At 63.0% G+C, this 139,066-nt stretch overlaps 2 protein-coding genes across 4 annotated transcripts in view; one reads left to right on the top strand and one right to left on the bottom strand.

The window, feature by feature from the left end:
* Window positions 1-865, top strand: part of ARC (activity regulated cytoskeleton associated protein) — a gene marked incomplete at its 3' end in the record, with an annotated part of 1,212 nt that extends 347 nt beyond the window's left edge. The window contains exon 1 of the mRNA XM_079722272.1: window positions 1-865. This exon is cut by the window's left edge and continues 347 nt beyond it. Coding sequence (XP_079578398.1) covers window positions 1-865 — 865 coding nt within the window.
* A 38,255-nt stretch (window positions 866-39,120) lies between these two features.
* On the bottom strand, window positions 39,121-109,236 carry ADGRB1 (adhesion G protein-coupled receptor B1; the record flags this gene model as incomplete). Of its 3 annotated transcripts, none has more annotated exons than XM_079722220.1 (30): window positions 39,121-39,318; window positions 39,887-39,994; window positions 40,177-40,212; window positions 42,472-43,160; window positions 45,251-45,305; window positions 46,946-47,041; window positions 49,979-50,150; window positions 55,297-55,382; window positions 57,563-57,629; window positions 59,077-59,146; window positions 59,593-59,743; window positions 60,600-60,702; window positions 61,968-62,071; window positions 68,135-68,276; window positions 86,726-86,769; window positions 87,655-87,757; window positions 87,862-87,937; window positions 88,395-88,538; window positions 91,548-91,656; window positions 92,322-92,390; window positions 92,534-92,728; window positions 92,934-93,040; window positions 94,605-94,706; window positions 94,920-95,084; window positions 95,397-95,561; window positions 95,926-96,090; window positions 96,234-96,398; window positions 96,753-96,863; window positions 97,765-97,926; window positions 108,465-109,236. In XM_079722220.1, 30 exons carry the CDS (start codon window positions 109,234-109,236, stop codon window positions 39,121-39,123), a joined length of 4,731 nt encoding a protein of 1,576 aa, XP_079578346.1. The 3 variants fall into 3 exon arrangements, with proteins under 3 accessions (XP_079578346.1, XP_079578347.1, XP_079578348.1); XM_079722221.1 differs by having other exon boundaries at window positions 45,266-45,305; XM_079722222.1 differs by having other exon boundaries at window positions 45,266-45,305; window positions 59,095-59,146.
* Window positions 109,237-139,066: the final 29,830 nt, after the last annotated feature.

The raw sequence follows: 139,066 nt of genomic DNA, 5'->3' as shown, positions 1-139,066 counted from the left end.
CAAGCGGGAGATGCACGTGTGGCGGGAGGTCTTCTACCGGCTGGAGAGGTGGGCCGACCGCCTGGAGTCCATGGGCGGCAAGTACCCGGTTGGCAGCAACCCCTCCCGCCACACAGTCTCCGTAGGTGTCGGGGGTCCCGAGAGCTACGGCCAGGAGGCTGACACCTACGACTACACCGTCAGCCCCTATGCCATCCCCCCACCACCGGCCGCAGGCGAGCTGCCCGGACAAGAGGCGGTGGAGGCCCAGCAGTACCCACCCTGGGGGCTGGGAGAGGACGGGCAGCCAAGCCCTGGCGTGGACACGCAGATCTTCGAGGACCCGCGGGAGTTCCTCAGCCACCTGGAGGAGTACCTGCGCCAGGTGGGCGGCTCCGAGGAGTACTGGCTGTCACAGATCCAGAACCACATGAATGGGCCGGCCAAGAAGTGGTGGGAGTACAAGCAGGGCTCAGTGAAGAACTGGGTGGAGTTCAAGAAGGAATTCCTGCAGTACAGCGAGGGCACGCTGTCACGAGAGGCCATCCAGCGTGAGCTGGACCTGCCGCAGAAGCAGGGAGAGCCACTGGACCAGTTCCTGTGGCGCAAGCGGGACCTGTACCAGACGCTGTACGTGGATGCCGAGGAAGAGGAGATCATCCAGTACGTGGTGGGCACCCTGCAGCCCAAGCTCAAGCGCTTCCTGCGGCCCCCGCTGCCCAAGACCCTGGAGCAGCTCATCCAGAAGGGCATGGAAGTGCAGGACGGCCTGGAGCAGGCGGCCGAGCCCGCCAGCCCCCGCCTGCCCACCGAGGAGGAGAGCGAGGCCCTCACGCCAGCCCTCACCAGCGAGTCTGTAGCCAGTGACCGGACCCAGCCCGAATAGAGGGCGCAGGCCCCCCGCCTGCCCGCCGTGGCCTTTGCCCCCCGGGACTTCTGAGTGGGCTGACCCCTGCAGGAGGAGCCCTCGTCCTCATGCAGCTGGACACCCACCTCGGCCTCCTAGCCTGACTCTAACAGACACGTGTGACTCAGATGTAGGCAGCGTCCCCCGAACGGCACAGGGGCTCCCCTTCCCTGCAGGGCCCTGCCCCTCTCCCTCCCTCGGTCTGTCTTCCCCAGCATGGGCCGGCCTGGGCCAGCGACCCCACCCTCCATACTCTCAGGCCAGGACAGCTTCCTCATCCTGTTCAATGTCCTGGCCCTCTGGGCACTCAGAAACCCAGCATCCAGATGGCACGGGCCAGCAGGCACCAAGCTCAAGGGACACCCCAGAGCAGAAGCTCTGGCGGAACCAGTGTCCCAGGAGCCTGGGCTTCTGGGAAGCCACCTCTCCTGGCAGTCACCTCGTAGCCGACTGGCACCCCTGCCATGGCCCAGGGCAGCTGGCCAGCCTTGGGCAGTGTGGCTCCCTCCCCCTGGAAGAGAGCCGAAGCCAATAAAGGCAGCAGCAGCAGTGGCAGCAACAGACCTGGCGTCCTGGTGCCTCCTGGCCCCTCAGGTGAGCCCCTGCCCCATGGCACCACCGCCAGGGGGCACCGTAGAGCCGGGAGGGCCCCAGGCCAAGCCCACTTTCCAGGCCAGCCCGAGAGGCTCAGGGTCACCCGCATCCTCCGCATCCCCAGCAAGTTAGCTGCTCCCCAGCAAGTTAGCTGCTCGGATGGGGTGGGGGTGACGTGGTGGGGAGGCAGGGAAGGAGCGGAGACCCCAGGGAGCCAGGAGAGGGAGCTGGGGTGGGAGCAGGGCTGGGGGAGTTCGCCGAGTCAGCTCTCACACCGACCGTGTTTTCTCTCTCGCCTCAGCACCACTGATTCATGCCAGCCTGGGGAGGGACCGAGCCCCGCTCGATGACTCACCCGTGGCAGGCGGAAGGTCCCACAGGGCCTGAGTCCTCAAATCCGGCTGAGGCAGCAGCCGGCCCTCGGAGCCAGGAGAGTGACAACAGGTAATGCAGGAGACCCCGTCCCTCGGCTGTCCTCACACGGGGCCCTCAAGCTCCTCCCCAGCCCCCAGGTCCCAGGCCCCCCCTGCAGTCCTCTGGGTGAGCTGAGAAGCAGCCCTGGGAGAGCAGCCCTGTGACGTCCACCGCATGTCCCTCCTGTGCCGCCCCCCCCGGCCTTGGCCTGTCCCTGAGTCCCTGACCATCCGCGTCTTCCTTCCTTTCAGGTCTCAAGGCTCCTGCAGAGCCTCTGCTGCTGTGCCTGGCAGTGCCTCCTCTCCTCTCCCCCTGCAAGCTGCCTGCATGAGAGGAGAAGTCTGAGGCCGGTGAGAGGCTGGTGGTGAAGACGGGCCAGCGTGAGGGCCGGGGCCTGCCGCTATGCCCGCCCCGCTGGCCGCCCGCCCGCCCCCAGGGCCGCCACCCCGGGTCCGGCCTCGCTCCAGCCCAGGAACCGCTGCCCACTGCGTGGCCATCCTCTCCTGCCAGAGCTTGCCACGAGGCCTGGGGCTGAGACCAGAGCTGCTGCCCCTGCCTGGGGGCCCCAAGCCCAGCCCCAGGAGACCCGGCAGCCTTTGCTCCTGAGGCTCATGTGGGCCCTCTACCAGGCCCTGCCGTTGCCCAGGCCTGGACCCCCGCCTCCCCAAAGGCACCAACACCTTGGTGCTGGCCGGCTGCTCGTGTCTGCGGCCCAAGCAGGCCTGGTTGGGGGTTCCCTTTTCTGCCTGTCCACTGGGGGTTCCCAGCTTCGGGGGAATGACACAGGTAACTCTTCCAGCTCCCCCAGATTTTATTTTTTCACATAAGCCATAACCCATACTCCGAGGCTGGCGCAGGCAGCAGGGAGGCCCCAGGGTCCTCAAGAGGGTGTGGCCAACTCCCCGTCCCCCCAACAGATCAAGCCCTGAATGTCAGGCCAGGCCGTGTGCACCCTTGCCACCTTACCTGAAGACAAACTCTTTTTGTAAGATTTTGTTAATAAAACACTGAAACTTCTTGGCGTGTGTGTGCTGCTGTTTCTCTGCCGGCTGGGGCTGGCTGGAGGGGGGCTGTAGAGGGAAGCAGCTCAGGGAGGCCAGCTCCTAGAACCCAATGAGTACAGACTGAAGGGTCTCTGGGGACCTGAGACAGCCAGCGGTGGGAGTGACTGGGAAGGGCCGCTGTTCATGCTGAGCTGAGGACAGGCCCCCCGAACCCCCTGTACACTCTCCCACCCATTGCCCGCCCAAGTGGGCGTGGCGGGGGTGCTGGGCACTCGTCTGCTGCCAGGACTCAGCCTGCACAGAGGCCTGTGGGCCCAGGGGGGCTTCTCAGGCCCTGGATCGCTGGAGGGTGGGGAAAGATCCCTGCTGGGAGGGGACCCTGGCAAGTCCTGGCTGCAGGGTCATAAGCTTGGTCTCCCTGAGCCTCACATTCCCCGTCTGCAAAACGGGCGAGCCATCAGTAATATAATCCATGCTGGGGCCCAAGACCTCAGAAATGAGAGCCGTCCGCGCCGGGTGGGGGCGGTCGACCTCACGTGCCTTCATGGGGAATGCCAGGTCCCTGAGAGAGATGGAGACATGGCCTGGAGGGGGCTCGGACCCAATACCAGCCACTGTTGAGTGAGAAGCAGGCCCGGGGAGGTAGACACTGAGAGGTTTGTTCCGAGCAGCTGGCTCACGTGACTGTGGGGTGGTGGGGCCAGGCCACAGTCCGCAGGGCAGGTGGGACTCTCAGGCACGGGCTGGGCTGCCGTCCACAGGTGGGATATCTCCCTCGGTGAAGGCTCAGCTCTGCTTTTCAGGCCCTTCAACTGATTGACCCAGGCCCACCCAGACCATCTAGCGTCAATCACACCCACAAAAGACCTTCAGAGCCACACGTAGATGGTGGTCTGATGGAATGCCTGGGGGCGGTGCCTAGCCAGGCTGACGGGTAAAAGTCCCCTCACAGCCGCCATGGTCAGCCACAGGTGCTTGTCGTCTGCCTGGCACCGGTCCTGCCCTCAGAAGGGGCTGCTTTGCTAGGTGGGGTGCCCGGCCAGGCGGTGCCAGCTCAGGCTCCCCACCCCTCGCACGGGTGGGGCTGCCCCTGCTGAGAGGATGGAGCTGGGACGCACGGGGGACCTGGGGAGGCAGGAAACGAGCAGGCGCGGAGAACCGCCCGCTGCCAGGAAAGTCGTCACCCTCCACGCAGAGGGCGGCCCGAGTGTGATGCTCCCCGGTGGAAGGCCGCCTCTTCCCTGCTCTCCTTTATTCCTTTTAAATAATGAAAGTGCTGACGAGAATGGGGAAGGAAACCGACAGGCACAGGAGGCTGGGCACCATGGTGATTCCTGAGAGGCAGTAGTTTCTCTGGGAGAACTACTACCGCTCACATGAGAAGCTGGGAGCCGTAGACGCCTTTTCCTTTTAATAAAAAGTTCCCGTCTGTAATTGCATGATTGTGGAGCAGGCAATCTGAGATGCAGCTCTGTGTCTCTGTGTCCCGAGAAAAGAGGTGGGAGGGCGGAGTGGGGTGTGGTGGCGGGGGCCGGAGGCCAGACCCCCAACAGACATCATGAAGCCCACAGCCCAAGCCCCGGGACATCCCTGTCCTGCCCATCCACATATCACAGACCTGGTCTCCTCTCCTCCCTGGAGGGCCGGGAAGCTGAGGCCTGGGAGGGCAGAGCTGGGACTGGGGCTGGGGCTGCCAGGAAGCCCTGAGAGGCTAACCCTGCACACCCAGCTTGGAGGGGGCTTCTGAGCCAGGTGGGCTTGGGCTCAAGTCCCAGGGCCACTCTTTCTATAAAATCAAGTCTGCCTACGTAGCTGATGTGAGGGTTCAAGGGCACGGTGCCGGCCAGAGCAGGCGCTCAGGATGTCACGTGCGGCTGCCCCCGAGGCTCAGCCGAGGCCGTCAGCAGGGCCCCGTGCCCCTGGTGGGCTTTCACGGCCCGTCAGTTTGGGTCTTATTGCGTGTGACTTGGTTGGCCACCCAGGGGTGTCACAGACTCTCTGTGCCTGCGGGTGGGGGGCACATAGCCAGTAGCTGGCCCACCTGAGGGTTCCAGAGGCCCACCTCCCTGGGTCCAAGGTGTGACGTGTGCTCCAGCCTCCCACGGGCCTCCCACCGGCCCTCTCCCTTCTCTCTGCCTCAGTGAGCCCACGCCCAGCCGTCTGGGCCTGAGACAGGAGGCAGGAGGCTGGGGACACCTAAAGCCACTCCCCACCGTGAGACCTCAGGTGCCCCCAGGTGCGCCGGCCCAGGGGACTGGGGCAGGTCTGGCTTGGGCAGTGGAGCTCAGGGGCCCAGGGCACTGCAGTCTCTCTGGATGGGCCCTGCCCCCTCCTGGGATGTCTGTGGTTTCCCCAACCCCAGGAAGCTGCCTTCCTCCAGGCCAAGGGTTTCCCCTACTGCTAACGCCGGGGTGCAGCACTCAACTCTGCCAGCAGAGAGGTGGCACAGAGGAGCTGCTGGGGCTCCCCGACGACGGGCTCCGCCCATGACGGGGTCGCCCACGACGGGCCCCTTTCCACAGCCCCACCTTCCCAATGCTGAAACTGAGGCTCGGGGAGATGCAGGGACCTGCCCAGGATTCTCTGCCCTCCACGCCTCCTGGAATATGCTCAAAATACTGACTTCCTTGAAGGCCTGTTCCTGAACCCACATGTGCCTGACTCTGAGATCCAAGCTGGTTCTACCACTGGGGCTGCTGCTTTAAAGCCTGCTTCTCTTCCTGCTGGGGACAAAGAAAGAGGCAGGCACTGAGTTTGCAGTGGCTCTGCTGAGGGTCAGAGGACTGTCTACGGGAGGACAATGTGCTTCCCGGTCCCAATGACCCTGTCCCCAACAACCCCTGACCCTGGTCACCCATGGACCCCTCCCCTTGGCCCCTCATGACCCCTGCTTCTGACCAGTCGCTGATCCCGGCCCGGCCTGCCCACCGGCCCAAATTACAAGGCTCTCCTCGTGCCTCTTCCTCTCTTCCGGTCCCCACCCACCCGCCCAGGGGCCCCCGCAGACCCGCCAGCACCGCCCAGGGGCTCTCCCACGCTGCCTGCCGAGCTCCCAGCTGGCGCCCCACTTCTGCGGCAGCCGGGGCGGGTGGCATACATTAGCCTGTTTCCTCCAGGAAGGAGGCCGGGCGGCCCCAGCGCCCAGCCCTCGGCTCTGGGGGGACCCAGATGTGAGGGCAGCAGCTGGAGGGGGCTCCTCTGGCCCTCAGTTACCACTCCTCTCTGTGATGGAGCCTCAGAGCTGGAATGGCCTCTCCTATGGACAGGGAAACTGAGGCCCAAGAGAAGCAGGAGTCCCCAGGTGCACCAAACGGCTTCCTCTGCATCTCTGCTGGCCTCGGGTGGGCCCCATCCTCTGGGTCCCACCTGCCCTCTGTCAGTGACCCTGAACGGATGTCACTCTGCCTATCCAAACCAGCTGTGCTCTCTTAGCCACTCCCAACACCGAAGAGGACCCCACAGTGCCCGTGCTGACCCTGGGCCCCCCTCAGGGAACCTCGGGAGAGCAGCGTGGCCTGGGGGCAGGAGCTGAAGCCAGACCCCAGGGCTGCAGAGTAGCTGGCAGCGTGGCCTTTGTGGAAGTGGGAAGCCGTGGGCAGGGCAGGGGTGCTCTCTCCAAGCCCCCCACCCTGGCTGGCCAGTCCTGCTCTTCTCTCTGCACCCACCTGTCCACCTGAAGCTGCGGCTCTGCCCCCAGCCTGGGTCTCCCCGTCTCACGATGGCCCCGTTGCGGCTGGGATCCTAGGAAGGTCCTGGCCTCCCCCCAGCCCACGGCCCCAGGCTCCCCCCGCACCCCCACTCAGCCCCGTTCCCGGGCAAGCTGGCTGAGGCTCCGTGTCTCCTCTGTACCTGCCACAGAGAACTAGTCATCTGCCAGCTTCAGGCATCATGGAACCTGTCCCCGAGCAGCACACCTCCTGCCTCTCCCCAGGAGGCCAGATCGTCATCTCTGCGAACTTCATATTCCGTGTTCAGTTATCCCAACCTGGCATCTTCCTGGCCAGAGAATTTGTTTTCCTTTCTTATACAACGTTTTGTTTCTTCCTGGGATTTCGAATAGCTTCTCTCATTCTATCTACCATCACCACACACTCGCTTCCCCCTCAGAGATGCCACCGTATGACTTCCCACTGGGCTCTGCTTGTGCGTTTGGTTTGCGTTGCTCTGTTTCCCGGAATCCCCTTCCTGGGATAAAAAGATCTTTAAAGAATAAAATCGCTACCAGGAAGGTCCTGAGCCCAGCTCTCTAAATGTCTCCCGGGGCTTCTGGATGAAGCCCCAGTTCCAAGCCAGCCCCCAGGGCCCCGCAGTGGAAGGTGACGCCTACTCCCCAGCCCCCCTTCTGCAGCTGTCCCCAGCCCCCCGTGTCCCCTCCTTCTACACGCACCCCTCTGCCTCTGCCTCCTCTGTCTCCTGCCCTCTGGTCCCTCCCCATCCCGCCAGGCACTGTCCTTCCAGAATCCCTTAGAAGCAAACCTCCGCCACCATTCTCTCCCACAGGCCCCTGCCCGCTGCCTGGCTCTCATTAGCTGTTTCCTGCCACCCACCTCTGGCCACCAGGCACTGCGGCAGAATGCCTCCTTCCTCTGACTGCTCTCCGTGAAGGAGCCCTGGACCTCGGGCACGGCCCCACCTCAGGGGCCTCCGAGCACAGCCTCCTGAGCTCAGCACCAGAAAGGCCCAGGGCTGCCAGGTGTCTGTCCCCTCCCCTGTCCATGGCTAAGCCCCAAGCTTGGCTCTGACCCATGAAGGAGCCTCGAAGGCAGCTGGGGCTCAGCTGGAAAGGGCCGGGGTGGGGGCCAGCCGCTGCCCTGACTCCGAGCCGTAGCCTCGTACAGAGCAAGCCAAGCCTGGCTCAGGGCACCCACGGGAGGAAAGTCTTGCTTAGAGGCTGCTCCCCAAAGACAGAAGCTTCCTGAGGACGGAGTGCGCTCCCCACGCTGAGGGTCACCGAACGGCTCAGACCACGGACCTCGGAGGCCCCCTCCGACACCACCCTTGCCTGCCTTTCTGACTGTCCCACTGGGAGCTGCCCACGGTACTCCCGCCTCCACCCCTTCTGCAGGGAATGGCCACCGTCTGCCGAACTCCTACTCATCCTCCAAAGCCCTGCCCTCCTCCTCGCCTCCACGGAGACCTCCCTGCCCCCCACCCTTGACGTCACCTCTTGGGTCCTCCCCATCCCATCCCTCCTTGTCCTGGCGGTCCCTCCCTGAGGACAGAGGCCCCCATGCCAGCCAGCCCCGCACCCCTTCCTGGCCCCTGCGCATGCCGGGGGTCTGCCTCTCCTCCCCTCGGAGGGCCCTGGGCTCCGTGCTCCTGCTGCTGGATTGTCTGGCATCTTCCGTGCCAGGAGTCTGGGCTGTGAAGGAGGTTATTTTTAGCCTCTGTTATCCCCGTAATTATCTTGTCTTTGTTTTGCCCTGGTGCTTGGTACATTTCTGCTGGAAAATGTTAGTCTGTCTCTCTGCACTCAGGAGAAATGGGGACGAGGGGCACCTGCCCTGGAGGGAGGGTGTCAGGCACGGCGGTCAGAGAGCCTTCTCGGATCACACTGCTCTGTCCGCTGTGGGGGACGTTGGCTCCACTTAACAAAGGCCAGGAGGGCCTTACAGGAAGTTCTGACCCCTCCCAATCAGAGGGCACCGGGGGTCCCAGACGATGAGCCCCTCTTGTGCCCCCACAGCCTCAGAAACAAGCTGGTGGGGGAGGTGCACTGGAACCATTTGTACAGTGAATTCTCACCAGTGAGGATTCAGACCTGGTTTGGGGGAGCAGAAGCACTGCTCTCCTCTGACCCCTGGATGAAGCAAGATCTTGTGGTCCCCTTAGACCCCTGCATCTCCTGGAGCCCTGTCCTTGGTAGGAAGGACACCTGTGCTCCTGCTGCTCCTTGAAGGCTGTGAGGCGTCCTTACCTGGGGTTTGCTCCTTTTAGCAAGTGTGGGAAAACCCGATGCTCTGCGGGGCTTCCCCAGCAAGAACAGATGGGGCGTGGGCGCCCACACTGCAGGCTGGGGCTGGGATTCTAAGTCCTTCCTCGGGCTGGAGGTACCTATGGGAAGGGAACATGGAATGAGCCGTCTCAGCCGGTGGGGGGGGGGGGGCAGGTGACACACCCAAGGATCTGGGGCCAGCACCCGCCCAGGATTCCAGCTCCCGACCCCCAGAACACAAGGCATGCCCTCAGATCTGCCTCCTGAAGTTGTCTGGTAGCCCTGCTCCTGACCCCTGGTACCCTCCTTCGGGCCCCCTTGGCAGGTCTTCAAGGCCCTTCACCTGCTCCACCCCATCCCCCCGCCGCCCTGTGCAGACCCCATGCACTGCCTGGTGGCTTCGCTTGGTCACGCCCTCCCCTAGCCCACTGCTCCCACCACAGCTCCAATCCTTCCATCTTCTGCAGGCAGACGCCTGGGCTGCCTCCTCTAGGAAGCCTGCCGTCATGCACGCTCTCATCCAGGTGAGCCCAGCAAATAAGTCACCTCTGACAAGCCACTCACATCACAGCCCTGCTCCGGTCCTGCCGGTCTTCCCACTGCAGGGACAGCAGAGGTCTCCCAGGCTGGCACTCCAGGCCCCCGAGACCAGCTAATCCCTCCTCCCCTCAGGATACTCCTCCCACACACCCGGCCTGGCCACCCCCACGATGGACTCAGTCACGTTGCATGAGCTTGTCCTCTTCCAGCAGTGCTGTTCTGCGGCCAGCGCTGGCCAGTGCGTTTGTGTGAGTGAGGGGCAGAGGTGCCCTCAGCCCAGGGCTGGGCCATCCCTCCAAGATGATTTCTCCCTGAGTGCTCATTTTTTAAAGTTGTTGTTCTTTATTTAGTGTTTCTCTGCATTTCTACTCTTCTCCCCTCCCCCACCATCTAGGTGTTGCTATGGGAACCGGGCTGTGGTACCCACAGCATCCGTGATGGACAGATTTCGGGGCACCTGTGTGTGTGCATGTGTGTCTGTGGGTATGCACGTGTGTGTGTGTGGAGTGTGTGTGTGCGCGTCTGGAGCGTGTGTGTGTGTGTGTGTGTGTATGTGTGTGTCTGTAAGTGCGTGTATGGTGGTAGGGTGGGCGGGGTTTGAGAAAGGTCGCTGAGGTTTCCTGATTGGGATCAGGAGGCCCAGAGAGGGGGAGGGGCTATTAGACACCACATTCCTGTGACTCTCCAGCATCCCCACCAAGGGCACAACCCCGTCGCTGCCACCCTCCCTTCCTCATGGTTGCCTCCTCCTGGTTGTCACCATCCTGGCCCCGGTTGACATCAGCCTGGTCATCACGGTCCAGGAAGGCCACGGCAGCAGCTTGGCCCTGTCCCCACTGCTCTCGCGGAGGTCCCTCTCCTTTGGCCTCTGGGGGGAGGTGGGTGGCCCTGGCTGAACCAGCCCTCTCCCTTTCGTGGCTTTGTGATGGTGCTGGGCCTGTCTCCCCTGCAGGCCATGGTCACGATCAGACTCAGTGCCCAGTGTGGGGACGCTGGCCCGGCTCCCCACAGACTCACCGAGGACCAGTCCCTGCTGTCGCCTTGGCCCCCTTCCTCCCTCGTCCATCTCCCCGTCCCTGCCACGGCAGCACCGGCGGGGAGGGGAGGGGGCTTTGTCAAATGGCCAGAGCCCTCTCGGGACACAGGCCACCGGACTCAGGGGAGCTGAGGGGAGAGGGGCTCCCAGCCAGGATGAGGGTGGGGGAAGCGGGGGTCGGTGCCTGCACTGCTGACAGCAGCCCCCGCCTGTCATCTGGCCTCCCGCCCACCTGGGAGCTCCGTGCCTGGAGTCCCGATGAGCTGCGTGGGTGGGAGAGGAGAGCCGGCTGGGCCGGGCGGGGCTGAGCCTCGCTGAGCTGCTGCCTCACTCCTGCCTTTACCCCGCCTCCCTCCCCGCCCACCCAGCCAGCGGATGGGGCGCTTGGGGATGGAATGCAGGCCGCAGGGGCTGGTGGGGATGCTGCAGAGCCAGCCAGTAGACGGGTCTCATCCCGCGGCAGGGCTGTGCCTCCCTGTTATGTGCCATCAGCCATGTTCCCCCCACCAGCTCCGCACACCTGACAAGGGGCCATCCTGATCGCATCTGCCTGGAGGACGGAATACTTCCTACACTGTGTAATATTTTGGATATACTGGGTTAAATAAAATGTGATTAAAATTAATTCATCTCTTTATTTTTTTGGGTGAGTACTAGAAAATTTTAAGTCACAGTTTCGGCCCGCTCTATTTCTGGTTCTCGGGGCTGTCTGCCTTGTCCAGAGCGGGGAGGGTAAGGACCACCACTGGGGCTGAGCTTCCTCCGAAAGCTGGGGATGGGTGGGAGCAGGGCCGTCCAGGGGAGACCTCAGGGCAGTGGGGGGCACCTGGTTTGCTGATCCTGGTGGCCCTGGGGGACGGCTGAGTACTGGGGGGTCCCTGGAGTTCTGGCTTCCCCACCTGTCAACCTGGGGACCCCAGAGGGCTCCGTGCTCTGGGAAAGGCCCTGCCCAGGCTCCAAGGCGGCCAGGATCTCCGCGGGGGTGCCGTTCCAGAGCCCGAGGCCCTGAACGCTTATTGCCAGTGAGTGACCGAGGACACCTTGGGGCGCCAGGTTGCAGCCAGGTCACCCCCTCTCCTGGCTTCCAGCGCCTGAGGCCAATTCCACACGGTCTGGCAGAGGTGTCCCTCTCAGATCGGACTGGGGTGTGGGGCTGGAGGGGAGTCTGGCAGCCTGGTGCCACCTCGCCGACCTGCACAGGGGGTGCCCAGCCCTGGCTCTGCCCGCAGGCCCGTGCTGTCACACCTGGCCCTCCCTCTCCGTGCCCTCCTGCCTTCTGGACTCTGGCCGGCCTCCCCAGCGGCCCCTCCGCACTCAGGGCTCAGCTGCCCCTGGGGTCAGTCTCCCTGGCTCAGGGGCTCCCGGCCATGGGGGGTGGTTTCTGGCCCCAAATGTACAGGGACTCCCCTCATAGGCACTTCAGCTCCCGGAGCTTGGGTTAAAGATGCAGATTCCAGAGCCTAGCCCGAGGCCAGCTCTATCAGAATCTTTTGGGGGCAGGAGGGTGGCATCTGAATGTCAGGCCCTGTGGGGGCTGCCTTGTCCCTTCCACATGGAGGAAACCACATGACCCCATGCCCTCGGCCTGGGCACCCTGATGGACAGTCTTGGCCGGTCTCTCCCCTGAGGTGGTGTGGCCCTTTTGTTCTTGCCCCAGGGCTTGGTCCAGAAGACCAGGAGGGGCTTAGCCAGGGATGCCTGTAGCCTCCGCCTGGATGGTGACCCCTTGGTCCAAAGAGGCGCCCCTGCACCTGAACAGGAGGGGTCTGGGAGGGGTCACTGGGCCCAGCCCACAGAGTGGACCCTTGCTCATGACCTCCTCTGTCCCCAGGCCTTGGACACCAGGCCTGGTGTGAGGGCTCTGCAACCTGCCCTGTGGGAAACTTCCTAACCCAGATGCCTGTCCCCAAGATGCCAGCTGTTCAGGGCACCCAGCCTCGGGCTGCCACGTCCCCAATGCCCGGGCCCCAGCCCACCCTCTGTCTTCAGGGACCACCTTCCACTTCACCAGAGAGGGTGGACCACTGTCCCAGGTGGCCTCTGCCTTCCATTGACTCAGAGCTACTTACATGTCAGCCGGTTGTAGAAAACCATCATCACACAGGTAATCCTGGTCCACAGGACACACGTGACTCTTGCTGCATCTCTTTGTCAGTTCATTTCAGCATTTCTTCCTCCCTGTTTATGTGTGTTCCCTGGATTTTCCTTTGAACTGGTTGAAACATTTTCCTGGGTCCCTCACTGGTGAAGGAAATAACACCTTTGACACGTGTGCATTTCATCGATGGCCAGAAAACCAGAGTATGGGCTTCCTTTCACCCACAGAGACCTGGCCCTGTTTAACCTCAAGCTTCCCTGGTACCCCAACCTCAGGTGCCTCAGGCCTCCCTGGGGGGATTGCCCCTCTTCTCCTGGAGAGAATAAGTTAGGGTTGTTCCCAGGATGCAAGGCTGGCTCAATATTTGAAAATCAAGGAATGTAATCCACTATGTCAGCAAGCTAAAAAAGAAAAGTCACACAGTCATATCGATTGATACTGAAAAAATAGTTGAGAAAATTCAACAGTCAAGTCATGATAAAAGCGCTCAGAAAAACAGGAAGAGAGGGGGGGAATGCTCTCAACTTGATAAAGAGCATCAAAAAAAAAAAAAAAACCTGACAGCCAACCTCATGCCATTGGGGTGAAAGGCTGAATGTTTTCCTCCTGTGATCAGGAATAAGGCAGGGATGTCTCTCTCTCCACTCTCATTCAACATAGTAGTGGAAGTTCTAGCCACTGGAATAAAGCAAGAAAAATAAAAGGCATACAGATTGAAAGGAAGAGACAGAATTTTTCCTGTTTGCAGATGACATGATTTTCTGTGTACAACATCCCAAGAAATCAACAGAAAAATCTCCTAAAGCTAGTAAGTGAGTTCAGCAAGGTTGTAGGATGCAAGATCAATGCACAAAAATCAACTGTATATTTCTATGTATTAGCAACAAACCTCCCTGCCTGCATCATTCATGTGCCTGGAGAGAGAGTAAGGTTCCCCAGCCTTGGAGGTAACCAACCAATGGCTGGTGGAAGGGACTCCTATCAAGGAGGGCGGGGGATTGGCCACGAAAGTCCTCTTCAGGCCTAGGTTTAGGGAAGCTGAGGCAGCTTCTCCCAAAGTGAGCTAGTCCTTTCCAAGGTTGATAGGTGGGGACAATTCCAGTCTCAAAGAGGTGGCCAAGGAAAAGGTGAAGGAATCAAGTGACTGTCCAACCCCGGGAGATGGAGGCTGTGGGAGCCTGCCCCCAGAGGAAATACCCACTACATTCCCTCACACAGCTGTCACCTCCCATGGTCACCAGTCACCAAGGCGGTCCTTGAAGGAGAAACAACGCCTGTCATCAACTCTGACTCAGGCAAGGACTTGTGGGTTATGCGTGTGAAGCAAAAAAGTCACTGCCCTAATATACTGCTAGTGATCATGATGCCCTACCTGTGGCGTCTGGGACATCCACTTTGCTCGTGCTGTGGCTGAGGTGGAGGGGGGCTGAGGATGTGACCCCAGAGTCCACATCCTTGGTGGGAGCCCAGCCCATGGAAGTCCTCACACAGGGCACCGTCACTGACCCCGTGCCATAACATCTCGGTGGGGGGGTGCTGGGGGCTCAGAGGTGACTTGAAGGGCTCACAGTCAAATGGGGGGACGGGCCACACTGGCAAACTCAGTGTGGGGAAGGTGCTCCAGCAGCCACTTGGACACAGTGCCCAGGGAGCAGGTGAGGACAGTCAGGCTGTGAAGTGGGAGAAGAGGGGGTGTCTAAGGAATCATCACAAATAATAACATCTACCACCAGCTGCCTGCCCAACATCCACGCCTCTTTCCTTCCTCCCTGAAGCTCTGACTCTGTTTGAGGTGGCCATGTGGCCCTTCACAGAGCCCCTCCCCAGAATCTCTAGCCACGTGGCCCATTTCTTGCCAATGAGGAATAAAAAGTCCTTGGGGAGGGCTTACAGAAAGCTCTTGTTTTCATCTGACACAGACCCTTTCACCCTTTTGGCTGCCTGGAGTGGTGATGTGATGGTTGGAGGCAAAGCAGCAACACTGGAGGTAAGAGGTATAAAAAAAAAAAATTTTTTTTTTCCTTTTTTTTTTTTTTGCGGTACGTGGGCCTCTCACTGTTGCGGCCTCTCCTGTTGCAGAGCACAGGCTCTGGACACACAGGCTCAGCGGCCATGGCTCACCGTCCCAGCCGCTCCGCTGCTTGTGGGATCCTCCCGGACCGGGGCACGAACCCATGTCCCGTGCATTGGCAGGCGGACTCCCAACCACTTGCCACCAGGGAAGCCCTTTTTTTTTTTCACTTTAAGAAGGTAGAAGGAGGCAGGGTCTTTGTTGGGGCACAGAGCTTCCAACCAGCCCTGGGCTGCCCACTCCAGACTTCTGATTATAGGAGAAGAATATCCACTACCACTGGGTTGGGGTTAGCCCCTGCCACACACTCTGAGCTCACCTCTGACTTCTGCTACAGTGGGCAGCAGCACCTGTGCAAGCTCATGACTTTCCATTCAAGCCTCCCCCTTTCTTCCTTGCTCAAGGCTACCTCCAAAGAGCAGGGCTGGACCTGCAGGCCTGGTCGGGAAGTGCAGAGGAGTCGAGACCTTCAGAGGCCGCCTGCACTCACGCGGGCAGCAGTGGATGGACAGGTAGGCCGCTCTCCTCTGAGTGACCAGTTGACCACAGCACCCAGCTCCAGTCCCCTGTAAGCTTTTTGTCCTTAACTGATGAGGAGCCAGCTCCAGGGCCAGTTGTCCTGCCTGAGCAGACGGCTCGGGGCTGGTCTGCGGCTGGAAGGCAGGTCTAGCTCCTGACCTCTGACACTCGTGCAGTGGGTACTGGGGAGGTGGCAGGGTGGGGCTGAGGCTGGCCAGGCTGTCAGGGCTGGGCTACCGGGGCCCACATGACACACCTGGGCTCACCCGGAAGTGCTGGAGACCCTGAGGGGTTGGGGAGGTCTTGGTGCAGCTGCTTTAGCAAGGGCAGTCGGGCCATCTGGGGGCTGCGGATGGCCAAGGCCTACTGGGAGAGCAGCTGCCTGAGGGGAGGCCCAGGGCTGAAGGAGGCTGACCCTGGCCCTTCAGCCTCTGCCAGGCTGGGATGCCCACATCCTGTGCGGCAGAGGCCGGGGCTGGGGATGAGAAGGCTTGGCCCACCCAAAGGGCACTTAAGGAGCCTGTGCCTGGCTCCGCCTCCTGTGGACACAGATCGGAGGATGGGACTCCGCAGCAGGAAGAGGCAGCAGGATGGACGGTCATCCCCAGAGAGAGCAGTGACCGGAGGCTGGACGTGCCCTGGACGCGTGAGCCAGGGAAAGCACACACACTCACGTACATGCACTCCCGTACCATCCTGAGCTGCCAGAGCAGCATGGCTTCTTACAGATCATCCTGTCCAGCCTCCACCTCTCAGAGAATGCCTGACTCTGCGAGTTAATCACTTCCAGCCCCCTGCCTCCGTGGAGGAAGGAGAGCAGGTTTGCCAGCAGACACAGTGCCTGCCCCTCGGCTGGAGCTGGGGAGCCGGGCAGCGTCCAGTCCTCCACGATGCCTCCTGGGAGCAGGGTCTACAGGGAGGGGTGACACACAGGCCGTAGTTGCTCCTGCACCAGCCTCCAGGGCACACAGTCTCAGCGGCCGCAAAGTCCCTGGGGAGGGCTTACAGAAAGCGTGGGAACTCCCAACGTGGGAGCCGCTGACCTCACCATTGACACCAGCCGCGTGCATTGCGGGCCGCACCCTCCGACCTCTTCACCAAGGAACCCCATTTACCAGAAACAGGCACAGATGCTCATGCCGTGTCCTGGGTCACCCAGCTGGTGAACCATGGGACTGGCCAGGGTGACCCCAGCATCCAGCTTTAGAGCCGAGAACCTGGTGGGGCTCTTTCCAGTGGGCTCTGGGTGGCAGGTGAGGCCCATGCAGGGCACCAGGTGGACGGCACCCCTTCTCCACCTGCTGCCCGCTTACTCCTTTGCTTCTCCCCTCCCCAACTTGGCCAGGATCTCCCTTTTTCTACTGGCCTTCTGTTGGTTGGCCTGTGTGGGGACCGGCCGGGACCCTGCAGGTGGAAGAGGGAGGCAAAGATAGGCCGGCGCTGTGGTCCATCCTCGGGGTGGACTCCCTTGGCCAGCACGCGACTGCAGGTGAGTGGGCTCCGTGGGCCGTAGCTGACCGGTCTCGGTCCCGGGACCGGAAGGCTGGCTGTGATGTCAGGCTGGGGCACCTGTGGCAGCTAAACCACTGGTGGCCATCGGTGGCAGCTAGACCAGGAGCCCCGCGAGACAGCAGTCCCTCCCCCACTGTGCTCAGGGGGGCCACCCCAGTGCCTGGCCTGTGCTGGGCACTCATTTGACATTTACCAGGTGAAGGGAGGGAGGGAGACAGGGCTGGAGTGAGGACAATAAACTCTTCTCCAAAACAGGCTTCAATCTGGCCGTGTGGCTCCGCTTCGTAGATCCCACCCGCTCCTCCTCGGTCCTGGGGTTGAGGCCTTGGCCCGGCTCCTGCGAGGCCTCTGCTGCCCGTGCTAGTCTCTGCCTGGAACCCGCGCGCCCGGGCCCTCCAGCCTGTGCTTGCCGGCTCCTTCCTATTCCTGCCCAAACGCCACCACCTCAGACACCATTTTCCCATTTACCAAACCCGAGGACAGTGGCTGTGTCTCTTCTAGCCCCTTCTCCCCTCCCTCACCCCTACCGCACCTGACGGTGACTCAGGGCCTGTGCTCCTCTTCTGGTTTCGTGTTTCTATCCTATTTCTATCAGAGGCGTTTCTGGGCCCGGGGCCGTCCCTGTGCTTTATAAGTAAATGCTCAGTTAATCTTCATCACCATCATCACAAATAGCAGGTGCTATTTTACAGGTGGGGAAACAGAGGCACAGAGTGGCTCAGTAACCTGCCCAAGGCCACACAGCCTGTAGTGGGGGAGCTGATCTGAGCCTTAGCTCGGAGCAGAAGGGGCCCTGTGGGACTAGACCATAGCTGGGATGACCACAGGAGGAGCCAGCCCAGGCCCGGGCCACTTGGCCGTGAGCACCTTGATGTCCCCCATTCCCCACGTCCCAGGTCCCTCCCCAGCACCCGCTGGAGTGTCTCTGCCCAGCCTGGCCTCCCCCTCCCAACCCGACCTGGCCCCCTCCTACCCTTGGGCATCTGGGAGGAGAGTCAGGAAGAAAGGGGTGGGAAGGAGGGCGGGGTGTGAGGTGGGCGGGGGGCCCTGGGGAGACAGACGCAGGAGCAGCTGGGGCTGGCATGGGCCAGAGCCCGGCTGGAGGAGGCGTGTTAGCAGCACTGCCCAGAGGTGGGAGAGAGTCCTGGAGTCTGGTGGGGCCCCTCGACGCCACGTGCTCTCTGCTGGCCTGGGCCACGTGGACGCTCAGAGTGACCTCGGAGTGACTGGCCGAATCTAGCGGAAGGAAGCAAGGTGGCTGGGTGGCTCCAGCCTGTCTCGGCCTCTACCTGGCCTCCCTGTTGGCTGGCCTTCTCCATCGGGCCGCCCCTTGGATGCCCCATGTGACCTTCCTCAAATCAAAGCCCCATTCGCCACTGCTGCTCTGAAACCCCAGAAGGCTCCCTCCTGCCAAAGACAGAACCTAAATCCCAAGCCCTACATTTTAATAGGACACCAACCCACTCCCCCTGCCACGTGGGCCATGTGACCCCCCCACAAAGCACCTCCTTGCAAAAACATCCCCCCACCCCAGCCCTGGGCCTTGCCTTTGCTCCCCTCCCACCTGCCCTGAGACCTGCTGGGTTCTCCCAGCTCCACGCCTTTGTGTGCCGTTCCCTCTGCTGTGATTCCTCTCCTTTCCTTAACATCTGGCAAACTCTTATGTATGTTTCCAGCCCCAGCTCAAATGCCCCTTCCTCTGCAAGGCCTGACCTGAACTTCCCAGACAGAAATGGACTGTTTCCACTGAGCACCTGTCTTTTTGAGCGGCTGTCCGTTTATGAGTCTGTCTCCCTACCAGGCTGTGAGCACCTGGGGGCACAGACTGCCTTGGTCACATCTTTTTCTTCCTTTTCCAAGCTGATGGAAGACAGTACATTCTGGGTGCTCAATTATATGTTGAATAAATGAATGAGTCAGATGGTGACAGCCTGTCATGGGGAGCCGTGGGCTGCAGCGGGACTCAGAAGAGCCTGTGTCGTTCCCATCCTGTCTCCCCACCAAGATGGGATCCATCTGAAGCTTGAGTTCCATGCAGCCTCCGCCATCCTGCCCAGCCCTGCCCCACCCCCACGTGGACTGTCGGCAGCAGGGAGCAAAGTAATTGCGTGCGATGCGCAAATCACCAACCACCAGCACAGCGTGTGAGATGCGCAAATCACCAACCACCAGCACAGCGTGTGCCTTGGGCAGAGCCGGCCCCTCGAGGGGGGAGCAGGCTGGACTGCCAGGCCCCCAGCCTCTGTGAGGGTGATCGCGCTGCGCTGCTCTCCCCAGTGGTAATCCAGATTTCTACACGCCAGACTCTGGGCTTTCCAGCTCTTGTGGTGACTGGTCCCCAGACCAGAGCACGCTGGCAACACCACAGGCCCCTGAGCTCTCCTAAGAATCGCCCTTTAAGCCCTGGTCACTCACTAATGTCTGACCCCAACCGCGATGGACCCTGTCACCTCTATCTCAGGGTCCCTGAGCCTCCATTTCCCCACTTCCTCAGGCCCAGCCTCAGGTCTCAGTTTCCCCATCTCCCCTCTCTTCCTCGTCCCAGGACCCCTCCATCCAGGCTGGTTGAGGGCTCAGGGCAGAGCCCTCTGGGGGAACGGGAGATGTGGCCTCCTCCCTGGCCTTGGAAGGGGGACTGTTCTGAGCGGGGCCTGAGGGCTCAGAGCCCCTCAGGGCTGTGCTGGGCAGCAGGGCCCTGGGTGGAGACTTGGCAGGGGACACTTCCTAACTCTCCTCCAGGAAGGGGTCGTGTTGTTTCTGCCTCAGTGACCCCCTCTGCTCAGCACTAGGGCTGTACCCCTTGGTGTAGACCCCTCTGCGGTGAACTTGCCACTGGGCAACTTGCTCTGCCCTAAAAGGGGCTGCTCCCACCCCCCACCTGCCGTGTGCTCAGAGCTTCGAAACAGAGGTCCCCATTGCCCACGTATCACCAGGGCCCTCAGCTCAGCCCCTCCCCCTCAGTGGCCTCTGTTGCCATGGAAATGGCACCAGCCTCCAGGAGCCCCACAGACGGAGGTGCTGATTCAGATCTGGGGCCTCTGAGGACCATGCATCCTCCAGGGTCACATAGCCCCAGTGTGGCCTGGTGGGTCCAGCTCCACCCCGCTGGGATCTGAGGGGTATCAGGGGTCTTTACAGGTCCCCCCGTTACACACCGCCAGGGCCCATTCTGGCACCTCTTCCAGTGGCAAATGGTCATGTCGCAAGTCCAAAGGGTTTGCAGGGACCGGGAGACCCCCGTGTGTCCCTCCAGTGCCCCAGAGCCTGGACTGGGCTGTGTCAGGGTCGTCTGTCCTCCCCCAAATACCCACAGAGGTCAGAGCGACCCTGCGGGCCCTCGTCTGAGAGCAACGGGCAGGGCTGAAGCCTCCAAAATGTCCCCACGTTGCTGCCACTCCCAGGGGCCCTGGTGCAGTGGGCCCTCCCTCTATGGTGGCTTTCTGGCTGCAGGGAGACTGGCCCACAGATTGAGGCTTCCGGCCAGCTGCCGGCGCCCCCCGCGCTCCCCGAGCCCCGGGGTCCACCTCTCCAAGATGCTGTTGGCATGGGGGCACTTATGGTAGAAACCTGCCCAAGTGATCATCTTGTGGGGTTGCCCCCTGGGTTCCTCAGGGACCTTGCTGGCGGCTGTGGGGCCCCGAGAGCCGGGGTCACTCTTCTCGGCTCCCTTCTTTGTCCACCCACCTCCCCAAGCCTCAAGCCACCTGCAGGCCCACCCCAGTCCAGCCCTCTGTCCGCGGGTGGGCGGGGGCCCTATTTTATCTCAACGGTGTGTGGCTCTGAGGTTTCCTCAGCCCCAGGAATCGGAGAGCCACGCTGCCGGGCAGAGATTCCCTCCAAAGCATCCCAGACGCCAGTTGGAAACCTGCGACCCCCTCTCTGAATGGACCGGTGCCGGAGGAGTTATCCCTTCAGACTGTTACAAGAAAGGCGACAGGACACAGACCCTGCTGCGGAGCTGCCCTGTGCCGGGGTGTGGGGCGGGGACGAGGGTTTCCTCCAATTTTTCAGATCCCTGGAGGGGTTGGGGGGCCCAGGCAGGGATGGGCTGCTACCCAGAGGCCTCACCCCAGGAGGGAGGAAGCAGCTGGTGTAGCCACGCCCCCAGCTGCCCTCCGGGGTGTGACCGGTGGAGGTGCCAGTCTTGCGGGGAGCACTAGCCGGGTCTGGCCAGGTTCCTGCTCTCCTGGTGGCTGAGAGCCAAGGCTGAGGTCAGGGAGGCAAGAGGGGGACCACACACTCTGGAAGGACCCAGCGAGCCCAAACCCATGGAATGAACGCAGGCGGGCAGCACCCAGTGCTGGTGGTGAGGCCATGCGCCCAGCCCTTCCTGCTGGCTGGCGGGAGTGGGCACGGGGCTCTGGAGAGCGGAGCCTGGGGCGGCAGGGCCTGTCCTCAGGCCACCACCGTCTCAGGGAACTGTCTGCGCCCGGATCGGGTCCTTCTGGGCCCCAGAGAAGCAAATTCAGGGCCACGCGCCTGGAGGACCCCTCAACTCTCACTGGCAGCGGCTGGAGGACGGAATCCTTAGGCAGGGCGGCCGTTGGGAAGCAGGAACCGTGGCTTCAGGAGCCCTGGGACAGGACTCGACTCACAGAGGGGTCTCTCGGGAGGTACCCACCCTACCCATGCCAGACCTCCCCGTCGCCCGCCCCCTTCTGGGCTCCCAGCGTCCCCAGGCCCCCCACCGCCAGCTGCCCCTTCGGCTGCTTTGCTCAGAGAGTGACACCTGCCACCATTGGCGACGTTGACCGTGACCTTGGTCTGCCCACTTGAGTTGTCCTCAGTGGGCCCTCCTGACCTCCAGATGACCTTGAGAACCTGCACACACTGCTTCTGGTAGGGGCTGCTGGGTCTTGGGACCATGTGGCCTGTTTCTGCCCCCACCCTGTGAACTCATAAAAGTCCTCAAAACCTCCCGCCTTGGCCGTCATCAGCCGGGCTTTCTCCGAGAATACCTTCCTCGCTGCTCTGCTGGCCGCCAGCATCAAGTGGAAGTCCCAGCCACGTGGACCCAGGCCACCCTGCAGGGTCCTGAGTGACCTCGGGCACAGCCTCCTCCTCTCAGATGTCCACAGGGTGGGCAGCACGTTTACCACCGACCAGAGGGACTGGGGTCCTGCCCCCTCCAACCTCTCCCACCACACCAGCCCCTCCGCAGCCTGAGCCCCCCATCGAGTCCGGAGACCTGAGCTCTCTCCATCTTCTCAGGACCCTTAAGGCTGCCAGGCCCTCTGGACCTCAGAGCTGGGCAGAGCCCCGTGCCAACTCCCCCTCTGACCCCCCGCCCAGCCCGTCCCCAGGACCTAAGGTAGCGTCTGCTGACTTTTTTTCTTTTTTTGCTTAAGCCTCACGTCATCTTTGGTCTTAAATAAGTATTTTTTTTTTTCTCATAAGGGTAATCCATTCTCATTGCAGACAAGTTGGAATTTGAAAAGGGTACAGGAAAAAAAAAATCACTCCAATCCCAACACCCAGAGATAACTCTTAATTTTAAATTAGAATCATATGGTTTTTTCATTCCACGTGAGATCCTGAGCAATTTCCCACCTCATTAATCTTTAGAAACATGATTTTTAACCACTGCCTGTTCTTCCTGTATTTTTGAACATGCGTGGCTATTTTAAACCAGAGAAGAATCCTTGAGTAGTGAATTTTGTATGCATTTCTCACTCATTCCATTGATTAAATTCCCAGAAGTGGGATTCTCAGCCAACTAGTGTGTGCTCCTGGGGGGGTCTTATCAGAGACTCCCCTCTGGGGGAGGTTGTTGTCTTTTATAACCTTTTAAACAATCTTTACATTTGAATAACATCTTCTGTAAGTGATTTCCTTGCTTGCCTGGGGCTCATTTCTGAGTCCAGGGCTGAGTCCTTCTCCAGGTGCCTGACCCTGTGTTTGGGGATACTCTTCCCTGCTGGGAACGTAAAGCTTCAGGGAGACAGACTGAAGGCACACCCTGAAGGGGGATAAAGGGAACCCCAGGCTTGGAAGGATGGGGAGGACGGGGTCGGGGGGCACACACGGGGCAGCAGGGCAGGAATGTTCCAGGCATTAGCACAGCTTGTGCAAAGGCCCCGTGGCAGGGCTGAGTGCAGGAATGAAAAAGAAGGCCTTTGTGGCTGGGCCCTGGGGGCCAGCAGTGGCCAAGGCGGCAGGATGGGCAGGGTCCGTGGGGCTGAGGCGGTTCCTTCCCTTTGACAGCAGAGGGAAGCGGGTGGAAGAGGAGGAGGATCGTGTTGGTTTTGGGGCCGGTGAGCAGCGGAGCTCGAGGCGCCCACTCTCTCTCCTCCACCATCTGTTTTACCAGCGGACCTCTGCTCTCCGGCCTAATTATCCTCTCTGGGGTTCAGTTACCCTGGGCCACCCTAACATTACCTCCTTGGGTTCACTGTGCCCTTTGCTGACTTGGGTCTTACCTCCGCAGACTCTCGCCCACTGTCACTTCCACCCCAGGCCTGGAATGGATGACAAGGGCCTTTCCGTCCTCCATGAAGGCGGTTTGGGGGACCAGTTTGCAGAAGGGGGGCATTCAACCTCCGGAGAAAACTGTCTCCTCTAAATAGGGCAACAGCCCCCCAGCCAAAGCCAAGAGCCGGTGTGCTGGTCACGAGGGTCTTTGTGGAGGCGGGCGCTTCTGTGGGCGAGGCTGGTGAGGGGGCACCGCTAAGAGTCACATGAGAGTGGGGACCGCTGGGTGGGCAACAGGGCCGAGGGAGGAGCAGATGCTGCCACTGAGGGGGAATGGCCAGCTCAGGGGTGGTGGGGAGAGAGGAGGAGGGCGGGGCAGCGCCTGGCACCTGGTGGGGCTCGGAGTGTGATCCCGGAAAGGACAGGGCCCTGGAGGGTCTGGACAGGAAGGGCAGGCCAGAAGTGTGGGTTCGGAGGGTGGGGCTGGGATGAGGGGAGAGAGGTGGGAGGGGAGGGAGACCTGTGAGGCTGGCAGGAGTCCTGAGATGCAGGTTGGGCACATTGAACTGGGGGTCACAAGGACCAGGGTGGGCCCCACCCACCCAGGGCGCCGGGCTGGGCAGGGCAGCGTGCGGGGGGGGCCGGTGCCAGGCATTCTTCTGGGTGTCCTTTGGGAGGGAGGGAGGGAGCCGGAGCGTGGGCAGTGGGGAGAACCGCACACCCGCCGTGGCAACTCAGCTAGTGGGGGACCTGGAGGGAGGTGCTGAGAAGAACGAGGCTGGGGTACTAGAGCTGAGAGGTCAGGGCCAAGAATGAATGGGATGGTGGCGTCAGGGGGGTGTCAGGGGTCTCCTGGGGGCCTGGGAGAGACGGGGCAGTGGGATGTGCCGAATGGGCAGTTTCGGGGAGTCCTTAGGAATTACGGCTGTGCTGCTGTGACTTGGGGGTCCAGCTGGAGCTGGAGCCGGAAGGCCTGGCTCCTCCTCGGTGCCCCCAGCACCGCCTCTCTGCGTCTCTGGGCTCTGCAGACCACTCAGGCAGGGTGACTCTGCACAAGCCCCTGAGTGGCAGCCCGCCCTGGGAGGAAGCGCTCGTCAACGAGATCAGGACCAGGTCAGCCGTGGAGAGGAGCCTGGTGTTGGAGTCCATCCTCTGCTGCATCCAGCAGCACGGCCAGGTGGGCCTCTGAGAGAGGCCTGTGCCATCGCAGAGACTCACATCCCACCCTCTGCCGCTGAGCGTGGGGTCTTCTGGGCCTCAGGATCCACTCCGCCCCTTGGCTACCACTGGCCTCTGTAGTCCCTGAAGCCCCTGATCTCCTGGCACATGCAGGGGAAGGTTCCCCAAGGTAGGAGGGAGTCAGGGCATGAGTGGAGGGCAGGTGGGCACACGACCCCACACGTTGATGCCCATCAGCCGGGCGAGGGCCTGGGAGCCACCTGGAGCCAGAGCCCCCGGGGCCCTGGGGGCTCCCGACGACTGGGCGGCACTGGCCCACCTCTGCAGCGTGCAGGAGACTCCTCGGCTCAGGCCTCCTGCGACTGCTCTCAGACCAGTGCGAGGGGACGCTGCCCGTGCTCCGGCCCTCTGCCCAGAGTGAAGGCCTGGGCTGCCGCCGGACTTCATTCCTGTTCCAGATCCTCTGGGGGTCCGGGGCTGATGGACAGCACCAATGGGGAGGGATCACAGCAGGGCACGTGTGCTTACAGAGGGGGACAGGCTCCAAGCATAGCTTGGCTCTGCCCCAGGGGCCGGGAACCTGGCTGACGGCTGACCCAGGCACAGGAGATCTGGCTCGGGGTGGGGAGAGCTGTCCAACCGTGGGAACAGCCTGTGCAAAGGCCGTGAGGCTCGAGACAGCAGCACAGAAGGGTGGGGAGCACTCTCGGCAGATACTGCAGGGCCAGGCCGGCCTCACCAGCCATATTAAGGGATTGGGCCTCTGTCCTATGGGTAGCTGGCTGCCAGGGGTCAAGCAGGGGTGGGCGTGGCCAGAAGCCACTTAGCAGGAGCGCCCTGGGGGGTTGCTGGAGGGGTAGCATCCTGGCCCTCGCCTTACCCGTTCTGGGAACAAGGTGTGTGTTCTTTGCCTGCCCAGGGGTGACTGCTGTCCCCGAAGATTCCCAGTGGACTTGGCCTCCAGCTTCTTCGAGGACATCGTTGAACCGTCCCAGTATGTGCTGATCTTCCGAGTCCGCGGCTGCGGACGGCGGCGGTTGATTGCATTGTGTTGCGTTGTGTTCTTTGGTTCGGTATTAAATGTGACAAATTCCCTCCAGCCGCTCCTTCCTCAGCCAGGCCCTGGCAGCCTCCTCTCCAGACCCAGACACTAACTGGCTCTGGGGCCCAAAGGGCCTTGCGACACACGGTCCTCAGCAGCTCGGCTGGGTGTTTCCTTTGGTCGCACGAGCCAGGGACTCACCCGCGGGCACTGGGCCCAGAGCCTTGGGGGTCATCCTTGGCACCCACTCCCTGCCCCTCCCTGGCCTTTCCAGATCCAGGGATGCTTTCTCCCAACTGCTAGACTCTTCCCACATGCTTCACCTTGGTCCAGGGCCACGAGCCTCCCCCCACTGCGCCCACGCATTTCTAAATGCACATCCCACCCCACGCCTGTCCTGCCCTCAGGATCCTGTTTGACTCTGGAACGTGGCCCTGGGACCCTTGGCGATCTGGTCCCCGACTTCCACTGCCTTCTGGCCCGAGGTCTTCTCCCTGCCTCCCCAGTGCCCAGTGGGCAGTGCCCGGCCCTTTCCAGAGCGGTCCCGCTGCCCGACCTAGACTCCACCACTTCCAGTTCGGAGTCTTCCCTCGTGCCCCAGGCCCAGGTGGGGGGCCCTCGAGCAGTGCCCCACGGCCCCCGCGCTCCCCGTGGCCGGTCTGGGAATGGCATCTACAACTGCTCCGCAAGCTCCTGGCCCGAGGTCATCCCTCAGTGAACATGAATCCAGTGAACGTGTGAAGATGGTGCCTGGGACGCGGTTCGTGTCTGCACGGGGCACCACGGGCCCTTTTGGGGAGAAGCACAGACGCGCCCCGGACAGATGTGGGGAATGGACCGTGTCGAGGCCCCGGCATCCCCAGAGACTTCCACATCCAGCCAGGGCAGGGAGGGAGCTCGGTGGGAAGGGCCTGCTGTCCCCGGCCTGGAGGAGGTCCACACTGAGGCACAGGGGCGCTGGAAGGCGCTGAGCTGGGAGCCCGTCTGGGCAGAAGGTGCTGCTTGAGGGGAGGGGAGGGGAGGGTGGACTGTGGGAGGACGGCCGGAAGGGCAGGCCGGGGCCAGGCTGGCAGCTGAGGATGCCCGCCTGGGGGGTCTAGACCTGAGTCCGCTGAGAATGTGGGCCCGCGCGGGCGCTGGGCAGGAGAAAACCCCCCACAGCCCTTCCCTGACGGGAGGCCAGAGCGCTCCTCCTAACAGCGCCGGGCCTCGGGTGCTCGGCCGGCCCCGCTGCGGCATCCAAGCTCTGTGTGAAGGTGGTGCTGAGCAGCAGGGCCGGCAGGGCGGGGGCACCAGTGCATCTGGCCGGGCTGCAGAAGCCGAGGGCAGCAGGTGTGGCCCTGGCGAGGGAGCTGTGGCGAGGCGCCTGCGAGGCGCCTGCAGCATCAGTGCACCTGGGCCCCGAGGGGGAGCAGGCCGGCCCTGCATCTGAGGAATCCCTGCTTATCAGGGTGGATGGAGGAGAGCAGCCCAGGGGGACCCTGCCTGGGAGAGGAGGGGGCGGGGCAGCGTGGGGCCTCAGGAGCCCCGAATGGACGCATCTTCAGACAGACGGTGGGGGGTGCGGGCTGTGCGGAGCGCTCCCGAGGCTGGGGATGAGGAAGGCGGAAGGGCTGAGCTCTTCCCGAGGTCATTTCGGGGTCAGCAGGTGGGAACAGAAGTTTCCCACCTCCGCGGTGCACAGACTAGATGCTCTGAAGATGCCTCCCACCCAAATACAGACAGATCTTGGGTAAAGTACAATAACTGTACTTTTTAATGTATTGCTGCCTCTCAGAAACACTGGTGTGGGCGAGTGGAGAACAATCTGACCCCTGGACCAAACTAAGAATACACATATCTGACAACCCAGGGATTCCACTTCTGTGTTTACAAAACAAAGCAATCCCTGTACAAGTCCAAAAGGGGCTCGTTGTGAGGATATACGCCAGAGTAGTGCTGGTGATGGTGAAGCGTTTGAGAAGTGGACAGACGGGACACAGGGCAAGCTTGCCACGTAGATCCCCGCCCGAGACAGTAAGAAATAATGCACGAGAACCAGCTCCGGTCTGGGCAAGAGGGAGTGAGCACACTCCACACTGCTGTCCTGTGAATGCAGCTAAAATTCCTGGACCACGTGCATGGAGCAGCTCTCTGAGGACTTTGAAAAGTAAATACCAGCATGTGGATCATGGAACTCAAACTACCGCTGAACTGGTGATAAATGTCCTGTTTTATCCTCTGGTATTTCCAGACCTGGACGCGTTCACCAGGTGTAGACAGAAAGACCTTCGGTCCAAAGAGCTGGAAATTGGGTTCCTACGTGGCAGGGGAAGAGGAGGGGACGCCTTAGGCTTCTGTTTGTTTTCTGTTCTCTGCCCCAGGCCCCAGCAAATCTGCAGTGAGGCAGTGGTTGTGACCGAGCCCCTGGCAGTACAGGCACCTAAAACCGAGTGTGGGGAGAGACGGTCCATTGCTTTCTTGTTTTGCTCTTACTATTGTCTTGGCACTTGGCGTGGGAGAAAGAACCACTTGCAGAAGGTGCACATCAGGGTGGGAAACTAAAAGCCCAACTTTCTAACCAGAAGGCCAGGATGGGGGTAAGAGGGTCCCCTAAGAGCCAGAAAGTATAGGGAAATCACACAGAGGGTGGAGTTCAGGGGAGCAACCACACGAAGTTGCATGTGCACCCTTGGGCTCCCCCGATCTCACTATGTTTGCATCCGACCCTAAACAACATACCATAGCCTTTCAGAATTGATCTAAAGGGTAGACCACTGCTCGGGTCCCAGACTTGCCAGTGGGTGATGCATATGTAAGACACATCTGAATAGCTCTGGAAACCCCTCTGACCTGAAAGTGAGACCACAGCTCACAGAAAGTGGGACGGGCAGCTGATTGCCTACAAAAACAAACCCCCAAATCAACATTCTTCATGGAAACTGAACGAGACCCAGAGTCTCACAACCAAATATTCACAATGTCCAGGATGCAGTCCAAAATTACTAGGCATATGAAAAACCAAGAAAATCTCAACTGCAAGAGAAAAGGCATTCAACAGATACCAACTAAGAGATGACACAGACGTTGAAATTGTCAAAGACTTTAAAGCAACTGTTGTAACCATGATCTAAAAAGCAGTGCCATGAACAGAAACCTAGAACAGAGAAATGGAAGACAGACAAGAGTAAAATGCCAAGACTGTGGTATTGGCGAAAGAATACACAAATGGGTCAATAGAACAGAACAGAGGGCCCAGAAATAGACCCACCCAATTACAGTCAGCTGATATTTGATAAAGGGGAAAAGTCAGTTCAACAGAAAAATGATAGTCTTTTCAATAAATTGTGCTGGAACAATTGGACATCCATAGCAAAAAAAAAAAAAAGAAATAAAAGAATCCAGACACAGCCATTCACAAAAATGAACTCAAGTGGATCTTGGAGCTAAATGTAAAATACAAAACTATAAAACTTCTAGAAGTTTACATAGAGAAAATCTGGATGACCTTGGATGTGACAATGAGTTTTTAGAAAGAACACGAGAAGCACAATCCATGAAAGAAGAAAACGATGTTAGAGTTGTTTTTAAAATTAAAAAATCCTGCTCTGCAAAAGATACTGCTGGAAGATTGAAGAGACCAGCCAGGGATTGGGAGAAAATACTGGCAAAACATATATCTGATGAAGAATGTTTTCCAAAATATACGAGGAACTCAAACTCAACAATGAGAAAACTGACGGTTCCGGGCCCCACTTGTGTGAAGGTTATGAGGGTCTCCCTCTAGACCTCACCCCAGTCCTACGTGGCTGCGAGAATTATACGTTGTCAAAACTCATCAAATCCTTAAAATGGCTGAAGCTTCTTATATATACATTGTACCTCAACAAAGTTGAATAAAAAAATGTAAAATTCAAGGATATACATCAACATTAGTTATTATGCGCAGAGAATGCCGTTATGTATAGCTTCATGGAATCTGTGACACACGTTTGGCAGGATTTTTTATTAAAAGAAACTATGTCAAGAAAAAAAAGAAAAAGAAATAGCAGATCAGATGCACACATAGCAACCCAGATGGATCTTTAAGAAAAAAAGTGCTTAGTGGAAAAAAAGTAAAAAACAGAATGAGATATATAATTTAAATAAATTTAAAATATATACCTTTGGTCATTGTACTGTGGTTATAGAAGATGCTCACATTAGACGAAGCTTGCAAAGGGTGTAAGGAACCTCTCTATACTATCTCTGCAACTCTTCTTCTTTTTTTTTTAAAGAAGAATATTTTTTAATATTAATTAATTAATTTATTTGGCTGCGTTGGGTCTTTGTTGCTGTGTGCGGGCTTTCTCTAGTTGCGGCGAGCGGGGGCTACTCTTCGTTGTGGTGCATGGGCTTCTCATCGTGGTGGCTTCTCTTGTTGCAGAGCACGGGCTCTAGGCACATGGGCTTTAGTAGTTGCGGCGCTTGGGCTCAGTAGTTGTGGCGCATGGGTTTAGTTGTTCCACAGCATGTGGGATCTTCCTGGACCAGGGCTCGAACCTGTGTCCCCTGCATTGGCAGGCGGATTCTAAACCACTGCACCACCAGGGAAGTCCTATCTCTGCACTCTTTTGTAAGCTAAGATTATTTCAGAAAAAAAACTTTCAGAAAACACTTTTTTCTTTTTTCCCCAAGAGCACTTACAAACCAAAAAAAGCACATTAACTAAATTAGAATAGTTGCTTATAGGTTGGTGGGAAGATTACGGGGATAAAAGAGAATAAATAAACACGTAAATAAGCCAGAATGGGACACGCGTGGGCCAATGGTGATAACGTGCCAGACTTCAATCCTCTACTTGTGGAAAAAAGAGAGAGCATTTACCATCAACAGACTGAAGGACTTAGAAAAATGTACTCCAGGAAGAAGGAAGGAGGCATGAAATGTATCAATAAGATGACGTGCTGTGATACGATGATTTATAGTAAGAAACATATATTTGGTCTTCCTCCTTTTCCTGGCACGGAGCTCCCCAAACCCTTGGAAATTACTAAGTGATGACAGCTTAAAGGAGCCTTTCATATGCTAAAGCGGTGACTTTTGGACCACCAGAGGATGGGGCTGGTTGCCAGGAGAACTAACCTTGGTATTAGAGGGCTGGAACTTTCAATCCCACCCCCACCTCGGGAAGGGAGAGGGGCTGGAGGTTGAATCTTCTGCCAAAGGCCAGAGAGTTAATCAGTCGTGTCTCTGTAATGAAGCCTCCACACAAACCCAAAAGGGTGGGATTTGGAGAGCTTCCACGCCGGCGAACACGTGGAGGTTTGAGAAGAGCAGGGTGTCTAGAGGGACCATGAAAGCTCCAGGCCCTTTTCCCGTACTTTTCCTATGCATCTTCCATCTGGCTGTTCCTGAGCCTTTCCCTTTTATCACAAACCAGTGATCCAGCAAGTAAAATGTTTCTCTGAGTCCTGAGAGCTGCTCTAGCACGTTAATCAAACCCAAGGCGGGGACTGTGGCAACCCTCAATCTGTAGCCGGTGGTCAGAAGCACAGGTGATGACCTGGACGTGAGACTGGCGTCTGAAGTGTGGGTTGAGGGGGCAGCCTCGTGGGCCTGGGCCCTTAGCCTGCGGGATCTGGTGCTACCCCAGATAGACGGTCAGAACTGAGCTGAATCAGGACACCCAGCTGGTGTCTGGAGCATAGCTTGTTGGTGGTGTGCGGAAACACCCCCCTACACACCCCCAAATCCGAATTGGGTGCAGAACCCGGTTAAATGGTGAGCAAAGAAACTGTTACACACATAAGTAAATATAACCAAATGTTGTCTATTGTTTTACAAAGACGATAATAGTGTCTAACTGATGACAGTAAAAAAAAAAAAAAAATACAGGACGATAATCATAGAAAATGTTACCATGTAAAAGCCCCAAGAAAATTATGTAAATGTTCTGAGGTCCTTGTATTGTATGAAAGGGGGTAATATATTGAGAAATTTTAGTCCTTGTTAAGTTATATAACTGGTTAAATTTCAAAGGTAAGCTGAAAGGGAATAGAAAGAATCTGTATAGTTTACCGACCAATAAAAAAGTGGATTCAAACTAAATATTTTAAAAATGTAATCGCTTCAAAAAAATCAAGAAAGAGGATTAAAAAAAAATGGTAGAGTGAAAGCAGGGCCAATGTAGAGCATTAAAGAAGATGGGAAACAAGCCCAAAGAGGTCCGTGATTATAAAAAAATAAGTGAAACACAAAGCCCAGAGTTTGTGCTTTAGAACTGAAAAACAAGAATGAAAGAAAAGAGAGAGAGGAGGCACAACTCAAACAACTAGGGATGACAAAGGGGACCCAACTACAGGTACGTCAGAAATCAAAAAGTAATGAGAATATTATGAGCAATTTAATTCCAATACATTTGAAAACTTAGTTGAAATAGATGAATTTCTAAAAATACCTACCTTACTAAAAGCGACTCAGGAAGAACCAGAAAGCCTGAATAGTTCTATCATTAAATGCTGATGAGCAGGACTAGTTAAGGGAGATGGGGAAGAAGCGGGGGGGAGGGAGAGAGAGAGAGAGGGAGAGAGAGGGAGAGAGGGAGAGGGAGGCAGATCCCTGGTGTAAAGGACAGCCAGGCGGTGTGGAGGGAGTCAGGGCACGGGGAGGGCTGCGGGGCGGGTAGGTGGAGTGAAGAGAAGCTGATGTTGCCCTCCTGCCTGAGACCCGTGTCAGGGCCAGGCTTGGGTGCAGGCGAAATGCACGTTCAGTTGTGCCCAGATGGCCAGCACGCTGTTGTCGCTCCCCTACCTGCGGGCCCGTCTTCTGTGAAGGCGGATGATAGGAGCAGCACCTGCCCCGCAGCGGGACAGATGCCTGCTGCCACCACCCCTCGGTCCCAACAGACGGTCCTGTGATGGCTGTGGTCCTCCTGAGGTCCACCCACTCCAGGAGCCTCTGCCAGGGGCCCTGCGCCCACTGCAACCGCCCCTGCAGGCCTGGCGCACAGCAGGCACGGCATCGATGGGCCAGTGAGACCAGCAGAGCAATTTGCCTGGACTGAGGCTGCCTTGGCTTCGAATGTCCAGAACAGCCCATGCCCTTGGCGTGTGCTTCCGCGCCACAGCCTGGACGCCGGCCTCTGCCTGTCCTGCCTCACTCTGCTGTCCCCCTCCTGCGGCGCACGCCTGGAGGCAAGTAAAGGTGGTCTGGGGACCCTCCCCAGCAGGCTCCAGCGGGCCTGCTCCCCCAGGTCCTCTCGGGCCCCCGCAGCTGTCGGGAGAGCGGACCCCGGGTGCCTGCTGGGGTTTGGGTTGGCTCCTGTCCTAAGGGGGACCAGACCCCCAGGCCAAAGCCTGACGCAAGATGCGGGACTCTGGAGAGACTCGGGACCAGGGAGGGGCAAGGACGGGAAACCCCAGCGAGACTGGGCCCGGAGAGCGTCTGGCAGCTGAGGGCCGAGACTGCTGGGGGCTGGCGAGGGCCGGGGGCGGGACCGGGACTCAGGGCTTCTAGGGCTGGCCGAGCAGCAGTCCTGGCCCCAGCGTGTGACCCTGGCCACACCTCCCTCTTAGCCACTAGGTGGTGACCTGGGATGGGCCCCAGAAGGCTCCTCATTCCCCAGGGCCGGGGTCCAAGAGGGGACCCTCTGTCCTCCCAAGTGCTTGCACCCATCAGCGGGCCCCAAGCCTGTGTTCAGGTGGCCCACCTGGGTGCCCAGCTCCCGCCCCCACCGCTCAGCCTGTCCCGTCCTCCAGGAAGCCTTGGTGGCTCACGTCCCTGTCCTGGCTGCCCCTGCCGGCTCTCAGGGTCCCATCACCAGCCGGCCTCCCCGTCCTCTCCTCCGAAGAATCAGCGCCCCAGCGCCTCTCCGTCCCTCCTCTTTCCTGTCCTGGACCCCTGCCCACCCTCCCTCCAGCCCAGAGGCTGCCTTTAGGAGGGGTGGAGTCTGCCAGCTGCTTCCCCTCTACGGGTTGGGGGACCCTTAGCCTGGAAAGGATCTAGAAGGACACAGGAGGTGAGGCGTGGGGCTGGCAGACGAGGACAACCGCGAGGGCACAGGGCCCCTGAGGTTACAGGCAGCTGAGACTTCCAGGCCACCCCCACCCACCATCTGCCACCCAAGGAACTCGCAGTGACGGAAGGAGGAGGGAGCTGTCGGGCGCTGTCTTCTGCCTCAGGCCGACTCCCCTCGGGGCGGGGCCCACATGGTTCCCGGAGTGCTTTCTGAGCGACACCTCCTCCGCCTTCCTGGGCCGGCTGGGCCCCCTCCCCCGCGGCGGACCGTCCCCATCCCTAGTCGGGTCCCTGCTGGCTGGGAGGCCGGGCTTGGGCTGCAGGTGTGGGGAGTGGGCAGCAGAGGGGCCCTCCTGTCCCCTGAGCTGGGGGGAGGGGTCTGAACTTGATGGTGCTAAGATTCCACAGTGTAAAGGCAGGTTTCCAGAGCAGTCAGTCATAGGCTCTGTGTTTTAAATTCCGGGAGCCAGTGCTCTTTCATGGAGCAGCTGTGCCCAGCCCAGGCAGGCTCTGCGCGTCCAGCCTGAGCCCGACTTCCAGGACCCCTGGGCCGCACCCCGCCCCAGGCCCGACCGCCCTCTGGGAGAGCCCTGGGGCTGGCATCCCTGGGAGGAAGTTTCTGGAGCTGCACAGCTGGGAGCTGACGTGAGCAGTGCCAGCTGGGGGCTCGCTTCCGACTCTGCCGAGGCCTTATTTGGAGGCGCTTCCGCTCCGAGTGGGGCAGCGACTGGCACAGTCAAGAGTGTTCAGAGACACCCCTCCTCTCCTGGTTATTTTTAGGGCCTGACAAAATAACTCGGGGAGCTGCTGTTCCCCACGCGCGGAGAAGCATGGAGTCAGACTGCGGGCCCCGGAGGGGTCTCAGACACTCAGCCCTGTTCCCCACACCTGCGCTGCGGGGGAGACCGAGGCCCAGAGGGGAGGGCTGGCCCGAGGTCAAGGCCTGCCGCCCCCGCCAGCCCCGCAGCCAGGGGGCAGGGGCCACCATCGGCTCGCCCTGCGTGGGGGTCTCACCGCCTTGGGGGCCCTCTGTGGGCCTCTCTGAGCCGACCCGGCCAGGGGAACGGACGCCCCGGTGGGCAGAGGTGCAGCAAGTGGGGACGCATCAGAGGACGTCCTGCGGGGGCCAGAATCACCCCCACCATCTCCTATGGGTCTGCAGGGAGGGGGCTGCGGAATCCCCACTCTGCAGGGCATGAGAGACCTCCCCGGCAGCAGACAGCAGGTGGCAGAGCTGAATGTAGGTGGCGGTGGGGGTGGGGGTGGGGGTGGGGTGGGGTGGGGCCTTGTGAACCCTCACTTCCCTGACTGGTGCACTCTGAGGTCTGGGGGCAGCTCCAGGCAGGGCCTCGATGCCCTCCGCAGGGCCTGGGAGTGAGAGGATAATGCCTTGAGCCAGGACTCTTTTTGGGGCCTGGGGAGGACAGCAGGCAGCTCAGGCCCTCCAATTTTACGTTTATCAGAAAGGGCGGCCTGGTCACCTCCCAGGGCGGCAGGATGGCCGAGATGTGGCACTTTCTGGGCTTCTTAAGTGGGACCCCAGCTGCCTTGTCACCTCGGGGTGTCACACAGCGAAGGTGCAGGGAGGTGGCAGCTCTCCCAGTCCTACGTTCTCCGACACAGGGCCTGGTTTCAGGAGGTCACAGTGACCTGGGGGCGGAGGGAGCAGGGCTGGGAAGGACACTCCCAGCTGGTGGAAGATTCTGGAACAAGTCCTGGAGCGTGAAGCACATGGTGGATTGGCTGTGGGAAGCCTTGGGGGTTCTGTCTTTCCTCTTGAATGAGACCTAGAGGAGCCAGCAGAGGCTGTGGGGTGCCCTACTGGTGGTCACAGAACAGCCCAGACGGCACTGAGGGACTGGTTGCCAGGCTGGGGGGAGGGTGAGAACTGAGTGCATGTCATCTAACGGGGACACGAAGCTTTCCCACTGCGGCATGGATTTAGACCACAGGAAGGACTTCCCGACAGAGAGTGTGTTTGCGACTGCGTTGGGGCCAGGAAGTAGGGGGTGGGGAGAGGCGGGTGACCAGGCTCGGCCAGAAAATGCCTCTACCTGCCTGGAGGGAGGGCCGCCCCAGGGAAGGGTGGGGGACTTCTTGGGTCTCCCTCTGCTCCTGCACTGTTGGCGCTGGTGACACAAAAGGGAGTGAGCAGGTGGAGCCAGGTGAGGAGGAGCTGCCTCCCATCTCAGGAGTGTGGGTGCTGATGAAATGCCAGGACCTGGCAGCTACTGCTCCTGGTGGCTCCACCCCAAGGTGACTCAGAGGCTCTAGTCACTGTCCTTATGCATCCCTCCTTCCATCTATTAACCCATTCACCCTCCACATGCTCCCAGTCTGTGGGCGCTGGGGACAAGGTGACCTGGTGAGATCCTATTTTCAATCCCAGAAGTCCCATCATCAGCAACATAGATCATGGTGGCTGCCATCTTAGGCATAATCAGCACCAAAATCACTCTCCAGCACCATCACTACTTCCATCTGCAGCTCCACTAGCACCACCAGCATCAACACCATCACCATCACCACCACCACCACCACCACCACCACCACCATCACCACCACCACCACCATCACCATCACCACCACCACCACCACCACCATCACCACCACCACCACTACCACCACCACCATCACCACCACCACCACCACCACCACCACCATCATCACCACCACCACCATCACCATCACCACCATCACCACCACCACCAACACTCTCACCATCACCACCAACACCATCACCATCACCACCGCCGCCACCACCATCACCACCATCACCACCACCACCATCACCATCATCACCATCACCACCATCACCACCACTACCACCAACAGCAGCATCACCACCACCATCATGACCACCAAGACCTCCAGCTCCATCCACAAAACTGTTGCCACCACCCTGGGCTGCACATGTTCCTGCTCGTCATGGTAACCACCAGCATGCTCAGCCCACCCCCCATCCCGCATGGTGGTGCTGCTGATGGCAGATGAAGGGTAGCAGAGGACGTGTTCTCAGCTTCACCAGTGACAGGTGGCGTGGCTGCCCTTGGGTAATCTACCCATGGAGGGGAGGATCCAGGAATTAGAACCAGGAGAGCTGGGTTCAGATGCAGTCCCACCCTCACTACACGTGAAGCACTGGCAGCATCGCTTTGCCACCATGAGTTTCAGTTTCCTCATCTGCAGATGCCATCAGGACCAATGCCCTTGTCCCGCATCGGGAGCCCAGCAGTCTGAACAGCTGGATGAATACAGAGGCAAACCTAAACCTGCAGTGGTCCCTGCCCCAGCTCTGAGCACCTCACTGTCTCTGGTCTGAAACGCTGCCTAGCACAGGGCTCAACACCAGAAGGTGATGGAGGACCCGAGGCAGGGCCCGAGGGTTTTGGCAAGTCTTGTGGGAACATCCCTGGCAGGCTTCTTGCAGTGAGAGCAAGGGAGCAGAGAGCGCCTTCTGTGACTGGTCACCATGCCAGGCTGTCACAGAGCATTGAACCGCTGTGAACGTGGGGCCCAGGCAGAACAAAGTGTGTGGCCTATCTCAGAAAGACACAGGCTTCGTGGAAAGAGGACCTAGGATGGAGGGAAATTAGAGTCTGGTCACAGGATGATTCTGACCTGGTCACACACTAAACCCTGACCCTGGTCCCACCCTGAGCCCTGACCCTGGTCACATGCTGACCCTGACTTTTGTTACATGCTGAGCCCTGACCCTGGTCATATACTGAACCCTGAGCCTGGCCTCTCACTAAATCCTGATCCTGGTCCCACGCCAAGCCCTGACACCAGCGGTTCACACCACCTGAGTCACTCCCTTTGTAGGCAGGGAGTGTATGGTTTGGGTGCATCTTGTCTTTTTTGTTTTTCTTTCAGTTTTTCTTTTGCATGTGGTGCTGGGCATGAACAGGGCAAGGGAGGTCAGGGAGCTGGCAAGACCTCGCGCTGGTCACTCCACAAGGACGGTGGTGAGTCCTCTGCAGAAAGCCAGCCTTCCAGACCCTGGCCTGGTGCTCTGGGCTACCTTTACCAGGGGGCGTCGCTGGGGGCTCGGGACTTTGTCCACCTGGACCCTCTGCTCCTAGGTACCCTCTGGCTTCCTTCTGTAACAGCCAGAGGATGAGGAAGCCGGCACAGGCCACAGCCCTCACCTGAATACCCCAGGCCAGATGGCCTTGGAATTCGGGACTCTCTGGGTTTAGAGCTAGTACAGTGCATGTGTGAGAGTTCACTGAACTCCCCAGGGGGAACACGCTAAAATGTGCATATGTGCGTTAAGTGGTTCAGATGAGCTATAACAAGCTTCAGTTGGGGTCAGGTCCTGCTGCTATATCTCACCAGTTTTGGCTTTTTGAAGTGTTGAGAATCGGACTGAGACACTATGTGCCCTCGTGAAGCGCTGGTTCTCGAGCGCTGGCCGCGTGTGACCGGAGGGCTTAGCGTCACATCCTCCTGCTGCTGCTGCTGTGGCCACACCTCCCTCCCTGGCTGTTGTCCACTCATGTAGGGCCACTTGTGGTCACTCACGGTCACGGTCACGCAGCCCCTCCCAGGCATGCGTGGTCACCAGCGTGTCTCTCCATGCTCGGTCATTCGAGATCACCTACGGTCACTGCGGTCACGCACACGGGAGGCACCACCCACCAAGCCCCTCCCCCGTCCCACCTCCACCTGCTGGTGAGGACTCTGGATGGGGGGTGGGTCACAGGCGCATCCACGCCCGGTGAGATTCCCACAAGCTGAGCCCTGAATGGGGAGAGCAAGGCCGCCACGGGAACCCCATGCCAGGCAGTGCCCCCGGCCTTTCAGCTGGGCCTGCCATCGGTTTCATCTTGGATCACATGGTTGGGGACCCATAATCTCGGGGTGCTGGGGCCCCCAAATGGTCCACCTGCACACCTCCTCTTTGGACAGTGGCCTCTGTTGCCTCTCGGAGCCCAAGGGTTCTGTCTGGCGGCTGAGGCCCTGGGGCTCCCCGGGGTGGGGTGCACAGCCTGCGGGGAGGGGATCTACATAGCCGCCCTCCACCCCCCAGCCTGGCAGTTCACCAGCCAGCTCCCTGCAGCAGCTCCGGCTGCCCCCTGCTGGAAGCACGGAGGAGAGGCAGGATCCCGCACTTGCACTCTGAGCGAGCATTTCAGAGCTCAGGCTCAGAAACGGGCCTGACCGCAAGCAGGGCGTGGTGCCCACTAGGTCTTCCCAGCCCTCCCCGACCCAGGTGGAGGGACCGAGGTCAGCAAAGACCACCCCCAGCCCACCAGGGTGCTGGCTTGCATGCTGCACAGAGGAGGGCCACACAGTGAGGACGTGGGTTTTTAATTCTTTTTATTGAAGAAAAGAAAAGGAGAGAAAAAATAGATTCCCCACCCCTGCTTCTTCCCGGAGTGGGCTTCTGGTCCTGCCCCTGGGGTGGCATAGGTGGGAGGGCTGTGCTCTCCGCCTGGGTCTGGGGAGGGGCCCCTGGGCCCTGGAAGGGTGCGGGGGGGCTGGCTGCTTCCCGAGGGGTGGGGGGGTCTAAAAAACGGTGCCAGGCTGGTCAGGCCAAGCAGGCTGGTCCTCTGCTGCAGCAGCTCAGGTGGGCATCCCAGGGATGCTGGCCGCACCCGGCCTGGCCATTGTCCACGGCTGCCTGCCCGCCCGCCGGGGCTGGGCCGGAGGAGGGCAGAGTCTGAGGCACCTTCGGGCCTCTGGAGCCCTGTGCCCACCGGGGCCGCCGCCTCCTGTCCCATCTGGCTCTGGTCCCAGCACTGCGGGCCTCTGCCTGGCCGCCGTCCGAGCGCCCTGAGGCCGGGGCGCGGGCCTTGCCCGCCGCCCGTGAGCGTGTCTGTGCCCGTCCTGTGGCAGGAGCGGGCAGAGCAGCATCCCTCCTCCGTGGCCCGGTGCGTGGCCGCCGCCCGCCCACTCAGACCTCGGTCTGGAGGTCGATGATGTCCTGGCCCACCAGCGGGATGGTGGCGCCCGACTTCTCCCACTCCACGCTCCGCAGCTCTAGCGGCGACGGCGGCAGCGGCTCCAGCTCTTTCTTCACCCACGCGGGTGGCCCGTGCGCTTTTCGGAGGCTCTCCCAGGGCCGCTTGTTGGGCGTCTGCTGCTTTTCTGGCTGCTGGCCGGCGGGCAGTGGAGGGGGTGAGGGCCCCACGTAGAGACACAGAGCAGAACCGATGGGGAGTGGAGAAAAGAAGGTGGATAGTGAGGAAGGGACCAGACAGGCAGGTGAGGGCGGCAAGGAGACCGCGGCACAGACGGGTGAGCGTGGGCGCAGAGCCTTTCCTGGACCGCGCGAGGGCTGTGACCCCTGCCGTTGGGTGAGCTGGGGTGGCCTGCAGGGAAGGGCAGCTGGGGGCCCTTCCCACCCAGCACCCCTCGCTTGGCTGCTGCCCGCTGCTGGGGGGCGGCCTTACCCAGGCTCCCCCAGCCCAGCCACAACCCAGCTTCTAGATGGCCCCTGGGACAGACCCATCCAGCTGTCCTGTCCCTCCAGGGTCTAGCATGGGCTGGGTCAGGCCAGTCCTTGGGAAAGGTTGAGTGAAGGAACAAATGAATGAATGAAGTAGGGCCGGAGGAAGGAGAGTAGAGCTTACCTAAGGGCTGTCCCACAGCCCCGCCCAGGCTCCGCCCCTGAGACCCTGCCCCCCACCCCTCCCCACCCTCAGCCCCGCCCTCCAGACCTTGCTGTCCGGGCCCAGCGCATCCTTGTCCTTCTCGGCGGCATGCTGCAACTTCCGGTTCAGGTCCTGGAACATGTCCTGGTGCCGCTTCCGGGTGTGCATGATTTTCTGCAGGGGGAGGAGGGGCGGCGGTCCTGAACCAGGAGAGGGGCTGCCCTGCCCCGCCCCCGCCCAGCGTAGGCTCCTGGGGACTGGCCTCCCCGTCAGGGCAGGGTCCTCCTCCCCAGCCCCTCCCTGCCTGTTGGAAGGGCTGGGCCCAGGTAACTGGGACAGGGGACACCAGGACCCACCTCAAAGTCCAGCTCCGCATAGCGCGATTTCCGCCGCTGTGGGGAGAAGGGGTTTGTGCACGGTCGCAAGCAGTTCCCCCCAATCGCCCGACCACGAGCTCCTGCCTGAGGATGAGGGAGGCCCGGGACGCCCTCGCCCCTGCCCACCGTTGGTCCTGGCCAGGCCCCGGGAGACACACCGCTGACTGCACTGAAGCTATCGGTCTCAGTGCCCAAGCCCCCTGTAGGCCACCCCCGCCCGGAGACACCGGGAGCCCAGCCGGGGGCCCTGGAGGAAGAGGGTGGACAGAAAGAAGGGCCACTGGACGTAAGGAAACAGAAGCCCAAGGACCCAGAAGGCAGGGGCAGGCTGTGGGTGAGCCCTCATTCACCTACTGTGCCACCTTGAGGCCAGTGCCAGGGCTGGGCAAGGGTGTCCAGCTCAGGCGGCCCGGGACACGCTCCCAGGGACGAGTAGACCTGGACACAGGGCCGTGGCACTGCTGGCCGGCCACAGAACTGGTACCCGGGGCTGCATTCACCAGAGGCTACGAGCCAGGAGGTGGGAGCCCAGCCTGGGGAGGGTGGGGCTCCCCGAGGGTGCTGGGCCCGGCTGCTCCCCACCCCTGCCATCTCTGAGCCCCTGTCCTACAGGCTGAGCAGGGCTCGGGGGTCAACTGCAGGTTTTAGGTTGGTCTAAGGGGCCTGGCTGCCGTTGACTGCCCAACCACGGAAGGAATTAGACTCAAGCAGCTTCAAGTCCAGCTCAGTGTCCAGGCCGAAAGCTCTTGAGCCCTTATGTGATGGGTGAGACCACCACCGAGGGCGACCACCTGACAAGTGGCCATTTCAGCACAGGCGCAAGCTCCCAGTCACGGTGGCCCAGCAGGCCCGGGGGTGCGGGGAGCATGGCAGGAGGACAGGTAGATGCTGCCCCCTTGAGGCAGAGCCCTGCCACTCGCCCGCAGGGGAAGGGGAAGGGGAAGGGGAAGGGGAAGGGGAAGGGGAAGGGAAGGGGAAGGGGAAGGGGAAGGGAAGGGGAAGGGGAAGGGAAGGGGAAGGGGAAGGGGAAGGGGGAGGGAAGGGGAAGGGGAAGGGAAGGGGAGGGGGAAGGGGAGGGGAGGAGGAAGGGGAAGGGAAGGGAAGGGAAGGGAGGGGAAGGGAAGGGAAGGGGAAGGGAAGGGAGGGGAAGGGAAGGGAGGGGAAGGGGAAGGGAAGGGGAAGGGAAGGGGAAGGGAAGGGAGGGGAAGGGGAAGGGAAGGGGAAGGGAAGGGGAAGGGAAGGGGAAGGGAAGGGGAAGGGGAAGGGAAGGGAGGGGAAGGGGAAGGGAAGGGAGGGGAAGGGGAAGGGAAGGGAGGGGAAGGGGAAGGGAAGGGGAAGGGAAGGGAAGGGAGGGGAAGGGAAGGGGAAGGGAAGGGGAAGGGGAAGGGAAGGGAGGGGAAGGGAAGGGGAAGGGAAGGGAGGGGAAGGGGAAGGGAAGGGGAAGGGAAGGGAGGGGAAGGGGAAGGGAAGGGGAAGGGGAAGGGGGAGGGAAGGGGAAGGGGAAGGGAAGGGGAAGGGGGAGGGGGAGGGAAGGGGAAGGGGGAGGGAAGGGAAGGGGAAGGGGAAGGGAAGGGGAAGGGGAAGGGGGAGGGAAGGGGAAGGGGGAGGGAAGGGGAAGGGGAAGGGAAGGGGAAGGGGAAGGGGGAGGGAAGGGGAAGGGGGAGGGAAGGGGAAGGGGAAGGGGGAGGGAAGGGGAAGGGGAAGGGGAAGGGGGAGGGAAGGGGAAGGGGGAGGGAAGGGGAAGGGGAAGGGGGAGGGAAGGGGAAGGGGAAGGGAAGGGGAAGGGGAAGGGAAGGGGAAGGGGAAGGGGGAGGGAAGGGGAAGGGGAAGGGAAGGGGAAGGGGGAGGGGGAGGGAAGGGGAAGGGGGAGGGAAGGGGAGGGAAGGGAAGGGGAAGGGGAAGGGAAGGGGAAGGGGAAGGGGGAGGGAAGGGGAAGGGGGAGGGAAGGGGAAGGGGAAGGGAAGGGGAAGGGGAAGGGGGAGGGAAGGGGAAGGGGGAGGGAAGGGGAAGGGGAAGGGGGAGGGGAGGGGAAGGGAAGGGGAAGGGGAAGGGGAGGGGGAAGGGAAGGGGAAGGCAAGCCCTCCCCTACACAGGCCTCAGGTTCCCTTCCTGCCAACAGGACTCATTCCAACAGGGGTGATGCCGGCCCCCGGGCTTCCCAGGCCTGGGCTCCCTGAGGCTGGCTGCCAGCCCCACCTGTGGAGCCACCGCCCAAACCCGCAGTGCCCACAATGCACCTGTCCCTTGTCCGCTAGCCCCCCAGGCTGCGCTCACCTCCAGGGAGCTCGCGGACAAGGTGGACACGTTCTCATTCTTCGTCCCGGTCCCCGTGCTGGGCCCCGGGTGGGCAGCGGGCTCCCCGGGCTCCCCCAGGCTGGGGGGTGCCGACTCCAGGGTGGGGGGCGGGGGCAGGGGCTGCTGAGGGGGCGGGGGCGGCGGGGGCGGGGGCGGGGGGGGCTGGTTGGGGGGCGCCTCGGGGGGCTGGCGGGAGGGCGGGCTGCGGGCGGGGAGGCCGGCGTCGGGCGCCATGTTGAGATGGATGAGGCGAGTCTGGGGCATCTGGTCGATGTGGATGCTGTACTTGGGCTCCTCCTGGGGCTTGGGCCGCAGCACGGATGGAGCCGTGGGCAGGATCACGTAGCTCGTGTCCAGGGCCTTCTCCTGGGCTCGGCTCAGCTCCGAGTCCAGCTTCTTGAAGATGTCCCCGTCGCCGACAAAGGACGACTTAGGCACCCTGTCCTTCTTGAGGGTCAGCGAGTGGTTGGGGAAGTCGGGCAGGGGGCCGCCTGGGCAGCGGGGCGAGCCGTGCAGGTGCAGCTTCGACACGTTGGCCGGCAGGCTGTTGAAATTGGGGGGCGCCTTGGCGTGGGCTAGCTTCAGCTTCTCTTCCTCGGGCAGAGACGGTCGCTTGAGTGTGCCCGTGATGGTGGCCGTGCGACAGGCCGCAATGTCTTTGTTTAGCACTGTAGGAACAGGCGAGGGGCGTCAGGGCGGCCGGAGGCGGAGGGGCTCCGGGTCCCGCTGTCTCTGACCTGCTAGCGGATCTGGGCACCCGCCCTGTGTTCGGTGCTGCAGCAGCTGGCGCTTCTCTGTCCTTTCAAACAAGGCTGGGACGCAGGGGCGCCTCCCTGTCCTCCCCACAAGAGAACAAATGACCTCCACCCACAGTAGCTGGGAAGGGCAAGTGAGAGGCGGCCCGGGCCGCCTGGAAGTGTGGGGACCCAGCCCCTCGCTGCGGGCGGGACAGCCGTTCCCGGGGGCCCAGCCTCTCTTCTGTTCTGCAATGGGGACCAGGCTGCCTGGACCTCTGACCTGGGCTCGGGCTTGCGCACCGCCCGGCTCGCCCCTGCCAGTCAGTTCAGCCTCCACTGGCCCGCAGAGGGCCCAGAGCTGCAGTCCACAGCCCACTCAGGGCTGATCCTCTGGAAACCCTCCCCACGCTGGCACTGCTGGGTGGACAGGCTCCCACGTCACACCCTCACCCGGCCTCCAGCGCTCATCAGCTGCTCCCCGCAGCCCACCTCCTCGGCACACACCCTCCGAGCTGCCCAGGCCGCTGGTCACTTGCCCGCCCTGGTCCTCCTCCTCCGCCTCCCCGATGGCCAGGGGTCTCGGGCCTCTTCTCTTCTCCACCCTCCAGATGCGAACACCAGCACCCAGGTCTGCAGTCCTGCTCTGCCCCCAGTCCCTGTGGCCCAACGAACCTACCATCTTCCCTGCCAAACCTGCTTCCCGCCCCTCGCATCAGGGTCAGGGTCAGAGTCAGGAAAGGCTCCCTCCCTCGGTGCCTCTCCCCTGTGTGTCCCTTCCCTCCGGCTGTCTATGTCAGAGCCAGTGTTGAGCCCCGCGGGCCTTCCCTGCTCAGACCCACCTGCAGGAGGCCTCCTGTGCGCTCGCCGGGGCCCCCAGCTGCCCTGTGCCGGTCCCTGCCTTCTGTCCACCCAGCACCTGGCTGTGTCTGTGGTCCCCACCCAGAGCTGCCGGCCGCTTGCTCCTCTCGAGGCCAAGGGCCAGGCTGGGCCATGTTACTAATGAGGAAGGAACTGGAGGCTCAGGGAGGCTGGTACTACACAGGGCTGGGCCCAAGCCCCCAAAGGCCCCTAGGTCTTGGGGTCACCTCTCCTCTCAGGGGGGTTGGCTAGAGCACACAAGACTAAGATGGGGCAGGAAGGACGCTCTGTTCACCTCCTGTCCAGCCCAAGCCAGAGGTCACCTCCTCAAGGAAGGCTTCCTGGGGTCCACCTGGCAGCAGCAGACACTCCCCACCCAGGGCTGTAAGCCCCTCCCCGTGGCTATCTCTAGAAAAGATGCTCCACAAATACCTGACAGACCAGAGGAACCAAAACCAGTTAGTCGTCCACAGCCCCAGACACTGCCTTTCACTGCCCCAAACACCTGACTCATAAAAAAATGATGCCTAGACAGCTTCCTTTTATTAGGCAATTGATTCCCTTTTTGCACTTGCTTCCAGGAAGCTCATGGCTAGCCTAGGGCTCAGCAGTGGGTCCTTCTCACTGCTTTCCTCCTGCTTCCACTAACGGCCCCCAATCTGAAAGCTCGACCAGCCCCTCCTCCATGGTTGGAGTAACAGTGAAGAAAAGGAGGCAACACAGAACATGGGCCCTTGAGGGAGGGCAGGCCGGGTGGGGGAGGGGTGGAGGCGGGACGGGGGGCGGGACTCACAGAGCTGGCCCAGCCTCATTGTCCCTACAAGGAGGCTGGAGGGCTGAGGGATAGGGGCGTGCTGAGGGAGAGGAGAGGGCCAGGGCTGGGGCGGGGGAGGCCCCAGGTGGTTCCTTCCAGTGCTAAGGGCTCCACCACCACCACTGGACGTGCTACGCACCTGCCAGGCCTGAGCCCCAGGACAGTCTTCTGGAGGCTTCTGCTCCTGCCCCCACAGACCTGCCTGCAGCCTCAGGGGAGCGGCTGGGGGATGGGAGGCATGGAGGTGGCTGGCGGGGGTGGGATGAGGATGAACAAGCCGACAAGCAGACAGACGCACGGAGAAAAGAAAAGGCAGTGGGCCCGGGGAAGGGCCACCTGTCGCTCTCACCTGTCAGGCGCTCACCTGATCTACAGGCCAGATCCACGTCCTTCTCAAAGTCGGTCTGCAAGGCAGAGACGGGGCAGGGTGAGCCCGAAGGCGAGCGGGCAGGGCTGGGCTGCTGCCCCGCGCACCACGCTGCCTGCAGGCTGCGGGCAGGGGCCACCCTGGAGTTGCAGCCACACCTCGGAGGGGCGCGTGTGGTGCCGTGTGCGCGCGCGCGCGCACGCGCACGCTCCTGAGGGCCAAGGGTGTGCACAGGCTCAAGGGTGCCCATGGGCTGACGTGTTCACCCAAGGTGAACCCCCGTGTGCCGCGTGTGCACAGCTGTGGGCATGTGAATGTGCACGCACGTGTGCGCACGCTCTCCCTCCAGTGCATCCGTGGGTTAGGCACAGCTCACTCATGCCCTTGGCCTCGAGTCCCTCCAATGGGACGGGACACACAGAGGGCCCCACGCCAGAGCCCCTGCTGCCCAGGCCACCACCACCCACTGATGTGCCGGGACGGGGGCATGTCCCACGTCACCCCTTTGGTCCTCACCACAGCCCTGGGGACGAGGAAATGGAGGCCAGCTGGCCCAGCAGAGGCAGAGTGGGGTCGGGACGCAAATGTCCAGTGCCAGGGCGGGACCAGCTGCCCCTGGAGCAGTGGCCGTGGTCCCTGCTGCAGCACCTGCCCCGTCCCAGGCTAGGAGCTGGGGGAGGCGCAAGTGGGTGACCTCGGCCCCGCCCTCAGGGAGCTCGGCCGGTTGGGGAACCCAGCTCCGGCCACCCCAGGCTGGGCGGTGGCCTCCTCCAGGGACTGTGGGGCCTCAGGGGATGGCGGGGCCCTTAGTCAAGCCTGCAAGTTCCTTCCTGGCAAACGCAGACGTGGTCGTGAAGATCACAAGATCTTTGCCCAGAAGTCAGGGATCAGGCCAGGAGAAGTGTCAGGAGGTCCAGAACCTGGCTTCCTCTCACCGCGGGCCCCTGCCTCACCCTTGAAAACGCCTCCCTGAGCCTGGCCGCTGGCTCCTGCCAAGGCCCTGCCTGTGACCCTCACAACCGTCATGAGGTGGCCAGCACCCTAAAGACTGAAGGAGCACCTCCCACCTGCCAGGGGGCACCCAGCGGGCAGCAGGCATCAAATGACAGCACAGGGAATTCCCCCAGGACGTTACCAAGGTCTGAACAGGTGGCCTGATGGGGGTCAGGAAGGGCTGCCTGGAGGTGACACCTACAAAGTGGGCAGCAGGAGCAGACAAGGGTGTGCTGTGCCTGGCGCTGGACAGTGTGTGTAATGCCAGAAGACCAGGGAGTCAGGTCCTTAGAGGATCTGGTTGAGGACAAGGCTACGGTGGGGTGGGGAGTGGACAAGCTAGGGCCCATCCCGGGTGGAGGGCAAGGAGAAGCGTGGAAGACATACAGAGTGGGGCAGGAGCCGAGATGAGGGCCGGACACCCAGAGAGTGGTGTCTGGCCAAAGGGCACAGCTGGTACCAGGGGGTAAGCTTGGGGTGGATGCCAGCCCCGCCCAGATCCCTCATCAACTGGACCCTGCCCATCCCCAAACCCTGGACCGGGGACTTCACCTTGGCGAGCCTCCGTTTCCCCAACCTTAAACTGGGCTTGGAGGTCCTCCTAATTGGGCTGCTGGGGCCTGGTGGAGACGCCCAGTGGGGGTGCCAAGCAGGGGCAGCCTGCGTCCCGGCCCCGAGCCCTACCATGAGCTGGGCGTGGCCATTCTGGAAGGAGCCCCCCGAGTCCCCGTTGCCCTCCTCCTGGCGATCCACCACGCGGCACTTCACAGCGTCCTGGACCTAGGGAGGGAGAGCAGAGGCGGTCGACGGCCAGCCCGCCCCCCGTGACCGCGATGCCAGGAAGGTGAGGCCGAGTCCCACCAGGGCGGCATTTCAGCGAGGGGCAGCCCTGCCCCGGATGCACACGGGCCCACGTGCCCACGTGCCGTGGAGAAGGGCCTGCAGTGCGGGAGGGGGTGCTCCCAAGGGCACAGGCTCATCTGCGAGCTGGAAAAGGGACAGCGGCTCGGGGCAGCCTTGCCAGCAGCCAGCCTTTGGGCCCAGCCTCTCCTCTGACCTCTGAGATCCTCTCTATGCCCGTTTTGGGTGAAAACTCAAAAACATGGAGCTCTGAGCCCCTGAGAATACGCTGCAGGCCCTCCTAGCTGGAATCTGTCGTTAAGAGCCCACCGTTGGCCTAAGTGGGTCACCGGGTGTCCAGACCTGTCCTGAGTCTCCGTGGCCTGCACATCCCCGAATGTCTGGGGCAAGCTGGGGTCAGGCCCCCACTCCCTTATCACTGAGAGCAGCGGGCTCCATCAAAGGGAAATGAACAATGACAGCCTCGGACTTCTCAGAGGGGCTAGTAAGGGAGGCTCCAAGCGAGGGGCCACGCGAGCAGCCAGCCCAGAGCTGGTCAACAGAAAGGAGCCGCCAGAGGAGGAGGAGGAGGAGACCCGCTTATCCAGGGACGCTGCTGGTCAATGCGGGCAAGAGCCACGGGCGGCACCTCCACCTGCCATGGACAGCGCCGGGCACCGGGGGCAGCAGTGAGCAAAGGGCCTGTCCTCGGGGAGCTGATGCTTCAGAGGTCACGGAGGGAAGCAAAGGGAATAAACGAAGGTGCAGGCCGCTAAAGCACGGAGGGTGGGGTGGGCTGAGCACGGAGGGCTTCCTGGAGGAGGCGTCCTGGAGGAGGCGTCCTGAGTGAAGGTGGGGAGACCTGAGAGGAGGGCTCCCAGTAGACCCACCATGGACCCCCGGACTTGTTCCCACTCACCCCGGACACTGAGCCTGTGCTGCTGTGAGGGACTTGGTCAGAGGCAGGGCCAGGGTCTTGCTGGCCTCAGAGCCCCGGACACTCAGAGCACACCCACCACAGGTGTGCCTTCCTCCCATCCTTGCACTTGCTGACCCAGCTGGCAAACACCCGCTAAGCCCTGCCACGTGCCCAGCAGGGGTGGGCCTCCACCCAGGGGACGGCAGACCTGAAAGCACGTCCTCCGCTGGCCTGAACAGCAGCTGAGGTTCCCCGATGCCTAGTGTCCCCACTCTGCCCCCCTCAGGACATCCAGGCTCTTCTGGCGCAGACGAGGACCCTGCTTGTCCACCTGCTGGAACGGTCCGCGCCCACAGGGCCAGCCTCTGTCTGCCCCTCATGGCCCGTCTTCCCCAGCACGGCCGAGCTGGCCCAGGTGGCAGGGTCCCTGAGCGCAGCCCCTGCACACAGGACCCTGGAGCTCATAGAGGGCAGGCGGAGAAGTCTGGCCCCTGTGTCCTCTGGCCCAGCCCCCGCGGGCGTGCTTGGGGTCTTTATCCCGACCCCACCTTCTCGTTTCCCGATGGAGCGGCCCGGAGCTCCAGACACCCCCGCGTCCGTGCTGGCACCCGGCAAGCCCTCCCTCTGCGCCTCCTGTTCGCACTCGGGGCTCCTCCACCCGACTCCACCTTCTAATCGCTTTCCGATTTGCACCTTCCCTCCTTTCAGGGACACGGCCCCTGTCTGCCCCGTCTACTGAGCATTTCCATTTCTGCTCTGGTATTTGTAATTCCTACAGGCTCTCTTTCTGTTCTCGGGGTGTCCTTTTGTCCCAGCTGTGGGTCTTGCTTCACAGAAGCGAGGCAGCTGAGAACCACGAGCCTGGGTCAGCCCCCCTCCTGCCCCGTCTGTCCAAGGGGAGCAGGCAGTAGCTGCTCTGGGGGGCTGTCCTGAGGCTCCCTAATGCGAGGAGGTTGGGGGCCGGGGGCACGAGGGCGTCCACGTGGGTCTGTGAGGTCGCCTCCTCCTGGGCCGTCCCCGTGGCTCCGGTGCTGGCAGATCCGCGGCTTTCCCGGGGAGACTCTCCTCAGGCCCTCAGGACTTGAGAGTGGATGCTCGGGACCGGCTGGACATTTGCAGGTGGTGGAAACGCCGTTTCCACATGAGAAACGCCAGGTCTTCACTCCTCCTGTCTTTCCTGCAATGGGAGCCCCTGGAGAGGGGTGGCCCGTCTCCTCCAGCTGTGAGCCGGGGGGACCCAGCTGTTCCCAGCGTGGCATCCCCATCTTCAGCTGTGCAGGCCCCCAGGCCAGGGCCCTGGTGTCCACCCCCTGGACGGGAAGTTCCAGGCAGGGGAGGCTGGGTGGGCAGCGCTGCCTCAGCAGACAGATGACCAGTCGTCCACTCCAGACTCTTCCTCGGCATCCGGGGACGCTCCGGCCTCACGCCCCTCGGCCGCCCTGTGCTCCTCCCTGCTCTCCCCACGACCCCTAAGTGGACTCCCACGCACCGACGTCCAGGGGCGTGGTTTTTCGCATTCCCACCCGCCTCACATAGCGGCCCATCCCGAGTCACTGCTACCGGTCAGGGGGCAGTCGGGACGGTTTGGTAAAAACCTTCTCTTGCACCTCCTGGAGAAGCCCAGAAAACGCCAGAACGGGGGTCTCAGCTGCCACAAGAGCTGTTCCCACCTCCGGCGGCTCCCATGCCCCTGGGCCCTGGGAGGACAGAGCCCACCCACTACCTCGGTCTGAGCCAGTGCGGGGCACCAGGGCGTCTTCTAGAAGAAGCTGTCACCTTAATGAGTGACCGCTCCTGGCAGCCCTGGCCGCATGCTGGACCCAAGTCCAGCTTTGCGGAAGAGTCCGGGCCAAGGAAGCGGCCCCTCCCCGCTGGCCGGCCTCCTCCCAGAACCTTCCCGCTGCGGCACGTGGGGAGGTGGCGCCTGGAGAAGGCTGACTGCCCACCCGCCGGCCCACCTCTCTCCGCAGGATGCAGTGCACCATCACGATGACGAAGCCCTCCAGCGAGTCGAAGACGGCGAAGAGGATCTGGAAGAGGGCGGATCGGCGGTCGGTGACAGCGAGCACGGCCGACATCCAGGTCAGCGCCAGCAGCGGCAGTACCACGCAGGAGCTCCACAGTGAGGCCCTGCGGACGGGGCGGCGGGCGGGCGGCATGAGGGCTGCCCTGCCGCCCACGCCCTGCCCCTGGGAGGGGCCACCCAGGCCGGGACCTGGCCTCAGCCCAACTCCCTCCCCGGGGCTGGGGCCGGGGCCAGGCTGCCCGTCCCACCTGGGGCACGTCTCCCTTGGGGCCGCACTGGGCCTTCCCTGCCCTGGGCTGCACCCTCTCCTCCCCATCCCCTTAGACACCGTCTCCCACTCAGCCCCGATGCCGCCTCTCCTGGGGAGCAGAGTTCTGCGCCAACACCCCCAGCCCGAGGGCTCCCAGGGCGGCTGGGGACTCAGGACGGTGGTCCCAATGGGCTGGGCAACAGTGAGGGTGGGGGCGAGATCTCTGGAAGGCGAAGGCTCCTGACTGTCCAGGAGGCCCCAGGGAGCGAGGCACCCTGGAGGGAGGGGGGAGAGCTGGGGGAAGGGGGAAGAGGTTTCTCCTCCCAGAGCCCTCAGGCCCCCAGCCAGGGGTCCAGGGCCAGAACTGCAAGATGGCCACAGGGGAGGGCGTTTGGTGAGGCCTCTGAGCTCTGGACAGAGAGAAGGGGGGGTGGGGGGGAAACCAGAGAACTCCTCAGGGAGAAGGAAGGAGGAAACCTGTGAGGAGAGAAGACAGATGACAGACAGACAGACAGGGCCAGGCGGGGAGGGCATGGGGCGGACGGACAGACAGACAGGAACAGAGACGACAGGCGCTTCCTCCTCTTGGCGGGCCCTGCTCTGCCCTCCCCCGGGGAGGACCTGCCCTTGCTCCGACGCCTTCGCCCCTTCTTCCAAGGAGTCCTCCAGGAGCACCCCCAAGGCAGGCGTGGCCCTCTGCAGCCGGCCCCTCCCTGCACCACCCACACACATGGCCACTCTGAGCCTGTCTCCTGGTCCACACAGCAAGGACACTATGCCAGTCAAGGGGCTGCGTGGGCACAGAAAGCACACCAGCAGGATGCCCGGAGTACAGTGTCGGAAAACCTGCCTGACCCACCCCCGCCCCGTCCCCACCGCTACCACCACTCTCAGGGCCACTGCGGCCTGAGGACCACAGCCAGGGTCAGCTCTGCCCCCGGGCCGGTGACCGCCTGCAGGGGCTCCTGGCGTTCCTGCCACTCTCCCCAGGGGCGGGGGCATCAGGACCCCCTCCTCCCTCATGGATCACCCTGGTCAAAAGGAGAGGCAGGAACAGGTGGGGCAGAAACTCGGGGAGGCCACCAGGAAGGAGCTGGGGGCACCGGGGCTGGGGGTCCGGCCAGGTCAAGGACCCCCCCAAACCAGTGGGGCCTTGACCGGGGCGGGGGCAGAGGTCCCCCCCAGACTGTACACTCTGTTTCTCCACCCTCTCCAGCCTGGCTCCGCCACTGAAGCCGCTTCACCCCTGCAACTGGACCTGCAAGGGGCCCAGCCCCGCGGGGAACTTCTGCCCTCACGCCCCCCAGGCAGGGCCCTGGGCCTCCACGTCCCCCTCCATCTCCTCCTCAGCTCGTCTCTGTGACCGGGGTCCCCCAACCCAGGGCCAGCCCCGTATCTCCTCCAGGACGCAGCCTCTAACCCTGGCCCTCCCAAGGCCTGCCCAGCTCAGGGGATGGCTCTCCGGCCCCCTGCCCGGAGGCTCAGGCCAGAGCCGAGGGTCACCCTGAAGCACCCACGCCTCTTCCCTGGGCACAGCACGGGCTCCAGAACTAGACCTCGGACCGCTCTCCTCGCCTCCCCTTCCAGGGCCCTGCTGCCCCCCGGCACTGATGACAGGCGAGCCAGGCGGACGCCTCCTGGGCGGGGTACCTGCACCTGCGGGCACTCTCCCCTCCATACCTGCTGTGCCGCACCTAGCACAGGGCCTGAGAGAAGGGAGCCCTCCCGTGACGGCAGCCCGGCCCTCAGTGTCCCCACCATGGCAGGTGGGGCGCTGCAGTCTGTCTCCTCCCTTCCAAAGTGGGCCTGCTCTAGCCAGAGCCCTGGACACAGCTCCTCGTGTTCTGAGCAAGAGGCGCAGACCTCCCCCACCAAAACTTCTCATCTCACTGTGAGTCATCTTCCCTTGGGCCCGAGGCCTGGCATTTACTGCCTGATGCTGCAGCAGGCTGGCAGATGGCCGGGGCTTGGGGACCCGTAAATTATTCAAATTCCTGCAGCCCAGCCTCTGCAGTTTCTGAAACATTTCTGCAGAGGGCCTTGTGGAGGGGTCATGCAGGTCCAGGCGTGACTGCTGGGGAGGACAGGAGGCGGGTGGGGGGAGGCCCGGCAGCTGCACCACCCGCCCCCTTTGGAAACTCAGATGCCTCTGGGGGAGGGGCTTTGAGTGTGGATGGGGGCGGGGGGCAGGCAGGGCTGCTGGGAGGCTGTGTCCTCCACCCCACAGGCCTGCGTGGGTAACAAAGGAGACCCAGGGCGTCTGGGCCGTGGACCCCAGCACGGAGGAGCAGCCCACCCTCCCGGAGGTTTCTGGCTCCACCGGACAAGTCCCCACCCCGGAACCGTGTCCACCTCTGCTCACTCACTCCCCGCGGCCAGGAGTGCCCTCTCCACGGGGCCCCTGAATCCCAGGAAGCAAACAGGAGGGTCCCAGGGGACCTGTGTGTCTGGGGACAAGACGACCACTCTCGGGTCATCTGAGCCAAGGTCCCTCCGGATTTGGCATCCAACCTGGACCCCAGGCCGCACTGGCCCTGCCCCGCTCACAGACCCCTGGTGGTGGCCCGGGGTCAGCGAACAAGCCAGCTGCCCCAGCACGTCCTGTTTCCAAGGCCGCGCCTGCCTCTTGCGCTCACGTTCAAATTCATGACCGACAGGCACACGCACACACGCTGCACTCCTGCACACTCACGCGGAGCGCTGCGACCCCAGCGTGACCACACGCTGACGACGGCCACCAGTTGACCGTGTTCTCGCGGCCCGAGGCCTGGCCCGGCTCCCTGCCCTCCGGTCAGTCTGGTACTGCGAGGCCCCGGGGGATGGACGGGGGTAGCCTGACCGGGGAGGGGTGGGGTCAGGGCAGGAAACGAGGTGCCAGAGCACGGGGAGGGCGGGCAGGGGCTGCCTAGGCCCCCCAGGGTGGACGGCAGAGAGGACAGAAATGACAGAAAAAGCTGAAAACAAACAAAATGTGACTGAGGCGAGCAGAGCCCGGCGGGCGGGCGGACGGGCGGGCGATGGGCGGCACTAACATGGCGTTACTGGCGGCTTCGGAGGTGGCGTCGGCCGCAGAGAGGGCTCCACACTCGGCACATGTGAGGGCGCGCCCGAGGGGGGCCCGGGGCAGCTGACTGCAAGTGAAATTAAAAGACTGAAACGAAAGCAAAATTGTTCTCGCAGACACTGGGGGGGCGGGGACAGCAAAAGCAACCAGGTGGCGTCCAGCCCGAGCCCCCCCGGGCGGGGACAGGGTCCCGGGGCGCTGTGGGCGGGGACGGGGTCCTCGAGCCTCTTTCCACCTGACGCACCCGGAGCCCGGCGGGGGCAGGGGTGGAGAGCAGGGTGCTGGCCCTGTGGCTGGACGCTGCTGGCCTGAGGGCAGCGCAGGGCTGGGACCATGTGCGTCCACGTCCAGTGGGAGGGTGACACTATCCGCCCACATTCACACGAAAAAGGACACCTGGGCGCAGCCACTGTCCCTTCCCTCTGATCCGCCCACATCTGGTCTGACCAGGCACTGCCCCCGCCAAGGAGCGAGGGGTTCGCCAGATGGTCAACGGTGGCGTCTGTGAGCTACCTGGGCAGTGGCCTCCCTGCCAGCCCTGAGCGTGTGTGCCCGTGCGCGTGGGCACAGAGACCACGGGGTGCCTCCTGTCTGGGTGGGAGCAGGGCTGCTGCAGCCTCACAGGCGGGTCCGCGCGAGCTTCCGAGCCGTGGCACCGCTGCGCCTGGGGAAGGGGCCCAACGGGGCAGGCAGCCGCCCGGACACACTGGGCTCTAATTTAGCAGCCCAGCCCTGCTCTACCAGCCACTCCCAGGCCTCAGCCTTGGTCTGCTCAGCTGTGAAGTGGGAACAAGACAGCAGACCCTGCCTCAAGAGTTACTGCAGGGAGCAAACGAGACAGTGCCACAGGGTGGGCGCGCTGCGCCTCACGGGCGCCCTGACCCTGTGCGCACCCCGGGGCCTCCTCCGTGTGTGACCCACTGTTCTGGGAGCACGTGTGGGTGGCAGTGTGGGCTGGGCTGGGCTGGGGGGACGAGCCTGCCAATCCCCAGTTCACAGACACAGAGAAGAGGCCCAGAGAGTGTAGGACGCAGGCCCGCAGACGGCCAGGACAGGCTCCCAGCCACCGCAGGCTCTCCAGGGTCACACTCCTCCCCCAAAGCAAGTTTCTAACCAGGACAGAACCCACCAGGGACCCAAGGGGAAGGATTCCAGAAGCTTTTGTTCCCGGGGAAAAGCAAGAGCAGGAAGAGAGGGGGAGGGAGAGAGACAATGAGACAGAAACCGAGCAGGACTGGCACGGAGGGGAGGTGGAGGAGGGCGTGGGGACCCCCACACAGACACCAGCCAGGGCAGAGGGACAGACAGAGCAGCGGGCAGAGGCGAGGTGAGGACGGCTCAGTGCTGGGGCAGGAGAGAGGGGGCCTGTCCCAGCCCACAGCTGGCCCCCATCCGTGATGGCAGGGCTGCCGAGACCAGGGTGCTCCTGTCCCCTGGCAGCTGGAGAAGCACCCTTCCAAGCTTGCTCCTCACCCAGGGCTGGGCACCACAGCCACTCAGGACCGCCCACCTGCAGTGCTGTGTGCCCTCCGGCCAGGCACTGCCCTCTCTGAGCTCAGGCTCCCAGGTGGGAGGAACATCCGGCCCGGCCCCTGCATTGTCCCCATGCTGAAGGCATCACAAGGATGGGCACGTCCTGGTTCAGGGTCACCCAACCCCACAGTGGGGAAGGGAGAAGCCCGGGGCACCCTCCCACCACTCTGGTGGGCCTGGGGTCTCCAAGAGCGATCAGTTCCACCGTTTCTGAGAACTTACGGAGTCCCTGCTCTGTCATGGGGCAGATGGGGAAACTGAGGCGCAGAGCAACGCGGGGCTGGCCACGCAGCCCTCCACGCCTCCGTTTCCTACTTGCTCGGGAGGGGGGTGGGGCTCGAGGGCAGCTGGGCTCGGGGTCATTTAGACTCCAGGTGCGGGGTGGCGTGGCGGCCGGTCCTACCCTGCCCGCTCCTTCAGCTTCTTGTCGGTGATGCCGTCCTTGGACACGAGCTTGTTAAACACCAGGATTCCGATGACCATATTTACCTGCAGGGCGGGGAGGAGCGGCTGTGGGGGGGCCCCCAGGTCAGGAGGGGGGCTCCGGGGGGAGGCAAAGACCCCGGGGGCTCTGTCGGCTGCCCTCACGCTGTCGTCCCTTTACCCCACCGTCTCTTTCCAGAGACCCAGCCACTAGGTGGGGTTCTCTGTGCCACACGGTCCCCCCCACCCCGCCCAGGGCTGGGCACTGCAGCTCGAGCCTCCCACGTGATGGGTCCCTAGGCCCATGGCCATCCCCACTGGGGTCGGCAGTTTATGAAGCTGGGATTCCATCTGGGATGGAGTCCAGAGGCCAGAGGTTGGGCTGGGGTCACGGTGAGCCTGTCCCTGTCCAGAGCGGGACTGACCAGAGCAGTCAAACACGCGAGCGGGTTGGCCGAACCACGCTGCCGGGGCACTTGTCCCACTCAGACCACAGAGGGGACCTCGGGGGACCTCCAGCCCAGCCGCCGCCCACACCGAGGCTCGCCCCGCGTCCCCTCCTTAGCGTCCCTGCAACTCGTGCGCCTTCCACACACGAGCTCGCCCAGCTCAAGCCGGACCTGACGCCACCTCGGGACACCTCCTGCCAGGCTCTGCCTGAGCCACGCTGCTCTCCGCACCGCGCAGCCCTTTAGGGACCTTAACCCAGGGCCGCCGCCCCACAGGTGCCTTCCCTCAATCCCCCACCGCTGGGCGCCCGGCCCTGGACGTGCTTCTGGGCGTTGAGGCCACTCTCCTGCTGCTCCGCAGACTGCGGCCAGACAAAGAGAAGCCGCCCCAGCGCCCCAGCCAGCCCCCTCCTCCACGGCCCGCAGGCCCTGGTCTCCCCTCCCCTCTGGCCTCCTTGCCTGGGTGAAGGGGGCTCCCAGCTCCCATCCTCACTCCCCTAGGGTTTCCACTCTGCAGAGAGGCTGCCTGACCCCCAGCCACATTCCTGCGTCTCAGGCGGGGACTGGGATTCCATGGGTCCCTGGACCCGGAGGTCTGGGGAGGCCGACTCCCCGCAGCCCCACAGAGCCAAGCTCGTGGCCGCACGCACACCCCAGCCCTGCCTCCCGCCGTCCGGGCGAAAGCAGCTTTCCAGGGTGACAGCGCTGGGGCGGGAGAGGGCAGGACATCAGTGGCCGTCGCCCCGCCTGCAGCAGGCTCTGTGCCTGCCTTTCCCGGCGTGTCCCCATGTTACAGGAGGAGCCCCGGGCAGGAGCGCACGGCGGGTCAGGACCGGCCCTGCCCTCCAGATGCTTTGTGGGAAGGGCCGTGGGGGGCTCCTGCCTCTGAAACCCCCGCTCCTGCCCCTCCTGGGGCGCCTGCCCTTAGAAGGCCCGGCCCACTGCCTAGTGGCATTCAAATGCCCGGCACGCTGCCGCTTCCCTGCCCGCTGTCTTCCAGGAATAAAGGAGCTGGTTCTGGCTGGGGCTGGCCCACGGATTCTGCCCACTAACTCCACCCCCCCACTGGCTCCCCCAACTCGTGCCCCCTGCAGGCTCAGCCTCCCCTGGGTGCCCTGGGCTTCACTTCCCTCTGCCCTGTCCAGCCTGCGCCCGAGCCTGGCTCGGATATGACAGCAAGGAGGTGTGGCCCTGCCCAGACAGCAGGACTCTGCAGACGCGATGCCCTCTCCTGGGGGCAGGCGGGAGGGGAGGGCGAGATGGGCCCCGAGCCAGGCCTGGCAGAAGCCATCGATACCCCCCAGCCTCCCTCTGCTCATCCGTAACCGGGGGACAATAACCCTGTGTGCATGTGGCACTCTCAACCCTCACCAAGCGGACGCGGGCACAGCAGAAAAAAAACCCACTGAGGGTCAAGCAAGGGGAGGTGCTTCCCTCCTCCAGGGGGTGACGGGCTGGCCCCATCGAGGGAAAAGCCCCAGGCCTAGCCGTGCCCCTGCTGCCCCGGGCATCCGTCTGTCCGCCTTCCCTGCCCTATGGTCACTCGCTCATCAAATCCGCAAGACCTCCTGGCAGGTACACAGCCGGTGTCCAGCAATCAGGCAAAATGTGCTCAGAGAAACAAAAGGCCGCCAGCCCAGCCGCTCTGCACCCCTGCGGCAGGTCAGGGGGGTGATCTGTGGACACCACCCACCCCTGGTGGCCAGGGCAACCCTGATGGGGCAGCAGGTAAAACCCAAGTCCGAGCCAGGGGGAGGCGAGGGGCTCAGCCTGGGATGTCGGGATGGGGGTCAGTACCAGCACGACGGCCGCGGCCGGTCCCACGAAGGCATACAGCAGTCCCCCCTCCAGGGAGAGCCAGCAGCTGGGGAGGGAGACAGGCTGGTTAGCGGCCAGGCGTGAGCCCCCATCCAGTCACACACACACTGGGCACCACCAGCTTCCCAGGAGGGCAGTGTGTCGCTGACAAGTGGCAGAAGACAGCCAGGTGACCGCACCTTCTTTAGCTTCAGAACCCACGGGAGCCCCCAGGCAGCTGACAGACGAAGTTTACGGATGAAGAAGCAGGTCCAGAGCCGGGGACCACACAGCAGAGGGCCAGGCCGCCAGAGGAAGGTACCCTGACCGTCCCCCTCCCCCGACTCTCCCCCCAGGCCTGGGCTCCCCCACTTGCCTCACAGACCCTCCCCAACCTCACGTGCAGACCCTCTTTCCTGACATCATGCCGAAATGTTGGGCTGGGTCCCCGGCCTGGACTTCCACCCACCCCCTCAACCCAGGCCCTCTGCATCAGGCCCCCTGCTCACACGATGACCTGGGCCCTCCACCAAACTCGGCCACCAGCCCCAGCCTGACTTCCCCACATCTCCTGGACACCGGCCAGGGCAGTCCACAGGGGCCCTGAGCCCAGTGAAGGCTGCTCTGCCTCCTGCACGTGCTGTGTCCTCTGCCCTGAGCTCCCTGTGCCACGCCGTGTGCCAAGTGCACAGCTCTCCACCCTTCAGAATCCCGCTGCGACACCACACCTCCTCCTGATGCGTCCCCGAGCCCAGCAGGCTGGGCGCTCCTTCCTCTCAGCCCTGGGGATGGTGTTCACACTTCCTTCCCAGTACTCACCCCACGGGTCCTCGTTCGAGTGCAGGGGGGTGCCTCAGGGCCTGGTCACATCCTGTCCCCCTGGGGCTCCACAGTGGGCCAGGCCTGCACAGCCCTGTCAGCCCCTCCTCCTGGCTCCCGCTGCCCCGTTCTTCCCCACATCCACATCCATGGCTCCTCAGGCCTTGGCTCCTTTCCCCCCATTTTGGGAAGCCACATGGCCTCCAGGGTAACCCCGAGCTTCCTGGCTTGGCATTCAAGGCCCCTGGACCTGGCCCAGCCGACCCTTCAGGGCCTCAGTGACTTCATCTGTGAAATAGGCACCCCTACCTGCCCTGCCCTGCCCAGGGGCCATACAGCCCCCCTTATCCCCACACTGGTGCAGGGGTGCATCCCCTATCGTGCGGATGGGGAAACTGAGGCTCTGAGAGGCTAAGGCACCTGTCCAAGGCCATGGAAGGAGGAAGTGAGGGCTCCAACCGCCCCAAGCCCTGTTTCTCTTGACCCCGCTGACCACTGCCGGGAGGAGCTGGCTGATGGGAGGCAGGGTGCCTCCCCAGGGCCCGGCCTCCAGCTCCCGGGGCCCTCACTCTCGCCCAGCCTTGACTTTCTCATCTGTGAGATGGGTGCCCAGCCAGCCCTCACCTTCTAGGGCAGTGGGAGGGTCTGGGGGAGCCGTGTGGCCTCCACCACGTCCCCACCCCGCCCTGACTCACTAGTTCATGGTGCTGTACCCTCTGGCCTTGGTAAATCCCACAGAAATGGCCACGACCAGCGCAGGGAGCCCTAGGGGAGGAGCAGAAAGAAAGGGCGTCGGTCCCCCCCCATCCAAGGCCCTGCCTGTCTCAGGAAGGGGAACAAAACGCACCTCTGAAGCCCCTGAACAGAGGGTGACACTGAGCATGTGAGAAAGGGGACAGGAGGTGGACAAGGATGAGGACCCACAGAAATGGGGGCGGGTGCCGGATCAGCAAATAAAACGGGACGCCCAGCCACGTCTGAATTTCAGATAAAAAAAGGAAAACCTTTCTATCGTAAGTGTAGCCCAAATATTGGATGGGATGTCCTCATACCACAGAGTTATTCCCTCACCTGACATTCAAACACAACGAGGCGACCCCTTGGGGTGGAGGCCTGGAGGGAAGCTTAGAGAAGAGAGAGCTGCCAGGGGCTGCGAGGAGGGCCGAGTCAGAGAGGGGCGCCCCACCGCCCGCCGGCCCCGTGGCGCTCACCCCAGCCCAGGCACAGGAAGCGCTTGCGGACCAGGCGGTTCCGGAGGCGGCCCGTCACGGCCATGTAGGACTGCCAGGCCTCGGTGAGCACCCAGCAGAAGGAGGACAGGAAGAAGAAGTGCAGGAAGGCGGCCACCAGCGTGCACACCACCTGCGCGGCGGGAGAGGTGGAGAGGCGCTCGCTCACCCGACCCCGCCTGTCCCGGCGACCCCGCCTGCCCCGGCGACCCCGCCTGCCCCCCGACCCCGCCTGCCCCGGCAACCCCGCCTGCCCCCCGACCCGCCAGCCCCCCGACCCTGCCTGCCCCCCGACCCCGCCGGCCCCGGCAACCCCGCCTGCCCCCCGACCCGCCAGCCCCCCGACCCCGCCTGCCCCCCGACCCGCCAGCCCCCCGACCCCGCCTGCCCCAGCGAGGGCCTGAGCCCAGCGTCCGCGCAGTGACCAAATCAACTCCCCAGCTAGGACGCCAGCCAGCGCTCACCCGCTCCACCACCCTGAGATGTGCTGTGGTACGTCGCGGCCCTGGTGGGTGCTTGCGCGACTCTACCCACCAACTGCCAGGGACAGACACCCCTCTCCCCAGCTTCCTCACCCACTCACACAGGCACCAAATGCCGCAGGAGCCCACCCAAAAGCCCCGGTCTGAGCCCACCCGCTCAGCAGCTGGTCACCCGGAGGCCGCACAGCGAGGTACAGACAAGCTCAGACAGCCTGGTACCAATGGTGGGCCAGGGCCGGGGCTTGAGCTGGCTCATCTCAAAGCGCCAGTCCAGCTGGAGACTCCAGACACCAAGTCCCCACGCCCTGGCCAGGTGACAGCCCTCCCCGGACCGAGCCACGTGGCTGCCGCGGCCAAAGCACAGCAAAGGGGTCCGCATAGCCCTGGCACCCTCCTCCCTAAGCTTCCCAGGGTCTAGGCTTCTGCCGTGGAGCATCACCATCACCGCCATCAGCGCCCCCCAACCTGGGACGCTGGGACGCGCGCAGCGCAGCAGAGGCCGCTTACCTTGTTGCGGGTCTGGGTCTGCCCAATGAGGATGAGAGCGTTGGAGGAGATGATGGACAGGCAGAAGTTGATGAGGATGACAGACCGCTCTGAGCGGATGTACCTGTGGGAGAGGGTGGGCGGCCATGATCAGAGCCCGAAAGGGTCTCAGCTTCACAAGAACCGGGGTGCTGTGGCCACTACGGCCAGCGCCACCTCCTCCCTGCAGGCACCGCTGCTGGCACCAGCACCGTCATCTTCCCCACCATCTCCAGCTCCATCACCACCACGTTCCCTCTCTGGGTCGCCAACTCCATGGGGTCCTGAACACAGCTCACAGGGAAGGAGGTGCTTTGAAGACCGTGGGCCAAAGCCTCAGAACCACAGCGGCCTCAGGGGAGGGGCTGGGCCAGGGGGCCAAGCACGCCTCCAGGGGATTCAGGACAGATGGTCAGGGTGGGGGCTGGTGGGAGGGGCACTGGATGTTTCCGAGTCGCTGACCCTCCAGTGCCTCTGCCCTTGGGCAGGATGGGGTGGGGGGGGGCAGGAAAGCAGAGGCCACCCCTCCCCCGATGGCCACATCGACCCCTCCTCGCTGGCCTCTGGCTGACATAGTGCTGCCCTTGGAGCTGACACACTGGGAATCTGGCTGGGCCCAGAGGGTGGCTGCTGGGTGGGTGACCTTGGCTTGACCCTCCCTGTCCTACTGTCCCAAACCCCTGCTCCTCCGGGCCCAAAGTGGGACGCTGGGGGAAGGGAGTCTGTGCACACGTGTCCCTCGCCCCAGGGCTGGTGACCGGCAGGGACGGGGTCGCCCCACACCCCAGGGGCCAACGCTGGTCAGACAGCACCCAGGGCACAGGGGTCTGTGACGAGGCCTTGTGGCCTGGGGGAGGGGGTGTGGGGCAGGCAGCCCAGCAGAGGGCCCCATCCTGACACTTGACCCCGGGCTTGGGGAGTGACCTTGCACGTCCACGTGACAGAACAGACAACAGGCAGGCAAGTCGTGATCTTGGGGTCCCCGTGGTCACGGGGCAGGGTGCTCAGCTGGGGAGTGGGCTCAGGGCGCACCTGCCAGCACCTGTGAGCGGTGGTGCGGGCACAGCGCCAGGCAGGAGCCGGCAGGCCTGGCATCGCTGGCCTGCACCTGTGCCCGCACCATCAGTGCCATGCAGCCTCCACGGAACAGCCGCCAGGGAGGGCGGGGTGGTGGTGACGACGGAGTGACAGGCGCTGCTAACTGGGAAGCTGGGGAGGAAGGATGCTGGGTCCCCGCCCCCCACAGCTGCCCTTGATGGGAGAAGGGCTAAGGCTCGACCCCAGCCAGCCCCGTCCTGGGAACTGCCTGCACCGTCCGCTCCCCACCCTTGGCCCCGCTGGAAGCACCACCTCCACACGGAGACGTAGATGATGATGAGCATGAGCAGGGTCAGGGACGACACGCCGCAGCCCACGATGAGCGTCACCGACGGCACGGTCACCTTCTCCATGTTCTGGCGGGTTCCAGGGGCGGGGACAGAGAACAGGGTGAGGGGCCCAGGCAGCCGTGCAGACTGAGGGCCCTGCAGGCTGCGGGGGACGCCGGGGGAGCCTTCCCCCTCCAGCCCTGCCTCCTCCGTAAGCGCCCCTGCCCAGCAGCCCTCGGCCGCCCTCCTGCAGCACTCTGAGCGCCCCCCAACGCCAGCACCTTCTGGCCTGGGCTGTCCCCAGGGAGGGGTCTCCTCCCCTGCTGAGGGCAGGGTCTTTGTCTGTGCCCCGCCCCGGCCCACTGGTAGAATTACAGTTGTGTGCCCAGCCTGGCAATACGCCCCCCACCAATCCCAGGGCAGGACTCCCCCACCCTGAGTCACAGGTGAGGTCACGGAGGCAGCAGGCCCAGCGCCCCGCCACGGACAGCTCTCCCTGGCTCCGTGGCCCTGCAGTTCCAGCCGTGGGCAGAAGCCACCGCTCTCTGAAAGGGGCCCAAAGCTCCAGCTGCATCTAACGGGGCACTCAGCGCCCACCCCTCCAGACCTGGGCCCTCCCTGACACCCGCTCCACCCACAGCCTGCACCAGGCGCTCGTCCACCTCCTCCCTCCGCCAGGCCCCTTCCTCTGGGCTGGCCCTCTGCCCCCCACACCCTCAGGCCAGCCCCCGGGCTCTTCCCCAAGCAGCAGCCACTCTCAGAGTCTCCCATGCCACCCCACCACGGCCCAAGCTGTGTCTGAAGGCCCCAAAGGCCACCAGGCCTGGCCCGCCCTTCAGCTCGTGAGACCACCCCCCCGCACCAGGCTGCCCCCTCGTTCCCACTCAGCGCCTGGCTCAGCCATTCCCTCTGCCAGGATGCCCTGCCCAGCCGTCGCGTGGCAGTGCCTCGGGCCATTCTGGTCTTCACTTGTCCCCTCCCAGAGGGGCCAACGGACCCCACCGCTCCCCACCACGTGGCCCAGTGCAGCCCTAAGCACCGGCTGGTCCTTGCTTACGCATCCCTGCGTGCCCCCCGACGTGACCGTGTGAACCACGGCCACACCACAGCCTAGCGCCCAGCACACACGGCTGGCGGACCGCGTGTGCTTGCTGAGGAATGACCCAGGTCCCTCTGTGTCCAAAACCCAAAGAGAAACGGAGGGACTGGGAGAGCGAGCATCCACTGCTTCCGGGGCTGGAGATGACGGGAGAGCTCGGCCAGGGGACAAGGGGCTTCTCGCGGGCTTCCCCCCACCCAGAGCTGACGCCTTCCTGCCCGTCCCAAGTCTAACTTGGCCGACACCCTTCAGACCCCTGCTGACCCCAGCACGTGGCAGAGCGCGACTCCCACCCACTTCCTAAAGCCACGGTGGCCCTTTCCGCCCTCAGATGGAACCTTCCACCTTCCTAGGGAGCCTAAGGTCCCGGGGCTCCTGCACAGGGCACCCCAGGGCCCACCCCACTTGACACAGCTGCCCCCCCCATCATGGTGACCGTGCTGTGCTCTCCATCCGAGGCCTGGACCGCCCTTCCCCACACCGGAGGCACCACCTCCCGCCCCCAGGCCCCTCTGCTGTCCCTCTGCCCTGTGCCATGGCTGGGGGTGCCTGTCTGTCCCTGCCGCCCGGTCTCCTCATGTCTGTGAGCCCCCCTCCGCCAGGCCTAGCATGGACGCTCGGTCAATGTGACTGGCTGGATGAATGGAGACCAGGAAGGCAGACTCCAGGAAAATCGAGAAAGTCGTTCAAGGTCACCCAGGCAGTCAGCGATCCCTGGGGGCCTGGCCCGGGTGAGGCTCCAGCACAAACTTCTGTGTTTCCATACAGGCAGTTGGAGGGCCCCGGGGAAGGAGGGGGGCTCCGGGTTGCGGCCAGCACCCCTGAACTCACCAGGTAACCTCGGAGGCCCAGCCAGCCACGCAAGTCATGGGTGGCCGAGTAAGTGGCTCAGGCCTGCTTCGTGGCTGGCTCCGGCCCCGACCTCCGTGGCCATCTGCCTCCATCTGCCCTCATTAGGCCTGGCAGCCACATGCCCGCCAGCTCGCCCACCTGCCCTCCCGTGCCCTCGCCCTCCTCTCCGCCTGGCTCATCCGTCACTTCTGACAGCCCTAGCCCTGCAGGTTCTCAACAGTGTGGGGGAGGGAACAGGTAACAGGACTGTGGGCAGGGGTGTCAGGGATCTCGAGGTCTTGTTGGGAGGGCTGGACCGGAGACCTTAAGGGTGTGAGACCGGTCCCAATCCACACAGAGATCAGGCAGAAGCAGGCCGGCCTCCTGCTGGAGACTGGCTCCCCAGCCAGGCTCCGTGCCACCCCAGGGCCTTTGCACGTGCTGGTCCCGCCACCCAGCGCTCTTCCCCTGACCTTCACACGGCTGGCTCTTCTCTCGGCTTGGCTGTCACCTCTGCACAGAGGCTCTCGCTGGACATTCAATCTGAGCCAGCCCCTCATCTCTCTGCCCGTCACCTTGTCTTGAGTCCCTTCAGGGCACCAGCCCCTCCCCCCCCCACCTTTACTTGTTTGTCATTTACGTGGCTGTTGTCTATTTCCACCACGTGAATTCCCTACCTGCAATCTTCTCCCAACTCTTACATGGCTCATGTGCCCTGAACACTGATTTCCTTTCTAGGACGCTGTCTTTATCCCGTCTCCGCTCCAACACCACACGTGGCTCACAGCTACCCACGCGAACGAGCCTTACTCCAACACTGCCTGATCCCTGATCCCGGGCACACGCTGAGCCTTGATTCTGGTCAGATTAGTAGCCCAGTTTTGGGCACATCACAGAAGCGACGCCTCCAACAACTATGCCTTACAGACTGTTTACTACACGCCAGGCTGTGTAGATGCTGTAAATACCTCAACAGGTTCAGTCCCCACCAGGCTCTGAGGCAGGTGGCCTCGCCCCCTCAGATGTGACTCAGAGCAGTTACTCAACCCTCCGTGGTCACAGGCCTGCAGCGGCACAGCCGGGACCTGACACTCTGGCTGCACACAGGGGGTGGGGGGATGCCTGGGTCTCATCTTCCTTCACTCCATGCCCCCCGGGATCTAACCCCTCCCTGGCTCCTGGGGTGTGACCACAGCACCCCTTCTCTTCCGTCCTCTCTGGGGGCCTTGCTCTGGACTCCGGTCCCGAGACCACTCCATACCCCGAGATGCCAGCAGCCTCTGCCTGCTCAGACCGAATCCCCACGCCCCACGCACACACCCAACTCCGCGGGTGGAGACAGGCAGCATCCACCCCCACCCTCAGCCCAGCTCTCCGCTGCCACCACCCCACCTGCTGGTGGGTTATTCCGCCCTCACGCCTGCTGGGATCCCTCCAGGACCCAAGCCCACCACCTCCCAGCCACCGAGCTCCACTGACCTCGGGCTGAAGCTCTAGCTCTCCCGGGCCCTGGCCTCCCTGCAGCGTCCGCGCCCCAGCCCTGCCTGCCCTCTGAGCTCCACCCGATCTCCCGCTTGCTTCTTGCCTTTCTCACCCTCCCTGGGGCGACCATCACTCCTCCCCACCGAGCCTGCTGGGAACTCCTGCTCAGCCCTCAGAGCCCTCCTCCACACCTCCTCCTCGCGCCCGTCTCCCAAGCTACCCCTGGAAGGAAGGAGGCTGGTGCTGAGCCCCCAGAGCACCTCCTCCCTCCAGCCTGGGCTTGTCTCCCTGTCAGATCCCATGCCCCTCGAGGGCCCAGTTGCAAGCACTCAGAGGGGTCGGCACAGCGTGATGGGCTGCAGGACAGCAGTCTCCCTCTCCCTCTCGGCCCCTGCCCACTCAGCATCTCTGGGGCCAGAGCTGGCTGGGAGAAGAGAGGAAGGTGGTGACGGCTCTGAGAGAAGGTGAGCACAGGGGAGCAGCCAAGCCCCCCGCCCCCCGCGCCCTCCCAGCATGCTCCTCTGAGCCACGCCCAGGCCTTCACGGGGTCACAGGATCAGCCAGAGCCCACTACTATGCCATCTGACAGAGGAGGAAACTGAGGCTCCCAGCGGCCAGGCAGCCTGCCCTTGGTCCCATGGCCAGTGGGTGGCTCTGTGGCCACTGACAGCTCCCGATCCCTCGGACTCAGCTGCCTCTTCTGGGATGTGCGGATGGGGTGCCCCGACCTGCCAGCCTGCGTCTCACCCTCCTGTGCAGATCAGGCTGACACCAGATGCCCCTCTGACTGCAGCTGCTGAGCCCCCTGCCAAACAAAGCCTTGAACCCTTCAGAGACCAAAGCTCTGCCTGCCCACCCTGGCACAGGGCTCCCATCCGCGCACCCTCACAGGCACCAGTACAGGTCAGCTCTTCCGAGAAAGGCCCCCTGGGCATCCCACTCCTCCACCCCCGGAGCTCCACCAGCTTCAGCTGCCCACCCCTCCCCCAACATGCTCTCCATGCCAGGTGGCCCCGGGCTCAGCCCCCGAGCGGGATGCCACATTTCGAGGATGCCGTGGCCCTGCCATGCTCCAGGCCCCGTCCAGGAGGGTCCCTGTCAACCGGCGAAGCCCTCGCAGCCACCCGGAGCAGCATGGGGCCATTTCCGTTTTACAGGTGAAGAAACCGAGGCTCAGAGAGACTGAAGGCCAGTCTAGGGTCACCCTGGGTAAGGGACAACCCTGCATTTCAAGGTTCGACGGGCACTGACCTCCTACAGGCCAGACCCTGGGCTGGGAGAGGGCATCTGGGCACGCGTCCCGCTCTGGAGCCCCCCCTGCCCCCCACGGCGGGCCCTGCCCTGCTTGCTCTGGCCTCGCAGGGGACCCAGGAAGTCCCAGCCCCATTGGTTGCTCCCCTGTGCAGAAAGCCGTCTCTTCTGGGGAGCCCCCAGCATGGCCCCGGCTGCTGCCTTCACGGGCCTGCCCCCAGAATCAGCAACACCAACAGTCCTGTCACAGGGACAGCCTGAGGGGGAGGGCACACTGGGATCAGGGCCAAGACCACAGACCCCTGTCCAGCAGAGTCACCCCAAGACTTTGAGCAAGCCCCCCACCCCAAGCCTCGCTTTCCCTGCCTGTCGACAGAAGGGTTAGTGGCAATGACCTCTAAGGTCCTGTCCAGCTCTGACCCTCCAGGGGATCCTGGCGGTCAATATCGCTCTCTCTCCCCACGTCTCAGAGGACAAAGGAGGGGGGGCAGACTGTTCTCAGAGAGGCCTGGAACCATCTTCCACATGGAAACGGGGGTTCCATGAGCAGAGAGCTGTGCCACCCCCATCTGACGAGGGCCAGCCGCCCCAAACACCCCCAAATCGGTGTCCCACTCGCAGTCCGTCCCCCGTATCTGCTGCCTGAGGATCCTTCCACACCAGGCCGGGGCCAGGGGGCTCAATGAGCAAAGACCCCTACCCTTTCCCTCCTCCTCGGGGGGCCTAGTGACCCGGCTGGGGGATCCGGCTTTCCTAGGTCCAGCGAGTGCAGCTTGGCCCTGGGCAAGAGCGCCCACCAGCCCCAGTTGGCCGGCCCCAGCCAGCAAGCTGGCCCCAGATGCTGTCGCCATAGAAACTGGCAGCCCCCACAAGAATCACGAGAACAAAAAGGAGGCCCCTGAGATGATGGGGCCTTCCCGGGGAGGGCTGCCAACCTGGGCCAAGCCCAGCACCCTCTCCACCCCCGGGACCCCTACTAGGGGACGCAGCTGCCTCCAGAGCCCACGGTCCACTTGGGGTGGGTGGGGAAGGACTCCAAGGAAGGTGGCAGCTCCTCCCCCTCTGTCTCCCAGGCAGGCCAGGAGCCTGCCCCCAGCTGGGGGAAGGAACCCCACCAAGTGAAGGTGTCTACCCGCCTCTGCCAGGCCAAGCCTTCCTCCAGCCCCTAGGGCCAGGGCCCAGACTGCCCGGCTCCCCTGAGGACCGGCTCCCTCCAGGGTCCTAGGCCCCCAAAGAGAGTGGGGGGGGACCCACTCACCCATCAGTCACTCTGGGGACCCGGCCCGGCTCCTCCCAGGTCAGTCCCCAACTCCACACCGCCACCCACTCAGCTCCCACCCGCCCTCTCTAGAGGCCCGGGCCCCGCCGGCCAGGCCACGGGGGGCGGCGGGGTGCAGCCGCCCTTCCCCGCGCCGGCCCCGGAAGCCCCCGCCCCGCGCGCCCCCGCCCCGTCCGCCCGCCCGCCGCGCGCCCGGCTGGGGTCTCACCGCGTCGGCGCTGAGCTGAGCTAAGATGGCGAAGGTGGAGAGCCGGTCACAGAGGCAGCGCGTCCGGAGGGCATCGAGGGGAACCGTGCGGCAGCCGCGCCACGACCAGGGCCCGAGCTGCGGGGGGGCGGGGGAGGAGGGTCTGGGGGGCGGGACACACGGGGGGAGGGGAGACAGGGGCGGCGTGAGCGGCTGCCGGCCGCGCCCGGGCCCCGCGTCGCCGGCCCGCGCCCGCACCTGCGCCCGCCGCCGCGCGCGTCCCGCCGGCCCCCGGAGCCCCGCGCCCCATGGCCGCCGCCGAGCCACGGGAGAGCGACTCGCGGGAGCGCGGGCCTGCGGGGCCGGCGGGGTGCCGAGCCCTGGCCCCGCGCCCGGAGAGCGCCCCGCCCCAGCGCCGGGCCGGGAGGGGCGCGTGGGCGCACGTGGAGCCGGGCGCCAGCTTGGGGGGCGCGGCAGCCTGCGGTGCGCGCGCGGGCCGGGGCGGGATGAGGGGCGCCTCTGCGCCTCCGCCCCCAGCCGCCGCGTCGCGCTGGTGACCTTGGGACCGCCCCGCTCCCACAGCCACCTCCCCCGGCCCCGCTAGGCCTTCTCCCCCCCCACCCACCCCCCGGGGTCGGGGAAGCAGCCTGAGCGTGCCCCCTGCCGTCTGACCCAGGGCCCTCCTGCTGTCTGCCGCTCGGGTGGCTCTGGTTCCCTTGAAACCAGCGCATGTTAGGGCCTCAGTGCGCCGGACTGAACTACTCTGCGAACCAGTCGCTGTTGATCTAAGTCCCCCACCCCCATGCCGGCCCACTTGTCTGGCAGCGTCCAGCCAGGCAGGCCCGCAGAAGGTGCCCATGGAGTGCCCTCCCCAGGGCCCTGGGCCTGCAGGCTGGAGGGCTCCAGGCTGAAGAGTCGAGACTGAACCCGCCGTTCGGGAGCCACAGCTGGGAGTGGTCTCCTCCTGACCCCAGGGCCGAAAAAGCCCCCTCGTCCCGCAAATAACTCAGACCCGGTGTCTGCCTCGGGACTTTGGGGGGGAAATTCCAGGTCTCTGCGGCAAGGGTCCACCCCCGGCCCGCCCTAGATCCCTCAGCCCCAGCCCCAGAAGGAGGGAGCTGCAAGGTGCCTTCCAAAGCCTTCAGCCTGTCTCCCCCATCCCAGCCCCTCTGTATGGAAGGCGGGCTGGGGGCTGAGTGGCTCCCACCCTGTGCACTCCCAGGGGAGCCCTGACCCCCACACACTGAGCGGGCATCTCAACACCTGGATTTGCAAGCAACCATCCTGGGCTACCTCCTGGCTGTGTCACCTGGGAAGTCAGCTACCAGCCCTAGCTTCAGTTTCCTCATCTCTAAAATGGGGAGGAGATGGTCGGGAGGATGACGTGGGACACCGTCAAGGCCCCCCCCGTCCCCCAGCCCAGCACCTGCAAGAACGCCTGTAGGAAAGCTTAGGGTCTCAGCTTTGGGCATCCCAGAACCCAGAGCTGCTTCTGTTGAATTTGAGATGTTATACAATCTCCTTTCTGAGCTTCAAGCCTCAGGGGAGAAGGGACACACTCTGGGCCCGCTGGATGCCCTCGAGTCTGCTTTTCTCTCTTCATTTTCCCTCCACGGGGAAGGGCCTGCCCCTGTTTTACAGAGGAGGAGAACTGAGGCCCAAGGTGACAGCTAGGCAGAGGCTAGGCCCTAGCTCCGTGGGGTGCATCAGGGCTCTGTGGCCCCAGAATACCCCCTCCCCCACGCCTGTCTCCCACCCTCTGAAGTGCAGCAAGAGGAGGGGACATCCTGCTCTCTAGCACTGGCCCCCGAGCCCACGGGGGCCAGGGTTTGGGGGGCCCAAAGCTCATCCATCTTAGGGGCCCTCATAAAGAATGCCACGGGAGGGCCCCCGGAGCTTCCACCTCTTTGGCTCCTGACCATGCCTCCGCCTGAGCCTTCCCACCTTGGCCCATCTGAACCCGTGCTGGCCCCGGGAGGAGCTGAGGTGTGCCTGACTACACAGCACAGCAGGGCCCAGGCAGGGCCAGGGCCAAGGCCACAGCCTTGACCGCAGCCCCTGGGATGGAGGCCAGGGGCTCGGCTGCCTGTGTGGTCCCACCTCCCGGGCCGCCGTCCTGCACACCCGGTGTCCCTGGCGTGGAGTGGAGCAGAAGTCAAAACCTATTAAGGCCCTGGTAGAGACCTCTTCTCCCCCGCCTTCCTCTAGAAAAGAAGACCCCAATAACCACAGAACCAGAAACAAGACCTGGGGGATGGAAGGATCAGGAAAGGCAGTGTGGGGCCCTGGAGAGTCCTGGGAGATCCAGCCTGGTCCTCCCGCACCCTCAGCGGGGCTTTATCAAGGCCTCACTCAGCTGTGCTGGGCACATCACACTCCTGTCTCCCCTCATCCCCCAGCACCACGCAGAATGGGCACAGAGTGCTGAGCCCCAGCTGCCCTTGGTCCCTCCCACCCCCAGAGCACCCCATCCTCACGCCTGGGGTGCACGTGCAAGCCACTGACCAGACGCCAAGACGGCCAAGGAAGTGCAGGCCAGAAGTCCCCAAGACCCAGGACGCTCCGGGGAGGAGGCCTGCAGGCTGTTCCGGCCTGGAGACAGCGCCTCCCTCTCTCTCAGGCTTGTCCGCGATATTGGCCACGTGCCCGCTCCTAAGAGCAGGAGTCTGTGGCCGGCCGGTCCTGGGTTCAAATCTCAGCTCTAGTTCTCACAGTCCAGGCACGGACGCTGCCTCAGCCCTCCTACTCTGAGTGGAATGGGGGGGACCCCGAACCCATCTTTCCCGCCCGCTGAAGGCTGCTGGGAGGGTCGGGACGGGACAGCAACCCGCGGGCCGGGGTGACGGGAGCCAGGCCGGCTGGGGCCGGTAGGCTGGCAGGTTCCCAGGCAGCGCTGGCGGGTCTGCAGGGCGCCAGGCTGACAGCTGCTGGCCACCTCCTGGGAGAAGGCCAGCCCAGGCTGCTGGTTAGCCCCACAAGACTCCTGCTATGGGCACTAATTAGCTTATCAGCCTCCCGGGGAGGGGACGACGAGGAGCACTGCCCACTCTGCTGACGGGTGCGGCCAGGGCCTGCCCCTGCAGCCTCAGGCCACGGAGGGCATGAGGAGGCGTCCGCCCCTGGTCCAGGGAACCAACTGCTGGGGCTGGCAGCCTGGGAGGTGGGCAGCTTCTGGGCTCGCCCAGACCCTGCAGGATCTCTGCAGGCTCCCTGGCCTTGGCCTCTCCCCACTCCACGGTCCCCCTGGCTCTGGCCGGCCACTGACACGCGACACAGGGACAGGGACCCTCTCCTCGTCCCCTCCCCCACCTCACCTCAGTATTAATAGCTTCCTGTGCATTTTATCATTTAATCTTTGCAATATTCCTCAACTCAGCTGTGTAGATATAGAAACTGAGGCCCAGAGAAGTGGTATGATTGCCCGAGGCCACGCAGCAAGACAGCAGGAGGGCCAGGATTCCAGGTTTTTATCTGTCTGACCAATCTACAAGGCCTACAGTGTTTGAACCACTGAACTCTGTGGAGCAAATCTGAAAGGGACCCTCAAGGATGGCCCCAGGCCCAGACCAGGTGGAGGGGGGGCCTGCCTAAGGCCCATCCCACACCAGGGCAGAGCTCGGTCAGTGGAGCTTTCCCAGGCCATCAGCTGAGCTTTCTGTGTTGCGCCGGGCATCAGTTGAGGGCTGGCTGGAGCAGGACAGGTGGGCGGTGGCCCTTGACCGGTGGACCCTCACTTGCATCTTAGGCACACCCTGAACTGGGAAAGGTCAGGGGACCCTCAGCCCTCTTTCTTCAGCAAAACCTCTAGGACGTCTCCTCTTATACCCACACATCTGGAAGTTCTTCACCATGTCTGACCGAAATCCTTCCTGCTGCAGGTGACACCTGTTACCATCTCTGCAACACAGGCGGGTCGTTCCCTCCTCACACACACTCCCACATGTGGGAGACCATTGGACCATTGGTCGCCTCTTGACTCAGCTTCAGAAACGTGGAATATCTGGGTCACAGAGCCACGCCCCCCTTCCAGGCCCAGGCCCGAGGAATCTGGGTCAGTGACACCCACCTGCGCCTCCCCACCCCCCAGGTCCAGGGCGAGAGAAGGAGCTGGAGCCGGGGCCCCTGCCAGCACGAGGAGGGTGGGAGCCCCTCCCTGCCTGAGTTGACGGGAGGTTGCAGGGGGCCCTGGGCCCCTCAGATCAGAGCTCCCAGAGAAAGGCTGTGCCTCCCCCATCGACCAGGGCCCCCAGGAAGGTCCAGCCACTGCCCACCCCTCTGCAGGCCACCAGTTCCTCAACACAGGCTCCTCCCACCCTGCTCCTACCAAAGCCCCCAAGTCACCAAACCCAAGGGACAATTTCCCATCCCTTTTGCTCCACTTCTGAGCTCTGAGCTGGCACCCCTGCACACGGGCCCCCGCTGTGCGTTCTGACCCTGAGCTGAGACCTGCGTTGCCTCTGCCGCCCCCCACGCCTTGGGGTCAGTCCTGGATACACCGGGCATCCTCCCTCCACCACCACACCACCCTCATCCACCCACCTCGCTCCCCGGGCAGCTGCCTCCTGCTCCGGCCTCCCCGGCCCCAAGTGCTCCTTGAGAAAGTGTTAGGCCAGTCACCGCCACGGTGAACACCGCCACGGTGAACGCGGCCCCTCCGGTGGCTGTCCGTGCCCTGCACACCGACCAGCTGGGCCCGGCCTGGACGGCTCTGCCTACACGGCCACAGCCACGGGCCAGCGCCCTGGCTCTCACGGCGAGGCCGTCCCTGACCCGTGGCCTCCATCCGCGGGTCCTCCCGCCTCGGCCCAGTTCTCCCGCCACGTGTGATGGCCTGATGCTCCCACCTGCATCCTCCTCTGGGAGGGCAGGACCGGGGCCTGGCTGGCTCAACCCGCTGCCCGCACCCCAGTGGGGTCGGAGTGCTCAGCCAGGACTTGCTATGGGTGGACAAGCAAGGCCCCTCTTTACCGCTCCAACCTGGCGGCAGCCTCCAGGACCCTCCCTCCCTCCTTCCTTCTCATACCTACAGACCCATCAGCAACTGACCTTCCTTGCAAAATGCACTGAGAGTCTCACTTCTGCTCCCCATGCTGTGGTTACCACCCTGGTGGGACCAACCACTGCCAGCCTCCGCCCTGCCCTCCACCGCCTGTCCCCGCGCCACCATTTGAAATATGCCAGGACGCGTCATCCTCTGCTCAAGACCTTCCCCCGGCTGCCTCCTCACTCAGGGACCCACAGCCCCTGGGGACTGGCCACCCCCCCTCCCTGAGCCTCCCCGCTCTCCCCCTTGAGCCTCCCCTCCAGTCACACTCAGACCGTGAAGCCCAGCTCTCCTCAACTCCCGCCCGGTGCAGACCCGCCTCACTCAGCACCTGTGCCAGAGCCACAACCTTATTCTGGTGCCCAGGTGAGGTGGCTCAGAGAAGGCAGCCTGGCCCCCACCCAGCTCAGGAGACCCCGCAGGGGACTTGCCCTGTGGCCCAGGGTGGGTGGAGGCCAAGGCATGTCAGAGGCCCTGGGAGGAGGCTCGGCCTATGGCACCCCTCCGTCCCGGTCCCTGCTGTGCCCGGACGTGCTCGTCCATCCCTGCCCCGGGAGGAGGGGGATGTTCCCACCCTGAGGCCTGGTCCCACCTCTGGGCCAATTCCCTACCGGCCACTCAGAGCTGAGCTGCCTCCCCTGTGAAGTGGGCATAAATCCTCCCCCCACATGCTGTCCAGGGAGACCATAGGGACACAATGCCCAGCACAGGCCCTGGCACACTCGTGGGACATCAGGAGACAGTAACAGAGGGTGGGTGGAGAGCCCCCTGCCAGCCCGCTGAGCCAGGGCCTTCGCTGCATTCAGGATGCCTCCTGTTGGCCCACGAAGCAGGTGCTATTATGGGACTGTGTGCATCAGGGTCCCCTGGGGTTTGATGGGCTAATTCACACTGGAGTGTGAGTGACTCACAGGTGTCCCCCCACACAGCAGAGAGAAGCCAGAGTGGGCACAGCTCACCCCAATGAGGGAACAGGGAGTGGGCAAGGTGCCTCTGCAGGCAGGGGCTTCTAGGAGCCCCTGAAAACTCCTCAGACTGGCCGTCATGCTCCCCAAACCACGCATTCCAGGCACAAGCCCTGCTGAATCACGCTTCACACATCCAGGGTGCCTACCTCCCACCTCCGCCTACTGACCTCTGACCCACAGACCAAGGCTTGTGCTGAGCCTCCTCTTCCAGGGAGCCTGCCTGGATAAGCCATGAGTTCCTGAGCGTTGCACCTGGCTCCTCCAACAGGTCCTACCCTGCCGCCGTGCTGGTGCTCCCTTCTTGGGTCCTACCTCACCCAGCGGCTGGAGCTCATCATGACTCCCAAGCGCGCCCTCACCCCCACTATCCCAGCCCCGGCAGCCCTGCCTGCATGTGCCAGCCCAGAGAAACCACCGGTGACTCAGAACACAGGCGCCCTCTCCTGCCTCCAGGCCTTGATCTTGACCAGTCCCTCTGACCACACACCCGCCTGCCCCCTGGCTGACTCAGCCTCGTCCTTCGGGGCTCCCCCGGGGCATTGCCATCTCCAGGAAGTCTCCTCAACCTCCTGCTCTGTGCCCAACCCCCATCTGGTCACTGGCCTGTGAGAACCCCCAGGGCAAGCCCAGGTCAGCTCCATCCCCTCTTGGTTCAGGGCCTGGGGGCAATGCCTGTGGCCCTGGGGACCCTGGGGGATGGATATCTGCCTGGCCTGGGTCTTGCTGAGTGCATCACCAGGTGAGACCCATGCCCCCTCAGGCCTGTGTCCCTGCCCGTGTGGGGCTGGCTCTTGTGGCACTGATAGTGTCTCAGGCTGTCTCAGCATCCGTGGGGCTGTGACCAGGGCCTCCAGGGCTTCTCACGTTCCCCACGATGCCGATCTCCTGGCTCCCACCTGGCACCAGCCACGCTCTGAGTCAGGGCTTCCGGCCGCAGGCCTGCCCCCAGGCTAGAAACCTGGCCATCCTCAGGGCTCAGCAGCTCTTCGCCTGACCCACCCCACCCAGCTGGGCAAGGCCACCGGGGTCCCTGGAGAGGCTGGGACCCTGAGCTCCCCAGCCTCGCAAGGAAGTCACCTGGCCTGGGAGGGCCAGGGTCCCGCTAAAGCCCAGCCTACCTGCCAACTCCTCCCATCTCAGAGCCCTGCACCCCAGGAACCCTACCTGAGCCCTTTGCCCCTCACTCAGACCTTCGCCTGGTGCACCTCTGGCCCAGCTCTGTCCAGCCTTCACCTACCCCTGCCAGCTGAGGGGCCAGCGCCTCGACACCCCACCCCCTCACGCTCCAGCCGCTGGTGCAGCTGGGGGTCCGGCTGCTCCATCACTCACTCATTCAGCAAGCGCGTCCCTTGCCCGCCTGCTCAGGCCCTGTGCTGGGCACTGGGCGCCTCCACAAGCACATCCCTGGCTCCAGGAGATCCCAAACCTCACCACCCTCAGCTGGCCCAGCTTTGCCTCCTCCAAGACACCCTCCCAGACTGCGTGGCCTCGTGAGCGCTCCCCTCTGCCCTCCACCCCACCCTCTCATCTCCTTGGGCTGGCATCTGACCCTGTCTGCTGCAGTCTACCTCCAAAACTGTGCCATGGGAGCGCCCTGGTTCCCATGGGGGGGCTTCAAATACCCCAAAGAGCTGAGACCACCACCACCTTCACTGTCAGCACAACCTCCACCCACATGGCCGTCACTGAAACTACCACCAACATCAGTAACATCACCATCGCCATCACCACCAACACCATCAACATCAATACCAGCACCATGTATTAGAGAACTGCAAATCGAAACTGCAGTGAGGTATCACCTCACACTGGTCAGAATGGCCATCATCAAAAAATCCACAAACAACAAATGCTGGAGAGGGTGTGGAGTAAAGGGAACCCTCCTGCACTGTTGGTGGGAATGTAAATTGATACAGCCACTATGGAGAACAGTATGGAGGTTCCTTAAAAAACTAAAAATAGAACTACCATATGACACAGCAATCCCACTCCTGGGCATATACCTGGAGAAAACCATAATTCAAAAAGACACATGCACCCCAATGTTCACTGCAGCACGATTTACAATAGCCAGGACATGGAAGCAACATAAATGTCCATCAACAGAGGAATGGATAAAGAAGATGTGGCACATATATACAATGGAATATTACTTACCCATAGAAAGGAACAAAATAGGGCTGTTTGCATGGGCTTCCCTGGTGGCGCAGTGGTTGAGAGTCCGCCTGCCGATGCAGGGGACGCAGGTTCGTGCCCCGGTCCGGGAAGATCCCACATGCCGCGGAGCGGCTGGGCCCGTGAGCCATGGCCGCTGAGCCTGCACATCCGGAGCCTGTGCTCCGCAATGGGAGAGGCCACACAGTGAGAGGCCCGCATACCGCAAAAATAAATAAATAAATAAATAAAATTAAAAAAAAAATAGGGCCGTTTGCAGAGATGTGGATAGACTTAGAGACTGTCATACAGAGTGAAGTAAGTCAGAAAGAGAAGAACAAATATCATATAATATTGCTTATATGAGGAATCTAGAAAAATGGTACAGATGAACTTATTTGCAAAAACAGAAGTAGAGACACAGATGTCCAGAACAAACTTATGGAAACCAAGGGGGAAAGAAGGGGTGGGATGAACTGGGAGATTGGGATTGACATATACACACTACTATGTATACAATAGATAACTAATGAGAACCTACTGTATAGCACAGGGAACTCTACTCAGTGCTCTGCGGTGACCTAAATGGGAAGGAAATCTAAAAAACAGGGGATATATGTATACATATAACGGATTCACTTTGCTGTACAGCAGAAACTAACACAACAGTATAAATCAACTATACTCCAATAAAAACTAATAAAAAATACAATTACTACATTGAAAAAGAAACAGCATTACATTATCAACAGCCCCCCCACCAGCATCAAGAATGACACAATAATAACACCACCATCAACATCATCAGACCATCATTACCACTACATCACCACCACTGCCACCACCAACACCACCAATACCATCATCAGTACCACTACCACTTCCACTCCATCACCACCATCCCCACTACCAACACCACCATCGTCACCACCACCACCACCATTATGTTATCAACAGCATCATTACTACCATCCTCACCATCATCTCCACTACCAACGCCATCATCATCACCAACACTAACAGCAGCAACAATAACACGACCATTATTACCACCATTGCCACCACCACCACCAATCATACCATCAGCAACACTGCCATTGCACCAATATCATCACCACCACCACCATCAGCATCATCACTACCATCAACAACACACCATTTCCAGTGCTATAACTCTCACCACCAATACTACCACCATCAACAGCACAGTCATCACTACCGTGTCACCACCATTTCTCCATCTTTTGGGTCACCACAATTACATGATCACCATGGTCACCAGCATCACCTCCGCTGTTAGCAATATCACCATGACTGCCATCACCTCTGAACCAGCACCATGTCTGTGGACCGACACTAGCTGGTAACCCCCATCACCAACATTCAACTCGCCATGTCCAGGGCACCATGTAGGTGGAGCCCATCTTGCAGGAGGCCTCACCACCAACCCCATCAATCATGATGGGCTGAACCCAGGCAACCACGCCATCGCCATTATCCATCCCCCCCCGACCACACCCCACCCTCCAGGCATCTCCTAGCTCACCTGCCTCCCAAGATGAACCTCAAGTTTGTTTCATCATCCCCCGTTTTCAGGTGCCTCTGCACCAAGGCCAAGAAAGGGTAATGGACACCCACGGTCACCCTGCCCTCCCTGCCGAGTTTTCCTGTGTCTACCCCACATCTTGCCCTCCCGCATCCCTAGGCAGCTCGCTGCAGAGATGAGGACACTGGTCCCTGCCCTCCCAATACCACACCAGCAAACCACCGAGCCGCCTGGCAAGCTGGGGTTTTGATTAAGACTTTTCTGCCTCAGGAAACTAGCGACTGCACACCCCGAGTGGAGGGAAGCAAGTGTCTCGAGGGAGGAGGGTCACCGTGCGCCCTCCAGGCCCGTCCCAGTGGCAGGGACCCCGCAATCCCCCAGCCCTGTCCTCACCAAGCCTCTTCAAGATCACTGGGGCCATCCAAGTTCAGGGCTTTGCAGGGTCAGGACCCGCAAGCTGGCTGTGTGACCCGTGCAAGCCTCTCCACCACTCTGAGCCTCAGGCTTCTTGTGTGAGGTCTGGGGCCTGGTCTGAACTTGGAATGAGCTTTTGGCAGAAGGACCAGGCCCAGAGCAGGTGCCCAGGAAGTGTCACTCTGTTGTTCCAAAACCCAGCCCCATTCTGCCTGTGCTTGATTACCTCAAGGCCAGAGAGCTCACCCCTCTCTGCTCCTAAAAAGAGGAGCTGGCGGAGGCCCCCAGGACCACCTCTCACTGGGCCACTTGTACCCCAGCACCCCAAATGCTCTCTGCCTCGGTGCCTTTGCACATACTGTGCCTTGGGCTTGGGGGGCCTCTACTACCCTCCTGCCCCGGGACTCCAGCTCACCCTTCACAACCAGCCCAAGCTCCCCCTCCCCAGGAAGCCCACTCCTAGAGGTGGCCCCTTATTCCCAGCACATGGGGCAGCCGTGCTCTATCCCCCTGCCCCCTGAGAGCACATGCTTTGCTTGAGTGGCTCACTGCTGTCCCCCCACAGGCTTCTTGGAACGGGGTGGGGGGAGGTAACGACAGCATCTACTTGCTGAGCCTTTCCTGGTCCAGATCCTTAACACATCATCTCATCAAGGAATCACAGCCGCCCCTTGGACAGATGCGGAAACTGAGGCTCAAGGAGGCGAAAGGGCTTGCCCACAGTCACCCGTCAGTGAGAACAGGGCCAGGATTGGCGTCCAGGCTGGAGGTCAGAGCTCTGCTCCGCTCCCCAGGTCACACAGGGCCCGGGACACGTGCCTGGTGAAGCACCTCCCCGTTTGACACGACCAACCGTGCAGGGAGCGGAGGGAATGACACTGTGACACTGTGGGAGGAGCCAGGGCAAAGGCCTGGCAGCCCGGGGCGTGCGGGCCCGGGGAGCGGTGAGCGAGACCCCGGGAGGACGCGAGGCAGACGGGGCCCTGCGGGAGGTGGCAGGGTCTGGGCAGGGGCAGCCCCCGCACTGACCCCTCCTCCTGGGAGGACGAAGGGGGCCCCAGCGCCGGGCGCGGGTGAGTGCTCAACCGAGGGCTGACGTCACTATGAAGACACAGAGCTCGGGAACGTCGAAAACAGAAGGATAGACAGACAGACATGAAATCCCTGCCAGGGGCGGCCTGAAGTACCTCTGCTCCAGCCAGGCCGGGTCCTTCCCGGAGAGGCCCCTGCGCTGTCCTCACCTGCGCCCTCCCTGCACCAAGTGGCCCAACGAGGCAGCTGTCCCCCTCCCCCTAGGCAGCCCCTCTTGGAGCCCCCAGGTCCCAGTGGAGGAGGGAACTGAGCACCCTCCCCCTTTCCTGGCACTGCCCCGTGCGCTCAGGGCCCGTGGGCGCCCCCTCCTCCCTGAGGGCAACGCCAGGCTCTCCCCCAATGCCGCCATCACCAGTGCGGGCACAGGAGGCAAGGAGGAGGCGAGGCCTTGAAGGGGCCCTGGCGGTGCCACACTCTGCTGACCCCTCGGCCACTTGACCAGGGAAGACAACGTGCTTGACTCAACCTGCCCCCACCCGCAGCTGCCCGGTGCACCCTGGCACCCTCCCAACACCGAGCCACCCAGCACTGCCCGGCGTGGCCCCCGCTCCCGTCCAGCAGCCCCCGGGAGCTCAGGGCTGGCCACATCCTGTGCCTCCATGGACACCACACTCCTAGGGGTGCGCACCCACACCCCTGACACAGGGGCACCCAGACACACGGGGCCCCGCAGAGGTGGGAAAGCACAGGGACGGGACGCAGCTGGACACATCCAGCGGGAGAATCGTGGACCCTGCCTCCGCCCTGGAAAGCCCCCCACGCTCAGGCGCCCCCCCCCGACCCTCGAGCACATGTCTGTGATGCCCCCAGCGTGCTCCTGGCACCGGACCCTGCCCCCCTCCCCAGACGCGCCTCACCAGGGTGCCACTGGCCAAGCAGTGCTCTTTCCAGCAGGAAGAAACAGAGGGCGAGAGGGCAGGGGCCGTTAGACTAAGCCCTCCCGAGGGCCTCCGGTGTACCCAGCGGGGGGGGGAGGTGGCACGCTGGATGAGGAGACCCAGGCCCTGCACGCCGCGGGCCTCACACTCTGCTGGGGGAACAAACATGCAGGTACACGGAGTTGCTGCAAATGGGGGTCAGAGCTGGGAGGAAGGGGACAGAGCTGGGGATGTAGAAAAACAGGCAGAAAGGCCTCCAGGAGCAGGTGGCTTTTGAGGCTGGAGAAGAGGGCACGGGGACCATGGACAAAGGCGCCAAGTGTTCCAGCTGGCACCAAAGAGGGGAGTGGCAAGGGGACCCATGGGGCGGCCGGCGGTGGCTGCGGAGCTGGGCTGCCAGCAGGGCAGTGGGGACGCTCACGGCCCCAGGTTCAGTGCACCGCTGCTGTCCCTGGGCCGTGACCTCATGGCTGTCTGTCCCTTCCAGCTCCCAAACCCGGCAGGGGACGGGCAGGCCCGGGGCTCAGACGCCCCTCGAAGAGAGGGCAGGCCCACCGTGGGCCTCTGCCAGCCCCCCTGGTGCCCAACGAGGCGGCTCAGAGAAGGGACGGGCGCTGGGGAAGGGGCTGGGCTGAGTCCAGAGCAGAGGCTAGGACGGGTGGGCGGTCTCGCCTCTGGGAGCAGCTCTGCACCCCTCCCCCAGCCCCCATCCAGGTGGGGGGAACAGAGCATGTCCCCCCACCTCCCTCCCGTGCTCACTGATGACGTGGATCCCGAGGCCCTACCCAGGCCACCAGGGAGGCCTTCTGTGTCGAGCCCGTCTCCTACCCTATCCCCCTCCTTGTCCCCCTCAGCCGGCCTCCTCTGCCCCCATCAGGAACCAGCCGGCGTGGGAGAAACTGGGCTGGGAACCGGCGCTGACAGCGACCTGGGGACCCTGCCAAGACTCCCTTCCGCTTGCCCCCCTCGGCCTGGCCCCTCACTGCCCTCTCCTAGGAAACCAAGGATGGGGGAGGAGCAAGACTCTTAAAGGGACCAGGACACGGACTTGGGCAAGGACCCCAGGGAGGGGGCTGGACCTGGGTCCTCAGCGTCCCCCAGGACAGCTGCACCCAGCAGGGCTGGGGGTCGGCACGGGCGGGGAGAGAGCGCAGACTCGCAGGACCCACGGGGCGACCCTGGGCTTGTCACTCTGGGCCCCGGTCCTCAGCCGGACTGAGAAAGCTTGTGTGAGTAAATGAGAGGGTTCTAAGGGTGCCTGGAGTGGGCTCAGGCTTCGGGAAAGGACCCCACAGACTCTGCGGCAACATCACGCCCTCCACCAGCCTGTCCCAGTGTCTGCTCTGCCGGATCAAGTTACAGAGTAAGGGTGCCAAGCACCCCAACCCGACTGGAGAGGAGGCTGCTGCAGGACTTCTCAGAGCCTTCATAGCTGACTCGAGTGTGGACCCGGGAGCACAAGACACAGTGGGCATAGAACCCTGCCCTCCCTGGAGCCCACGCGGGACTGGTATCGGGCAAAACACCTCCCAAAAGAAACGCTGGCGTAGCAGGACGAGCACCGTGGAGCGCATCTGGCCCAGGCCTGGCCTGTCCTGACGTCCCCACACTGGGCCTCAGCTACACCATTTTCAAGTGAGGGCAGAGCAAATGATTTCTGAGGATTTGCCAGCTCTGACTTTTATGCTCTATGTAACTCTTGGCTGTTTTTAAAAAGGAAACTGCAGGGCTTCCCTGGTGGCGCGGTGGTTGAGAGTCCGCCTGCCAATGCAGGGGACACGGGTTTGTGCCCCGGTCCGGGAAGATCCCAAGTGCCGCGGAGCGGCTGGGCCCATGAGCCATGGCTGCTGAGCCTGCGCGTCCGGAGCCACAGCAGTGAGAGGCCCGCGTACCGCAAAAAAAAAAAAAAGAAACTGCAAAACATTTGCAGCTTCTACGAGTGAAAGATCCAGGGAGCTGTCCTTTCAGAACCACAGAACTTAACTCCAGGGATGTGCTCCTGGCCTTCATCAACCCCCATCACACACCAGCCCATCCTCCCTGCACCCATCCCCCATCCCCCCACCCATCCTCCACCCCCCTAAACACTTGAGAATTCTGCAAAGTCCCCCTTCCCTCCTCAACAGCCCTGCTCCCAAGGCCCTCACTGCCACCGGTCGGGCTGGCGTAGGTGGGTGGGGGTGAGGGACGGCCTTGAGCCCCGCTGTGAGCAGTCGCTATAGATGTTGAGTCTGTGTGTGTGTGTACAACTGGGGGCGAGGCAGTAGAGGGTCTGCCCTGTGGGTGGACGTCTCTGACTCAGACTTTCCAAGACGCCTGTGTCACATGGTTGACTGTTACGTGTGGCTGGAAGAGGAGGCAGCCCTCCACGCACATGACACGTGAACAACTATATGTGAACATGCATGAGTGACTCCAGATGAGACACGGGGTAGGGCTCAGCGTGGGACCAGGGTCAGGGCTGAGAGTGTGACCAGGGTCAGAGCTGAGAGTGTGACCAGGATCAGGGCTGAGGGTGTGACCAGGGTCAGGGCTGAGAGTGTGACCAGGGTCAGGGCTCAGAATGGGACCAGGGTCAGGGATCAGAGTGTGACCAGGATCAGGGCTGAGAGTGTGACCAGGATCAGGGCTCAGAATGGGACCAGGGTCAGGGATCAGAGTGTGACCAGGGTCAGGGTTCAGCGTGTGACCATGGTCAGGGCTCAGTGTGTGCCCAGGGTCAGGGCTGAGAGTGTGACCAGGGTCAGGGTTCAGCGTGTGACCAGGGTCAGGGATCAGAGTGTGACCAGGGTCAGGGCTCAGAGTGGGACCAGGATCAGGGTTCAGCGTGTGACCAGGGTCAGGGTTCAGCGTGTGACCATGGTCAGGGCTCAGTGTGTGCCCAGGGTCAGGGCTGAGAGTGTGACCAGGATCAGGGCTCAGAATGGGACCAGGGTCAGGGCTCAGCGTGTGACCAGGGTCAGGGTTCAGCGTGTGACCATGGTCAGGGCTCTGTGTGTGACTAGGGTCAGGGCTGAGAGTGTGACCAGGGTCAGGGCTCAGAATGGGACCAGGTTCAGGGCTCAGCGTGGGACCAGGGTCAGGGCTGAGAGTGTGACCAGGGTCAGGGCTTAGAGTGTGACCATGATCAGGGTTCAGTGTGTGACCAGGGTCAGGGCTCAGTGTGGGACCCCGGTCAGGGCTCAGCGTGGGACCAGGACAAGGGCTCAGTCTGGGATTGGGAATCTAGGCTCCTTCAGTGACCAGGGCCCAGTCATGGGTCAGAAGATCACTACTTCTCAGCTGATGGTCACTGATGGCTCTCACCCCCCACTGGCACTCCCCACCCCCACACACAATTCTGCAGCCACGTGAGACCCTTTCTCATCCAAACACACACAAACACAAGCCCACACCAGCACAGACTTGATCTCTGGGCACACTGGTGGAAACAGACCTGGAGCCCTGTCCCTGGTCTCCATTTCAGCTCACCTGGGAAACCCTTGGCTCCTTTGAGCCCATTTGCGTGAGAAGCGGCCCCGCCCTGCGGTGGAAGGAGGTGCTGTCCCGCACAGAGCAGGGGGGAGGGCGGGGGGGGACAGAGCCAGCCCCCTTCCCCCCGTGGCCCCTCTCCCACTGTCAGCCTCGGGGTCCCAGGCTGTCCAGCTCTGGATCAGATGCCTCAGTCCCCACTCTGAGCTGGACCACAGTCCTGGAGCCTCAGATTCCCCAGAGGTAATAGGAACAGTCAGCAGGGCTCCCAGGGCTGCACCCAGGACTGAACAGGGAGCTTGTGGGCAAAATGCGTTTCAGGGGGCTTCAAACACAGCACAGCTTTTGTCACCTTCCCTCTGTCCTCGGGGCCCTGGACCGAGGTGCAGAGACCTTACAGTCTCATCTATCCAGAGGTGACCAGCAGTGGGCAAAGCAGGCCTGGGGCAGTGGGTGGGCTCCCCACACCTGAGAGAGGAAGGGCAAGTGGAGGCCACAGCCAGGGGTGAGCACCCCACGGACCTGGCCGCTGTCCTTTCCCCCACTCTGCTCTCACATGCAAGCAGGCAGACTCCGCCACGGGGATGGAAGGCTGAGGCTTCTGGAGGGTGGAATCTGCCCCAGACTATGCAGCCCCAAAGGACAGTGAACTTGACACTGGGCTGGCCAGACCTCTCACAACCTGCTGCCCTGGGAGAGCAAAGGGGATGGGTCCACCTCTCTGGAAAGCAATTTACTACCAAGACCTTGAAACGGTCTGGGGGACTCAAAGCCAAGGAAATAACCAGAAAGGTGAGCAGCGCTGTCCAAGCAAGGATGCTGGGGCACTGGGTGAACCGGGCACCACCAGGGAGCTGTGGGCAGCCTTTGAACAGCCTGTTGGGAGGATTTCTGGGCTGTGGGGAGGGGCTTGTGCTGACATCGGGGATGGACTGCAGCCGCTGCACAACCTCCCACGATGGCTAGGGGGGCCAGCCTGGGTACTGTGAGAACTTTCTTGTTTTTTCTTTTTTCACCCTTTTCTGATACCCCATTTTTTACGAAGAGTTTATGCCGCTTGCGAAATCCAGAGAAAAACAGTCGACAACAACCCAAGCCAGAGGGCCAGTTTCCCAGGGTTACAGGGTCCGCCCGAGCTCTCCCCCAGCCCAGCTCCCGGCCCCAGACCCTGTCCTCACACCCTCAGAGCCAGAGTGGGAAAGGGCAGTGCAGTCTGCCCTATGGCCCTGCACACTCCCTGCACACACGGGGCCTTTGCACTGCCTGTTCCTTCTGCCAAAATGCTTGTCCCCAGACACCCACGTGTACAGTGCTGTGTCAGGCCTCTGCTCAAACACCACCCTAGAGAGGTTTCTGTGAACCTGCTCTGAAAGGCACCTCGCCCCACCTGCCACTAGATCCACTGCCTCCACTTCTTGGCACGTGGCACGCCCTGACAGTTTCACAGGGATCTATACGTTCCTAACTTCCTGTTCCTACTCATCAGGCACAGGAGGAGGCTGAGGGCCAGGACCTTGTAGAGGAGTGCTTGTCAGTGGTCAGTAATCACCGGGGGATAGGGTGGGCGGGTGGGTAGATAGGTGGGTGGGTGGATGGATGGATGGATGGGTGGATGGATGGATGGGGGGGTGGATGGATGGGTGGGGGGGGTGGATGGGTGGATGGGTGGATGGATGGATGGATGGGGGTGGGTGGGTGGATGAGTGAGTGGGTGGGTAGATAGGTGGGTGGGTGGGTGGATGGGTGGGTGGATGGATGGGGGGTGGATGGATGGATGAGTGAGTGGATAGGTAGATAGGTGGGTGGGAGGATAGGTAAGTGGGTAGATAGACGGATAGAAGGGTGGGTGGGTGGATGGATAGATGAATGGGGGATGGGTGGATGGATGGGTGGGTGGATGGGTGGGTGGAGGATGGATGGATACATGATGATCACATCCCTCCCTGGCAGTTTCCATAGTTCCAACACACTGCCCCTACAAACTGGTCCCATGGCCCTTGCAGCCTCCCCGCACCCCTGCGCCTCTCTAGCTGCCTGTTCTTCCCGGCCACGCCTCATGTTCCCCCTGTACCTTCCGAGCTCCACACCTTTGCTCAAACTGTGCTTCTGCCCGAGACCCTACCTCGCGTTCTCTGCAGGGAAAAGGTGTCCTCCTTGAGTGTCAGCCACTCCGGAGCCTCCCCTGACCTCCCGGGACGCAACTCCGTCACTGCACTGCCCGTAGTACGAGGGACTCGCCGCATGTACCCCTGGCCTAGGTGCTGGCCTGAGGACTGGCGGTGCCAGGGCTGAGGGAGGCGGGTGGTGACAATGACATGCAGCTCTCTGACCACCCCCTCCTCAACGGATAGCAAACCCCTTGGGGGGAAGGCCCAGCCCTCCCCAGGCCCACCTGGCCCATCAGGATCCAGACATTAAGCTCTCTCCTGCCCAGTCTCCCCAGATTCTGACCCTCCTCACCTCTGAGGGCCGCCCCCACTTTAGGGCCTTTGCACAAACTCTTCACTGTGACTACACGAGAGCCCACCCACCTTTCCCTTCGCCTCCTTGTGTCTGGGAGGACACCCTGCTCTGGGTGCCCACACGGCCCCGTGACCCCGAATCACAGCCCGGCCAGTCCAGACCAATGCCTGGCGCCCACCTGTACTCGCCGTGCTGAAGCACAGGCTGGCGCCACATGCTGCACAGGGAACTGGGCCTGGGACCCCAGAAGCCCCCACCTCTGCTTCCTCTCTGATCCCTCTGGGTGTCACCCAGCTGCCCCGGTCCGCGGCGGTTCTCCTGGTCCAGGGGACCTCCACAGCCCTCGGGACCCCTGACCGTGGACTTCCCTGGGAGGAGCGCGAGGCCGGCTGGGTGGGCCCCTGCTGCCTCAGAGCCGGAACTAGGCGGGGAGAGACCGTGCTTGACAGACGGGGTCGGGGTGACAGTCGGAGGCCCTGAACCTGAAGCCCATGTGCCTCCCCTACTGGGTCAGCCTCCTCTCCCATCCCCCCACCAAGTCTACCCCGAGGGCCCGAGGCCACAAAGCCCAGATGAACTTACACATCCGTCTCATCCCACAGGATACAGGTCTGGTTGGTGGTGCCCTGGAGAGAGGGGAGGGGTCAGGCCACCTGCCGCCCTATGAGCCGCACCCGAGGGTCACTGTGGGGTCCACCCGTGGACGTGCCAGGCGCCCTCCCTCCGCTGTCCCCCAGAGACAGAGTTTGAGGAGGAGGAACTGAGGCCCAGAGCAGGGAAGGGACTGGCTCAGCCTCCACCCCTGCTGTGTGGCCTTGGGTATCTTCCGTCCCCTCTCTGAGCAGGGCTGGACAGCAGCGGCCGAAGCCCACCTCTAGATGGCCAGGTGACCAGTCCAGCTGAATGCAAAATGGGCTAACACGGAAAGCCTGGGGTCAGGGGGCACAGGTAGGGCTCAGCAGACACCCCTGTCCCGAGGGCTGTGGTGTGGTAACAGCAGGGTTCCCACTCGTAAGGGAGGAAGCCAAGGCACAGGGAGGTGGAGCAAGGCCCAAGGCCACACAGCAGGAAAGGAAGGCCCGGCTCTTCCCCCAACCTGGCCTGGCGCTGCCCTGTCCCGGCTGGGTAACCGGGGAGGCTCCTGGCTCTCGGCTGGTCCGAGGGCTTCGTGGCTCCGGCTGCTCTGAGGCCCGAGGGAAAGCCCCAAGGAGCAGGGTGTGGAGGGTCCGTGAGGCCGGGACAGATGCGCTTCTCAGCAGAGGATGACTCTCTCTCCCCCGAGGGAACGGCCAGGCCGACGGGGCTGGGTTGAGCCTCAGCTCCCACACGGCCCTACCGGGTGACCCTGGGCAAGTCCCCGCAGCTCTGCCAGCCTGCATCCCCACCTGTCACTCAGCGTAAAGGAGCCCTCTCTCAAGGCTGATGCGAGGTGGAGACGTGTGAGCACACACCACACGTGGGATCAGGCAGAGGGGCACGCGCACGCAGACGTGCACACGGAGGGCACTCACGTTGTACATGTGGGCAAACTCGATCTCCAAGGGTGTGAGCAGGGAGCGGGGAGGGGGCTTCACGGTCACCGAGATGACCTTGGAGTTCAGGACGGTCGTGTTCCTGGGGGAGAGCCGGCGGGCCGTGTCGGGGTTGGGAGCCCTGCGCCCTCACCTCCCCCAGGCCTGGCCTCCCTGACCCCCACCCCGCGTGCCCACGGCACCCACCTCTGCAGGGCCAGGAAGCTGCCCAGGTTTCTGTAGAGCACGGTGCCCACCACGAACACAGACGAGTCATCAGCCTCTGGAAGAGAGCACCGCGGTCACCCTCCTCCCGGCCACCCACAAACCGGGACCCTGCTTGCCAAGGGGAGTGTGTGTCCCCCCGACTGCGGACGCAGCACTGCCTGGAGCTGGGGGGACTGCCTGGGTCCCCCTGAGTGACTCCTGAGACCCGGGGGCTGGCAGGGCACAGTTCATCTTCTTGGGAACCAGAGTCACCTGCTATGTGACTCCAGGCAAGACCCTCTCCCTCCCTGCGGTGAGGGCGTCCATTGGTCCATTCAGCCAAGATTGCCTGGGAGCCTCCCAACACAGGGAGGGCAGGGAGGGCTTCCTGGAGGAGGGGGCAACCTGGGGAACACTGAGAAGAAACGGACGCCACCGTAGCCCTTGAAGCAGCAGGCCAGACTCCAGAAGGAACTTCCTCGGGGGGAGCCTCAGTCTCTGGGGGGCCCCTCCCACACCCCGAGGCTCCTCACCTGCCAGCCCCGTGGAGAAGACGCTCTTGGACACAGTGACCCTGTCCTCTGGCACCTTGGCCCAGTCGCCCGTGGCCCGCCAGCCCTTCATAGGGAAGCTGATGTCCGTGGCTCCACTGGCCGGGAGCTTATGGATGCTGAGGACTGGGGTTTGGGATGGAGCAAGAGACGACAGAGACAAAGGGAGACAGAGACAGTGAGATGCAAAGCCGGTTCCCGAGAGGAGCCTCGGCCCTGGGACGGGGAGTGGGCCCCAGAGCCCAGGACCATGACACGGGGGTGCTCCTGGCTCAGAGTGGGTGCAGCACGCATGGGGCCACCCAGCCAGGCGGGAGCCTGACACCAGCCTCTCCACGAGGTCCAGGGCACGGGCAGCTTCCTGGTTCCTTCCAAGCCTTCAAATGACACTCCCACCCCAGCAGGAGCCCTATGGCCCTTATGAGGACCCAGGCCTGGACCCAGTCCCCGTGGCCCCAGAGGTGCCAGAGACGGGTTCTGCGGGCAGGTCTGTGGCCACAGAGGGACCCACAGGGCGTGGTGTCCACCTTGGTGCCCCTCCCTGGGACACTGGAGCCCAGCCCGCCCCCTTTGGGCTCAGCTCTGTAACAGGGGCAGGGACAGATCCCCCCTCACAGGGCCGGGACTGTAAAGGGGCCAACAGATGGACCAAGGTGGAGCGGGGACCCGGGAAGGAAGGTGCTGGGTGTGGGGAAGGGCTCCACTCAGGGTGGAGGGGGACGGGCTGCGGGGACACAGCACGTACGGGGAGAGGCCAGGGCAGGGAGAGCTGGCAGCCTGTAGCCGTTTCTCCCGAGCTCTCCCTGTGGGCGCCCGGCAGGCCTCCTGAAGACACCAGCCCCAGTGCGCTCTGTCCAGCCCCGCCCCAGGCTTCCCAGAGGTGAAGCGGCAGACGGGCCTGGGAGGACGGGAGGGGGTGGGGTGGGGCCCCATCGTCTCTGAGCCCCTGCATTCCAGGCCCACCCGCTCCAGGCCGACACTGCACCCCTCACCCTGCACCCGCGGCCTGGGTCGGGGTCTGTGCCGGGGCGGCCTTAGGTGTAGGGGGAAGGGGTCGGGGCTTAGGAACCAACAGCCTCGCCTGCCCGGCTGTCACCTGGCCTTCCCCCAACCCTGGGGCTGGCCCTCTGTGGCTGAGGTCCTCACCAAGGACAGAACGAATAAGCAAATTCATCCGCGCCACACGCTTCCGAGCCCCAACCATGTGCCTGGGACCGTTCTAACGCTGCGGGTGCAGAGGAAGGCGAGACCCTCTCCCAGAGCTGACGGAGCGGGGGCAACACACAGTGACCCGAGGAGAGAAGAAATAGGTGGACTGCGGTCTGCTGGGCAGTAAGGACCCCTGGGTGGGGCACTTCCAAACAGGGTGGTCAGGAAGTCCTCCCTGAGGAGGTGGCCTCTGGGGGCCATTGGAGGAGGTTAGGCTGCTTGGATTCCTGGGGTAAGTGTTCCAGCAGCAGGGCGTAGGGAGTGTATGGTGTGTAGGGCGCATGGGTGCGCAGGGTGCGTGGGGTGTGTGAGTATATGCGTGGGGTCTAGGAGGTGAATGGGGGTGCGTGGAGTGCACGGTGTGTGGGGTGCATGGGGCGCACGGGGTGTAGGGTACATGGGTATGTGAGTATATGAGGGGTGTAGGGGATGAATTGGGGGTGTAAGGTACACAGGGTGCATGGGGTGTATGGGTGCATGGGGTGCACAGTGTGTAGGGTGTGTAGGCGTGTAGGGTACATGGGTGTGTGAGTATATGGGGGGGCTAGGAGGTAACTGGGGGTGTGAGGGTGCGTGGGGTGGGATGGCTAATGAGGACTAATGGGAAGGAGTCCAGGGCCTCCTTTGGTGACAGAGGGTGGGCCCTGAGCGCCCCTCCAGGGGCCATGGGTGGGGCTGGGCGGCTGGGGAACCAGACTCCACAGTGAGGTCTTGGGCCAGGGGGGCTGAGAGCTGCAGTAGCCACCCAGTCCCATGCCCACTCACGCACGGCTGCATAAAAGCTCTCCCCTCTCTGGGCCACTCCCATCTCACCGTGAAGAAAGGCCCAGTCAACCCAGCGAGCAAGGGAAGGAAGGGAAGGAAGTCCCAGCCGGCCTGGTGCCACCACTGATCCCACCTGCCAGGTGACCTCCATTAGCACCTGACCCCCAGGCCCGAGTCTCCCCACCTGCGAGATGACGGCTGTCCCTGATCCCCTGGCCTCAGAGGTCTCCCCAGCTCTGGGGTCCTGAGCTCAAAGGCAGAAAGGCAGGGCCAGCCAGTACTCTGGGAACCTGCAGCTTAGCGAATGTTTGTCCCGGCCCAGGCGGGTCCCCAGGTGTGTGCTAATGCAGCACAGCTGAGCTAGGATATGTCACTAGAGGCCCGAGTGTCTCTGCAAGGGATGTGACAATCTCCCTCCTTGGTGCTGTTAGGAGCACAGCCGGGTCCAGCGCCCGCTCCTGGGTTCCCCACTGTGAGGAGGGACCCTGACAATGGAGATTGTGTGGGGAGGCGCCCCAAAACAGGGAGGACTTGACAAATGTGGCCCAAGAGAGCTATTTAAGAGGACGTTGATGACGATCGTTAAATGTCACTGCTGTAGCATTGGTGCCGACGGTCACCACTGAGCCCTCAGGTCCCAGGCCCACTTTACTGCTCTTTCGGACCCACAAGGCCAGCGCCCCTGCCTTCCCATCTGAGAGAGTCGCTCAACGCCATGGGGCTGGGTGGAGCCAGGCCCCTGTGACAAGGCACTTCTGGGAGCGGAGGACTACGTAGTCCTGCCTTCAAGGTCCCTGCACCGGGGGCACTGGGGCGGGGTGGGGACAAATACAAGTGGGCCCCCAGCCCCAGGGAGGTGGAAGCAAGGGGCTGGCTGTGGCTGGGACTTCCTGGTGTGTCCCACGATTCGAGGTCTCCAGGACCTTGTCTGGGTCTGAGAGCCCCTACGCCGACCCCCTCCCGGGGTCACATCAGACCATCATCAGAAGACTCGGGTCTGTGCACCTGAGGATACAGAGATCATCTTAGAACCCGGCCCGGGGGTCCTGCAGGAGGCATCTGGCGCTGCTCATTTATAGACAAGGAGATGGAGGCCGAAGCGCCCTGCCCAGGGCTGCGGGGCAGGGGCCTGGGGGTCGGCGCAGCGAGGGCTGGGCTTACCCAGGTTGTCTGTCACCTGGTACGCGTCCCGCAAGTCCTTCATGCGGAAGCCGATGACGTCCACGAAGTCCTCCACCAGCCGGAACAGCTCCTTGGCGTTGGGGCCCATCTGGAGGGGAGGCGGGGGTCAGGGACATGGTGGGGAGCGGCCCCGCCGAGAACACCGACCCCCGGAGCTCAGGGTCCCCGAAGACCCCTGCGCCCCAGCAGGGACACGCCCTCTCCCTGCTCTGCCGCCGCCGGCCTCCTTCCCTCATCTGTTCCCTCCTTATCAGGGTCCTGTCGGTCACTCCCTAGCCCCACAGGGCTCTGGACCTGACTTGGGAAGCAGATGGGGACCTGAGTCTCATCGCCATTGTGTGGACGAGAACGCTGGGCCCGGGGGCCAGGGGTCCAGCTGGGAGGAGAGCGGAGGGCCTCTGGCCACTGCAGTCCCCACTCCGGGTGCTGCCCTGGGCACAGGAGTATTGGCAGGTTCCAGGTCAGCCTGGGAGGAAGGGAGGCGGACCAACTTCTCCAGATGCGAAAGAACCGCCACGTCCTGGTGTGTACCCCACGGCCAACACGTTTGCTCACACCCCTCCCCGAGCCCCACGTGGTGAGCCACTGTCCTCCGACGGGCGGGGAAGCCGAGGCTCAGAAGGATAAGCGACCTCCTCAAAGATCTGAACCCAAGACCCCACCCTGAGCTGGCCTGGGGCTCAGGGAGCCACCAGAGACGCCCGCGCCCCCCCCGCTGCTCTGGCCGCAAGGGTCCCAGGCTGGCGTCCTTACCAGCTGCGCCTCCCCCCACTTGTCCCGGTTCTCCTCTGCCAGCAGGTTGCTGATGATCTGGACAAAATTCTGAAAGGCAGAGGAAGAAAGGCCAGTGAGCAGAGAATAAGGCACCAGAATCACGGCTCAGATTGTGACCAGGGTCAGAGCTCTATCTGAGATCTGGGCTCGGTCTAAGGCTGGGGTGGAGGACCGCCCTCCTGGGCGCCCACCTGTACATCCCCCGGGGTGGGGCTGTAGTACGCCCTCCGGAAGATCTCTGTCATGTTCCTCAGGACATCGATGGTGGAGAGCAGGTCCCCGCTGTAGCTGGTCCCGTCCTGGGAGATCTCTACCAGTGTCTGGATGACCTCGGAGACCCCCTCCCCGGGCAGCCCGCGCTGAGCCTTTGCCAGGTGCTCCCGGGTCTGGGGAGGTGGAGGGTATGAGTGCCATGACTCTGCAGGTACCAAGGACCTCCCATGCCCAGAGGGTCCTCTGCAGCCCGCAGCCAGTGGCCATGGCTGACTCACAGAGCGTGCCACTGGGGACACAGGGTTATGTCTGAGGACGGAGGGCAGAGGTGAGCCCTGGAGTGATGGGTGGGGCGGGAGACCCCGGGGCCGGCCTCACCATCATCTGGATGTTTCGGTAGTCGATGGAGACACAGCGGATGTAGGTGGGGGGCTCCCAGTAGGCGATGCCCTCCTCGTCCAGCTCACAGCGTCGCAGGATGAGGCCTGGGGAGATGGTGGGTCAGCCCTGTCTCCCACTTCTCTGGTAGATGCCCACGTCCGGGGTGGGAGTGGGAGTCCCACCCCCGGCTCCCAGGCACAAGCCCCTCTGGATGAGACCCTACAGCCCTAAAAGCAGGCACTCGCCTGTGCCCTCATTCCAAGAGCAGAGCTGGCGTGGGGGCCAGGCATCCCTTAGTTTCTTTCACTCAAAAGATTTCTTTTTTTTAATGTTTGTTTGTTTGTTGCTTTTGTTTTGTTTTGTTTTGTTTGGCCGCGTGGCTTGTGGGATTTTAGCTCCCCAACCAGGGACTGAACCCCGGCCCTCAGCAATGAGAGCTTGGAGTCCTAGCCATTGGACAACCAGGGAATTCCCTCACTCAAAGCATTTCTGAGCAGATGCCACAGGCCAAGCACTGGAACCTGGCAGGAGCCAAACCTGCAGGCATCCCCCCGGCGTGGAGGCAGAGCCCTGGGCCGAGTGAGGGGCTTCAGTGTTCAGCCCAGGGCCTCTCTTGGGGCCCCTTCCTATCCGGAGCCCTGGGGAGAACCAACGGGCTCTGCCTAGCTTCACTCCTGGGATCAGGGGCCCCCGATGGCCCGGGTGTGCTGTGGACACTGGGCAGCCTTGGGGCTGACTGGCATCAGGTGTCGACGGCCTGGAACACGGGCACAGCCTATGACTCAGAACTTACTCCCAGGGAGCCAGGCACAGCTGTGCACACACGCAGCGGTGATGACCCTGGGGAACTGCCACAAGCCTGTCATCCAACAGGTGCCACGGGGCAGGACAGGACACCTGCTCCACAGCGTGGTGCAAAATCCAAATGAGAGGTCATACATGCAGACAAAAGGCCAAAGAAGTCACACCATTCTGTGACATGTATTTTATTCATTTGGCTTCCCTGTATTTGTAAGACGCTACCCAGAACATGTATTATTTTGGGAAGGGGGGCTACAACCACAGCTGGAAATACACAGCCTCCACCACATGGACCAGCCCTGTCAGGTGGTGGGGAACTCACAACACACTTGTTTTACTGAAGGAAAACCAAAGTTCAGAGAGGTTAAGTCACTTCCTGTATGTCACACAACAAACAGGGGTACAAAACTTCATGCACTCCTCAGATAAGAGGGGCAAAGAAAACCAAGCCAAGCTTGATGCGCCGGGCCCCTTCTGGGAGCCCACCCTGCTTTTTCCACACCTCCCATCACTCCACAGGGCTGCACGGGGATTAAGATGACCGTGTTCAAAGCCGACTTCCGACTTAATGGCCCCCCAGCCCAGGGCAAGTGTGTTAACTCCTCTGTGCCTCAGTTTCCCATGTGTAAATGGGGGACTTTGTGGGACATCGCACTAAAGGGCTTCATGCTGGCGTTGGTTCCTGGTGAGCTCTCAGGACGCGGCGGCCCCGGACCCCCGCCTGTGTGCACAGGGCTGCCTGGGCAGGGTCTGGGCCACGTGCCCTGAGCTGACAGCTCCGTGGGCGGGCCTGAAGGGGCATCTCGGTGCCTTCCATGCACCTCTGTGAGGAAGGCCCCACACAACACCTGCCCCATCGGCCCTCACCTGTGGCGTTGCGAGGACACCGGACTGCAGCCACCTCTCCCGCCGGGGTCTCCTTCCAGATCACAGTGCCCAAGTTGTCCTCATCACAGATCTCATGGGGCTCTGCCAAGGGGCTAGAAATGTGAGTGGGGGTGGGGTACGGGGGGTGGGCCGAGACCTGGCAGCAGGGTCAGGAAGGCCAAGACCCCTGCAAGACATCTACCCTCACGAGGGGGAGTCTTTTCCCAGTAGAGCTAAGCTCCAAGCTCCCTCCCCCGCCACTCAGGAGGCCCCTCCCCAGAGTCCAGCCGTGGGGTGGGAGTGTGGGACACTCACCGGGACACCGCTGGGCACTGCACTGCCGGTGTTCATCTTGTGGGCCCCGGCAGGCTGTCCCCCCGAAGAAGGGCCCCAAGCAGGCGCGCTCCCGCCGCTGGGTGCCACCTCCACACGTGACACTGCAGCCGCCCCACGACGTCCAGGCCTGCCACTTCCCATCCACTGCGGGACACGGCCATGCACAGAGCCACGAAGATGGGGATGAGGAGGGTGCGGACACAGGGACGTAGGGACAGGAAGCCACGAGGAGAAAGAAGTCGAGACCCAGAGAGGGGAAGCCAGAGCCCAGACTGATGCAGGATAAGACAAATGCCTCACGTGCACTGGTCCCTCACGGTCACCCCCCCTCCGGCCCCCCACATCCCCAGGGCCGTGTACAAGGGCCCACCATGAGCCTCCCGAGGTCTCACCCCTCCCGAGTGGCTCACGCCCACCAGATCCCCCCACCCGCAGGCCCCGGAGCATGGCCCTGACCTGGACACTGCTGCAGGAAGCAGTCTCGCGTTTCCACCCAGTGGCCCTGGCACTCGGCGCCCCCGTACGAAGGCCCGTTGCACTCGCGCGTGCGCTGCTGCCGGCCCTGAGAGCAGCTGGCGGAGCACGAGCTCCAGCTGGACCACTCATTCCAGTTTCCGTCCACTGCCCGGCCCAGGGGAGGAAGGGGACAGGAAGGCAGCGTGAAAACCCAGGGCCCACACCCAGCCTGGGGCACAGGCGTGAACACCCCACAGGTGTGGCCCACCACACCCCCACGAAGTCTGAGGCATGGGTGTGACACCCAAGAGGGCCCATCACCTTAACGCCCACGGTACGCGAGTGAGAACTCCCCAAGGTCTCCAAGCCTCAGCCTCATCACAGCCTGAGGTTCCAACCTCTGAGCCCCCCGGCAGGTGGGTCTGAGCGGGCAAAGCGGGGCTCCCGGGGCTGGCCGGTGGCCCACTGGGCCCTTCCCTTCCCTTCCCGCCCCTGTCCCACCTCACCCAGCGCCCTCCCTCTCACCTACCAGGGCACAGAGCGATGTTGCAGAACTTGGTTTGCTTCTCCGGGCCCTCACAGGGGTTGCCTCCAAACTGGGGTGGCCTGCAGGTGCGCGTGCGGTCCCGGAAGCCGCGGCCGCAGGTGCTGGAGCACAGGCTCCAAGGCGACCACTCGTCCCAGGCGCCGTGCACTACGGAAGGATCAGAGCACTCTGCGACCCCCGCCTGCCCGAGCCCGCAGCCCGGTCACCCGCCCCGGACGCCCCGCCCCCTGCCCCGGACGCCCCGCCCCCTGCTCCCGTTATCCCCGCCTCCCCCACGGCGCGCCGCCCACCTGGACACACGGCGGAGTTGTTGCACAGCCGCTGCTCCCGCAGGGGCCCGCTGCACTGCGTGCTGTAGGAGGACGACACGCAGAAGCGCGTGCGAGTCTGCCAGCCCTCGCCGCAGGTGCTGGAGCACACGCTCCACGGGGACCACTCCTCGGCCGCGGGGTCACCTGTGGGCCCAGACCTACAGCATCACAGGTCTGCTGCTGCCCCTGCACCCGAGCTACGGTCAGACCCTCAGGCGGCCGCAGCAAAGCCCTTGAGCACCCCACCCCTTTTTTTTTCTCGACAGTCCCCTTCTCCTCACACCACTTCCCCTAAATCCAGTGCGCCTGGAGACAAGCGCCTGGCACCTGAGAGGTTAGTCTAATTATGGAAAATTATCACAGTCATTACATAGAAGCAACAGCAATTAATAACGTAGAGTACTTGCCCAAAGACCCAGTCCCCTGAAACCAACTTTCCCCACTTCCCAGGGTTTTAGTGCATTTGCGTGTCAGCCCCGCCCAGCCGCTGCCACTCACCTGTCTGCGGGGCAGGAAACCCAAACTGCTGCAGCTCGTCGCCCAGCTGCTCGCGCCGCCGGGCATCCGTGGACCGTAGGGACTGGCTCCGGGAGTTGGTGCGTCCGGCGGCTGCAGGGCAGGTTCAGGTAAGCGTCCAGGCCGTGGCCTGCAGCCCCCGCCCTGCAGCTCTAGAGGGGCGCTCTCGGACCTTGGCCCCTCGGTCCCCAGCCGCAGCGGGGCCCGGGCTTGTCAGCACCAGGGCCACTTGGCCGCACTGGACAGGTGGGAAACTCGGGACCAGGGCACCCTGGCCTGGCGCCAATCCCTGTCTGGTCCAGTCTCCCCTGCCCTGCGCCCGTCCCTCTCTTCCTCCGGGGCCCACAGGAGTCACCCGCGGGGCAGCACGTCTGAATGGCTACTGCTCTCCGCAGCTCAGCACCCCGCCAGTGATCCTGCCCCCCACGGCCCAGCCCCGACACCCCAGGGCCCTCTCCAGGCTTCTGAGATGAACTCCTCTCCCCAAGAAAGTTCGTCGGGGAAAAAACAACCCGAAGAATGACAATCTCATTATAACTTGATTTAATTTTATGGAAGCAGCTAAAATATGCATGAGGTCATTAGAGAGCCTTATTAGAGAAATACATCCTGGAGGCAGCATCCGGCTGGGACAGTCGGGTCTGGCCAGGGCTAGGGATGGCGGTGGCGAGACAAGCCCCACAGCCGGCTTTCCACGTGCACCCCAGAATTCCCAATCCACAGGTGCTAAGAAAGGCCCATCCAGTCCTAACACCGGGTCCCACCCCTCCTCCTGGGCCCTTACTTCTACTGGTCCCGCCCCTGGAAGGCTCCACCCTCTGACCCCGCCCCTGCCCCAGGTCCCGCCCCTCACCTGGCCAGGTCCTGCCCCCCCCCCTCCCCGCCCTTTTCCCCGCCCGGCCCGGCCCAGTCCGGGTTCCTGCCTCCACCTGACCCCGCCCCGAGCCCCTCCCTCCCCCGGCTCCGCCCGGGACCCGCCAGTCCGCGCACTCACGGCCGCAGGCCTTGCGGTTGCACAGGCGGCCCTCCTCCAGCACCCCCTCGCAGCCGCCGCCTTCAATGCCCGGCGCGGGCAGGCAGGTGCGCGTCCGCGTCTGCAGGCCTCCCCCGCAGTCCCGCGTGCACTCGCCCCACAGGGACCACAGCTTCCAGCCGCCTGGTGGGGACCAGAGGGCAGGGGTCAGGGCCAGGGGCAAAGGGCTGCGGTGTCTTTCGGGGAGTGACCTCTAGGGGTCTCCCAGGCAGGGATCTGGGGCACAGCGGCCCCTGCGAAGAGGCCTCCGCGTCGGAACCAGCATAGCACCCTGGAGGGTCAGCTAGGAGGCAAGTGTGGGCCTGGACGGGGTTCGTGATGGGGTGTGAAGCAGAGGCCGACAGGGCAGGGAGGGGCAGAGGTGCCGGGCAAGTTGGGGTCCGGGGCCCACCCCACTTCTCTCTGGAGTCTCTGTGCTCTCCGGCTCTGTCTACAGGCACCTGGGCCAGGGTCTCCACTGGCTTTGAATCCAGGTCCCCAGTGTGGGGCTGGACACAGAGCTGGAGCCCCAGGTGGGTCTGGAGAATGAATGAATGAATGAATGAATGAATGACACCCCTGCCCACCCCAACAGCTGCCTTATACCGAGGGCCGGGTGATGGGCTGGGGGCAGAGGGGCTCTCCTGCCTGGCACCGAGCCTCACGCCCTGCTGAACCCCCTCCCCATGGTCCTCAGTCCAGTTTCCTCTGAGCCTCAGTTTGCTCATCCCCCCATCACCCTCCATGACCCATGTGCTCATTCCCCCACCACACGCAGGGACACCAGAGGTGACCGAGGTCCCACCCCTGGTAGCCGAGTAGGGTCTCACACCCAGGGCCCCGCCAGGCGGAGCCTCCCCCAGGCCCAGCAGAGACTGGCTGCTGAGGGCCTCCAGGCCCCTACGGCCACCCTCCTTCAGCCCTCTCAAGGGTCTTCTCCATCCCGGCCCCGGCCCCCCAACCATCATGACCTCGTGCCCCCGAAGTTCTGAGCCCCTTGGTGGCCCCAGTGCCACCAAGGACACTAAGAGGGACAGCCTCGAAGTACTGGAGAGCCACTGAGGAGTGAGGAGCAGGGAGGCCACACATCTTGGGCCAGAGCTGGAGGCCGCACTGATTCGCTCAGGAAGGGGCTGCTTCATCCAGGCTTTCCGTTCAAAGGCCACGCTTAAGGTGCCCAGATCACTCCCGCCTCGAGGGACTCTGGTGCCGCCACCCCATTTGTCCTGGGGAACCCCAGGGCCCCTACACTCCCAGCATAGCAGGGTCAGGGCAGACTCAACAAGGGCACTCAGCCTCACCGAGTGCCTACTTTGGGCCGGGCACCCTGCACACAGCCCCCTGACACGGCACCCATGTATGAGGAGGCGAGGAGATGGCATTGCCAAGGCCCAGCACTGGGAGCTGCACTAGAGCTGGGCCACTGCCCCATGCTGCCTGCTCACCCGGGGCTGGAGCAGCGGAGCCAGGCTGGCCAAGGGCAGGTCACACCTGCCCAGCAGGAGCGTCCCTGATGCCTCCTGGAGCCTGGCTTATCTGGGGAGCACATAGGGTGAGAATGAGGACTGTGCAGATCCTGGAGGGTGGGCACTGGAGCCGAAAGACCAGGTTCACATGGTGGCCCCAGCACCCACGACCGTGGGATGGTTAAGTCCACCCTGCCCTGGCCTCACACCCCTCACCAGAGGATGAGGGCACTACTTCCTAGGACTGACGCCTGTGAGGGTAAATAGCAAGAAATGGCTGGGAGACGACAGGTGTGGGCGTCACTGGGGTCGGAGTCGATCCCAGAGATCTCGCTCTGATCTGCAGCAAGTTGGGCGTCCATGTGCTCTGTTCTGTGGGGGGCCGCTTGAAAGGTGCCAGAGCCCCTCCCAGTGCTCCCTGCGCCTGTGCTGGGAACCGACCAGCAGGGGGCGCCGGAAGCAAATGGACGGGAGGCGGGGGAGGGAGCCCAATTCCCCCGGTTTGGAAGGCGGGGCTCATTTCTCCCTCCACGCCCCCAAGCCCTTGAGGAATCTTCTTTCGCCTTGCAGAACCCACCCTCCCGTACGTCTCACTTCCCCCTGAGCCCAGAGAGGCGGAGCATCAAGGGGCCAAGGGCACACAGAAGTCAGGCCTCCTGTCCTCCAGACTTGCCATGCTGGTGGGTCACGCAGGTGGGTGGGGCAGGTGGGCGGGCCGACGCACCCAGACAGGGACCTGTAGGGGGGGCCGGCTCGGACCTTAATCGCTGTCGTCTGTGGGTGGGCGTGGACCCGGCTCTGCCCCTCGCGCACGCGCAGTAACACTTGGTTCCTAGCCGTGCGGCGGCGGCCCAGGGAGGAGCTTCTCACTCTGTGGGAGCCCGGCTGAGCTTGGCAGGGACCCTCGCTTCAGGGGGCCGAGGGGCCTGGTTCTGAGCCCCTTCCTGGGTCTGGGCGTGACGTCCTGTGCTCCCACAAGGGAGGCCTTTCTGCTCCCATTGTTCAGATGGGAAGACCGAGGCCTGCCCTAGTGACGGGATGCCCGTGCTCCCCCAGTTACGAGGGGGCCGACCAGGAATCGCCCAGGTTGTTGGACCCGGCCCATACACCCATCAAGGACGGTTGCTTCCCTCAAGGCCGGCTCTCAGGGCGGCATCCTGGGCAGGCGAGTACTGACTCCCCCACCCCTGTCTCCCCCCACTCCGTGCCAGATGCCTCAGGAACCTCGAGTCCCAGTCCACCCAGGAACCAAATGCTCACCCCACTTACAGCAGAGCAAACTGAGGCTCAAAGAGGGGTGGTCCAGACAGTCAGGGGCTGGTGACCCGCCCCCCCCCCGCCACCTGCAGGAGGATCTGCCCTGGAGTTGAGGAGGCATGGCGGCCCAAGCCTCAGAAGGCAGGCGCCAGGGTCCCCAGGGCTGAGTAAGAACCAGAAGTATGGAGGACGCTATACAAATACGACTTCGTTGTGGACAGAAATGTCCGTGCCCTGGGGGTGAGAGACACGCAGGCCAGGGCCCCGGGGGGAGGGGGTGGGGAGCCCCCAGGGCAGCCTCCAGGTGCACTCGGCAGGACTGGTGGGCAGGACTGGTGGGCAGGACTGGTGAGTGGCTCAGCTCTGAGGGTGTGACTGCGCAGATATGGGGCCCTCACTGCCGCCACTCTAGGCGCGGACCGTCAGCCCCGCAACCACGCCCATTTGGCAGATGCAGACAGGGAGGCCAAGTTATCCACCGGGCTGACAAGGAGAGGAGCTGGGACTGGACTCATGATCAGATTCCAAGCGCCCCCCCTACACCGCCCCGCAGGCAGAGGCTGCCCGCCAGGACCACCCCCAGCCTGGCGCTCCAGGCTTCAGTGGTCTCACCTGCTGAAGCCACCCTGTCCCATCATACTGAGACAAAGGAACAGGGAGGCCTGGAGTCCAGGGAGACAGGCCTGCCGGCAGGGACAAGGTGGGCACGTCCTGCCTGTCCCCCTTTGCTGCCCCAGCCCAGCCCCCGCGCGGAAGCCTGAGTGACGTGGAAGCTGGAAGTGGGTGGGAGAGAGAGGGTGTCCAAGCTGGCTAATCGGAGGATGCCACTTGGTTCCCATGGCAACTGCCGCAGAGCTCAGTCTTTCAGGATAGACTCAGGTTAGGCCTCCGCTGCCAAAACACCCACAATTTCAGGGCTGGTTACCTTGGTGACCCAGGCGGTGGGGATGTGGTGGGGGGAGGGGGAGGAGAGGAGGGGTCATATCAGGAGAGGCCAGGCAGGAGGTCCAGAGCACAGACTGCCCCCCAGGCCTAGCCCTGACCCTGGTCACATGCTGATTCCTGACCCTGATCACACACTGGGCCTTGATCCTCTTCACAGATGGACTTCTGATCCTGGACACAGGATCTCTGGTCCCCTATCACATACTGAGCCCTGATCCCAGTCACAGACTGACCCCGACCTTGGCCACACTCCCACCACTGGTGACACTCAGTTAATAGTAGCTGCTATTTTTGTTACCATTTTTATTTTTAACGTGTGTCCCCCCCACGGCTGACACCTGATAAATGTTTGTCAAGCAAATGCATCCACGACCAGGGAATTACCCAGGCAGGGCTCCTGGTGCCCGCAGAGCTGGGCACAGAGGAACTCAGGCCACCCTTTGCTGGGTGGCCACGGTGCTCCTGGGCTGGGTGGGCTTTGAGGGGGCAGCAGAGGAGTGGGCAAGGCTGGGGGGTGGGCTGCCCCTCCAGGCCCGGAAAGAAGCCGCCATTCTTCCCGGGCTCAATGCCCCCTCTGTCTGGAAGCCTCATTTCCATCTCATTAAGGGATGAATAGAGCCAATTAATGGCCGCCAGGCAGCCTTGGCCTCCCAGGAGAGAGAGCACACGGAGAGGGGGGCTCCTGGCCCCCTTCCCACCCTGGTGCCCCAGCCTGCAGGCCATGGCCTCCCTGGTCCCTGCGCCCCCAGTCAGCTGGGATGAGGGCGCCGGGGGAGGCCCTCTTCCCGCTGGGCCTTCCCGCCTCCTGGGTCCCCTTTGGAGCAGGGGAGCAGTGCACTTCCCGTCTCCTCCAGCAGAGGTCTCCCCAGTCTAGCAGGTCAGGCAGCACCCGGCTTGGGGGGCGGTCAGCCCCTGCCCATTCCCGCCCCGTCCCGCCCCGCCCCGCCCCGCCCCGCCCCGCCCCGCCCCGGGCCGTGACCGTCAGGCTGGGTTCCATACACATCCAGCTCGGCGAAGTCCAGCCCCTGTGCAGACCCCTACCCCACGCCGAGTTAAGGTCTGTACTGCGGCATGCAGGCTCCTCCTCTCAGCCCCCTGCATGGATGTGCAAATGAGGACCACAGGGAAACTGGACAGCTCCCTGAAGCCCCTCTCCAACCCAATCCCCAGTCCACAGCGCCCCTGGCTCCACAGGTCCAGACTTGGTGCATCCTTCACTAAGGCCTGCAGCTCCCACTATCGGGGCCCGAGTGACCAGCAGTCCGCCCAGCTGCCGCAGGCACCCCTGGATCTCAGGACGGGCTGAGAGCCGTGCCCACTGCCCACGGGGCCACTTGCCAGAGAAGGAGGACAAGGAGGGCTCCTCCAAGCATGGTAGAGGCGCCAAGACCCTATGAGCAGGTACTGTCCCATCCCTATTTCACAGAAGGGAAACTGGGGGGTGACTTGGCCCCATCTTCAGGGTTACTTACTTTCTCAATGCTGCTTTCCCTGAGTCAGGCAGGTGCCCCCCAAGAAGGGTGCCCGTTACAAGCTCGAAGGCCTGGGTCCCACCCGGCTTTGCCCTTCGGCGCTGGATGACCTGGGCAGGTCTCTTCTCCTCCCTGAGCCTTGGCTATACGACCGACAGCCCTTCTCCCCATCTTTTAGGGAAGTGGGACCCCAGCAGGGCCACAACTCCCCGTCTCCCTCGCCACCGGGTGGTGTGGGGTGAGCTCTGGCCTCTCGTGGCAGGTCCTCTGTGGGTGATGCCCCGCGTGCGCACTTACTGTTTTCATGGGGTCACATCTTGCTATTTCCATCTGGAATGGGGGCTGTCTACAATGGGGCCTGAAACCTTGTTTTCCAGATTTTTCTAAATTGGCCCTTGTGCAAAAGCGCAGCTCCCCCGGCTGGGATGACACACCCAGGCCTGGCAGGGAGGCCCTCACCCTTCCTACTCCCGCCCCGCCCCTGCTCCCCACCCCCATGCGCCCAGCTGCCCCCAAACTCCAGAGACACGCCCTTCCCCCTGGAATTCGCCACTCGTCCCTCCCCCCAGCCCAGCCCCTCTCCACACCCTGCAGGGCCCAGAGAGGGCTGGCAGCCTCCCCCCCGAGGGAAGCTGTGGGGCATTTAGGGTTGGAAAGGCTCCAAAGCCCTTGGGGGGGTTGTCAGGGCAGGGGGCGCCCCAGCTGAGAGGCGACGGGTCTGGAGGTGGCGGTGGAGCGCTCGGCCTCTCCACTGGTTGTGTGGCCTTGGGCAGGTCACGGCCCCCCAGGCCGGCATCGCAGCCCAGCACACGCCCGGGATGTCACACACTCACACGCTCAGGCTCCAGCCCCCCGCCCCATGCAGGCATATGGAGGGGGCACACGGACACACACAGTGTCATGTACACACACACAGGGACACACACACAAGGAGACACACGCACCCTCGCCCCCAGCCCTCAGGATGCCGCTTTTTCATTATCTTACATGTCACTTCTGCAATAAAATTCTTTAATTAAAACATGAATATTTAAAACAACCCTTGAGAGAAATGGCACCATCTCACCAGAGGCAGAAAAACGCAGAGAGACTCTGGGAGGGGGAAGGAGGGACAGCCCGAGAGCGGGTGGGAGCGGGCAGGCAGCGCAGAGGGGCAGCCGGCGGGCGGGGCAGAGGGAACAGTTGCTCCGGCCTGAGGAACGCTTGCCAGTCGGACGCGTGACATGGCCATGTGGCATTTGGACAGGCCGGGTGGGGGCAGGGCTGAAAATGGGCCACGGGCTGGCCTGGGCCTCCTGCTCGCTCCGGCTCCGGCTCCACGGCTATGGAGGGACGCGCCTGAGCCAGCCTCCCCTGGCATGCGTGAGGGATGCGGAGGCAAGATATGGGGTCTGGATCTGCCGTGTGTCTTCTGAATTACTGCTGGACCTCTCTGGTCCATATACCACCCCACCCCTACACACACATGAACACACACACACACACCCTCCCCGCAGGGCTCCTGCAGGAGAAGCCCCAGGCAGGACCACCAGGTGACCAAGGGCTGGCTCTGCTCTCTGTCTCCCCCTTACAAGCTGTGTGACCCTGGCGGCTGCCTTAACGTCTCTGTGCCTCCTTCCACTCAGCAAGGATTAATCAAGGGCCTGCTGTGTGCCAGGTACTGGTCCACACACGGGGCTTCGTCAGAGAGCAGGGCAAACTCCCCTGCCCTGTGGTGGGTACATCCTGGCAGGGACAGGGAATAAGGACACAGGAAATTCTCCAGTGTTCACAGGCGATACCGTGTGGGAAGAGAGAGAAAGAGGAGGAGAGAGAGTGTGAGGTGACAGCAGGGCTGGGGCTGCTGCCACTTTCTGCAGCAGGGCCAGGGCGTCTTGAGAAGGTGCCATCTGGGCAAGCACTCAAGGGAGGGAGCCCTGTGGGCACGTGGGGAGAGTGTTCCAGGCCAGGGAACAGCCCATGCAAAGGCCCTGGGCAGGGAGGTAGGTGCCTCGCTGGGGAGCCATCTCTGGGAAACTGGCAAGAGCTAACTGGTTAAGATGTGGGTGCTTCCTGCACAAAGGAAACATGCAGAACGCGGCTACTGCCACTACTAAGGTCACGTTTACTCCCAAGGTCTCAGAAGCATCAGGACCTTCTGAGTCCAGGGCACAGGCACGGGGTCTGAGCTGCCAGTGGGCCTGAGCGACCATGTCCTGTGTCCCCCGCCCCGTGGAGTCAAACTCCTCGCTTCGTGGTGGCAGCCCCAGCCCTCATGCCCTACGAACTGTCTTCCACGAGGCTGCCAGCCCTGCCACATAGCCTTGACTTGCGCTTTGTCAGGATTGCTGAAATCGGCTTGCACAGAGCCAGCCTAAACACACACACAACACACACACACACACACACACAGCATGTACATACCACAAGTGCACACCTGCACATGCTCACATGCACATGCGCACAAACACGATGCACACAGATGCCCGATGCACTGCACACAGGCACACACAGGTATACACCAGCCATACACTCATGCACATACTCACACACATGCCTGATGCACTGCACCCACGCACACACACACCGTGCATGCACAGCACAAATACTGGCAATGTGCATGTGAACACACATATACATGCCGTGGATACACATACACGCACACATACATGCATACTTGTACACATGGATGCATGAACACACACATGCTCACGTAACACACTGCACACATACATGCACATGGATGCATGAGCACAAGCATGCACACACACACGCACGCCTGCCCACCCCCTTTCCAGCACCAGTTCCAAACATTCCCACTCTCAGAATCTCTGTGCAAAAGCCCGAAGCACCCAGCCACGGTCTCCAAACAGCTCCGCTCCTCCAATCTGTCTCTTTGCCCCCCAAGCCCTCTAGACTCTCCACCTCATAGTAAACACAGAGATTGACATTTCATCACTGACGTTGCTTCTGCTTAGAAACACTTGCACCCCAGTTCTCATTCCTCATAACAATCAAGAAAAGAAGATGTTTTTACTCCTTCCATTTTAAAGACAAGGCCCAGGGACACAGCGAGTGTGGGGCGGGCTGGGATTTGAACCTGACCTGGTCCTATCCTGGGGCGCCAGGTCCCAAGGCTCCCTCTCAAACGACATTCCCAGGAGATGACCCACGGGCCTCTCACGGTCAGGTCCCACTCTGCCCTCTGGATCTTCCTCCCCAGCCCGATCCTCCCTGCCACTTCCCCACCTCGGCTGAGGTCCTCACTCCTGGCCAGAAACCTGGGAGCAGTCCAGCCATCTCCTTCCTCCACGCCCACATCCTTTGCATCAGCAAGTCCGTCAGCTCCACACCCCGCCCCCCCAAGATCCTCCCCCTTCCTCCCATCCAGGCCAGCGTCAGCTCCCTCCTGGATGCCTGCAGTGCCCTGTCCCTGCCCCGATTCCCCCTCTGAGCCAGACACTGCATTTACAGCCCCAGCGATGTCACCCTTCTGCTTAAAGCCCCCCATGGCCCTTCAGCTCTCATGATAACATGCAAACTCCGGCCAGGAGGCCTGTCCACCACCGCACCCGACTCCAGCAGCGGGCCCCGCTCCCTCCAGCACCGATGTCACAGCCCCACAAGCTCCTGCCACTTGCCACACATGTATCACACCAGCCCCGTCCCCTTGACCTTCTCCCGTAAGCTCCACACGGCTCCAGCTATACCAGGTATCTACCCGCACGGTCACTGCCCAGATATGCTAATAGAGATCAGCTCTTGTGCTTTGGCTTCCAGTGTGGGCCAGGCCCCAGGGCAATCAGGTCTGAGGTGACTGAATAGTCCCTCAAAGCAGTCAGCACTTTGCCAACGAAGACGCTGAGGCACAGGGGCAGGTGGCCACTGGGGAGTGGCTGAGCGACATGTCCGGCCAGGCCCTTGCCCCCCTGGTCCTCCTGCATCCACCCACCTCCCAAACTAGCCGCCGGCCCGGCATCTCTGCTCCATTCTCCTCCTCCCCATGCCCTGAGGACCACTCCCACCACCACGCTGCGGGGCCTGCCCACGCCAAGGTCACAGTGACCTCTACCTTGCCCAGCCCGAAGGTCAGCCCTCCCAGCCTCCCACGCCATCACTGGGGGGCCCTGGCACAACTGATAGAAGATGGGGGTTTTCTGATGGTTTCCTGGGCACCACCCCGCCTCCACCTCCCGGGGCTCTGCCCGCCTCTTCCCTCCTCTCCTGATCCTCTCCAGCTATGCTCACCACTCCATGGAGGTTTCTAATCTGGGATCCATGGCCCGGGGCCCATGAATAGAACCATGTTCCAGGATAGCTGGGTTCCTCTGTCACCCCACGTAGCTTCTTTGATGCCTTTACAGACGTTATTCGGAGGAATCCATCGGCCTCACTGGCTCCAGAGACACCAAGAGCCCTGGACCACGTCACCTGGTCCCACGGTGACCTGCCCGCATGAACGCCCAGCCCAGCCTGGCCCCCGGGCGCCCGGCACGCTGTCTGGTGTCTCAAACTCCACGTTCGGTGAAGAGCTGTCCCCTGACGCAACCCCAGCCTCCCGAGACACCCTGGGCGTCCCGCTCCAAGCACACGCAGGGTCTCCCTCCTGCCCCGATGCCAGGGGGCCCGCTAGGTGTCCCATCCCACTGATGGCGCCCTCCTGCGCAAGTGGCCGTCTCACCGAGGAACCCAAACTGCTAAGAAGGTGCGACCAGCCGAGCACACGCCCACCCCCACCTTTGCCCTGCCCTGCCCTCTGACCCGCACGGGGCTCACCCGCACCCCTCCCAGAACCTCGCACACAGCCCCCTGACCAAGTGACCCCCTGACCTCCAGGTGACATGCAGTCCCGCCACCAGGGTCCCCCCCACCGCGATGTCTTCATCACCACCTGACATGCCTGTCTCTTGTGCTTTGCCGTTTAACACCGCCCAGACCCAGAAGGCAGCTCCACGAGAGCGGGGCTTTTTTGTTTTGTTTTTGTTTTTGTTGTTTCTTGTCTTCATTGCGTGTCCCCAGCGCCTAGACCACCTCACAGGCGCTGGGTAACTAACTGCTGCACGATGGTTTGCATGGCTGTAACCACGTGCAGTCCCCACGCTGCATCTCCTTGACCACACGAGTCCACTCTGCTCACTTTTTCTCCCGTGTCCCAGGAGGCCCCTGCAGACCCCGGCCACAGGCCACAGCAGCCTGCTGGCCCATGAGAATGGTCCTGCGCGAGAAGGGAGGGACCTTCCCCCCAGCCAGGAATCTAAAACTCCCTCATCCTGGGAGAAATCAGACCCATTCTTCCTTTCTTCCCTCCCTCCCTCCATCCCTCCCTTCCCTGAGCACTTAGCAAGCACCACCCATGAGGCAGGCACCCCAGCACCCTGGGGGCTAGAGGCAAGCACCCCAGGCTGCCCATTCTCAGCGAGCCTGCAGAGAACTTCTCTCTTTGCACTTGGCTTCCCCGAAGTGCTCGGGGGATGGGTGGCCAGCGCAGCCCTGCAGAGAAGACCCTTCCCACCCACTGTATGGCCAGAGAGCCACCCCAGGGCCTCTCCTAGCAGTCACTCACCTGGAGCGCCATCCCTGCCCCGGTCCTGGGTCAGGCTGGTGAGGCAGTTCTCGGGGCCACCAGCCATGCCGTCCCTCAGGCAGACATCCCCGCGAGGCACCAGGGAGCCAGAGGCAGGGTCGCCGGTGTCCCCGCCCAGGCAGGCACAGGGGGTCTGCATGATGCCACAGGGGTGTGAGCTGCGGCTGCCAGCCAGACAGGCGTCCAGCCAGCGGCACAGCATCTGGCAGGCGGCCCGGCTGGGGTTGCGGTTGCCCACGACCAGGTACTCCACGGAGAAGTCGTCACTGGGGCCGGGGGGCCCGTCCTGGGGCGCGGGGCCGTCGTCCTGGGGCAGCCGCTGCCGCTGCATCTGCAGAAACTGCTTGCTGGCCTGCAGGAAGGCCAGGGGCGCCGAGGGGTCGCAGAGCCTCAGCACCTCGTCGAAGCTCTCCACGCCCAGGTAGGTGCGTGTGGACTCCAGGAAGGAGTCGAACTGGTAGGTGCGGACGCGGGTGGGGCCGCTGCAGGAGGGCGCCTTGGCCACCTTCACGTAGAGTGTGTAGCGGCGCGGGTCTGGGTTGCGCAGGGTCCAGGAGCAGCGCGAGGCGTTGGCCGGGAACACGGCGGCTGCCGAGAAGTACCCGAAGAACTTGCCCTGCACCAGCGTGGCACACGGCTCGGCCCCGGGCCCCGCGGCCGTCCCCGCGGCCGTGCCCGCCTGGTGCCCCAGCAGCAGCAGCAGTGGCCCGAGGATCCAGAGGGCGCCCGGGGCGGCGGCCTGGCCCCTCATCCTAGCTCGCGGGGCCGCCAGGGTTCCGCCGGCTGGGCAGGCAGGCGCGGGCCAGGCCTTGACATGCCAGGGTCCGGCAGCGAGCAGAGCGGGCCGGGGCCAGGGGCAGGGCCTTCAAGCGAGGACAGGAGGAGGAGATGGCTTCAGGCGACTGAGTGGGCAGGGGCGGCTCCTAACATCCGGGGCCGCAGTGCCCGCCTGTGGCCGCCAGCAGCAGCTGGAAGAGAAAGAGCAGAGAGGGGACGCGTAAGCCCCTGGGGGAGGCTGGGACTCGGCACGCTGGGGGCAGTGCCCGCCCGGGGCTCTGGGCCCCGACACAGGCCCTGGCCTCACTCTCAGGCACCTGCTCTGCCCACCTGTCTGTCTGCCACCTGCCAGCATGTCCACCTGCAGGGGCAGGAGCCAGGGGCCGGGGCCCCTCCTCCCCCACCAAGCCTGAGCGGGAAGCGGTGGGCCGCCCTGGCCAGGGCCTAGGTTGTGCCCGTCTGGCTGGGCAGCCTGGTGTGGCTCCACGGGCTCTGGGCCCGCCCGCCTGCCCTGGGGCGGCCACGGAGGCCATTCCGCCCCTGGGCCTCTCTGACCGTACGCCTCTCCAGCCGTCTTTCAGGGAAGACTCTGCAAACCCAGCCAGAGGGGAAGCAGGGCCGGGGAGCGGAGGAGACACAGGTCACTCCAGCCGGCGCCCAGGTCACTCCAGCCGGCGCCCAGCTCCCGGCAACCCCGCCCCTCTGGGCCTTGCCCGGTGCGGGTGCAGAGACCCCTCCCACTTCTGTTTCGTCACAGCAGGAGTGACCAGTTTTGGGGGGGTGAGGGTAGGGTTGGTGCCCCGTCTCTGGGTCTCTGGCTGTGACTATGACATCCACCCACCTCCTGTTGCCCCCACTTCCTGCCCACACAGCTACTCAGGTGCCCCCTTTGGCCTCCCAGCCATGTTCCTGCCAGGGAGCCTCCCTCTCCCCGCCCCCGGAGTCACCTGCTGCCACCGGGACCAGGCTTCGGCCTGCCGCTCCCCACTTAGCCAGGCCGCTCCCTGCCTCCCATCTCACGATGAGGAAATCGAGGCTCAGACGGGGTCACAGGGAGGGGGCGGGAGTACCCACACTTGAACCCCCCCCGATGGACCCCAACCTTGTGGCCCTGGGGTCACCTGCGCTGCACCAGGAGTGGGCGCTGGCTGCGTGCTGCCCGCTCACACCTGGCAGGGGGCAGCTCCCGGCCCAGGTCAGCAGGGACACAGCAGAGCCGTCCCGGGCCCAGGGAGCCAACGCTGCCCATCCTGATGCGCCTCCACGTGGACCCTGCAAAGTTCCTTCTGCCTAAACCTCAGCTTCCCCACCCTCCCTCCCCAAAGCCCCTGCTGGGCGTCGTCCCGGCAGCAGCTGAGCGTGTGGGCAAAGGAGGGGGAGCCACAGCAGCCCCCCCGCAGCCCGCCTGGCCTGGTGCCGGCGCCTCGGCTCTGCCGACCGTGCACACGCCGGCTGCCTGCCCACAGGGACTCGCTGCTTCTTGCTGTCTGGGCCCGGCTGGCCGGCAACACAAGGTCGGTCACTGCTCTGCAGTCCCCTCCTGGCGTCCTTCCTGGCCGGCCTTGTAGGCAGAGCAGGGAGCTGGGCGTGGGCGGCCTCGGGCTGGCCAGGATGGCTGGACACGGGCTGCCCCACTCATGGCTGTGTGGACTCGGCCAAGGCCCTCACTTCCCAGCCTCAGCCTCCCCACCTGTAAAGTGGGGGGTGAAGCCTCACTCTCCCAGCATAAGGTCAGCGCTGGACCTGCAGGTTTACCCAGAGATGGAGCAGCAGGCGACCGCGGTAGGGGCTCTGGATCACCAGGGGCGGCCCCGTGGGGCTCTTTAGTGGCCAACGCTCAGGTCCCCTGAGGAAAGGACTTGCAGACCCCTCATGCAGACCCTGCACTTGGCCCCTGCTTCCAGGAAGCCCCTCTTCCGGTCGCGCCTCTAGGCCATCCGGGGGCCAGCCTCAGACGCCAGCATAGCAGAGCCGCCTGCCCTGGCCACCCACTGCCACGTGTGGGAACCGAGAGGCTGGGGCCAGTGTCCCACAGTCAATCCCAGACCTAGGAGGCTGCCTGCAGGGGTGGCCATGGCATCCGATACCTCACCTGAGCCCCAGCCCCAGCTGCAGCGCCCCCTCCCTTGGTCCCAGGCTGGGACCTAATGCAGCCACCAGGCCCCCAGCTGGGGCCCCAGCCCCGGGACAAACCCTCTCCGATGCCCCGGAGAATCCCAGGTGGAAGTCGGCAAAGCCCAGCAGAAACTCTGATTGCGACAGCCGACTCATTCTGACTCATCCCCCTTGACCCGGGGGCAAGGCCACCCCAAAACCCAGCACCTTCCCCCAGAGGGGCCTGCCGGGTCCTGAGATGGCCCAGGCCGGGCCCACACTCTCCCCTCCCCACCCCAGCCCCTGGCGGCCCACACCACAGCCCTCCTGTCTGGAAAGTGGGTACAGCCTGGCGCAGACACCCGGCCTCAGGTGTCTCAGACACTCAGCCTCAAGGCTGCACACCTGCCTCCACCACCCTGTGGGCTCGCAGGCCTGGAGGGGCGTCCCAGCCAGGCCCAGCGTGGAGGGAAAGCACGGGAGAAGCAGGGCTCGTGGCGGGGAGGGGACCAACGTTGGGCTCGATCCTGCGCGGGGCACTGTCTCCGCAGGAGCGATCCTGGGGCCCCTGCTATGGCGCAGTTGTGCCGATGGGCACATGGGGGCCACAGACAAACAACCTTGGTGGGGGCCTGCAGGTGCTGGGCGCCTGAGGCAGGATCCGGGCCCAGGTCTGCTGCACAAAGCCTCTGCCCTCTGAGAGCTGGCACTGCCCTAGGCCCGGCAGAACTGGCCCTAATCCTGCCCGTCCCGGGGACCGTGGGAGCTGGGCCGAGCCGGGGCCCTGCTAGCATCCCTGCCGGCTAGCCCTCATCCACACCAGCTCACTCCGCTCCTTGAGGGCCTGTCAGGGGAGCGAGGCCCACGCCAGTGTCCCGCACAGCGGGCAAGAGGGAGAAGTGAGGATCAGATGCAGGGCAGCGCCCCATTCAGAACTGCCCCTTAGAAGGGTGGCAACACGGGGGTTGGCCTGGGGGGTGAGGGAGGAGGCAGGGCGAAGATGCTCAGGACACAGAAGAGAGCGGCCCCGGCCCTGGCCCAGGCTGGGCAGTGGGATGTGGAGGGGACATTGCTGGCCTGGACCCTGGGGAGGCGGGAGGTGCCCGTGGGGACGGGGGATAAGTGGCAGGTCAGGACGCCACACCCCCGGGACTGAGGCTCTGGTGTGAGCCTTCAACAGGCTCTTGGGGCCAGGAGATGGCCTAGAAGAGCCCACCCATGGGGTTTTCACACAGGGTTCCACAGGGCGGACCACTAGGGCCACCAGGGGGCCAGGCACCCTCTACACCTTGAACAGCTCCACACCCTGGGCCTTGGGAAAGGCTCTGCCGGCCAGAACGCTGTCCCAGCTCCGAGTCTGAGCGCCACAGAACTGGCCTGGCCCTGCCTCTTCTGGCTGGGTCTTGGGGCAGAGCTGGGCAGGAGGCCCAGGCCCTCAGCACGGACAGCTCCTGTGCCGGCCAGCGGTCACTCACCCTCCACCTGCCCACACCGCACACCCTGCCCTCTGCCCCGCCCCCAACAGACCCACAGATGCTTTCCAGAGGCTGAGGCCTCTCCATCCCCATTAACCGCCTGCCTGAAACACTCCAACAAGGCCTTGGATAAATGGCTCAGAGGTCCCCTCTAGCCTTGGTCCGGGGCACACCCGTGTCAGGCCCCAGCTCACCCAGCCATGGTGGAGGCCGACCAGTTGAATCCATCCCAGGCCCGGGCAAGCAGAGCTGAGATGGGGTGGGGCGTGCAGGGGAGCCCCTGACCCCACCTGGCACCCAGGGATAGTGTCCTGGAGGGGGCAATGCCGGGGAAGGGTCCCGGGATGAGGGGGACAGCATCGATCTTCACCAGGGCGATTCCTCTGACGGGGGAGGGGGCACAGGCGGGGACAGCCGGAGGGAGGCTTGTGTGGTGTCTGGGCTGGGAGGGTGGTCAGAGGACAAACAGGGTCATGGAGGTGACCAGGCTTCCAGCTTGAGCATGTGGGCCATGGGCGGTGGGGACCCTCGCTGAGCTGGGGGGACCAGACGTGTGCCCGTACATGTACACGCACGTGCGTGTGCAAACACCTATGTCTCTGTGTGCGCACATGTGTGTGCTTGCCTGCACTGTGTCTGCACACACGCACACGTGTAGTAGCACGCTTGTACAAGGCTCCCAGCAGGAGGAGGGCTCAGCGTGTAATCATGGGATGTGCAGGGCAGTGGGACAGGGACTGGGGCTGGGAGAGGAGTGCTTGCCTGGAGAGGGAGCCCATGGCCAGGATGGAGCCCCGGGGAGGCCAAGGCAGGGCCTCAGAGAAGGGCCAGACCAGCAGAAGGCTGGCTCCACACTGGGTGCAGGTGACTGGCGCTCTGGTTCCCCTGGGCTGGCTTACGCCTCCTCCCCTTGGCCACACCCAGCGCCCAGGCCTCCGCTGGGGGTCAAACTCTACAAGCCTGGCGACCACAGGTGAGGGGGGTGGAAGAGGCTCCTGGCCTTGGTGCCAGGGTCCAGCGAGGTTGCTGGTCGCTCCTCTCCAGAGGTGCTCACAGGGGAACTGTCTCCCTGGGGCTGCAGGCCCCCTGTCTGGTCCTTGGCTTCCCATATCCCAACCTGGGTCATTGCAGCGTCCATCGCCCCCTGCCCATCTTGGGTTCCCAAGGACGGTGGCCAATTAGCACCCAAGCCCCCTCAGGCCCCCGCCTCTCCCATCACCTTCCCAGGGCCAAACTGCCCTGCTGCAGGGAAACCCTCCTGGTGTCTGGCCCCCATCCCTTTGGCCAGCGTCTGCCCCGAACCTACCACACGGCCTCTCAGAGCCTGCAGTGTGGCCTCGGGGTGAGGGACCCCAGAGAGCCAGCCACGGCAGGCGGAGGACGAGGACCTGGAGTCACGGCGACGAGAGAGGGAGACGATGACTGCTTTACTGAGCGCTGACCGCACACAGGACCGGTCTCAGACCTCACGGGACCCCAGGAGGCAGGAGCAGTAGCGGCCCCACTTCGCAGCTGGCAGGGTTGTCACCCGCTGAGGGGTGACGCGCCCTCCTCCCACCACCGTCCCAGACGTATCTGTGCAGGGGGGGACCATCCAGCCCCTGGCCTCCATCAGAAGCCCTGGGTGCCTCGGGATCGCTGCCACACAGGGGCATGGGCTGGACGCCCACCCATCAGCCTCCAGAAGTCTCCAGCCTCACCTCAGTCCGTGGGATCCCCCCCCCCCCCCGCAACTGTCCAACACACAGGCCTGCCCCAGGCCCTGCCTCCCTCCCTCCCCACCCACCCCAGGCCGCCAATGGCATCCCCCGACACCAGCCACAAAAGGCACTCTGTTGTCCTGCCCGGCCCTCAAACAGTGCCCGCCTGTGTGTCCTGGGGAAGGCTGTACTGGGGGAGGGGCGGGTGGGCATCCGCGGCACAGAGGGCAGCCCAAGGGGCCGGCGGCCGGGGGGGGGCTGGGGGAGCACGCAGGAGAGGCCCCCCGGGGGCACCTGACCGCCCTGCTCGTGGCAGCCTGCCCACCCGATGGGGGCCGCCCTCCTGGGCCGTGGCAGGTCAGGCAGCCAGGCAGGCCTCCGTTCATGAGCAGAGCTGGGGGCGCCGCTAGGAGATCCTGCCCCCAGCCCTCCTGACTGAGTGTGGCGCATCCCAGGCCTTCCCCAAGGAGGCCCCGGCCATGTTCCACTCACAGCAAGAGAGGTGGGAGCAGCCAGTGAGGTATTCCCGCAGGGCGGGGAGGGGCCGCCTGGGCGGGGCTGGGCTGCCCCTGCCTGCCTGCCTGCCTGGGCACAGGGGCTGCCAGGGGAATCTGGCCGGAGGCCAGGCAGAGCTCCCCAGGAGGAAAAAGAAAGGTGCCCCGGAAGGTCCACTGCTGGGGGGTGGAGGGAGGGCCCTCTGGCTCTGCTCCAGGCCCCCCCGTACACACCCTCACCCTCATCACACCTCTTCTTGCCCAGGAGCCTGTTACCCCAAACCACCTGTAGGCCTTGAAGACACCCTGTGCCCTCAAGCTCCCGGGCTGCCCCTGCTGCCTTGGCCCCTGCCCAGCAGACACCCACCTGTCCTTCAGGACATGGGCCAGGTGGTTGCCCTAGAAGCCTTACCTGAGCCTGCCGGACCCCTCCCCCTCTGAGCTCCCACTGCGTCCTGCGCCCCGGGCATGCACACACATGGTTGCATACACACGCACACGATGCGCTTGCGTGCACACAGACACGCTCTCTGCAGAGTCCCAGGCGGGGACAGTGAGAGCGTCTGCCCCATCAGCTGGGGCATCCCACCGGAGCGGGGAAGTCTCCTGAGGAGCGGAGGCTCCTGAAATTCTGGGTATGACATACGTCACTGCCCTCTCCTCTCTGTGTCCCCCTGCTCGGTACCCAGATTAAGCCCCTGCTCCCGGAGAGGGAGACACACCTTCCACGTCCGCTCAGCGGCTGGCCTACAAGTGACGCCCACCCACACCCCACGCCAGGATCCGTTCCTGAGGTTCCCAGGAAGAGGGGCTCATCCAAGGTCACCTGTCCAAGGCCACATGGGGAGGGTGTGAGGACGGTGACAAGATCGGAAGAGGCTGTCAGGAAGGGCCCTGGCGGCCGGCAGACAACACTGAGGTCCCAGGGACGTCCCGGATAGGCCTGGCCAGGTGGGGACGCAGAGGTCCTGACAGCATGGAGTGGGGAGGGGGGGGCATGACAACAGAGGAAGGGGGTGCTTAGCCTGGACGTGCTTCAGGAAACCCAGGTCTCCTGGCTCCCGGCGCCCCCTGTACCCACCCTAATGGTGCCAGCAGCTGTGGCAGGACTGACCGTCCCAAGATGTACCTTGGTACCTGGTGCCCAGAAGTATCAAGGCTCCGGACCTGGGCCTCCCCGAGACCCCCGGGGTGCCGTCTCCCCTCTCTCCAGGACGGCCGAGGTGAGCGAGGGTGGCAGAGGGCGGGCCGGGAGGAGACAGGGCAAGGCAACCTGCGGCCCAGGGTGAGCGCCGGGGAGGAGGCGGACCCCGAGACCGGGACAGGACTGCGGAGGGACCAGTGTGCACGTGCGGGGGCGCCTATGCACACGCGTGTGCAGTGCGTGAGGGAGCGTGTGCGCGGCAGTGGGGAGGGTCGCCGTGTACGGGGTGAATGTGTGCAGGTGTGCACGTGTGTGAGCGGAAGGCTTTCCGGAGGTGCCCCTGCGCGCTGGGACCCAGACGGTCAGGGCTCTGGCGGGGAGCAGGGACAGTGCTCTCTCTGTTCTGAAGTCACTTGCATCCCGCTGGGACAACTGGGCCCTCCCGGAGACCTGCACTGGCAGCCCCGCCCCCCAGGGCGGCACCTACGTGCCCGGCGCCCGCTCAGCCCCTCTCTTGGGCAGGACTGCCTACCCTAAGTCTCTGAGCCTCAGGCAAGTGCTGTCCAAAGTCCCCAGGCCAAGCAGGAGGGAGGTTCAGTGACCCGGCCAGGCCACCTGGGTCGCGCGCAGAGCTCTGAGGCCTCTGCTCACCAGCACTTCAGCTCCTCTTCCTGCAGCCATGCCTCCACCTCTCCTCCCACCTCAGGGACCCGTCAGCCCACGTCTCAGCTGAGGGTCAGCACCCCCAAAACCGGACACAGCATGAGGGGATGGGGACAGCCTGGGTCTCATCTCACTGTCCACCTCGGCCCCTGAGCCCCTGGAAACCTCCTGCCCTGCAGGCCTCTCCCGGTCCCACAGTCACCCAGCGGGGCCCAGCGGACCTTGGGGACCCCATCTACGCCCCCTCCAAGTGAGCCCTCGAGGACGCCCACAGACCCCAACGGACAGGGACGTGGGCGGTGGGATCAGCATGAACTTGGTGCTGATCCAAAGGTGAGGGTGGGGGAGCTGGGGGGGTGGGGCGCAGTGGTGGGGAGTGGGGGGGATGAGACGGTGGGGGGTGACGGTGGGGGGTGAGCCAGGTGCCCCTGCGCACACGGACCGCCTCCATTTGTCCAGAGCACTTACAGGACAGACACAGTTACGCTTGTGGAGCCACAGAACATTGTGGAAGGATGACACACACCCATTAACAGGAGGCCCTGGGGTCTGGGGAGGGAAGGAGACTCCCTTTGCGCTCTAGCCCTCCGGTGCTGCCCCCATCGCAGTTCGCTTTCCAATGAGTAGAAATGAACCAAGAGAAAGGTGGGGGGCGGGGGCTGCAGCTGGGAAGGAGCCTCCCGCCTGCTGTGTGCGCCTGCTGTGTGCCTCCCCCAGCAGCGCCGGTCCTCCCCTACCCTGGGAGCCAGGAGGACACTGGGACGCAGGGAGGGCTCCCTAAGAGATCTGAAACCAGGGGTTTACACTCAGCTGAGGCCACAGGCCCTGGGGTCTCCCTGCGAAGTCCCGCCCTGCAGGGGGAGGGCTTGTGCCTCTGTCACCTGCAGCTGCGGCCGAGGCAAAGGCCTGGAATCAAAGCTCCAACAGGAAGCTCTTTGCCTCTCTGGCCTTACTTTTCCAACAGCTGTAAATGGGCAGTGGGCGGGAAGAGGGGCTCTCCCGGTGCCCTGCGGCCCCAGGGTCCTCGGAGCGGCGCCATGTCCCCGGACATGAATGTCCACCTCGGGCCCAGATTCCAGGGTAGCGCACACTCGCATTCTGTGCTGTGTTGTGGGTCTGTTTGTGGTGCACACTGATGGGGCTCTTGGGTGGTGTCAGGGTGATGGCCGTTCTGTGGTGACAAGTGAAGTCTGGAGTCCAGTGCAGTTGTGGGCGGGGCAGCCCCATGCAACCTGGCTGCCCCTAGGAGCACCCGCCATCTCTTTGGCGTGTCCATCAGGCCAAGTCATCACCTCTGTTTACACCCCCCACTGTGGCCCCCACCACTCCCAGGACATAGCCCGAGGCCTACAGGGATCTGTGGTCTGGCCCCGCTCCCTCTGAAGCCCTGATCCTGCCATTCACCTCTTTTCCAGCTCCTGTCTACGCCTCACACCTGCCACAGGGCCTTTGTATGGCTGGCCCCATACCGAGACCCTCGTCATCCTCACCACCACCACCGCTCTTCTCCCAGCTTAGCCGTCACTTCCCTGTGGAGGGCTCTCGGGGAGCCCCACCTCTGGGCTCCTGCAGGCTGCTGTCCTCCACCCCCAGGGTCCATTCACTGAGCCGAGCAGGGTCTCTTTCCTCCTGTATTCCCGCCAGCCTTCACACCGGGTGGGGGGCATGCCCTCTGCCTCGTCCACGCTGCACCACTAGTGCGAGTGTGTACACGTGGGCACCCACACGTTCAGTATGTGTGTGCACGCAGGCTGTGCACAGGGTATCCGGGCCGTGTGTGTTTACACAGAAATCACAGCTCTGACCGATGGCGCAGCTGCAGCCACGGAGGCTGGAGGCCAGAGGGTTCCAGAGGACAATGGGATAGTGTGGGTTTGCTGCCTCGGATGGAGTTAACAAAACCCTCCAGGTTTGGGGTTTGGGGGGCGGGGTTAGAGCTTTACTCCCAGGGGTCCACCTCTTGCACACAGCCAGTTACAGGACCTGCCACAGGTAAAATGTGGTTCAGTTAAATACTGCCATCCAGGGTGCACATTCACACAGACCTGCTCCGCGCCACACAGAGTCACACATGGGGCAGTTTGCATGCCTAACCACACATGCCGCCAGCCTGCCGGCCGGACACGCAGATGCATACGTAGCACACATGTACACAAACATGCTCCTCACGCCCGTGCACAGGGCACGGAGGTACGGGGGCCAGGGGAGTGTGGGAAGACACAGGCGACAGCGCTCCCGCCCTGACGCGAGAGCGGAGGGACCGGCGAGAGGGCGGGGGCGGCCAGGGCTGCCCAGGATGGGGCGGGCGCCTGGGCCACGTTAGAGACGGAAGGGGCGGGCAGGCGGCCGGCGGCGCGGGCGCCCTCTCTCGGCCGAACGCGACAGCGCGCCGCCCTCCGCCACCGCCACCGCCACCGCAGCCCCGCGCCCGCCGCCCCTGCCTGAGCTGGAGGCTTCCCCAGGGGGCGGGCTTGGGCCCCAGGACTTGTTCCGGAGGCGGGGCCGGGCCGGGCGGGCCGGCCAGGGGGCGAGGACTTCACCGGAGGTTGCTCGCGCCCCGCTGCTCGCCTGGCCTTGCCGGGTCCGCCTCGTGCCCGTCCCCGCGTCCGCGCGTCCGCAGGCGCCCAGCTGCCTCCGGACCCGGCCGGTCGGGACGCCGCAGACCCAGCACGCTGCGGGCCCAGCACGCTGGACATCGGGACGAGCGCCGAGGGCCTGAGCCGGAAGGGCTCCGAGACCCCCCACCCTCGCCCCCATTTCACGGACGCGGCCGCAGAGGTCCGAGAGGGGCCGGAGCCTGCGGACAAGGGAGGGCTCTACAACTTGGCTGCGTCCCCTCCCGGCCCAGGGTCTGGAGGAGAGCGGCGTTATGCCGAGGGCGACGAATCGTCTTTTCCGCCCCCGCGCGGGAGCGTGGCGGGGACAAGCGCCTTTCTCCGGGATCGGAGGAGGCAAACTCCCTGCTCGAGCCTCCGCGCCGCGCCCGCCCGCGGAGCCGCGCGCCGCCCTGGCGCATTCCCGCCGGCCTCGCGCTCGGCCCCCCTCCGCCCGGGCTCCGGTGCTCCGAGGCCGGCCCCCCCCCCCCCCACGCCCCCCGCATCCAGGAGCAACAAGTCTGAAAGCAGCGCCGAGCGCCAGCAAGCTAGCCGGGAGGAAGGGCGCCGGGCCGGGCGCGGGGCGCTCCGGTATCCCGGAACGCGCGCAACGTCCGCCTCCGGGGACCGGGCGCGGGCGGCGGGCGCTCGGGGCTGACTCGGTGGGCTGCCCACACCCCCTCCCAAGGCCCCGACTCTGCACGGGCGGGGGCGCGCCCCGGAGCCTCCGCCCCCTCCTTCGCCTGCTTGACCTTGCTCGGGTACTCAAAGCCGGACCCGGCGGCACCCGGGCGTCCGGACGCAGAGTTTCGCTGCCGCCTGCGGTGGTGAGGGAGCGGCTCTCTCCCTCGACCTCCCTCGCTGCCTCCGCGGCGGCGGGGGTCGCCAAGAAATGGAAGGCTTAGGGTTCTAGGAGACGCTCTGGCCGCCTCCTCAGACCCCAGATACACCGTATTCCACCTCTGCATGTGAAAAGGGACCCCAGCCTCCCGTTTGCCCTCTCCACACCGCCCGCGCGGCCGCTGCTCGTAGGGGGCGTGTGTCTGTGTCGCGGCGGAAGGCACTGGGGGTCCCCTTAGGTCCCGAGGGTGGGTTGGGAGCGCAGACCTCCCGGCCCCCTCCCCAACACGTTCGCCAATCCGCTCCTCTGGCGCGTGGGAGCGCGCCCCCTGCCCACCCACACACCTGCACACCTTTCAACTCCTCGGGAGTTGCCGCTAAGGAATCCTCGACCCAGACCCGGGGGAATGGGACGTGTTGGGGAGCGCGCGGAGGGAAAGGGTGCTGAAGGAGGGGCGGGTTAGGACTCGTCCGGTCCCATCCTGGCTCCTTGCGCTCCAAGAAACTTGGAAGCCGAAAATAAAAGTGGGGAGGATAAGATGCCCAGCGGGCCGGGGTTCGGGTGCCTGAACGGGCGCTCTCTCTAGGCTGCCTGGGAAGTGACCCCAGCAGGAGCCGCTGCGGCTCGGCAGAGGTACTGGGGCTGGGAGCCGCATCTGACGAGCCTTCCTGGCCACCTTGCTTCGCGGCGATTTTCAGCTCCGCCGCCCCCTCCCGAGGCAGGCCCGAGACGCGTTCTGCCCTGCCCAGGGGGCCGCGGAGACTAGTGGGAGAGGGCACCCGGCCGGGCCCGGAGCCCCAGCCTGCCCGGGAGGGGGCGGAGGCCAGGCTCATTCCTCGAGGCAGCTCCGCGCGGCTCCAAGCGAGCGCGGCGGCCGCGGAGGGCCGGCGGCCTCGCCCCGCTGGGAATGGGGACCGAGGAGTGCCCGGCGCCCGGCCTCCCCGCTTCCCGCGGAGAGGGCGGAGGGCCGACCCAAAGTTCGGAGCGGCTTATCCGCGCGGCCTGTGCGAGCGAGCGGAAAAGAAGCCGAGAACGGAACGAGCCAGGGCGTTCGTGTGTGTGGAGGGGGCGGACGGGCGCTAGGGTAGCCCTCCGCCCGATCTGGGGATAAGAGAACCTCCGGGGAGTGTCCACCGCCAGCGCCGGGTCTACTGTGAGGCTTCGAGGGAGGCACTGTGCGTGGGGGAGGACATCTCGGGCCCCTACAAGGTCTGTAGGGGCTCTGGCTGTGATGAGGGGAAGGGGGACACACTGGGGTGTCCCTCCTGAACCTACCTGGGTCTGCGTGTGGCTGTGGGGACATCTGGGGCTCCCTGAGGCCCCTGCCAGCGTCCGTATGTGGTGAGGACACAACGGGAACGCCTTCCCCAGCCTGCCCTGGGTCTGTGCCTGTGACGGGGAGGGGGTGTCTTCCCCAGCCCGGCCTGCCACCCCGGCCAGGCTGCGTGTGTGTGGACTGGGGGCAGGTGAGCAGCGCCGAGGAGCCTCTCCCACGTCCAGGTCGCCCCCTCCTCAGCCCCCCAGTGCGGGCGCGCGGAGACCTGCCAGATTCCGTCGCGGCCGCTGGAGGAGGCAGGGGGCGGGGGGATGGGGGGGTCCAAACTCCCGAGCTCCGAGCGCAAACCTCGGAGCTGCGAAGCTCCAAACGGCGAAGTTAAGAAGTCCGGCCGTCCGCCCCTCCCCCGGCCCCCTCCCACCCTCGCTGCGCCCCCTCTCGCCGCGCCCCCAGCCCCCAGCCGCCCGCCGGAGCCTTCCTTACCTTCCCGGCAGCAGCGGCCCCGCTGGCGAAGACTTGATCCGGCGAGTTGCAAATACCCAGGAGCGCCCCGCGTCGCCGGCGGCCGAGCCGGGCGTCCGGGCGGAGGGGGGGGTCCTCCTGCCTCCGCCGCCCCCGGCCCGCTCCAGGCCTAGCAGCGACGCCCCCGGGAGCGCACCCGCCGGCGCGCGCAGGCCCCCTCCCCTCCCCCCGCCTGCCGGCGCCCCCCGGGCGCCGGGGAGGTCCGGATGCCCGGGCTGCGGGCGATGCGGAGCGCGCGGGCCCGGGCCCGGCCAGGACGCGGCGCGGCCGCCTGTGCTCCCGGCTCGCCGGCTCCACGCTCGCTCCGCCGGGGCCGCCGCCAACGCCGCGCCCGCCGCCGCCTGCGCCCGCCGCTCCCTCTCCGGCCGCCGCCGCCGCTCCGCTCCTCTCGCCTGCCCCGCTCCTCTCGCCTTTTTTCCCCTTCCTGAGGGGGGGGGGGGGGGCGAGCCGAGCCGAGCCGAGCCGGGGGCGGGGCGGCGCGGGGAGGAGGAGGAGGAGGCCGAGGACGGGGAGAAGGAGGAGGAGAGAGGCGAGCTGCTTCCCCCCACCGGGCTGCCGGCGCTCCCCAATCTCTCCCTCTCTGAAACTGGATCCCGAATCGGGAGCCAGAGACTGCATTACGGATTACATCAGGCTTTATAGAGCTTCCAGATCACACATTAGAGGGGAGCGCGAGCGGGGGGGCGGGGTGTGGGGGAGGGGAGAGATAACGGGGTGGGGGGCACGGGTAAAACGCACACAAGCGCGCACACCGAGGAAAGCCCAGCTCCTGCCCCATGCAGCAGGAAAACCAAGAGTTGGGTCTCAGCTCTCTGCCTCTTCCAGGAGCCGAGGAGTGGCTGCCGCTGGCCGGCTGGATAAATGGATGGGTGGATGGGTGGACAGGGGGATGGATGGATAGACAGAGGGCAGATGGATGGAGGGAAGGAAGTTATAGGGGGTTGTGCGTGAACAATGCACAAAGGTCCATGAGAGGATGGGATGTGTGGAAGGGTGGATGAGGTAAGTGGGTGTAGATTGAGGAGGTGCTCCGGAGGCTGGGTGGATGGACAGATGCCTAGAGAGATGGGTGGGACGGTAGATGGAAGGGGGGAGGGTGGGCGGATGGATGGAGGAAAGAGGCGGGTGAGGATGGGCAGGATAGGTGGGTGCATAAATGGATGGATGGCACACGAGTGGAGGGCTGAAGAGATGGGGTGGGCCGTGCAGTTGGAAGGATGATGCATGGATAGGTGGATGAGAGTGGGTGGGCGGGTTGGACGGAAGATGGAATGAGTGATGGGCAAGAGACAGAGTCGGAGGCACAGACTCTGGACCCCATCCCAGAGGATCAGAGGTTGGCCGACGTGGGAAGGGCCAGTTTGAACTGCCCAGGTTGGATTTGTCCAGTCTTTCCTCAGGGGTACTCTGTTCTGAGAGATGCTGAGGGAGGGGCTTGGGAGGAGATCCAAGGGTTTGGAAGTGAGGTCCAGACCGCCACTTACCCTGTGGAGCTGTCCTCAGCCATTCCATCCACGTTCACATCCTCCATGCATCCTCCTTTGACTTGGTGACAGTGAGCACATCCCAGTCCCATATTTAGATTTTGTTTTCCATAAGCTGATGGAGATGGCCCCTTTAGCTGCTTCATCTCCCACCTTAAAGTGACAACAGTCCCTCTTCTTCTGAGACCTTTGGCCAGATACCCATAGGGGGGCCTCCCTAGAATGAAATACAGAATCTTGGAGGAATGACCTCAGGGAACTTACTTCAGGGCCCTTCTCTACCAGGATGTTTATGCCTCCCAGCCCCTTGCTTCTTTTTTTCATAACTTGTGGTCCACTCTGAATGCAAAATCTTCTTTTGGTCTGCCTGAATATCCAATACTATACACATTTATCATCTTAGCAGTCCACTAATGCCTTTGCTGCCCAAGCCCAGCATCTGGTCCAACTGTCTGCTTTTCTCAGCTTCTTCCCAGGAGGCTCCGTCAGGGTGTCATCACTGTCACCATCAAACATTAATTCGCAATCATTGTCACCATTCTCAACCTGAATGTCAGCAGCCACTCCCACACTGTTCCCCCATGACCATTGCCATAACCCCCAAACAGTGCCACTACATCACCATCACAGCCAGCACCATCCATCTCTGGTCACCGCACATTGCTCCCCTCATCAGGTGGAGCTCCGTCCAAACCAGTCCCTCTCGAAAGGCCAGCCTGTGGCCTAAGCCTCTAGGGGTGTCCTGAGGGGCTGGTCGGAAGAGCTAGGGACACACAGATCCCAAGGCAATTGGGAGGGCAGGGGAGGCCCCTTTCCCAGTCAACCTCCAGGGCAGCCTTCTTCCTCCCCCTCCCTCCCGGGGAAAGGACCTTCTTCCCAAAGTCTCTGAACTGGGGGAAGAGGTGGAGGTGGTGCCCCCGGCGGGGTGGGGCTGAGGGGCTGCCCCATCTGCGCCTCCCACCCTTCCTAGCCCAGATCTTCTCCACCGCTGCCCTTGCTTCCATCTCCTCCCTGCACTAGCAGCTCGTGGCCACCAGGGGTCCTCTGGTATTAGGCCACAAGGCCCCGCCAAGGGTGCCGGTAGCTCTGAGTCAGGATTTCAGCGGCTGCTTTGCCACCAACCCTTCTCCCGTGGATGGGGGAGGATAGCAGCCATCCCACTCCTCTGCTTTGGGACCCCCGCCTGGGGTTCCCAGGGCAAGGCTGGGACCCCCTCCACCCAGGCCATCCAGCGCAAGGTGGTGTCCCCTCAGATGGGGCTTCCCGGCAGGGCCATGCCTCCCCCTTCCTGCTCCGCGACTCCTTGCCTCCCTCCATTACTTGCCCCTTTTAGAAAAGTGTCCCCTTGCCCCAGTTCCTGATCCAGACCCCAGACAGTTCCCCCTCCTGGAAGCAGAGGTGCCTAACTGCCCCCATGCTCCTCCTTGAGGAGGGAGCAAAGTCAGCATGGCCCCTGAAATTCCAGGGCAGGGATTCTATCCACTGCCCCAGGCCCACACCCAGCTGAGTGCCCTGAAATAAACAGTCACACTGGCCCCGCTGCAGCCTCAGTGTCCCTATGGGTACATGAGTACCGTGACAGAAGGGTGTTTTTTTTTTTTTTTTTTTGTGGTACGCGGGCCTCTCACTGTTGTGGCCTCTCCCGTTGCGGAGCACAGGCTCCGGACGCGCAGGCTCAGCGGCCATGGCTCACGGGCCCAGCCACTCTGCGGCATGTGGGATCTTCCCGGACCGGGGCACGAACCCGTGTCCCCTGCATCGGCAGGCGGACTCTCAACCACTGCGCCACCAGGGAAGCCCCTGACAGAAGGGTTTTGAAGGTTTCTTGCAGCCCAGACACCCCAGGATTCTAGAACTCTAAGCCAATGGCCACTCTTCCAGATATTTGCTACCAGTTTACCCAGCACCCTCCACCAAAGCTTGTGCAAACCCTTGACCATCTCACAGCCGCCTGAGGGCGGGGCCACAGCTTGAAGAAACCCTGGGTGGCCTTAGCACAGGAGGTTGAAACTGATGATCCCCTGCCAGGTCAACCCTATCCAGGTTCTAGAACTTCTTCACCCAGATTCAGAGAGAGCATGACATTAAAAGCCCTCTTCATGGCCATAAACCAAGCCCTGACCACAGCCATTGACTCACTGATCACTGACCCTGGCCACACGTTGAGCCCTGACCCTGGTCACATGCTGAGCCCCGACCCTGGTCCCACGCTGAGCCCCAACCCTGGTCTCATGCTGAACCCCTACCCTGGTCCCACTCTGAGCCCCGATCCTGGTTACACACTGAGCCCTGACTGACCCTGCTCACACGCTGAGCCCTGACCATGGTCACACTCTGAGCCCCGACCCTGGTCCCACTCTGAGCCCTGTCCTCATGGCAGTCTTACCCATCCAGGTCTTTATTCCCAGGCCTGAGTGTACACGCTAAGGCATCCCTGAGGGCTGAGAAACAGGAACTTTGTGGGGGGCTGGGAGGACCCCCGGTGGAGCAGCAGGAAGCATACCTGGAGGTCCCGTCTATTTCCAAGCGTTTTCATACAGGACAGTCCTCTCCTCAGGGGAGAAGGGGGTCTACCTGCGGTCGCGTGCGGAGCAGGGTGGTCTAGAACCAAGCTCTCTGACTCCTGGCTTCTGGCACAGAGGTGGAGCGAGAGCCCTTAGCATCTGGCAACCCTTCTCCGGGCCTTCAGAGGCCACCTGGGGGCTGGGCAAGAGGGGACTGCACAGGATTCTCAGCCTGGGGACACTCGTGGTCCTCTCCAACCACTCCGTGAACTTTGCCAGCCAGAGTTGGGGGGGGGGGTGGCGCTGAGCATGGTGAGTAATTAGCTGATTCACATGCACATAATTAGTTGTGGATGCAACATGCCATGATTAGCCTCCCAGCCAGGACACAAAGGACTTGCACTGCCACTCAGCAGAAGCGAGGCCCCGCCCTGTGGTAGCTCTGCCTTCTGGGTCCCCCCTCCTTCGCTCCCCACTCAGCCCTGGTCCCTTCAGGCTGTGCTACTGTGAGGGGAGGAAAAAGAGTGGGGATGCTTGGGGAGGAAGGACAGCAAGGCCAGGGGCTCCCAGCTCCTCCGGTTAAACACGGGTTCTAAAGGATGAAGCTCAGAAGGGCCCCTCCTCCGGGAAGTCCTCCATCCTCCCCGTTGATCTCCTCATTGGCAGGCATGGCCCCTCGCTGTATCCCGGGAACACACCAGACACATCTCAGCCCATCCACAAAGTCAGACAGTCCGAGACCCTCCCTGGGCCCAGTGACGGTGACGGGACCCTCCACAGGGGGCTCTGCACCCCAGGGCCAGCCCAGAGCTGGGTGACTGGGCCAGCACACGGTGGGTCTTGGGCAGATGTGCAGCCAGCTTCCATTCCGTGAAGTCCACAGTCCTGCGTGGACCATCACCCTTCACCAGCCCAGGCCAGGCCTGGACACACAGCAGCGACCCAATTGTGGTCTGTGTTCTAGCAGACTAGGCTCAGGGCCAGCGTTAGGGTGAGTTACCGGGAGGTGGGCAGTGAGGGGCCCAGGGAGGCCGGCCCCCCTCCCACCCGCCCCGTGCCCCTCTCCCCAGGCTGCCCACCCCTGGGCCGGGGGCGGGAGTGGCAAAGGGCAGAGACGGCCGGTCTCCAAAGATGGCCCTACAGAGCTGTCCAGTAGAATGGATGGCGGCCACGTTCTGTTGCACCGTCCAACACATCCACCACTGGCCACGTGTGGCTCCTGAGCCCTTGAAATGTGGCTTGTGTGCCTGAGGAACTGAATTTGTAATTTTACTTACTTTAGACTAATTTCACTTTAAACAGCCACATGTGGCTGGTGGCTGCCCTATTGCTGCTGTGGCCGGCCATCCCTGCCGGGGTCTGGCATCCAGGAGTCCTGAGGCTCCCCTGGGAGGGCTCCGGGCTGGAGGGTGCCTGAGATTTGTCATTAACCGGACGCTGGCGAGCACACGACCTGAGGCTCCAGGCTCGGCCGCAGAGCTGGTGAGCCGCCCAGCACCACTCCCCTCCACACATCGGGGCTCCAGGTGAGGGTGGGGTGTCCTCAGGGCGTGTTGGTGCGATGGCTGCAGCCAGACCGGAGGCTGGGTTGTGTCCTGACTGCTCCACTTTCTAGCTGTGTGACCTCAGGCAACTTACCCCCTCTGTGCCTGCTTCATCTGTAATGGGGACAATAATAGTACCACCTATGTGGTCTTTGTCAGGATTAAATGAGTCAATCAAGGAGGGCCTGGCACAGATGGTGGATACCAATGGCGGTGTGGGCTCCACGCCAGAGCCCCAATTTTCCTGCTCTCTGGTGCCAAGCTTCCTGGCTGGGGCCCAGCTCCTGCCCCACTCCCGCTTGCCTCCCTGCACTGACTCAGCCCAGCCCACAGGACAGGACCCCCTCCCTCCAGCCCCTTGGGGTCAGGCGGCATGACGGCAGCAGATGGCGGTTGGCTGCCCACGGCTTTGTCCCCTGTCTGGCCCCGAGGCCTTGAGCTCCTGCCACCCGCCCCCCGTGCCAAGGAACGAGTTTCCCGTGGACCACTGTGCACACCCTCAGTGTGGCCCTGGCCCCGGGGCCCCTCCGGGGCCACCACCCACGCCCGGGCTGGCTGGCTGAGTGATGGACCTCAGGAGTGGAAGGGCAGGAGACAGGAGGGAGGAGCTGCCCCATGATTCCAGCTGTTACAACCCTCACCCCTTGGAAATTTCTCCTATGCCTGACCTTAAGCTCTCTTGCTACAGCGTGGGCCCCTGCCCTCCATCTGATCCCTGCTCACCATCTCTGCCTAAGGCCCTGGAGAACACCAGGCCTACCTGATGCAGAAATCTCAGGTTGCGGGTCACTCGGGGAGACACCAGGCCTGGAAAGACAGAGTTCCCTTCAGCCAGGCAGGGCGCTTGCTTCTGCGGATGGCATCGAAGCCATGGGGGTACTGGGGTGTGGGTACCCAGGAGAGGGACATGCCTCCTGAGAGGGGCAGCAGGTGGGCAGAGGTGAGGGGCAGATCGGCCAGTCTTACTCTGGACTCTGCCGAGCCCGCCTCTGCGGCCGAGGCTGCCCTTGTCAGCCGGGCGGCGTCATTTCTTTGAGCTCTCCGGGAAAGGCTCAGAGAGGCGAAGGCGCTGGCGGGTCTCCATCGGGCGGGACTCAGGTGGGCTTCTGGCAGGGGGAGGAGGAATGGGGCACTTGTTTGGGGGACTCAGGACCAAGTGCTTGGAGAGTTTCGTCCACCTGGTCCTCAGGCCCGGGAAAGTCTGCGCGGCCAACCGTCCCCCGCAGCTTCTGCCGGGCCCACAGCCCAGGCCCTGCCCGCAGGACCCGTCCGCAGGCCCAGGACACCTGGCTTCCCGGCCATGGGGCTGAGTCCTCTGCCTTCTCCCGGGGGGAGCCCGGGGCGCCGAGCTTATGTAACCCGAGCGTGCTGCCCACTCCTCGGCACCCCTCGCCTGCCCTGCCCTCCCTGGGGAGGAGGCCGGGGTAGCTTCAGACTATTTTCAACCACTCGTTGTCACAACGCTTGGGTGAGAACCAGGCACGAATGGCAGGTTCCCCCCCACCCCTGCCTCAGGGGGCCTGGCAGAGGAAATGCAGGTCAGGGAGAGGCATGGTGGCACCAGCTCACAACTGGCACTATTGCTGCTACTGCTGCTGCTGCTCTGGGGGTCCGGGGCGGGGGCCGACTGGGGACCCCCAAGGGCCTTCACGGCCCTGCAAGTGGGCAGCCTGAAGGGCATCCTCCTGACATGTCCTCAGCAGCTGTGCTGGCCAGCCCACTGCATGCCCCATCTCCATCTGTAACCTCCAAGGGCTGCAAGGCATGGTGCCATTCTGGAGCTGGGAATCTCGTGGTTCAGAATGGTGATGGGACTTGCCCAAGCTCACACAGCCGGGGACTAGGATTGACACCAAAGCCTTCACTCCGACCAGGTGCGACCGAGAGTCATGGACTTGTTCTTCAAAGGGGGTCTTCAAGATGGACAGGGCAGGAAGGGAAGTGGGGATCGTTACATGTAGTTCCTGCCTCAGGCCCTGGACACTTCTGAAGCGCCACTTCCAGTCCTCACGGCGTCCTGACTGAGCCCTGATCCTGGGAGTACTCATCCCTAATCCATACTCACAGACTGAGCCCTGACCCTCCCCAGTTACCCCCGAGGATGACTATCGACTGCAGCCATTTGACCGGCCTCCTTGGGCGCCTCCCATGGGCCTGGCACCTGCTGACACCGGGCCGGTCCCCACCCCTCTCCTGCCGCCCCGGTTCCCAGAGCAGAGGCCATGTAGACTCAGGGCCTGTGCCAGTAGCTGCCCGGCTTCCGTCAGGTCTTCCCCTGGGCTTAGCAGGCCCTTGGGAGTGAGGACGCCGCTCCGCTCTGGGAGCTTTCGGTGGAGGGAGATTAAGCATTGAATAAACCGTGCAGTGAAAATCAGTGCAGACAATGGCAGGGATCACAGAGCCGAGGGAGCTGAGGCTCGAGACGGCCCAGCCGGCTTTGCACACTTGCCCACCACACCTGGCGCCCAGCGGGGCTCCAAGTGGCATGGGTGAGGCGTTGGCCCCCTTGCAGGCGCAGGCCGAGTTCTCCCCCGGGAGCCGGTGCCCTGCTCAGGCCCCCGAGACAGGTGCACGACCCCACTCTCACCACCTCTGAGTGCCAAAGAGGCCCCAGGTGTCCACAGGGACCCTGGACACCACCTTGGCCTCCACATGGGTCCTCCCCCGCCCTCCGGGCTCTGATGTCCCATCCCCATGGCCCCACCGGGAGGTCTCACTAGCTGGCACCCCAGGACACAGCCCAGCCTGGGTGGTGGGTGACCAGACAGACAGACGTGTGGAGGGTGGTAGACACAGAGCTCCACGCCAGGGTTTCTCAAGGAGTGGCCTCGGACCCCTGGGGGTCCATAGGGTGACACTGGACTGTGAGCTGGGACTGCGGGGCCATGGCCTCTTTTTTAAATTTTATTTATTTATTTATTTTTAATTTATTTTTTTGCGGTACGCGGGCCTCTCACTGCTGTGGCCTCTCCCGTTGCGGAGCACAGGCTCCGGACGCGCAGGCTCAGCGGCCATGGCTCACGGGCCCAGCCGCTCTGCGGCATGTGGGATCTTCCCGGACCGGGGCACGAACCCGTGTGCCTTGCATCGGCAGGCGGACTCTCAACCACTGCACCACCAGGGAAGCCCCCATGGCCTCTTGTTAGTCTCTCTCCTGGAGCCCAAGTGCCGGTGGTGGACGCCAAGTCCAGGGCCTGCAAGGGCCCCCAGGGAAAGTTGGAGGAAGGACGGAAGGGAGGAGAGAGGAGGGCGGAGTGACGGGGACGGATGCCACGTTTGAGACGAGGGAGGGAAGCTTGCAGCTCCGGAAGACGCCTGGGTATTTTGTGGAGCAGAGACAGGGCGGGAACATTGACCTGCCGGGTGCTCTGTCACCTGTGGTGTCTCCAAGCCTCTCCTTCCGCCCAGACCCCGCAGCCCTGTCCCTCCACCATCTGTCCTGAACAAGAGCCAGGGCAGGGCAGCCCAACCAGGACCACGTAGGGCTCTCCCAAAGGAGGAGAGGGAATTTGCTTGTTCATTTGCATGTTGTTTGCATTCCAGTCAAAGGTGGCGTCAATCTTCCAGCTCCTGGGGTTGGTTCCTGGAACCACACACCCCCAGGACCTGCTAAGTGTGTGGTTGCTGGGAGGGGGTGCAGAGAGAGGGGCTCAGCTGGGAATGGACTCTACCTGCTGAGAAGAATGCATAACATTTGCTCACCACTTTCAAATTTACATAACACCTTCAAATAGTTCAATTTATTTCACTCTCAAAACAACATCGAAAAGTAGAGGGGTCGTGGAGCATAATTCTACTCTTAAAGGGGGGGAAACTGAGGCTCAGAAATGACAAGTCACTTGTGCGAGGTCACATGACAAGCAAGGACCCTGGCAAGGATCTGGATCCTACAAATCCTCTCCCGCTCTTCCCAGCCAACTCCTCAATAGCCCTGGCTGTTCAGCTGCCTGCTCTGACGTACACAGTCCTCTACCCAGAACCTAATGTGGGAGGAGAATGGTGGTGATGGTGGTGGAGATGGTTCTGGTGGTGCTGGTGGTGGTGGTGGTGATGGTGATGGTGGTGGTGATGGTGATAGTGGTGATGGTGGTGGTGGTGCTGGTGGTGATGGTGATGGTGGTGGAGATGGTTCTTGTTCTGGTGGTGCTGGTGGTGCTGGTGATGGTGGTGATGGTCATGGTGGTGATGGGGTGGTGGTGCTGGTGGTGATGGTGATGGTGGTGGTGATGGTGATGGTGGTGGCGGTGATGGTGGTGGCGGTGATGGTGGTGATGGTGATGGTGGTGATGGTGATGGTGGTGATGGTGTTGGTGGTGATGGTGGTGGCGGTGATGGTGGTGATAGTGACGGTGATGGTGATGATGGTGATGGTGGTGATGGTGTTGGTGGTGATGGTGGTGGCGGTGATGGTGGTGATAGTGATGGTGATGGTGATGATGGTGATGGTGATGATGGTGATGGTGATGATGGTGATGGTGCTGGTGGTGCTGGTGATGGTGGTGGTGATGGTGATCATAATGGTGATGGTAAGGACAGTGTTGATTCTGATGATGTTGAAGAGAATGGGTCTGCCTGGTGTGGATGACTCATGAAGACAAAGTCAGGAGTCTGTGTGCCTCTTTCCTCGAAGATTCTGGAGCCAGTGGCTGGCTTATTTAATGCCTCTGTCCTGCCTGTGGCTAGTCCACCATCCCCTCCTCACCTGGAGCTCTGGGAGGGGGGGGTAATTGCTCCCTTCTCAGGGCTCTCCCCATATCCTGTTCTCCCAGGCAGCCCCCTCAGGCTGTGCTGTCTCTCTCAGCACTCGGGTGGCATGGCCTGGGCATCCTTATTTCTTCATCCATCTTGGCCCCTAGCTCGAGGAGCTGCCTTACTTGGCCAATGTGTGATGAGTACATGCCTGAATGAGTCCAGATGTGGAGATACAATAAGACAAGGGAGCAGCTCCTTAGACCCCAAGAGCTCCCATCACTCTGTGGCCCTCTTCCCTACCCTGCCCATGACCATGTCCAGGGCCAGGCAGGCACCTGCTCCTGCCCCTCTCTGCCCTCGTACTAGAACCTGGCTCCACAGGGCCCACAGGGCCCGCAGGGCTCTGTTGGTCCCAGGTTCACTGCTGGTCTCAGCCTTGTGCACACACACCCACATCCACACATGACCCAGCACACAGGCCCAGATCACGCTGCCAGGCAGAGCAGAGCCAGCCCGGGGGTCTGTTCTCCTGAAACTAGGATGTGCTCACCCTGGTGCACCCCGTGTGGCCTTGAATGCCACCCCCGAGCCTCCACAGGGTCCAGCCCCTCTCCTTATGGGTGTCACCCAGCCAGACTTGTACATTCCCAGGGAGGGAGCTGTGGCTGCAAAGGATCCTTTCTGAGAATCAACCAACTGGCGTGCCTCTGGGAGCTGGCTGGGTCAGTACCGCAGGGAGAGAGAAAGGGGAGCCCGTTCTCCCTGAGCAGGTTGGGGCTGGTCCCTAAACTCTTAAGAGGGGCTTGGATGCAGACTCTGCCACCTTGGGAACCAGCCAGCTGAGGTGGTTGCAGAGGGTCCGGGAGGAGCTCCACTCTGAGCCTGCCACCTTTGACGGTCAAGGAGCCCCATGTCCCCCCAAGTGCCCCTGCTCCCTTTAGGGAACGTTGTGCTCGCCCAGAGCCTCCAGGGCTGCTGGGTCGTCAGCATTTTACACCTTCATGGTGAGGAGTTAATGGATGCATTTTTCTCCTTTGAAACTTATATAACTGTTTTTTTAAAAAAATTATTTATTTATTTGGCCGCGCCGGGTCTTAACTGCGGCATGTGGGATCTAGTTCCCTGACCAGGGATTGAACCCTGGGCCCCCTGCATTGGGAGTGCGGAGTCTTGGCCACTGGACCACCAGGGAAGTCCCTATATAATGTTTCAAGTATGCTGATAAGTATGAGGGGGGCAACAATTATGGGGGAACCCCGGCCCAGGACCCAGCTTCATCAGAGCTTAGTTTGGCCTGAGATCTTTCTGGTTTTAAGGGGAGAAAACCTTGCCAACGTGGACAGGTTCTCTGTGACTTTCCCAGCACACATGGCCCCTCTTCTGCCCGTGTTTGAGCCAATTCCGCCTCTGCCTCGTTCTTTACCTCTCCGGGCGGTACGCACAGATCCAAACAGTGAACTGATGCGGTCTATGGGCCCCTGAGACATGGGTGAGTGGTGTCCCAAGCTAACTCCTTTCAGCAATTAACTCAACTCTGTGGGGTGAATGCACATGAAGGTTGTAGCCCTGTGCTACCTCATCCTCCCGGCCACGAGGTGCTCCATCCTGGATGCGGCCACTGTCCTTTTATGCATCCTCTATCGCATTCCCAGAACTTCCGTTTCCCAAGGTGTGGCTATGTGGACGAGCTTCCAGCAGTGCCTGGCTGCTGTCTCCACATCAAGCTGGGTGGAACATCCTGCTGGTGACCCCTTGGGTGCGTGGGGTGGACTTTCTCTGGGATGTGCATCCAGGAACAGAAGCGCTGGGTCAAAGGGCACGTGAAGCTTGAACTGTCCAGTGTGGATGTGCCGTGGGGCCCACACACCCTTGGGGAGCTGGCCGTCACCTCACCTGTCCTTGTAGCAGGTCCTGCCTAGGGGCACGAATGCAATCTCACATGGTTTCCATGCGTCATCCCCTGTCCCTCAGGGATTCCGTCGGCGTTGGAAGCTGAGTGGGAAGGGACAGAGATGGGCAGGCTGGAGCAGGTCATCGGTGAGCACCTGGAGAGGCCTCAGACCCGCTGCCCGGAGGCCCTGGGAGTGGCGGAAAGGCCCAGGCCAGCGCAGGCCAGGTCCTGGTCCAGGTGTAACCCAGATTCAGGTTCCTGCTCTGAGCACCAGTGGACATGGCAGCTGTGACCCGTGAGAGAGACCCCAGGGCCTGGGGGCTTGGCTTCACCCCCACTGCCCAGCCTTAAGCACACAACCTTCCTGACTTCAGAACCCCGTCTTCCAACACAGCTCATTTCTGAATCCCTGGAGGCCCTCCTTCCTGGCCAGCCAGACACTTTTTGGACCAATGAAGGAGCAAATGACCCATGAATGCATGAATGAATGAATGCAAGAACAGACTAGCTGGAGAAGACTTCACTTGGGAGGCAAGATGTCCACTGACTTAGGGATGTTAAATCCCCTCCAGCCAACTGCTTAAGGTAAGGGTTCCGACAGGTCTTTGGGCGAGTGGGGGTCTGAGGTCCCCCTGGCTGAGCCCTCCAGCCTCATCAGAGCCAGGCCTGGCCAGGGGACAGAGGGCTGGGGCTCCGGCTTCCCGTCCTCTCAGGCACCCTTGCCTCAAGCAGGCCAGGTGCCACCCCTCACCTGTCAAGTCCTGTGACCTGTGGAACGTACAGCCAGGCCCAGCAGCTTGGTGGGCAGGGGAGAGAGAGCAGAGTGGCAGGCTTCAGGCCAGGGTCAAGGATGGTCATGCAGTCGGGTGTCCGTGGTCTCCAGGGAGGTGACAATGGCCTCTGAGTGGTCTGAGAGGAGCCACCCAGAATGAGGGCCGCCTTGCTGACCAAGCCCTGCAAAGGGGAGGAGGGGCCAGAAATATGCCCGCGGAGACCAGGAAGGGGCAACTGCTACCGGCCTGGGGGCCTCTACCTGCTCACCTGCCGACAGGCCCTCCTGCGTACCTGGCCCGGCCCTGGAGAGAGGAAGGTGAGAGACGCTGGAGCCCTCGGGCTGGCTTTTCGGGGCCAGGGCTTGGGGCCAGGAGCCGCCTATGGGATTCCTTGGCAGTGTCCTGCGGCCTCTCCAGGAAAGGACACCACTGGGGCAGGGCACTGCTGCCTGTCCCGGGCCTGCCTCCTGGGAACACGGCCCGAGCCCTCTCCCCACGTAGCCCCTGGCAGGGCGGGTGGGGGCCGGCGTGCCGGGTGAGCTGGAGTGTGACTCAGCCGGAGGTGCGTGCCAGTGCGTGGCGGAACGTTGTCTGCCAGATTAAATTAGGTGCCTCAGAATTAAAACTACATATTTATTTTAACCGGTCGAGGTGTTCGGAGGGAGATGAGAGGGAGGGGAGATGAAATATTACAAACTAGATGATTAAGGCCGCAGAGAGGTGCCCGTGCTGGGATGGGAAGCGGGAGGGTGATTGTGAATTCCCCTCTCCGAGCCAGGTTAGAGGGAGAAAAGGGAGTTAGACACGAGGGGAAAGAAATAAACAGGAAACCAACACCCAGCCCAGCCACCCGAGAGGGTTAGTTAGTGCTCATTCTGGGAAGGGGGGCAGTGGCCAGCCGAGCGGGCCTGGCTGGGGCTCAGCAGAGCCCGCACGAGGCCCGGGCACCGGGCGTGGGGGAGTGCGAGCCCGGCCAGCTCCGGGCGAGGCTCACCTGGCACCTGGAGCAGGGCCCGGCTGGCCACAGGCTCCGAAGAGTATGATGTGTGCTTGGGGGCCCCGCGCCCCGAGGGAGAGCTCGGGAGAGCTCGCCGTCCATGGGGAGGGGAGGGCAGGAGGGTGATGCCGCCTACGGGCCTGGTGAAGGTGGAGCTGGCGGGACAGGTGTGCCGCTGGCCGCGTGAGCCCTTCTCCCCGGTGCTGCTGCCACAATGTGTGACGCGACAGAAATAAAGGTGGGGGTGCTGGGGCTGGCAGGGTCGGGCGCTGGTTACGAGGAGGAGGGCATGGCGCCAAGGAGACGGATGGCAAGGTGGCTGGTGCATTGGGGGGCTGGGTGGTGTTGCTGTCAGGCAGGGGATGGGAGTCCCCAGCGGGGGGGCTTAAATCCTGGCTCTGACCCTGAAAGGTCGTGAGGCCTGGGGCCGATCACTTCATTTCTCGGTCGTCTGTGTTGTTCGACCTCCGACTTCCTGTTTTCCTGTTTCTGCAGCCAGACTCTTCCCCAACGGCAGGGGTGGGAGGGAACGTGGCAGGCGGGGCAGGGTGTCTGGTGGAGTTGATGAACAGAGGGCGGTGGAGGTAATGAAATGGAGGCTCCGCCCTGGCCCAGGATCACCCCGGGGCCTGGCATGAGGGGCTGCCTGGTCCGGCTCCTGCCCAGGACAGACCCAGAGCCCAGCTTCTCGGACGAGGTGTGGGGAGAGAGGGGCCTAGGGGACACGCCCAGGGGCCATCTATAAGGACAGCAGGCCAGTGCGTGTGTGCACGCGTGTGTGCATTTGTGCGTGCACGCGTGTGCGTGCGTAAGGAGTGATGGTCTCAGCACACCCCTACCCCCAGAATCACACTGCACCCCAGGGGCGGCACCCTGAGTGCCATGGGCAGGCAACATGGGTCACAAACAGGCCCCGGCTGTGCAGCTCGTCCCTCCTGGGCTGACCTCCCTAGTGCCCTGGGCGGCCGCGACCTGCCGGCCCCAGATTTAGACGCGTGAAGATCAGCAGCTCCCCAAACCCTGAGAAGGTGGGGAAGGCCATTTCCCAACTGATAAAAGGAGAAGAGACACAGGACTTCTCCCCGCCCCGCCCCCTCCCTGCCCTTGGAGCCAGAGCGCTGATCTGAAGGTGGGTGGCCTCTTCACCTACGTGCCCGCCCCCGCCCCCCAAAGCGCGGCACCCCCGCCTCCCGGTGCAGCCAGCGAGGCCTGGACCCACCCGGCGCCAAAAGTGCCGAGGTCCCCTGGGTCCTGGGAAGGAGCCATCTGGCCTCTCCCAGAGCCGAGATCAGGGCCACAGCAGAGAGCTCTGGGGCTTCAGTGCCACCGTCCTGAGTCTACGTGCCAACCTCCTGACTTGCGGAAGCCTTGCTTCAGAAGGTGAGGGCAGTGGGCAGCGTCCCGGCATCGGGCGAAGTGGGGCAGGGCCACCCTGACCGGAGGGCTTCTTGGTGTGTCCACAGCCCACGTGTCCTGCTTTCCTCAGAGCCCGCGAGGGAGACGGGACGTCCATTTTGCAGACGCGTGGTGAGAGGTGACGCGGTCTGAGGATCTGGACTGAGCTCAGGCATCGCCTGGAGGGTAGGCGCTGAGCTGGATTTCCTGACATCTGCCCCTGGCCGCAGCTGTGCCCAGAGTCTGGTCAGAGACCCCTACGGCTCTGCCACAGTGGGGGCCTGAGCGTGGCGGGCAGGACACCCCTCAGTCCAGGCCGGGCCCAGGCCCACCCTGTGCCACCCCCAGTGCTTCTGTCATGGCTGATTCTGGAGGGAAATCAGGTGTATTGGCACGTGCCTGTGTGTGCAACCCACGTGTGCATGCATGTATGCTGGTGTGTGCACACATGATAATGCAGTGCAGGTGCGCATGCACAGAGGCACAGGCATGCACACGCGCACCACACCCATGCATATGTGTGTACCCACACGTATGCACACAGGGACAAGGCCACAGGTATGGTGCACTGCACAAACACAGCTGGCGTGCACACATGCCACACATGTGGACACTCATACATGTGAATGTAAACACAAATACACGAGGTCTGTGCAGACCTCACGGGTATAAGAGCACGGGCACGTGGGTTTGTCACATGTATGTGTGCCTGCCTGGCATGTGCTGTGGCCGGATGAGGGAGGAGTGGCAAATCTGTCTGCCCTGGAAAAGCTGGGTGGCCCGATGAATAAACTGCTTGGATTGTATAATGGTCGTGTTGTGCTTTTCACAGTTGAAGGTGTGAGGAGCTACCTGCGAATTTTAAATTGGGCCAAATGGAGACTGGCAGTGTCCTGTGCTTGGCAACCAGGGGCTGCCATGTTTTTGGCTCCAGGAGGGACACCAGCCCCTACAGGCCTGAGGGACTGCCCACACGATGCCCAGCCCCCCACACCCTCGCCCCACTGTGGAGTGCCCTTATCGCCCCCTGCCAGTGCTCCTCCTCTTCCAGGGAGCCTGCCCTGTGTGCCCCAGGCTCCTTTTCTTCCTCAGGACCCTGTCCACAGAGGACGGCTGAGCCGCACGCCTCTCTCACAGCACATGTCTCCCCCACAGTAGCTTTCAGTGACCTGTAACAGAAAACCCAACTCAAGCTGGCTTAAACCGTAAAGGGAATGGATTGACTCCTATAAATGAAAGTCTGGACAGGGTGGGTTTCAGGCAAAGTGTGATCAGGGTTCCAGCTCTGCTTCTCTGCAATTCTCCTTGCTTTGCCTTGTCCTCATGTGTCAACTTTGTCTTCATGATGGCTCCCTTCACAGAGCAGGACGAAACAGCATCCTTACCCTCAGCTGCACCCCACACGGTCTTCCTCATCACGCGTCTTTTACCTCATGGTACAAGATAACCGCTCAAGCTCCAGTTGTCACGTCTGTCTCTGGTCAGCAGGAAGAAGAAGTGCTCTTTATGGGCACTTCCCAGAGGTTGCTTACATCACTGCCCACGAATCCCATTGGTCAGAACGTAGACTCAGGCTGCCTTGCAGTGAAGTCTATTCTGGCTGCTACTCACCCAGCTGAAGACCCAGGGTTCTATTCCAGAGGAAGAAGGAGCGCTGGGTAATGGGGCCTTTGGCAAGTGGCCTAGACGCCACCCCCTTGGAGTGCTAGGACGATCCCAGC

This window comes from Hyperoodon ampullatus (assembly GCF_949752795.1).
Source record: "Hyperoodon ampullatus genome assembly, chromosome: 17".
Taxonomy (NCBI): Eukaryota; Metazoa; Chordata; class Mammalia; order Artiodactyla; family Ziphiidae; genus Hyperoodon; species Hyperoodon ampullatus.
This window is presented reverse-complemented; position numbering and strand designations above follow the sequence as displayed.